The 109,830-nt window shown below is 43.7% G+C and overlaps 2 protein-coding genes across 4 annotated transcripts; both read left to right on the forward strand.

Moving 5' to 3' along the window:
* Nucleotides 1-1,413: 1,413 nt before the first annotated feature.
* Nucleotides 1,414-15,932, forward strand: LOC122542129 (tetraspanin-4-like). Its single transcript, XM_087978239.1, has 7 exons — nt 1,414-1,497; nt 5,928-6,119; nt 7,453-7,527; nt 8,901-9,002; nt 9,107-9,235; nt 10,770-10,853; nt 15,434-15,932. The coding sequence occupies exons 1-7, from the start codon at nt 1,435-1,437 to the stop codon at nt 15,500-15,502; spliced, it is 714 nt and encodes a 237-aa protein (XP_087834365.1). The 5' UTR covers nt 1,414-1,434; the 3' UTR covers nt 15,503-15,932.
* A 21,616-nt stretch (nt 15,933-37,548) lies between these two features.
* On the forward strand, nt 37,549-100,484 carry ap2a1 (adaptor related protein complex 2 subunit alpha 1). 3 transcript variants are annotated; one of them, XM_043679525.2, is made up of 25 exons: nt 37,555-37,754; nt 49,343-49,411; nt 52,992-53,134; nt 54,713-54,906; nt 55,654-55,783; nt 57,484-57,585; nt 59,301-59,409; nt 62,396-62,546; nt 64,088-64,256; nt 65,249-65,386; nt 67,853-68,035; nt 70,040-70,137; nt 71,717-71,948; nt 72,980-73,147; nt 74,381-74,520; nt 77,255-77,317; nt 80,786-80,863; nt 83,816-83,898; nt 85,046-85,135; nt 88,073-88,196; nt 88,472-88,588; nt 88,801-88,870; nt 90,618-90,752; nt 92,062-92,150; nt 93,575-100,484. In XM_043679525.2, exons 1-24 carry the CDS (start codon nt 37,688-37,690, stop codon nt 92,137-92,139), a joined length of 2,931 nt encoding a protein of 976 aa, XP_043535460.1. In that variant the 5' UTR covers nt 37,555-37,687; the 3' UTR covers nt 92,140-92,150; nt 93,575-100,484. The 3 variants fall into 3 exon arrangements, with proteins under 3 accessions (XP_043535462.1, XP_043535463.1, XP_043535460.1); XM_043679527.2 differs by lacking the exon at nt 77,255-77,317 and having other exon boundaries at nt 37,549-37,754; XM_043679528.2 differs by lacking the exons at nt 77,255-77,317; nt 80,786-80,863 and having other exon boundaries at nt 37,551-37,754.
* Nucleotides 100,485-109,830: the final 9,346 nt, after the last annotated feature.

Genomic DNA, 109,830 nt, shown 5'->3' on the forward strand with positions numbered 1-109,830 from the left:
TTAGAGAGAGAAGTGACTGGTGGTGGTTTAACCTGAGGGTCCCCAGACCAGGATTGTTGGTTTGCAGAGCAGTGTGATGCCAACTACATGGGTTCAATTCCCATTACCGGTTTGAGGTTACCATGGAGGACTCTCCTTCGCAACCTCTTCCCTCACCTGAGGTCTGGTGGCCCTCAGGTTAAATCACCACCAGTCGCTTCTCTCTGTAATGAGAGAGCAGTCCCTATGGTCTGGTAAGACTAATGCGACGCAACCAGATAAATAAAGAGGAGGGGATGGCCTAGTGGTATTATCACAGGACTGTTAATCCAGAGACCCAGGTGATGTTCCAGGGACCCAGATTCAAATCCCACCAAGGCAAATGATGGGATTTGAATTCAATAAAAATCTGCGATTAAGAGTCTAATAATGACCATGAATCCACTGTTGTTTTTTGGAAAAAAAACACTTGGTTCACTAATGTCCTTTAGGGAAGGAAACTGCCACCCTTACCTGGTCTGGCCTACATGTGACTCCAGACCCACAGCAATGTGGTTGACTCTTAACTGTCCTCTGGGCAATTAGTGATGGACAATAAATACCACCTAGGCAGGGACGCCCTCATCCTGTGAATGAATAAATGTCTTGGCGTGCCCATTTGCCACTGGGGGAGGGGACCTCCAGTAGAGGGCTCTCTACGCGGGAGTCCTCCCCCTTTCTCTCGGGGATCTGGGGTGGAGGGTGCTGCATGCAGCGGTCCCCTGCAACTACAGATTGCGGTGGTTCACGGACTCCCAGCCCAACTGCTTGTTCTGTGGCGCTGTGGAGTCCGTGGACAGTGTATATATATTGGGTGTGGGCGTTTGCACTCCCTTTTTGATTTCCTCAAAAACCTCTTCTGTTTTTGGTTGCACTTCAGTCCTATGCTCCTGATCTTCAGACACCCGGTAATCCGAGTGTCTCTGGAGAAGGGACACCCTGGAGTTGTTCAGGGAGAGATGGGCGCCACAGGGAGTGGAGTGCATTATTTCCCCCTCCAATTCTATTTTGATTTAACCCTTGACCTCCCCTTTACTGTTTGACCACACAGCACTGCCCTTTGATGTAAAGGGCACTGCTTGTCACTGGCCACTCGGGTGTTTTCCTATCTTCCTGGTGGTGGAAATTGAATAAAGATTCGTGCACCTTGTGTCTCACACGGCACACACACACCATGGGTGCTGGGGAAAGAATAAGCACTACTGCAGTTAGGGGGTAGTGTGGGGTAATTAAAGAAAAAAAAAACCAGGAGTGTTAGAGGTCCTGTTCACAAAAAAAAATTGCAGCTTTGACAAGGTCACCCATTTCCAGAGGCCATGAAATGAGAGGAATGTGTGTGTGGTTCATATTGACCTGTTCTGCCAAAGATGGTATCACCTCCTTTTGTCTTTTCTCTTAGGCCTCAAGCAGCTCAATATGGGCCAAAGCTGTTTGCAATGCACGAAATATCTGCTGTTCATCTTCAACCTCATCTTTTGGGTGAGTGAACCCTTATCTATCTTTTCTGTTCGATAATGTTTGTGTTCAGTCAGGGGCATTGCGAGGTCAGCATTGGCACGGAAGAAGGCTGTGTCCAAATAGATAAAGTGGCCGTACACCATGCCTACTGTGCTAGTTTCCATGGGAGATTGCAGAGACGTGAGTTACTCTGGATCCCTGCTCTCTGGATGCTGGATTAAGATCCACCCCACCCCCCACCATGAGTAGTACTCTTACTCACAGACGTTCCACACTGTCACAGTCACAGCAGTCAAATGGGATTGTCATTGCCCTATCCTGACTCATTCAGAGCTGGGAGTGTCCATTGTTGCAGCTCAAGGGATGATCATGACCCAGTGGCGTCACAGGTGGAGTATTAATCCAGAGACCCAGGTAACATTCTGGGGAAACCCGATTCAGAATCATCATAAAATCTTGACAGTGTGCAAGCAGGCCATTCAGCCCATCAAGTCCACATCAACCCTCCGAAGAGCATTCCACCCCTCCCCCCAATCCTTGTAACCCTGCATTTCCCATGGCTAATCAACCTAGTCTGCACATCCCTGGACACCAAGGACAATTTCCCAATGACAATCCACCTAACCTGCACCAATTTGGACTTAGAACCATAAAACCCTTACAGTGTGGAAGCAGACCATTTGGCCCATTAGGGCCACACTAACCCTCTGAAAAGCATTCCATCCAGACCCACTCCTATCCCTGTAACCCTGCATTTCCCATGGCCAATCCCCCCCTAACCTGCACCTCTTTGGACTGTGAGAGGAAGCCAGAGCACCCGGAGGAAACCCATGCAGACACGGAGAGAATGTGCAAACTCCACACAGACTGTCGCCCGAGGTTGGAATTGAACCTGGGTCCCTGGCGCTGTGAGGTAGCAGTGCTAACCGCTGAGCCAGTGTGCCAGCTAGTGAATCCCTCCGATGGTGGAGTTTTAAAAATCCGGAATTAACAGTCTAATAAAGATCATGAGGCCATTGTCAATTATCGGGGGAAAAATAAAGCTGGTTCATTAATGTCCTTACCCTGATCTGGCCTACGTGTGAGTCCAGACCCACAGTAATGCTTAACTGGCAATTAAAGATGGTCCTGTCCAGATCTGACCACATTCTGTGACTGAGTGTTTTGGTGAATACAAAGACCCAACAAGTCACTGTCTGAATCTCCTCCCTCCTGCTGACATTTCTCTCTGTGAAAATCATGACCTTTCTAGAAAGATGTTATTTCATCTGCAATGAAAGCAAGTCCAAAATCATCAATGTAATCAGCAAAATCTGATTATCTACTGGCCCTCCAATAAAGGAGGAGAGCCAAATACGCCTAATACTGTAAAACAGATGATTTAAAAATGTATGTTATTCATGAAATATCAGGCTTGACCAAGTGCCAGTTGGATTAAATTTCAGAGATAAAGCATTGGGTAGTAAATCCCTTTAATAAGGAAGGAGACTTCTCCTTCAACAGTTCAAGAGCGTTCCAATATGGGTCCAACGGCTGAGTGGGTGGAATGGGGGAAGGAAAGGGTCTCAATAATAGTCTTTGACTTCACTGCAATTGTCTAGAGAGTTTGAACCAAGCATGTTAGACCTTGCCTTTAGACCCTGTGTGTTCCACACTGCCAAGGAAAGTTGGGAGCTGTGCCCAACAACTAACAGCAACCAAATGCAACTCATCAGACAGTGGGAATAGCTCTTGATAAAATCCTAACCCAATAGTGTAATGTAACTCCAAAGTATGGGGACCCCGGCAAGTGTTGCATTTGAACAATGTCTCGGTCCCCGAAATTAAGCTTTCATATTACGATCTTCAGATGTCCAAAAGCCCCTCCACCGCTTGAAAGTAGAGTCACAGGTAGATAGGATAATGAAGGCATTTGGTATGCTTTCCTTTATTGGTCAGAGTATCGAGTACAGGAAATTGGTTAGGCCACTGTTGGAATATAGGTAAAAACAATGACTGCAGATGCTGGAAACCAGATTCTAGATTAGTGGTGCTGGAAGAGCACAGCAGTTCAGGCAGCATTTGAGGACGCTGCCTGAACTGCTGTGCTATTCCAGCACCACTAATCCAGATACTGTTAGAATATTGCATGCAATTCTGGTCTCCTTCCTATCAGAAAGATGTTGTGAAACTTGAAAGGGTTCAGAAAAGATTTACAAGGATGTTGCCAGGATTGGAGGATTTGAGCTAGAGGGAGAGGCTGAACAGGATGGGGCTGTTTTCCCTGGAGCGTCGGAGGCTGAGGGGTCACCTTATAGAGGAATATAAAATTATGAGAGGCATGGATAGGATAAATAGACAAAGTCTTTTCCCTGGGGTCGGGGAGTCCAGAACTAGAGGACATAGGTTTAGGGTGAGAGGGGAAAGATATAAAAGAGACCTAAGGGGCAACTTTTTCACGCAGAGGGTGGTACGTGTATGGAATAAGCTGCCAGAGGAAGTGGTGGAGGTTGGCACAATTGCAACATTTAAGAGGCACCTGGATGGATATATGAATAGGAAGGGTTTGGAGGGATATGGGCCGGGTGCTGGCAGGTGGGACTAGATTGGTTTGGGATTTCTGATCGGCATGTACAGCATGTTTCCAAGCTGTACATCTCTATGACTCTATGACTCTGCCTCGTTTGTGAAGTGCAAATTTGAGTCAAAGTCAGGGATTCAACTTTCCCCGTCTGGAGGCCTTGAGACGGAAAGCCAAGTTGAAGGAGCACTGCAGCGTCTCCACACGAGAAATAGGAGCAGGGTTAGCCTTCTGAGGCCTGCCCCACCAAACATTGTGACCACGCCTGATTGATACCCTCCACATCACTTTCCTGCCCACCTCCATGATACTCCAAGAGATAACAAATCTATCAATCGCTGCTTCAAACATATTCGATATACGGAGTAACATCACAATTGTCCTTGAGGGTCATTCTCTCATTAGAGAGACACAACTGGAGGTGGTTTAACATGAGGCCACCACACCTCAGTCGAGGGGAGAGGTTGAGAAGGAGATGGTAACCTCAGCCTGTTCAGGGATTGAACGCACGCTGTGGGAACAACTCTGCGTCACAGACCAGCCATCCAGCCGACTGAGCTAATTAGTCATGGTAGAATACCCACTGCCCGAATGGGATAGCAATTCAGTTTGTAACACTTTTGAGTGAATATATTTTTCCACATCTCATCTTTGATCATTTGCTTTCTCATGTGTCTGGACTTCCTTCCAGTGGAAACAGCCTCCCAGTATCTACCTTCTCAAGCCCCTGCAGAGTCTTGAATGTTTCAATTAGATCACCATCTCCTTCCAAAGTACAAAGAATAATTACCCAATTTTTTTGTTCAGCATCTTGTCATAGACAGCTCTCCCATCCCAGGCACCAACCTTGTGAACCTTTGCCGAATCACCTCTAATGCAGGTACATCCTTCCTTCAATATGGAGACTAACAATGGTCACTGTCTCCACAGCCCTCTATAGTTCTAGCAAGATTACCTTATTGTTATACACGATCTCCCTTACAATAAAGGCCAACGCACCATTTGCCTTCCGAATTACTTGCTTTGCCTTTATGCTCAGAAGTTTATTTCCATTCATTCATGGGATATGGGCCGATACTTATTGTCTGTCCCTAATTGTCCTTGAGGTGAGTTGCTGTCTTTTAAATGAAATATTCACTTGTCTGCCCCTCTCACATGAAAGATCCCCTGGCATTGTTTGCCCCACTTCAGTCCCACTTTCCTTTGTTGGGGGAGGGGAGGGTCGGTTAGCTCAGTTTGCTGAATGGCCAGTTTTCAATGCGTAGTGATGCAAACAGTGTGCACTCAATTCCCACACCAACTGAGGTTACCATGAAGGACTCTCCTTCACAACATCTCGCTCGCCTCAGATTAAACCACCACTAGTCTCTCTCTGTCTCTCTCTCTCTAATGAGAGAGAACAGCCCTGTAGTCTGGTAAGACTATGGTGACTTTGATTGAGGGACAGTAAAGGCAAAGTAAAAAAACAATACTCTGGTAATTACACACTGCTACCAATGTGGGCAAGTTGTTTCCTACGTTTTACAACACTTCAAAGGTTGGCTGAAATGTGCTTTGAGTTGATTAGAGTGGATTGGCCATGGGGAATTTAGGGTGATGGGGTAGAGGGTTAGGTCTGGATGGAATGCTCTTTGGAGTGTTGGTGTGGATTCAAGGGCTGAATGGCCACTGTAGGGATTCTAACCATGTGGAATTGACTTTCTGAAGGACCTCCCCCTCCCTCTTTTTTTTATGATAACTATTTATAGTTACCTGATGGCCTTTAGTCACCTGTCTTTTATGTAGCACAATCTACTGTGAAGCACCTTGTGGTGGGGGGGGGGGGGGGGCGTCCCCTTCCTGGCCATGTGAAGGATGCTATGTCAATGCAAGTTGTTGTCTCCTGTTCCAGCTGGGAGGCTGCGGCTTGTTGGGAGTCGGAGTGTGGCTGGTGGTGACCCAGGGAAACTTTGTGACCCTCTCTTCGTCCTTCCCTTCTCTCACCGCTGCCAACTTCTTCATCGCTGCGGGCTCTGTCATCATGATCGTGGGCTTCCTGGGCTGCCTCGGAGCAGTGATCGAAAACCGCTGTCTCCTGCTGAGCGTGAGTACCAAACTGCACCAAATCTCACAGGGACCCAGGTTCAATTCCAGCGTCGGGCTACTGTCTGTGTGGAGTTTGTACATTCTCCCAGTGTCTGTGTGGGTTTCCTCCCACAGTCCAAAGATGTGCAGGTCAGGGTGGATTGGCACTGGGAAATTGCCTGATAGTGCCCAGGGATGTGTGTAGGCTAGGTGGATTAGCCATGGGTTACAGGGATAGGGTTGGAGGTGTTGGGTCTGGGTGGGATGCTCTTCGGAGAGTCGGTGCAGACTCGATGGGCTGAATGGTCTCTATCTGCGCTGTAGGGATTCTGTGGGTAGGTAACCCAGTGACTGTCTGCCCACCTCTGACCCATGCCCCCTAGCTGGGCACAGTAAAAGGCAGCTCACCGATCTGCTTACCAATCCAATCGAGATGAATATGACCCTGACTCTCCCCTGGTAGAGTTGGGGCAAGCAGCAGTCAGAAGGTTGACATTGACTACTTTGTCAGAAGCATTGGAAGGATTGGGGTGGGTGCCCCACGTGCAAGATGGTGTCTCACTCTGTGATCCCTGGGGCCATGCTGTCATTCATCTTGGAAGGACTAGCCATTATTGGGCTCAGACTAGATTCCTGCTCACTGTGGGTTCCAGCTGTAGGACAGCCTAGATTCCCATTGGCTGTTGCTGCACTGACTCTCGTTCTGAGGCAGTACATGGTGCCTGTAAAAGCCAGCTTGCTGAGGTTGTGTTCAGTGCGGGTTTACTGTCAGCTCTGGTCCGCAACCCGCTCCGTCACTCTGCGTGTTAGCCATAACACAGCAGCTCGCATTCCTGCCTCTGGCTGCATCAATAGGCTGGACGTCCAAGTCTCTAGACCAGACACTCGAGTGCAGCACCCAGACTGTTGCACCTCGCGCAGTACTGAGGGTGTACTGTTGGAGGTGCTGTATCCTGGATGAGATGTGAAGCTGAGATCCCATCTTCCCTCTGAGCTGGGTGTGAATGATTCCATTGGCTATCTGTTGTGTCAATTATTGATCTGCTGTCCTCCTGGACCTACTTGACAGACATTCTTCCAAAAATAAAAACACCTACATGGTGTCTGAAGGAAGGCAGAGACTTTTGGACCGAATGTGAAGCCAGGTTTGGGACTTGATTCTCACCCAGTGTAAACCGCAGATTGGTGCTAGTCTGGACCTGAGTGCAGTGTTCCAGAACATTCTACCGTCACTATCTGCTGCTGAGGATTGTGGGGGGGTGGGGGTGGCGGGGGTCAGTACCTCATGTCTCTGACTTTAGTCAGTTTCCAATGTCAACTTCTCACAACCTCCTCCTCCTTCTTCCTGGCAGTTCTTCGTGGTCCTCCTGATCATCTTCCTTCTCGAAATGATCATCGGAATCTTGTTCCTGTGTAACCAAGAAACTGTAAGTGTGGGTGATGGGCCAGCTTTCCCTGTCACTGCCCCAGTGTCCTCCCCTCTCTCCTCTCCCATTCTTAATGAGCATCTACATCACACACGTAGAGCCCCACTGCTCACTGAGGAATACCTTCCTCAAGAAGTTCGGAAATAGTGATCTTAACAAATGACTGACTGTATGGGCACAGTACGCACTTCCTACTCCAGAAAATAAATGTTCTTTTTTTCCTTTGAAATCACAAGATCACATTTGCAGAGGACATAAAATGTTTTGCAAGGTAAATTAGAATTCACAACGGGTGAACGCGCAAGCAGTGGGACTTGGGTGTACACTGAAATCCCAAAACAATGTCACTCCAGTTGATCAGCTCGGGTCCAGAATTGACTCTGACTGATCAGCCTGTGGTACGATATCTGGGTGACCAGATGCCGCCAATCGCACCCACTGATCATAGAACATAGAACATTATAATGCAGTGCAGGCCCTTCAGCCCTCGATGTTGCGCCGACCTGTGAAACCAATCTGAAGCCCATTGAACCTACACTATTTTATTCTCATCCAAATGTCTACCCAGTGACCATTTAAATGCCCTTAAAGCTGACGTGTAGAGAGTGTGGTGCTGGAGAAGCACAGCAGGTCAGGCAGCAGGAAAATTGACGTTTTGAGCAAAAGCTCTTCACCAGGAATGAATATTGATATTGTTGTTTATCAGACCCATAATATGTTGAATTGGCTGTCAGAGATTTCAAAAGGTTTTATTGCCAATCTATAGTTCAGCAGAAACAACAGTTTCTACATTTCCCTTTTCCCTTTCCAGAAGTTAATCCCTTCCTGAAGAAGAACCCAGCTCTTTCTTTGTGTACCTATATATCCAGAGGTGCTCTTACACACAACCAAACGTGTTTCCTTTTCCCATCACCAAGTCACATATGTTTATTTTTACTCATCTATTAACCACTGCGAATAAATCACCCGTGTTCCCTGACAAAAGTGAGGGATAGAGGGAGGGATGAACCCAGTTGTTAGGTACAAAGTTCAATGATTTTCATCTCTCGTCAGTCAACTCTAAAGCTGCACTGAAAACAATAAATGCTGGAGATCACAGCAGGTCAGGCAGCATCCATAGAGAGAAAGCAAGCCAACATTACAAGAGTAGATGACTCAAAATGTTAACTTGCTCACTCTCCACGGATGCTGCCTGAACTACTGCGATCTCCAGGATTTCTTGTTTTCAGTACAGATTCCACCATCTGCAGTAATTTACTCCTCCATCTCTGAAACTGTTCTGATTTAGCTGTAAAGGGATTTGCATTTCTAATACTGACCATTGGAACGGATAGCTCACCCACACAAACCCATTTTCTCATGCATTGATTTAGATAAACCTGTATGCGAAGGAGGAGCTCAAGAATGGCCTGCAATTCTACAACACATCGGGAAACACTGGGCTGACCAATGGCTGGGACATCGTGCAGACTGATGTAAGGTCAAGCCCTCTGGTTTACCATTCCCTTTGCCTGTTACTGACTAGAGAGATTGACTAGGGTGAATCTGACCATCTTTGTGTGTTTCCTTGCCTGTCCAGTTCCGGTGCTGTGGTGTCGTCCATTACGAGGACTGGTTCAGTGTCTTAAATGGAACCAAAGTGCCCACCTCCTGCTGCTTCAAGCTGGTCCAAAACTGTTCAACTAATCCTAACACCTGGTGGAAAGATGTGAGTCTCAATCTGATGTCGATATCAGCCAGAAGAGATCCTGACGGGGAGGGCCACTGCTCAATATTTGGGATGGGCATAGAATCGTAGAAGGCAAAATTGAGCTCTGCAGATGCCGGAAATCAGAGTCTAGATTAGAGTGGTGCTGGAAAAGCACAGCAGGTCAGGCAGCATCCGAGGTGCAGGAAAATTGATTTTCCTGCTCCTCAGATGCTGCCTGACCTGCTGTGCTTTTCCAGCACCACTCTAATATAGAATCCCTACGGTGTGGAAACAGACCATTTGGCCCAACAAGTCCACACTGACCCTCCAAAGAGTATCCCACCCAGACCTATTCCCCATCTCTATTATGCTACATTTACCTCTGACTAATGCACCTAACCTACATATCCCTGGACGCTACGGGCAATTTAGCATGGCCAATCCACCCTAACCTGCACATCTTTGGAGGAAACCCACACAGATACAGGGAGAATGTGCAAACTCCACACAGCCAGTCACCCGAGACTGGAATCAAACCAGGGTCCCTGGCGCTGTGAGGTAGCAGTGCTAACCACCGCATCGTATAAGGAAACAGTTAGACTGGGCTTGTATCTGCTGGTGTTTAGAACAGAAAGGCAACTCAATTGAAACATATGTATTCTGAGGGCGCTTGACCAAGTGGATGTGGAAAGCATGTTCTCTTTTGTGGGGAAAGTCCAGAACTAGAGAGCACCATCTACAAATAAAGGATCATCCATTTAATACACAGCTGTGGAGAATCTTGTTCCTCTCAGAAGTTTGTGAGTCCTTGGAAATATTGTCCACAAAGGTGTCTTTGAATCTTTTTAAGGCAAAGGTGAATGGATTCTGGATAAGCGAGGAGGTGAAATGTTATTGGAAATTCAGATTTGAGACTACTGAATGGTGGAGCAGGCTCGAGGGGCTGAATGGCCTACTCTTGGTGGATGTGGGTGGGTAAAGTCCCTGAACCGTAGAAAGGTCGCCCTGGATGGAGTGCAGGGGAGACTCACCAGGTGGATTAAATCAAAAATAAACAATTATACTAGATATGATAATTTCTTTTTTCCAGACGTGGATATGGGTGTCGCTGGCTGGGCTAGCATTTACTGCCCATCTCGATCTGTCCTTGAAATGCTGATGGTAAAGAGTTGAATGCCCTCCTCCTAGTTATCTCTTTTAATGAGAGAAGGAATGCATTTGTCATTGGAAACACAGCCAGAGCAAATCTGTTACAAATCTAGGATTTGAGCACTGTTCAGCATTGTGGACTGTCCTTTTAACTCTTAAAGCTGCATGTCAACATGAGGGTTTGACTTGACTGAAAACAAAAAATGCAGGAGATCACAGTGGGTCAGGCAGCATCCGTGGAGAGAGAGCAAGCTAATGTTTGAAGTCCACTCTTGAAACGTTAGCTTGCTTTCTCTCCACGGGTATTGCCTGATCTCCAGCATTCGTTGTTTTCAGTACAGATTCCAGCATCTGCAGTAGTTTGCTCCGTCCTATGGATTAACTTGTTCCCTTGTGCCGGTAGGCATGCTATGAAAAGGTCATCGAGTGGTTGAAGGACAACGTCGTGGCTGTCTGCATCTTTGGGCTTTGCATCCCAGTGCTACAGGTATGTTACTTCAACTACTGAGAGTCATAGAGTCGTAGTGATATACAGCACAGGAGCAGACCCTTCGGTCCAACTCATCCATGCTGACCAGATATTTTTAATTAATTTAGTCACAATTGCCCATATCCCTCTAAACCCTATTCATATCCCCATCCAGGTGCCTTTTAAACGTTGTAATTGTACCAGCCTCCCTCTGGCAGCTCATTCCATACACACACCATCCTCTGTGTGTGAAAAGGTTGCCCCCTTAGGTCTCTTTTATATCTTTCCCATCTCACCTTAAACCTGTGCCCTCTAGTTATGGACTCCCCCACCCTAGAGAAAAAACTTTGTCTATTTATCCTATCCATGCCCCACATGATTTTATAAACCTCTATAAGGTCACCCCTCAACCTCCGACGCTCCAGGGAAAACAGCCCCAGCCTGTTCAGCCTCTCCCTATAGCTCAAACCCTCCAGCCCTGGCAACATCCTTGTAAATCTTTTCAAGTTTCACAACATCCTTCCTATAGGAAGGAGACTAGAATGGCACACAATATTCCAAAAGTGGCCTAACCAATGTCCTGTACAGCCTCAACATGACCTCCCAACTCCTGTACTCAATACCCTGACCAATAAAGGAAAGCATACCAAAGGCCACCTTCACTATCCTATCTGCCTGCGACTCCACTTTCAAGGAGCTATGAACGTGCACTCCAAGGTCTCTCCGTTCAGCAACATTCCCGAAGACCCTGTTTTGGGCGTGCTCCTCTGATCCCCAAACAGACTTCGGTGATACTAATCACAGTAGTTTACCATGTAAATTTAGTAAGCATTTAGGGAGGGAAATTGTATGTTAGTCATTATTACAAAGGTATTGGAAAATGAGACTAAAGACATGTTACTATAATTATACTGGGCAGTGGTGAGACCACATCTGGAGTACTATGTGCTGCTCTGGTCTCTTTATCAATGGAAGAATATTCTTGCTCTACATGGAAGGCAGTGACATTGCTCTCCAGATAATAACTTTCTGAGGTCTCTGCATTCCTTCCATTTTAGCATCTTTTGGTTTTAATCATTTTGTCTCTGACGGCTATCTTTCATTTGCCCAGACTCTAGAATTTTCTCTCTCTCCCCAGGCTCTTTCTGCTCCTTTCAATTACAATTTAAAATCAAGCTCTTCTGTTTTCAGCTCCTTGGTTTAGTTTCTAACTTGTTCAATTGTGACCCAATGCAGCCCTTTAGGTTGTTTTGTTACATTAAAAAATGCTTTTTAAATGCAAATTATTGTTGTTGTAAGATGCTTTCCAATGCAATGAATTTAAAGCCCAACCTTTGTTTTCAAAACTCTTATTGTCTACCTGTTCTATCACTGCCACATCCTTTGACCTGGTAACCTCTCTTCCATTTGTTTTTTAAAAGGTCCCAGGATTGGTTTCTGAGACAGAAACCAAGACACATAGAGTCATAGAGATGTACAGCATGGAAACAGACCCTTTGGTCCAACCCGTCCATGCCGACCAGATATCCCAACCCAACCTAGTCCCACCTGCCAGCATCTGGCCCATATCCCTCCAAACCCTTCCTATTCATATACCCATCCAAATGCCTCTTAAATGTTGCAATTGTACCACATGTTTGTTTTGTGGAGAGAGTATATCGACTTGCTCAGTCTTAACCTCTCATTCCACACCCAGCATTTATATGTACTACAAGGCCCAGCATACCCCCTATTTATGCACCCAAAATAATTACCACCTACTGCTATCGTTTGGGCTGTTGTGGTGCAGTGGTAGCATCCCTACCTGTGGTCCAGGAGACCTGAGTTCAAATCCCACTTGCTACAGAAGTTTGTCATAAAATTCCTGAACAGATTGGTTAGAAGATTTCAACAAAGATATGAACAAATTGTGACAAGACACAAGTGTATGTGGTTGACCAGACACCAACAGCCCTTGTTCTTATTCATAGAATCCCTACAGTGTGGAAAGAGGCCATTCAGCTCATACTGACCCTCCAAAGAGCATCTCACCAGAACCCAGCCCTGTAACCCCATATTTAGCATGGCCAATCCACTTAGCCTGCATGTCTTTGGACTGTGGGAGGATATCGGAGCACCCAGTGGAAACCCACACAAACGCGGGGAAAATGTGCAAACTCCACACAGACACTGGCCCGAGGCTGGAATTGAACCTGGGTCCATAGCGCTGTGAGGCTGCAGTGCTAACCACTGAGGACTACTATTCCACAGCGTCAGGGATCCAGGTTCGATTCCAGCCTTGGGCCACTGTCTGTGTGGAGTTTACACATTCTCTCTCAGTGTCTGCGTGGATTTCCTCTGGGTTCCTCCCACAGTCCAAAAATGTGCAGATTGGATGAATTGGCCATGGGAAATTGCCCATAGTGTTAGGCACATTAGTCAGGGTTACATGTAGGGAAATAAGTCAGGGTGGGTTACTGTTTGGAGGGTCGGTGTGGACTTGGTGGGCCAAATGGCCTGTTTCCATACTGTAGAGAATCTAATCTAATCTAGTCTTACTTCTCAGAACTTAAGCCCCTAAAGCCCTTTTACTCATTCCCCTCCTTTTAAACCTAGCACGGGACCCATTTTTCACAACACAGCTTTCAGTTCCTGTCCCAAGTGGCTTTGGCATCACACTTCTTTTTTCATGTTTTTTCCACACAGCCTCTGAGCATTTTCTGTGTGAGATGTACTAGGTCATATGTAATCTGTGAACTTGTAGCACCGAGATATTTCTTCCTATCTTAAGTCTTTTCTCTCCCCTTTGTTTAGTCTCTTCCCACGTCCATGAACGATGCGTTACAAAAAAAAAATCAGTGTCATAGTTCTCGAAACATTAACTCTCTCCGAAGAAGATGCCAGACCTGTTGAGGCTCTCCAGTGTTTGTCTATCTCTGTCTCTTTTGTTGCTCCTCTGACTTTTCCACTCTTGGTTCTCTCTAAGCTCTAATCTTACACACCTTCTTCTTTGAGATATCAGCCCTGGCTCAGTGATAGCTTTGTTGACTCTGAGTCAACAGGACCTGGGTTTAAGTCCTCCTGCAGACCCTTGAGCATTTGGAACAGTCTGACATTCCCAGTGCAGCACAGAGCTCGCACTGTTGTTGTTTTGTATGAAAATCTTCAAACAATGTCCAGTCCGTCAGGATCTCGTAGCATTAATCGAATTGAATTGAACTGAGTTGAATTAGCTTTGAGTACAGTGAAAAGTTTACACTCACCACTTACAACATCATCTTAGGTACAAAGATACCTAGGTACAGTTTCTTCAGTTACAAGATTAGTTGCAGACCAACAATGTCACCAACACACTGTGCCATCTTAGGTGCAGAGTAGCCAGGGACAAACCTTACTTACAGAATAGAGACGTAAAGGAAAAAAAAAAGTTACATTACGGCTGTATGCAGCATAGCCATAGGTCCAGAAAAACAAGAAGCAAAGTTTAAAAAGACAAACATCACAGTCTCTCTCTCTCTCTCTCCAAGGGTGTTATTCGAAGAACAGCAAAAGAGAGTTGCCTGTAGTATCCTGTCCAAAGGCCACCATCATTAACACATTAGAATTAGGTTTTATTTCATGTGTACTCCGTACAGGGGATACAGGGATAGAGTAAATGTCACCATTCCCAGTGCCATCTTCAATACAAGATACTGAGGTGCAAAATCTGAGGTAAAAAGAAGAAAAATAATGAAATAAGTTAAAAGCTCAATGTTACAGTTATTCTTAGTATAAAATTGTGAATAAGAAATAAAATTCAAAGTTCCAAATTACAGTCCTTGTTAAGGCATGGACCTGCAGTCGGTCCACACTGGGCTTCCCCCACGAAGGCTCAATCTCCCCCACCCTGCACTGGGCTTGCTGTCCCCTCCCGCCCCCCCACCAACTCTCTCACACACCCCCACCCCACGCTGGGCTCACACTTCCCAATTGCCATACCACCACCAACCACCATCCTCCCTCTCCCATGCTCACATCTTGCGGTCATTGTGATATAGCTCTGCATAAATTAGCAGCCACGTTTACTCTATGATGAGAATGGCCACATTCTGCTATTTTATTGAAGCGCTTTTGGTGGTAGTTCTGAAGGTGCTACAGAAATGCAAGTCTCTTTTGTGCAGCTCTCAAGTGACGTTTCACCAAAACTGTGGTGTGGAAACCAAAACAGATTTGAAATGCCCCCCTTCCAGCCATCGGGTGTTTGAAACCCTTCGCTCCTTATGTTCATGACCTCTACATCTGTCTCAGAACCCACTCCGCCCCCGGTCTTTAGAGTCTGAAAATGCAGCAGGGGTGAAAGATAGACCTAATTTAAAATGGAATATTTTAAGAAGGTAACATGGACCCTAACTCTTTCTAATGTTAAAGGCAACTGTGGTGTTGTGTTCCAGATGCAATTCAACTGGAAAACACGACGTTAAGCAAAATACAATTTATTTGAACAGCACAGTTAGAAAACAGCAAAAGAAAGAAGAATTTAGTATAACAACTCTGTTGGAAAACTTAACAGAATAATAGGTGCAGCAGGGAGGGACACCCCAGTCTCTACCTGTAACTGAGAATGTTTTATTTTCCGTCAGATACTTGGACTAATTTCCTCCTTGGTGATGTACTGCCAGCTCGTGAAGACCGAGAAGCAATACAGCTGAAACAAAGTCATCGTTTTCTCCGAGTCTCCTTGGACTCCCGTCTCTGTGGATTCAGAGAGCATTTCTCTGTCCTGTACATAGGCTGTCATCAAGTAGACAGCTGAATGAATGAGTATCCTGCACAGGGTTATAAGACCGCTTGCAGCATTTTAAAACCATTATTAATAAAAGTAAAAGGTTATTTGAATTTAGGATTCCCTGCCAAAAGGAGAGAAGAAACACAGACGCTATTGAGTTATTCGATCCGTAGACGCTGTAATTAAATGCTATAATGCTGTAACTGCTTCCTATTGATGTCACGTGCGGATTCCAGTTGTGTTCTTTGACCAAAGCAGCTGCTCAAGAACATGCACTGTACCCTTCTGTCTGTTAATGGGAAAGTGCTTTCACTGTCAGAATGTGTAAAATAAAAATGTTTTTGTAAAAATAAGTTTGCTGGTCGTGTTTTCCCAATAGATTCATAGAGTCACAGAGATGTACAGCACGGAAACAGACCCTTCGGTCCAACCCGTCCATGCTGACCAGATATCCCAACCCAATCTAGTCCCACCTGCCAGCACACAGCCCATATCCCTCCAAACCTTTCCTACTCATATACCCATCCAAATGCCTCTTAAATGTTGCAATTGTACCAGACTCCACCACTTCCTCTGGCAGCTCATTCCATACACGTACCACCCTCTGTGTGAAAAAGTTGCCCCTTAGGTCTCTTTTATATCTTTCCCATCTCACCCTAAACCTATGCCCTCTAGTTCTGGACTCTCTGATCCCAGGGAAAACACTTTGTCTATTTACCTTATCCATGCCCCTCATAATTTTGTAAACCTCTATAAGGTCACCCCCTCAGCCTCCGACGCTCCAGGGAAAACAGCCCCATCCTGTTCAGCCTCTCCCTATAGCTCAAATCCTCCAACACTGGCAATATCCTTGTAGTTTTGCAATGCCATGACTCCCAAAGATAACTCTACCTCACTGGGACAATTTCTCAGGGAGGGCTGCAAAATGTCCAATCTAATTCCTTGAAAGTGGAGTTGCAGGTAAACAGGGCGGTGACAAAGGTGTTTGGCACACGTCTTCAATGGTCATAGCACGAAGTATAGATTGAGTATAGGGGTAGGGCGTCATTTTGTGGTTGTACAGGACCTTGGTGAGGCCACCTTTAGAATACTGCATACAGTTCTGGTCACCCTCCTGTTGGAAGGATGGACACAGAAAGGATTTACAAGGATGTTGCCGGGACTGGAGGGTTTGAGCTATAGGGAGAGGCTGTTTTTTTTTTCCCTGGAGCATCAGAGGCTGAGGGGTGACTTTATAGAGGTTTATAAAATCATGAGGGACATGGATAAGGTGAATAGTCAAGGTCTTTTCCCTAGCAAGGGAGAATCCAAAACTAGATGGCATAGGTTTAAAGTGAGTGGGGAAAGATTTAAAAGGAACCAAAGGTCAACTTTTTCACACAGAGGAAGCGATGGAGGCTGATACAATTACAACATTTAAAATGTATCTGGATGGGTATATGAATAGGAAGGATTTAGCGGGATATGGGCCAAAAGCTGACAAATGGGACTAGGTCAGATTTGAGATGTCTATTTGGCACAGACAGGTTAGACTGTGGAGTCTGTTTCCATGTTGTATGACTAATTCCACAACCTCGTTCTCTCAATCAAACATTGTCAACTCTGGTTTTATCAATGGGTCTCCTGTCCCCAAACACTGCACACCACCATTGGTCACTCAACCTGTCCTTCCTTATGGCACCCACCAACCTTTAGTCAAGCAGAAAAGAGACTGTTTCCCTTCAACCCCAATTTGGATAGTTCAGGATTGTCACTCAAGCAGCTTTTTATAGCTCATATTTAACCTATTCTTCCTAATCAGCTTGTTCAGATATGTTATTACATGTCTCTGAAGGAGGTGGGACTTGAATCTGGGCTTCCCAATACAGATGTAGTGACATTACCACTGTGCCACAAGAAGACCTGTCAAAAAAAAGTGTGTATGTTGAATATTTTGATTCTGAGAGAATACATTAATAGTTTGAGATTCTGGGGCGGAAGCAGAAATAGGCCATTCAGCCCATCATCTAGAATGATTACAGTGCAGCAGGAGGCCTTTTGGCCCATCCCCTGTGCATGTCAGCTCTCTGAAATTATCCTAGACCTTCCCACAAGGGGAAACAACTTTTCAGGTCTACTATAAGAATCTGATATGTTTCAATGAGGTCATCCCACATTCTCCGATGAGTACACACTCACCATCTTGAGCAGAGAGATCACTGATTCTGGAATCGTAACTTTGATACAGAATGGAAGAATGCTATGCTGGCTCTTCCCTTTCCCAGTGACCCAACTTCTTTTAGAATCCCTACAGTATAGAAGCAGGCCAACTGGCCCACCGAGTCCACACTAACCCTCTGCAGAGCATCCTATTCCTGTAATTCCCATGGCCCATCCACCAAACCTGCACATCTTTGGACTGTGGGGGGAGACCAGACCACCTGGAGGAAACCCCACGCAGACGCGGGAAGAATGTGCAAACCCCACACAGTCACCTGACAGTGGGGTCAAACTCAGGTCCCTAGTGCTGTGAGGCAGCAGTGCTGACCACTGAGCCACTGAACTGACCATTTTTCCTGAGATCTATTCATCCAGTTCCCTTTCAAACATTACTAAGAGTCAGTGGACGTCACTTTCACCGTAAACACTGGAAGCTGAGTCAATGTTTGTTTTTTCAAAACTGAGTTAGTTTTTTGATGGACAGCAGAGTCCAGGGTTACGGGTGGAGGGACAGGAGGCAGACAGGAAACTGGAGTTGAGAGCACAACCTCGTTATTGAACGATGGTGCGCGTTTGAAGGGCTTAATGGCCTCCTGCTGCTAAATTGAAATGTTGCCAGGTATCTGCCTCCATTACCCTTTCAGACAGAGCATTCCACATTGCAACCACTTATCCATTTTTTAAAAAAAAAGGCTTATCTCTTAGAGTCCTGCCCTAAATCTTCTGCCAATTATCCCAAATCTGTCCTCCCTGGATTCCTAGCCTCCCACCACAGTTTTTCCCTGTTTACTTGATCAGGTTCCATAAAGAGGCACATGAATTTTCAAACTGATACTTTAAGTGAAAATAATCACTAGGGGCAGCACATTCTCTACACCAAATTCCACTCTGAATCCATGTGTCTTTGAGAGGTTCCCAACATCTGCCTATATTGTCTGTCAGCTAATAGATGAGCAAAAAAGCATATAATTTGCAAACATTCTGAACGCCGCAATTAAAATTTCCAAGCCAATGCTTTGAGACTACAGTTTTGTATCATTTTTGCCAGCAGCATCTCATCTTGAGCACTTTATAATTTCTGTGAAATAAGCAGATTCTATTTTTATTCATTTGTGGAATGTAAGTGTCACAGGCAAAGTGAGTATTTAATAGAACCCTGACAGTATGGGAGCAGGCCATTTGGCCAACTGAGTCAACAGCAACCCTCCAGAGTGCATCCCACCCGCACCCACACTGCCTCTATAACCCTGCACATCCCATGGTTGATACATATAACCTACACAATGGGGCAATTTAGCATGGCCAATCCACCTAAACTACACAGCTTTAGACGTGGGGGTAAACCAGAGTACTCAGAGGTAACCCACATAGACAAGGAGAGATCAAACAAACTCCACACAGACAGCCACCCAAGGGCTGAATCAAACCCAGATCCCTGTGAGATAGCAGTGCTAACCACAGTGACAGTGTGCTGCCCATCCATCCCTGACTGCCATCCACATTGAGAAGGCAGTGAGCAATCTTGAACCCTTGCATGACATTCATTTTGAGATTTTCCCACTTGTTACAACAAAGCGTGTTGGATATTGAGGTCCCTTAGAATCTGAATTTTCCTGATATTCACTGTGCAGTATGAAATTTCATTAAGCAGGTCTTACAGCAGAAATTAACTTCCTAAAATTGTAGCATCGGAAACTAAAAGGGAAACATTATGAGAAACACAGAGGTCACGATGTGCATTGAACTGGTGCCAAACCTACCCCATTAATGTTTTCAAAAATAGGAACGTTTTGTTCTTAGAAGGAATAAAAACTAACCTTCAAATGGAGATGGGCTAAAGGGCAATGATCATTGAACATCCCGAGTTTCTGTTCCATGGTCATTGGCTAAAGGGTTCAGACAATTGATTGGCACAGGGTAAATTTCCTGCCCCTGGAAATACGATACAATCATAAGTGCCAAGGGCAGAGGGGAGTTCTCAGAGGGCAGTCCTCAGGGAGCTGTCTTCTTCAGGTAGAAGATGGACCAGAAGAAGAGGAGGAGGAGGACCCAGGGAAGAGTTTCCGAACTCCTCGGCTGCAGAGCAGGATGCTGCTGCACCACTTTAACACGGCCGAACCATTCCAGGCCAACAGGCTGTGTGCCCTCTGGCATCAGCGAGCCATGCCCAGGTGTCAGGGCTGTACACTTATCCCACTCACTAACGTACCTCACCTAAACAGCTGCTTCTTAACAAACTCAATAAACGGCCAGAAAATCGCTTACAAACCATCGACTGCCTATATTAGGTAACTGATCACAAAACCCATAAAATCAACAGGTAGCAAGCTAGACTTTCAGAGGGCAGTGATGAGGTGGTCAGATAGACAGACATTTCTGTCCGCAGAAATTACCCTGAGCTGCCTGTTGTCTGAGTGTTCCTTGGCCAACATCTCTGTCTCAGGCCTGCTGAAGTGCTCCAACGAAGGTCAATGCAAGCTGGAAGATCAGCACCTCGTTTTCTGCTTGGGAACTCTGCAACTTTCAGGACTCAATATTGAGTTCAACAACTTAAAGGCCTGAGCACCTTCTCCCATGTCCTTATCCCAATCCCCGAACATCAGGTCTTGTCATCACATGGGATGCTACCACATACATAGAATTTTCATAAAATACATTCATAGAATTCCTACAGTGTGGGGACAGACCCTTCGGCCCAACAAGTCCACACTGATCCTCCAAAGAGTAACCCACCCAGACATATTCCCCAACCTTATTATCTTATATCTACCCCTGACTAATGCAACTAACCTACACATCCCTGGACATTGTGGACAATTTAGCATGGCCAATTCACCCTAACCTGCACATCTTTGGATTGTGAGAGAGGAAACTGGAGCACCCACAGGAAACCCACACAGACATGGGGAGAACATGCAAACTCCACACAGACAGTTGCCTGAGGCTGGAATTGAACCCAGGTCCCTGGCTCTGTGAGGCAGCAGTGCTAACCACTGAGCCAACCCATTGTCAGCCACTAATAGTCCCCATTTTCAGCTATCAGTTCTCCCAGGCCGACCTTAACCAATTCCTTTGTCTGCTCAACTGTTTATCCCTCTCTCTGGGCTCCATATCCACCTTTTGTTTACTCTTCCCTCCACCCCATCTTTAGCATATATACCAACCTTACCCTATCTCCCATCAAGAAGGGTCACAGGGCCCTAAATGTTAACTCTGCTTTCTCTCTCGACATATAGTGCCAGACCTGCTGAGTTTTCCCCAACAATTTCTGCTTCTGTGTAAGAGACAATGATGTGGATTTGTAGTTATACATAGAAACCAGGAGCAGGAGGAAGACAAATTGGCCATGATGTACCATGATCTCTCTATACCCCTTACAAATCTATGGGGTAAGGAGAACTTAGAACCCCTACAGTGTGGAAACAGGCCATTTGGCCCAACAAGTCCACACCAACCCTCCGAAGAGTAACCCACCCAGATCCATTCCCCTACTACTCTACATTTGCCCCTAATCTACACATCCCTGAGCACTATGGGCAATTTAGGATGACCAATTCACCTAACTGGCACGTCTTTGGATTATAGGAGGAAAGCAGAGCAAATCCACGCAGACGCGGGGAGAATGTGCAAACTCCACACAGACAGCCACCCGCGGCTGGAATCGAACCCAGGTCCCTGGTGCTATGAAGCAGCAGTGCTAACCACTGAGCCACCGTGCAGGATTCCTTCCCTAAAGGGCATCAGCAAAGCAGATTTATTTTTCCAACAATCGTAGAGTGACGTGGTTATGGATGCTAGTCTTTTATATCCCAGATTTATTCAATTAACTGAACTTACATTTCACAGCTGCTGTGGTGGGGGATCGAACTCATCTGAGCATTAACCCAGTAACATAACCGCTATGCTACTGTTCCCATTTATTTACACAAGTGCTTTTACAATGTCTCAATATGGGTTCCTTGTATGACAATTACAATACACTCTCTTCCAGCTAATAATAGTCACAATTTGTTTTAAATTATCCAACTTTGTGACTTGGTTTTCCATCCTGTTTAGTAATGGGATGCAAGTTATCTTTTCTGCTGACTATAAAGTTCCTGACACACATGTAATCCAGGCTGACAGCCTCAGAAGTTGGTCCTGCGATGAAATGTTCAACCAAATTCCCAACCTTCAGATCCCACAATAGTGGGGGAGTTATCCCTGATATCCTGCCCATAGTTAACCTTTCGCTAAAATCAGATCATTAACCCGTTGCCAGTTGTACATAAATCTGCTGGCGTTTTTATAAAAAATTCATACTCCATCTTGCCTTAAATCATTTGAAACGTGACACTCTACTGGAGACGTGTTCCTCTGTTGTAGCCTAATAGCTTAATATTAGATGTGGAACTGGAAAAGCAGAGCAGGTCAGACAGCATCCAGGGAGCAGGAAAGGCAACGTTTCAGCCTGAAACAGTGACTTTCAGGCTCCACAAATGCTATCTGACCTGCTGTGCTTTTCCAGCTCCACAACTATTGACTCTGACGTCCAGCATCTGCAGTCCTTACTGTCTCGAAGTAGCTAAATATTAGCCCAGACACTTATGTGCCTTAGGAATGTAACCTTTGTGCATATCAGTTCGCTCAGGTCCTTGTAACTCAATGGTAGTGTTTCTTCCTCTGAGACAGGAGGCCTGGGTACAAGTCCCACGTGCTCTGGATGCATGTAGTAATATTTGTGAAGATGGTGACTAAAAATATATGGAGTTTGTTGCAGTAAATAATTATTGGATTTTTTTGCAATATCCACAGCTACATTATGGGAAGTGACAGAAGCCAATGCTTTCTCAGATGTTCTCCCACTGCGATGCCATTTTGAGGCTCGAAAATTGTTGTGACCCCTCTGTGAGGACTGACACAGAGAGGGGCAGGAGTGCGATGACCCCTCGATGAGGACTGACAGAGAGAGGGGCAGGAGTGGGAAGACCCCTCGGTGAGGACTGACAGAGAGAGGGGCAGGAGTGGGGTGACCCCTCGATGAGGACTGACAGAGAGAGAGGCAGGAGTGGGATGACCCCTCGATGAGGACTGACAGAGAGAGAGGCAGGAGTGGGAAGACCCCTCGGTGAGGACTGACAGAGAGAGGGGCAGGAGTGGGAAGACCCCTCGGTGAGGACTGACAGAGAGAGGGGCAGGAGTGGGATGACCCCTCGATGAGGACTGACAGAGAGAGGGGCAGGAGTGGGAAGACCCCTCGGTGAGGACTGACAGAGAGAGAGGCAGGAGTGGGAAGACCCCTCGGTGAGGACTGACAGAGAGAGGGGCAGGAGTGGGAAGACCCCTCGGTGAGGACTGACAGAGAGAGGGGCAGGAGTGGGAAGACCGATGAGAGCAGGTAGAGGGAGGACCTGTGAGAAAATGGAGGGATGGTGGTGATGGGTAGACAAAGCCACGTGGCAGCCACTGCTGCCTCAGAGCCCGCAACCGCGACATTTCAGCTGGTGACCCCACTCGGGATCACGACCTCCACTTTGGGAAGCCCTGACGTAAACATTCCCGGAGCAGGGAAGACACCCCATCGATTTGATTTGATTTATTCTTGTCACATGTACAGCGAAACATTTCGTTTTGTATGCAGTGCAGGCAGATCGCAACATACAAAGACACAAGATCATAGGGTGCTTTGACAGAGCAAGGAGTACAATGTCACAGTTGCAAAGAAGGTGCTCAAAATGCAAGATCAGCATCAGATTTGAAATTTGAGAGATCCATTCAGAAGTCTAAAACCAGCTGTTCTTGAACCTGTTGGTGTGTGTGTTCAAGCTTCTGTATCTTCTGCTTGATGGAAGGGGGTGGAAGGGGTTAACACTGGGGTGGGAGGGGTCTTTGATGATGTTGGCTGCCTTCTCGAGGCAGTGGGAAGTGTAGATGGAGTCAATGGATGGAAAGTTGGCTTGCGTGATGGGCTGTGTTCACAACTCTCTGTAGTTTCCAACAGTCCTGGGCAGGGCAATTGCTGTACCAAACAGTGATGCATCTGGATAGAATGCTTTATATGGTGCATCTGTAAAAGTTGTACATGCTGAGTTTTCTTAGCCTCTTTAGGGCGAAGAGGCATTGTTGTATTGTCTTGATTGTCACATCAACATGCTGGTCTAGGACAGATCGTTGGTAATCTTCACTCCTCGGAAGTTGGAGGGAAAACGTGCGTCATCAAGTTCTTAAAGTGTAACTGATTCTGAATGTGGGCTAGTTTCCATGCAATATTGGGTGATGCTGCTTAGAGAGATTAAAGTGAATGGAACATGGTCATCCTGGTGACAGTCCTCTGAGAGTTTATGGCAGGTGGTCTTTAGGGAGATTAACTCTGAACCTGAACATTTTGAACCAGAATTGGAATGCTTCAGAGAGACTCTGGGAATAGAATTTTCCTTCCCCCTTTCAGTTACTGCATCACAGAAACTAACCTTGGCTGTGGTGTGTGTCTAATTCCGGGCACCACACTTTAAGAAGGATGGGAAGGCTTTGGAGAGAGTTCAGGTAAGGTACTTCCAGGGATAAGGGGCTTCAGTTGTGAATAAAGATTGAAGAAATTATAAGCATTTTCCCTAGAGAAAAGAGCAGTCACATGGTCATACAGCACGGAAACAGACTCGTTGACCAAACTTGTCCATACCGACCAGGTTCCCTAAACTGAACTAGTCCCATTTGCCTACATTTGGCCCCTATCCCACTAAACCTTTCCTCTCCATGTATCTATCCAAATGTCTTTTAATTGTACCAGCCTCTACTACTTCCTTTGGCAGCTTGTTCCATACACACATCACTCTTGGTGTGAAAAAGTTGCCCCTTAGGTCCCTTTAAAATCTTTCCTCTCCCACCTTAAACCTATGGCCTCTTGTTTTGGACTTCCTCACCTTGGGGAAAAGGCATTGTTTATTTACCCTATACATGCCCCTCATGATGTTATAAACCTCGTTAAAGGTCACCCCTCAGCCTCTGATACTCTGGGGGGAAATGACCCACCCTCTCTTTATAACTCAAGCCCTCCAGTCTCAGTAACATCCATATAAATCTTTTCTGCACCTTTTCCAGTTGAGTAACATCCTACCTATAGCAGAGTGACCAGAATTGTATGCAGTATTCTAGCCTCACCAACATCCTGTACAGACATAACATGACATCCCAACTCCTGTACTCAGTGCCCTGACCAATGAAGGAAAGTGTGCCAAATACCTTCTTCACTGCCCTGGTCTACCTGTGATGCCACTTTCAAGGAACTATGTGCCTGTACTTCTACGTCTCTTTGTTCAACACTAATCTCCAGGGCCCCACCATTAATTGCGTAAGCCCTGCCGTGGTTTGCTTTACAAAAATGCAACACCTTACATTTATCTGAATTAAACTCCATCTGCCTTTCTTCAGCCCACTGGCCCAGCTGATCAAGATTGTGTTGTATTCTAAGATAACCTTCTTTACTGTCAAACTACAACACTAATTTTGGTGCCATCCACAAACTTACGAACCATACCACCTATATTCTCATTTAGGGGTCTTGGCAGAATAGGTAGGGGTGAATGTGTTCCTGTTTGTGAAAGGATTGATAAGGAGAGGGAACAGATTTAAGGTTGAAGCCAAGAGAAGTTTAAGGAACACTATTGAAAAATTCACCAGGCAACAAGTTGTTAGGTTCAGGAATGTTCTGCCTCAGTGTGTGCTGAGGCTGGCACGTAGAGGGGATTAGGTTGTATTATGAACAGGTGAGCAGGAGATGGCAAGACAATGACACTAAGTGAATTTTTTCATTTGGAGACCCAGCATAGACGTGATGGGCCAAATGGCCTCCTTCATAATTGTGGAACTTCTGCAAATGTGAAGTGCAGGATCCAGGATTGGGAGGCAAACATTTTTAATGGAAATGGATACATAGCTGAAGGGGAGGGAGATTCTCTGCAGCGTGATATTTTCCCATCTGCAGTAAATTGCAGGAAACACCTTGCTGTGGTATCCCCACCTTCTTCAAATGCAGCAGAATCATTTGGGAAGCGTATTTATTACAGCGGTCAACGATTTTCCTCTTTTCAATCCACGCAAAAGGATAATCTATTCCATCACTGCATCAAACACACAAAGTGTGAGCCTTTAAAAATTAGCATCACTGGTGTGTGAACTGACTTGCCCCAAGGAGTGGAATTTGTGTAGTTGTCCATCGTGCCTCATGAGGGCAGCATTCTCTCAGCTTCGAATCAGAAGGTGACTGAGTGAAGTGCAAAGACTGCAACAACTCGCATTTACATAGCACCTTTACCATCACAAACTATCCCAGGGTATTTCACAGGAACTTCATAAATAAAACTTCGACACTGACTGGCAGTGAGTGCCTACAGAAGAGGTGCAGCAAGTTGGTGATCAGTCTGTTAACATTCCCCCACTGTACCCCAGGATGAAAATATGAAACAAACTGAACTGAGCCATAGAGGAAAATCTATCAGGTCAGGCAATTTGTCAAAGAGGCAGGTTTTAAGTAACATCTTCAAGGAGAAGAGACAGAGAAAGAGGAGTAGAGATGTTTAGGTAAGGGGGTTCCAGGTCTCTAAGCCAAAGGCATTGTTGCCAACAGTGGAGCAATGGAAATTGATGGATGCACATACAAGAGCTGAGGATTGGAAGAGAGTGGAAGTCTCAGAGGGCTGAGGAACTGGAGGTGGTTCCAGAGATGTGGGTGAGGAAGAAAGGCGATACAGTGGGAATGCTGGGGAAAGGAAATATTAGGTTAGGATGTTTTAGGGTAAGGGGCAGGAGATTCAGAGGGGATTTGGGGAAAAAAACTTCTTCACTTCGCAGTTTCGGAATCTGGAATGCAAAGCCTGGGAAGATAGTGGAGACCGGAAACCTTACAATCTTTAAAAAATATTTGGGTGAGTACTTCAAATATCAAAACATTTAAGGATCTAGGTCCAGTGCAGGAAATTGGGATTAGCACACTTTTAGTAGTAGTTATGTCAGTACATCTTGAATGGGCCAAATAGCCATTTCTGCACTAAATGATTTTCTGAATCTATAAGTTTTTAACCAATCTGGGCCAACATGGCACCTATTGTTAAAGTTCATTTGAGAATGTAACTTTAAAAAAGTTCTGGAATTTACATATGAAAGGACTGAAACCAACATGACCATTCTAAAAGATGAGAGACTTAACAAACAATCCAGGTCTTTTTCAATATATAATTTCAGTTACATCACACTGTAAACTTTTGTTATAAATTCTGTGTCCTATGATCTTATACTCCACAACCACCTGATGAAGGAGCAGCGCTCCAAACGCTAGTGCTTCCAAATAAACCTGTTGGACTATAACCTGGTGTTGTGTGATTTTTAACATTTTTAACTAAGGCATTCCTGAAGAAGGGCTCATGCCCGAAACGTCGATTCTCCTGCTCCTTAGATGCTGCCTGACCTGCTGTGCTTTTCCAGCAACACATTTTCAGCATTGCTAAACCAGGTTGGCATGGACAATGAGGTCATAAGTGTGTGGTACTGGGAGGAGATGATGAAAGGGTTAAGTCTGCCTTCCAAGACCAGACTGTCTAAACTAACTGCACAAAAATGTGGATACCAAACTTGTTTTACCATTGTTAATCTGTCATTGGCTAATGTACATTGGCTTTGCTGCATGATGACTCCTGGTGGTTGATTATTGAAATGACAATGAGAGAGTTTCAGCTCAACATCAGATTGCATTCACGCGAAAAACTTTGAACTTCATAAAACTACCCAAGAGCTTCAACAAAATATGTTTGCAAAATTTCACAGCAGTTCATGAGAAGTGATTTGAGCACAGATGGCCAAACTTTGGTGAAAGAGGTTGGTTTTAGTGGAGGAACGAGAGGCAGAGAGTATTCCAGAACAAGGGGTCCCAGTGGCTGAAGGGACAGAGTCCAGTAGTGGAGTGATCAAAATGTGTTTACTCAAGAGGTCAGAATTAGAGGAGGGCAGATATCTCAGAGGGTTATGGGGTGGAAGGAAGTTACAGAGATAGGGACGGGTCAGATCAGTAAGGTTTGAGTATAGCGATAAGAGTTTTAAAACTGAGGTACTGCTTAATTGGTAGCCAGTGAAGGTCAGTCAGCAAATAGAGGGGTGATGGTATGAGTTAGCATATGGGTAGCAGAGTTTTGGAAAACCTGACATTTATGGACAGTAACATGTGGGAGGGCAACCAGAATTGCATTGGAGCAGCTTAGGTCAGGCGATGGATTTATCATTGAACTGTTAATCCACAGACCGAGGTAACATCATGGTGGTATTACTGCTGGAATATTAATCCAGAGATCCAGGAATATTCTGGGGGCCTGGGTTTGAATCCTGCCATGGCAGCTGATGGCATTTGAATCAAATTTAAAAAAAAACAAAAATCCAAAATTAAGAGTCTAATGATGACCATGAGTCCATTGTTGGAAAAATCCCATCTGAGTCAATAATATCCTTTAGGGAAAGAAATTGCCATCCTTACCTAGTCTGGTCAACATGTGACTCCAGGCCCACAGCAATGTGTTGAATCTTAACTGCCCTCTGAGTAATTAGATAATGCTGACCCAGCCAGCGATGCCCCCATCCTGTGAATGAAGTTTTAAAAATTCCACCATGGCAGATGGTGGAATTTGAATTTAATAAAAATCGAATTAAACATCTAATGATGATTCTATCGTCTATTGACAGGAAAAACCTAGGGAAGTAAATCTGCCATCCTTACCAGGTCTGGCTGACTATGATCTGCCTGTACTGCTCGCAAACTAAGCTTTTCACTGTAATTAGGTACATGTGACTACAATAAATCAAATTAAACGTGTCTCTTCACTACAGGATTGGCAATAAATGCTGGTGACATCCTGTGAATAAATTAAAAGTAAGTCCCATCCAGAGACTACAATGGAATGGATGAGCAAATGAGCACAGTGAGAGTGGAATCAGGTGAGGTAATGGACATGGATGTCAGCAGCTTTAGTGATGGTGGGGATATGAGCTCAACACATGGGCCTGAGTGCTTATTTAGAATTTGAAATACTGGCATTGTTTCTCAGCTGCCTCTGATCTGCAAATGGTTCAGGGCTCCAATACTACCACTCACCTTAACCAACTGCTCTTCTCTCTCTTTGGGCTCTATCCCCACTTATTGTCGACTTGATACTGCCTCCCCCCCCCAACCTATCTTCTGCATTAAAAAAATCTGAAATTGAGAATCTAATGATGAACATGAAACTGCAGTTGATTGTTGGGGGACAAACCTATCTGGTTGACTAATGTCCTTTAGGGAAGGAAATCTGCTGTTTACCTGGTCTGGCCTACATATGACTCCAGACCCACAGCAATGTGGTTGACTCCGAACTGCCCTCTGGAACTGGCAACAATGTAACCTGGTCCACCTCCTGTGAATGAATTTTAAAAAACCAAGACACAACCCCCTTTTGATGGGTGTGGAAGATCCAATGGTGTAACTCAAAGGAAAAAGAAACGGAGTCTCCCAGTTAGTGTGAATACCTTTATGATTAGATTCCCTACAGTGTAGGAACAGGCCCTTTGGCCCAACCAATCCACACCGACTCTTCGAAGAGTAACCCACCCAGACCCATTTCTCTCTGACTAATGCACCTAACAACGCCCTTATCAACATCACTAATGTTTGGTCACTTATCTCATTGCTGCTTGTGGGATGTTGCTGTGTGTAAATTGGTTGTCATGTTTCCGACATTATAACAGTTTCCAAGTTCATCAGTTCTTTCTTGGATAGTTCACTTGCTAACGAACTTAATTGTCCACCCACAAGATATGATGGAGGCAGGGAGGGTTGAGTTCATCTAGTTAGGCACCTTCTGTGTGACATCTTTTAACGTGGCAATGATGTTGCATTTCAGAAGGTGGATCCAGTTTAAGTGGCAAGGGAACCTTGATGATTGGGGATCTTCCTACTGCTGCAACCTTCATCCATCGTTACAGCCATTGATATCACACAAATGGCTTCCACCTGGACTGCTGCTGAGGACTTGTTCAGATTGCTTCCTCTCCTCTGACCTTACCGTCATGGATGGCTCTGCCAGGAGGTGAGAACTCATTGAGGCATCACTATCGGATCAATGGAACGCTCAAGGCTCTCCCACACAGCCAGGTAACTATCCACAGAAAGGATTGATTTGAATTATTATTGTCCCATGTACCTAGATACAGTGAACAGTTTTGTTTTGTGTACAGTGCCAGCAGAGCATACCATACAAAGTGCACGAGGGTAATAGAACAGAGTGGGGAATACAGTGTTACGGCTGCAGAGAAGGTGCATCAAGAGTGAGATCAACATTAAGTTTGAAATTTGAGCGGTGAGTTCAGAAGTCTAATACCAGTGGGGAAGAAGCTGTCTTTGAACATGTTGGTCCATGTGTTTAAATTTTTGTATCTTCTGCCCAAAGGAAGAGGTTTGAAGAGAGTCTAACCGGGGTGGGAGGGGTAACTGATGATGTTGGCTGCCTTCCCGAGGCAGTGATGTTGTTATGATTTCTTAACCATCGCTTCAATTGGGGTGGACCAAGCTATTAAATTGGTTAATAAATGCGACATAAACATTCTCTGCCATTTAAAAGATTATATCAATGCAAAATTATTTTAATGATTGCATCAAATTACATTACGCATTACTATTAGTTGTTTTAATTTGTGTTATCACCACATCATCAGTTGCCATGAGCATTTCTCAATAAACCAATTATCAATATATCTTCTCCATCATGATAACAATAATCCATTGCTGATGAACTGCTTTATATTGAGAGGCATTTGGACAATGATTAATATTGTCAATTTAGAGTCATAGAGATGTACAGCATGGAAACAGACCCTTCGGTCCAACCTGTCCATGCCGACCAGATATCCCAACACAATCTAGTCCCACCTGCCAGCACCTAGCCCATATCCCTCCATTCATATACCCATCCAAATGCCTCTTAAATGTTGCAATTGTACCAGCCTCCACCACTTCCTCTGGCAGCTCATTCCATACACGTACCACCCCTCAGTGTGAAAACGTTACCCCTTAGGTCTCTTTTATATCTTTCCCCACTCACCTTAACCTATGCCCTCTAGTTCTGGACTCCCTGACCCCAGGGAACAGATTTTGTCTATTTATCCTATCCATGCTCCTCATAATTTTGTAAACCTCTATAAGGTCACCCCTCAGCCTCTGATGCTCAAGGGAAAACAGCCCTAGCCTGTTCAGCCTCTCCCTATAGCTCAAATCCTCCAACCCTGGCAATATCCTTTTAAATCTTTTCTGAACCCTTTCAAGTTTCACAACATCTTTCTGATAGGAAGGAGACCAGAATTGCACGCAATATTCCAACAGTGGCCTAACCAATGTCCTGTACAGCCGCAACATGACCTCCCAACTCCTGTACTCAATACTCTGACCAATAAATGAAAGCACACCAAACACCTTCTTTACTATCCTAGCTACCTGCGACTCCACTTTCAAGGAGATATGAACCTGTACTCCAAGGTCTCTGTTCAGCACACTCCCTAGGACCTTACCATTAAGTGTATAAGTCCTGCTAAGATTTGCTTTCCCAAAATGCAGCACCTTGCATTTATCTAAATTAAACTCCATCTGCCACTTCTCAGCCCATTGGCCCATCTGGTCCAGATCCTGTTGTAATCTGAGGTAACCCTCTTCGCTGCCCACTACACCTCCAATTTTGGTGTCATCTGCAAACTGACTAACTGTACCTCTTATGCTCGCATCCAAATCATTGACATAAATTGCAAAAAACAGTGCACCCAGCACCGATCCTGCGGGCACACTGCTGGTCACAGGCTTCCAGTAGTATGGTCATGGAGAAGGAATTTGGGATTTCCTGAGGCCTTTCTCCACTGTTGGGTGTCCCAAAATGCTTGTGGCCACTGAAAAAAATTCTAATTCTTAACTTGAATGAATGGAAAATAAGGTCATTTAAAGTATGGGCAGAAGATTACAGGAAAATAAAATTCACTTTGAGAGTCATAGAGTCACAGTGATATGCAGCACGAAAACAGAATCTTCGGTCCAACCCGTCCATGCCAGCCAGCTAGCTATCCCAACCCAATTTATCTTATACCCATCCAGATGCTTTTTAAATGTTGTAATTGTACCAGCCTCCACCATTTCCTCTGGCAGCCAATTCCACACATGCACCACCCTCTGTGTGAAAAAGTCTCTTTTATATCTTTCCTCTCTCACCCTAAACCTATTCCCTCTAGTTCTGGACTCCCCGACTCCAGGAGAAAACCCTTGTCTATTTCCCCTATCCATGCCCATCATGATTTTATAAACCTCTACAAGGTCACCCCTCAGCATCCGATGCTCCATGGTAAAACAGCCCTAGCCTATTCAACCTCTCCCTTTAGCTCAAATCCTCCAAGCCTGGCAACATCCTTGTAAATCTTTTCTGAATTCTTTCAAGTTTCACAACATCTTTCTGATAGGAAGGAGACCAGAGGGTGATGGGGATCTGGAACTCACCACCTGTGAGGGTGGGAGAGGCAGAAGCTCTCATCACATTTAAAAAGTATTTATTTGCCGACATTAAGGGCATTTAAATGAGCATTTGACATACATATGGATAATAATGGAATGGTGTAGGGCATCAGATACTGCATGAAATTCTGGTCTCCCTGCTATAGGAAGGATGTTGGGTTCAGAAAAGATTTACAAGATGTTGCCAGATGTTGGAGGTTTTGAGCTACAGGGAGAGGCTGAATAGCTGGGGCTATTTTCCCTGAAAATTCAGAGGCTGAGGGGTGACCTTAAAGAGGTTTATAAAACCATGAGTGGCATGAATAGGGTAAATAGTCAAGGTTGTTTTCCCCGGGGTGGGAGTCAAAACGTAGAGGGCATAGGTTTAAGGTGAGAGGGGAAAGTTTTAAAACGGACATGAGGAACAACGTTTTCACACAGAGGGTGGTGAGGGTATGGAATGAGCTGCCAGAGGAAGTGGTGGAGGCTGGTACGATTACAACATTTAAAAGGCATCTGGATGGGTATATGAATAGGAAGGATTTAGAGGGATAAGGGGCAAATGCTGACAAATGGGACAGGATTAATTTAGGATTTCTGGTTAGCATGGACGATTTGGACCGAAGGATCTCTTTCCGTGCTGCACATCTCTATGACTCTGTTAATATCCTATTGTCACTTCAACTCAGTTCAGTTAACTCTGCATGTGAGAAGTTGAACCTGAGACCCTCTTTCCCTTCATTTTGTCATTTTCATTATTGTTTGATTTAATATTTTTTTGTTTTTTTGTTCGTCCCTTCTTTATTTTATGAAAATATTGTTAACCGTCCCAGTCATCTGAAGAAAGAAAAAGGCATTTTGTTGCTGAAAGGTTTCACTGAAGACTAATTATAGAAATAAGAGCTTTTAAACTGCATGCCAATATGTCTTATGCCAGTATGACCTGCTGCGCTTTTCCAGCAACACATTTTCAGCTCTGATCTCCAGTATTTGCAGTTCTCACTTTCTCCTCGAAGATTTTAACCTACTGCGAATCCTCTTGCAAGGATGCCTTCCTTGAAGAAGCTCTCTTCCTCCCTCTAGAAGGATTTCAGTGAGTCCCTCTCTCACTGCACATTCCAGGTCATCTCCTCATCTTCCGCCTAGGAACCCTCCAACCACAAGGGATGAACTCAGACTTCTCCAGTTTCCTCATTTCCCCTCGCCCCACCTTGTCTCAGTCCCAACCCTCAAACTCAGCACCACCTTCCTAACCTGCAATCTTCTTCCTGACCTCTCTGTCCCCACCCCCTCTCCGGCCTATCACCCTCACCTTAACCTCCTTCCACCTATCGCATTTCCAACGCTCCTCCCCCAAGTCCCTTCTCCCTACCTTTTATCTTAGCCTGCTTGGCACACATTCCTCATTCCTGAAGAAGGGCTCATGCCCGAAACGTTGATTCTCCTGCTCCATGGATGCTGCCTGACCTGCTGCGCTTTTCCAGCAACACATTTTCAGCTCTGATCTCCAGCATCTGCAGTTCTCACATTCTCCTTGAAGATTTTAACCTACTGCGAATCCTCTTACAAGGATGCCTTCCTTGAAGAAGCTCTCTTCCTCCCTCTACAAGGATTTCAGTTAGTCCCTCTCTCACTGCACACCCTAGGTCATCTCCTCATCTTCCGCCTAGGAACCCTCCAACCACAAGCGATGAACTCAGACTTCTCCAGTTTCCTCATTTCCCCTCCCCCCACCTTGTCTCAGTCCCAACCCTTGAACTCAGCACCACCTTCCTAACCTGCATTCTTCTTCCTGACCTCTCCACCCCCCACCTCCACTCCAGCCTATCACCTTCACCTTATCACCCTCACCTTAACCTCCTTCCATCTATCGTATTTCCAATGCCCCTCCCCCAAGTCCCTCCTCCCTACCTTTTATCTTAGCCTGCTTGGCACACCCTCCTCATTCCTGAAGAAGGGCTCATGCCCGAAAAGTCGATTCTCCTCCTCCTTGGATGCTGCCTGACCTGCTGCACTTTTCCAGCAACACATTTTCAGTATGTCTTATTCCAACATGAGACATTTAAAATACATGAGCCGCATGGACAGGGTGAAGGTCATTTTTCTGGGGTGGGGGCATCCAAAACTAGAGGGCATTGGTTTAAGGTGAGAGGGGAAAGATTTAAGAAGGACCCAAGGGTTAAAATTTTCATGCAGAGTGTGGTGCGTGTATGAAATGAGCTGCCAGTGGAAGTGGTGGAGACTGGTACAATTCAGCATTTAAAAGGCATCTGGATGGGTACATGAAAAGGAAGGGTTTAGAGGGATATGGGCCAAATGCTGGCAAATGGGAATGGTCAGATTGGGATTGTCTGGTTGGCGCAGACAAGTTGGACAAAAGAGACTGTTTCCGTGCCGAATCACTCTAGAAGCACAGTGTAAACATATATTTGTCTTTCTTTTAACACAGAGTGGAACTTGCAACTGCTTGAGCTGCAAAAATCAAGAAGGTAGATAACCACCCACTCTCTCAAGGGCAATTTCAGGTGGACATTAAGTGACAGCCATTTTCAGTCCCATGGGAAAATAAAAAGAGAACATTTTATTTAAGGGAAAGCCAAACAGAACATAAAGGAGAAAGTATCAGACGTGTACAATGATGTGGCTAGATAAAAAAGGGGTGAATAGTGTGAAACTAAACAGAAGTTGCTGGAGAAACTCAGCAGGCCTGACAGCATCTGTGGAGAGAGAAACAGAATTAACATTTCAAGTCCAGTGCTGAAGCGTCACTGCACTTGAAACATTACCTCTATTTTTTTTCTTTTGACAGATGCTGCCAGACCTGCTGAGTTTCTCCAGCATTTCCTGACATTGTCCCAGATTTTCAGCATCTGCAGTTCTTCATTCTAATACAGGGTGAAACCATTTCAGCTTACAAAAGGATCAAAAAACCAGAGGACGCAGATTCAAAGTAACGGGCCACAAAGAAGCATAAATGGTAAGAGGAAAAGCTTTTTCGGAGTGATTACGGTCAGGAATTCACTACCTGACAATGTGGTAGAGGCAAGTTCAATCAAGCATTCAGAAGAGATTAAACAGTTATCTGAAAAGGAGCATTATGCAAAGTTATGGGTTGATGGGAGGAGAATGGCACTAGATGAGATGCTCATTCAGAAAGCTGATGCAGCCACAATGGGCGGAATGGCACTATAACAATTCAAAATCTGTTTTGGTGCTGTAAATGCAACATTTTTTAATTCAAAAATCAATCTCAGACATTTTATGATCGACCTCTGGTGCAGATCATAATCAGGCATTCTGGCCCAGAGGTGGGGATACTATCACTGCACAGCAGGAGCACGTTAAATATATAAGAACAGTAGGCCATTCAGCCCTTTGACCCTGTTCCACCATTCAATGAGACCATGGCTGACATATCTCTTTGCCCCTTTTACCTTAAATACCTTTGCTTAACAAGAAAATATCTATCTCAGACATAAAATTAACAACTAATCTCGCATCAACTGCCATTTGTGGAACAGAGTTCCAAATCTTGATCATCCTTTGTGTGTAGACGTACTTCCACACTTCTCTCCTGAGCAGTCTAGCCCTAATTCTCTATGCCTCCTAGTTCTAGAATCCCCAATCAGTGGAAATAGTTTATTTTCATCCACCCTATCTTTTACCTTTTGAAAAACTTAAAAGACTTAGAGCACTCCTTAACCTTCTAAATGAAATAGGCCTAATTTGTATAATATATCCTCATAACCTAACCACTGAAGCCCTATAGGCTCTTGTGGTAGAGTAGAGGCTTTTGCCCGAAACGTCGATTTTGCTGCTCGTTGGATGCTGCCTGAATTGCTGTGCTCTTCCAGCACCACTGATCCAGAATCTTGTGGTAGAGTCCCTACCTCTAGAGCAGGAAGTTCAGTTCAAGTCACATCTGCTCCAGAGGCAATTTTAATCAATCTGTCCAGGGATGTTATTATGTTTCTATAACATGTGGGGACTCCTGGGTCTGAGATAGGGATATTACCATTGCACAAGAGCTTTGTTCCTGAGGTGTATAGTAACATCTGTGAAAAGGTTGACTTAAAAATAATTTCCTGACATCCAGGTATCAGTCTTCTGAAACAAGGAAGGTTCTGAGGAAGGGGCACAGGAATCCTAAATGTCAACTCCTATTTCTCTCCACAGATGCTGCCAGACCTGCTGAGCTTTCCCAATAACTTATTTTTTATTTGTTTCCGAACCAATGTTATGCTACCTCTAAAGCCAATATATCCTTCCTAAAGGTGTGGTACCCAGAAACATCATGAGAATTAATAATGCAAGGAGACTCTTTTTGGCAGCTCGTATTCTTTATTGCAGTAATGAAGTATTGAGATTGGGTGCATTGATTAATTACAAACAAAACTGACTAATTTAATTGATAACCTCTTCCTTCAATTGTAGTTTTGCCAAAGGATTATTGAGCAATGTGGGCGGGCTCTAGCCTCACGGTATGATTGACAGGTTCCCCTGCCGATCGGAAATGCCACCTTCCTGATTGGCAGAGCCACTAGCAAATCAGCAAAGGGACGGCGCTGCTTCCGGTGCGCCGAACGGGTTTCTCAGCCAATCAGATCGCCCATTTACGCAAGACAACCGGATGAATAATATTATTTGCCGCCGCCCTCCCTGGATGAGAACATGTTTTCGAATCGTTGCTCATCTCAATTAATCGACCGGATCCTACAGGGATCATGGCGCTTCCCCTCCGCCGCCGCCTTGTTCCAGCGATCTTGGTTACCATAGAACCCGCCCACTCCGCTGTCATTGTTCCAGCCAATCGGGGGAGGCACAGCGTAATCGGCAGGCTTTTAATTCAATCGGCATTCAGAATAGGGTCGGCCGCCCCTATAAGGAGGCTGGCCCCCAATATCCGCCAATGGAAATAAAAAAGACACATTGAGCGACGTGCACTTCATCCAATAGACGTAACCAATAGTTCATTCAATCCTGATGAACATGCACCATAGCCAATGGAGATGGCGGGGTGGGACGCCAATGCGCCGTGTGGGCGGCGGCTGGGTGAACCCCACCCACATATGATGGATGGGACTCCGACTAATAAGAAACGGGGTCTCCGACGATTGACGTTACCTTGACCAATTATAGGTGGCGGGATGCCTGATGGGCTGGTGTGTGGGCCAGTAGGCGCCGGTGGTAGTGTTCGCCCCGCCTTGCGCCTCCCACCCCCGGGGAGGACCCGCCCAGTTCCGGCCTGCTGATTCCAGGCGCCCAGTGACAGGAGGACCGAGGCCTGCTGCTGCTTACAACTGCTGGGGCCTTTTCATTGTAAACGATCGCGCTCCCCCTTCGCCCGTTTCTCCCGCTCTCGGCGGTGGCGGTGGTTCGTGTCAAGGCGTGAAGATGCCGGCGGTGTCCAAAGGCGATGGGATGAGGGGGTTGGCGGTGTTTATCTCGGACATTAGGAACTGTAAGTGGTTGCAGATGGGCTTTGGGAGGTGGGTGGAGGAGGAGGAGGAGGACAGGCAAAGACCATTTATAATTCATCTGCTTTCTTCCCCCCCACCCCTTTGATTTGGGGAAAATAAAACATAATCCCTAATTAACAAATTAATTAAACAAAATATCCTCTTGATAAATAATATATATATATATCTCCAATTTTATTATTTTTGTTTGGAGGTAATGGTGGTTTGGGTGGGGGTCTTTGAAAAGGGGATCCCCCCCCCCTTGCAGAATGCTGTCATCCTGTGCTGTTTCCAGAAAGTTCTTTAAGCTGGGCCAACACCCCCCTTCACCTCCCCCCAATGGGGGTCTTGGTGGTTGAGGTGGCAGGCTGGTTGTGGCAGTGAATGTGCCCCCCCCCCCCCCCCCCGCCTTGATGTGGTAGCCCCTATCTGAAGTTGACTGCAAGGGGATGGTGCTGGGTTAAATTTGTGCACTTGGGTTTGTGGCGGGTGCAGGGTGCATTGGTCACTGGGCGGATCATGTCAATGAGCAGAGCACTTCATTTAAAATGGGATGAGGAAGTTGGGAAATCTCTGGCAAAGGAGCAGGTCCAGTTCTGTGTTCCCTCTGTTTCCATGATTCATTTGCAATGAGCCACAGGGTGTCTAATCTTGCATTTGTTCCTTGTAATCTTTATTCAATCCCATCCCGGGCACTAACTAGGACAGGAAAGGTGAATGCATGTGTCTTTGCAGTATATACTACAAATAACAAGCTCTTAATGAAATCTGAGTGACTGGGAGTGTAGTAAAGATGATTTGCTGACTGGAGAGGCTGCTGCTTGGGAGAAACAGTACAAAATGGATGTGACTGATTACTCAGGTTAATGCAGTAAAAGACAAAACCAGTAAGGGTGTTGTTTGGTTCTCAATTGCATTCATTGCAAAATTTCTGGCTAATGCACCAAAATCCACTGCAGTCCAATTTTAGAATTCCAGGTTGCACTGTCTTCTAGTTTCCCAATAGTACTGATTGGTACTGAACCTTGACCACCAACATTACGGTCATGTTTACAGCTCTATTATGTGACCACTGGTAAATGTTAATGACTGCACGCCACCACTTCTGTGCAAATCTTTGTTGAGCCAGGTTTCAGACCTGTGTCAGATTACTTTTGCAGCGGAGTAGATTGCAAAGGGTCAGCAACACGCTGCATTGGTATCCTCATTGCGTGATCAGCTGGACATCAAACAGTCGCTCCTTTCATCCTTTTTTTCTTGCAGTATGGAATAGGTTTTTGCAATATTTTGTAAAATATCCAGGTCAAACATTGATGCTTCAATCCTAAAATAGTCGTGATGTTTGAACATCCCGACACCAAAGCAAAATACAGTAGCGTTCCTGGAGGGAGAAACCATGCTAACGTTTCAGCTTGATGACTGTTCATCATGAATTCTGATGAAAAGTCATCAATCTGAAACATTAACTCTTTCTCTGTACAAATACTTAGTTTTCCTGGCTTTCTTTTTGTTTTGATGAGGTCTGCTTGAAGTTTTCATTTTGCTAAGATGCTAAGTTGAGACCGTTTGAGATTTGCTGGTTTCAATCTGCAGTTAGAAAGATGCAGATATTACAGGAAATGAAGTGACAAAGTATATGTGTTTTACCAGCCAACCGGTATCTGATTGGGAATGTGGGAAATATGAGGAGGTAGGCCATTTGAGCCACCTTCCCATTCATGTTGTCATGGCTGACCTTTCTAAGTTGTTCCTAATTGTCATTGTTGTTATCCAAAATACATGGACTTCTGTTTTGAGTCTGTTAAACTAATGAACAGCCAGAGCTTCATCTTTTATTGAATTCTAAAGATCCAGAAGTTTGAGTAAAGAAATATCTCCTCTTAATCTTAAATGGCTGACCCATTATTATTGAGTTTGGGATGCAGTTTTTAAAAATATCATCGTGTTGTGTCATCACTAGCTAAGTTAGCATTTATCATAGTCAGACAGCGTGAAAACGGACCCTATGGTACAAGTAGTCCACATCAACCAAGTTTCCCAAACTAAACTCATCCCATTTTCCTGCATTTGGCCCATTTCCTTCTAAATCATTCCTAGCCATGTACCTGTCCAAATGTCTTTTAAATGTTGTGACTGTGACTGTATCTGCATCTACCACTTCCTCTGACAGTTCATTCCACATGAGATCTACCCTCTATGAAAGAATTGCCCCTCGGGTCCCTTTCAAATCTTTCTCCTCTCACTAGGTTTTGAACTTGCCCAATTTGTGGAAAAGACCATTGCTTTTCTCCTTCTCTACACCCTTAGTGATTTTACATACCTTTTATGCTCCAGGTGAAAAAAGTCCCAGTCTATTCTTCTAACTCAACCCCCCCCCCCCCCCCCCCCCCCCAATCCCTGCAACATCCTGGTAAGCCTTTTCTGCACCCTCTCCAATTTAATAATATTATTCCTGTAGCAGGATGACAGAACTGTATGCGAAGAAGGTGGTGAATGGTTTTCTTGAACCACAGCAATCTTTAGGGTCTTGGACATAAGAGCCTAATTCTAGAAAGAAAATCCTCCCAGCATTTCCACTGTCAGGCCCCTTAACAATTCTATATGTATCAATGTGAGATCTTCAAGAAACTCCAGGAGACATAGGCTTGATCTCTTCTCGTCAACAATCCCTCGTCATGGAAACCAGTCTAGTGAAACTTTGTTTCCGAGGCAAGTGTATTGTCCTCCCTTGGACGAGGGGGACAAAAACGGTGTGTAGTACTCCAGGGGTGGGTCTTCATCAGTTCCATATACAACTGCAGTAAGATTTTTTTCACCTCAATTTTTTTAATCTGTAATAAAGATAGTATATGAGTTGCTTTCCTATTTTGCTTGTCGTACTTTCACATTAAATGTGACTTTTGTGCCATGAGGCTTGGATCCCTCTGAATTTAAATTTTCCCTGTCTCACTATTTCACTTGAGGATCATTCTGTGTTAAGGGGGGATAATGGTAATGTCCATAGGCCCAGGCTAATGTCTGGGGAAATAAAAACTGAAAGGACTGCGGATGTTGTAAATCAGAAACAAAAATGGAAAATGTTGGAAAAGCTCAGCAGGTCTGGCAGCATCTATGAAGAGAAATTAGTGTTCATGTTTTAGGTCTGGTGACCCTTCCTCAAAAGTGTGGAAGGATCACTGGACCCCAAACATGAACTTTCTGATTTCTCTTCATAGATGCTGCCAGACCTGCTGAGCTTTTCCAGCAAATTCTGTTAATGTTCTGGGGCCATGAGTTTGTATCCCACCAAGGCATTTCGTGGAATTTAAATTCATTTAAATCTCAAATCGAGAGCTAATTTCAGTGTTGGTGACTGGGAAACTATCATTCTTGTAAAATTCCATCTGGTTCACTTTAGTTAGAGGTCATGGTATTAGGCTAACAGGCGGTAGATTTAAAACACACAAGAATGAATTACCTCTCTCAAAGGATTGTGAATCGATGGGATTTACCACCTTCCATGTGTGGTGAATGCCAGGACACTGGATAAATTTACACACTTTTAATTAGCAGTGCATTGAAGGGTTATGGTGGCTGGACAGGAAAGTGTGGTTGAGGCTGAGATAAGGTCAGCCATGCTCATATGGAATGGTGAAGTGAGCTTGAAGAGCTGAATACCTTACTGTTTCTCCTAGTTATCATGTCAATGTCCTCTGAGGGAAGGAAATCAGTCCACCTTGTCTGGTCATGCTGATGTGACTGTCTCAAGACTGCCACCAACGTGGTTAACTTTTGACCACCCTCTCAAATCGTTGAACAAGCTCCTCAGTTCAAGGGCAGTTGGGGATGGGCAATGAATTCTGGACTTACCAGTAATGCCCACATCCCATTAAAGAAAAAAAACATAAAATGGAATCCTAAACAGGTAGTATGGTCAACATTAGATAGCTTTGTATTTGAGCAAGGTGATCCTACGTGGGATCTGTATGTGCGAATTGTTAGGGCAAGGGTCACTAATTAGTGATTAGAACTTGAAGCCTAACAATACAGCCTCTATCAGCTGTATTGACACAAGCCTGGTGATCAATTGTGGTAGCAAATAACTTTGTCTCTCCCATCTTGGATCAGTAGCGTTGAGTCCTGCTGCACCTTCCCATGCTATCTGAGTTTAGCTAATATGCCACAGAATAAGAGTTTAATTTGTGAATTTCTGGACTAAATGGTGCCTCTATTATTAAAAAATATTGAGACACAGACTCTAGCTTTCTCCTCTCCTTTTCCCTGTCCCACGGTGAAAAATGTTGAACTCGCTTTTGGCTGTTCCACCAGAAACAGCGAATAGTTTTAAGACTGCTATTCTAGTTGATATTAAGCTTGAGTTGTTTGTGTAGTGGATAAATTTTGGCAGAACTGGGTCTTTAGGTCTAGAGGACTAAATGGTTAGCTGTTCAAGAGAAGCAATGCAGGCAAAATGAATGAAATGGCCCCTTCTCAAGTGGACAGTTCTAGTTTCCTTAATCTCGCTTCACTTTCTGAAAGATAACCACAGTGCACAATCCTTGGAATTTGTTGCTGCAGAAGTTTGTGTTGATGAAAATCTTACACACCCTCCAAAAGAGAGGCAGATTTTTTTCATCAACATCAAGAATTAAAAACAACAATGGCGAGCTGTATCCATTGTTGAGACTTTTAGAGTAATTCTGCATCAGTTATTTTGGGGCCTGTTATTAAGCTGGTCGGAGTTTATTTTCTACAGTTGTGAGCTGAGTAGAGTGGCAGCAGCATGAACAACTTGAAACACCACCTGTTTGGTAAATGTTTATGTATAAAAGTAAAGATTTGAATTTCTGTAGCACCTTTTTCTGATGTCAGTGATCACAACTGTTTATAGCTAGCTAGGTAGGTAATGTTGAAGATGTGGCAGCCACAAATTACAATTACATAATGACCAGATTTATTTTTTGTGTGTTACTTCTGGAAGAAATAGTGACCTGTATACTGAGATTGGGGGAGTTGGGGGGGGGGGGGTGTGGTTGGTAGGGGAAATGTTAGTTATGCACATGTCAGTCAGCATCTTGGAGTTCTCATGAAAACTCATCAACCTGAAATGTTAACTCTGTTTTTCTTTGGAGAGTTTGACTGAGCTGAATTGTTTTTAAATTTTGGATTTCCGAATTTGTTTTTGTGCTGAGGGGGGGGACTCCTTTTATTTGAAACAGTGCCATGAGAAGCTTTTACCTTCACCAGTGAGGACAAATGAGATTTTAGTTTAATATGCTAAAATATCAGCTGGAAAATTTAGGGAAAAAAAGGCAGTTGAGACATTGAGCTTGCTTTTTTAAATTTTGAACACTTTTGGGAGGAGACGACTCAAGGGTATGAGGTACTCTATGGCTGACACCCCTAAAAGGGAATGGACTGGAATCGTAGGCAGTGTAACCGGTCCTAATTAAAATTTAAGCTTCAAGCTGTGGGCAGGTGTGCATGTAAGTTCTCTTGTTGATCATCTGTACTATTGTACATCCTTCACGTTTAGTGTGCTTAAAGGAATAATTGAATCTGGGAGAGTAGATGCTTCTCGGTCCCCATATTAAAATTGTATTCTGAGTTTGGTTATATGTTTGTTAAATAGATAGTTGATTAAGATTGTAAGGTTGATACAGTGAAACCGTGGTGTCATGTCTTGCCTGATAGGTATTGTGAGAGGTTTGATCATTTTTGAGTTTTAGAACAGTTGACTAAATTACAAAGCATGCTTGCTTTAAAAAAAGGTTACCTGTAAAAGATCTTTGGAACATATTCCCCACTCTAACATTTTTATCCCTTTCTTACTTGGGGTGTGGACTGCTGTTAGGGTGCAATTCTTTTGCCCCACTGTAAACCCATTTCATGACTGATCCTTGGCCATTCTTGTTGGGAGTAATTAAGCTGGTAAAGAGTCTGTTACTAATAATCATCCCTACCCACACTGCTTTTAGCAGTTCTCCACACAACTTCATTGAGATTCCTGGACAATGTCAGCAAACCGTCCAGCACCTTTGTCACCACCTGAGTTCAGGTCAGTTATTTCAGCCCTGGCCACTAACTTTGTTCCTTGTGACTGGAAAGGCCCCATTTACTGTTTCACAGCATCCCGGTAATTTGAATCATTTGTGTGTTATCACACAAGATGAATTAGGAACATTGTGTTCCTTGTTGCATAGGTAACCAGACGGGTGACAGGTGGAGCTGACACTATTTTTAACTTCTAAATCTTTTAATTTTGAATCTGCAAGCAGTATTAAAATATCACTTTGTGTAGTAAACTAGAACGCTTAATGCAGGACAAGACACTAAAATAATGGACTGGGAGTAGGCAGAATGGCCCTTGGTTCTGCTCAATGAGATAATGGCTGATCTCACTCCACATTCCCACCCTACTCCATATCCCTTGGTTGCTTAATATCCCAAGAATTTATCTCTGACCTGAATGTACTGGATGACTAAGCATCCATGGTCCGTTGGGGTGGAGAATTCCAAAGATCCATAACTGAGTGAAGAAATTTCTCCTCATCATGAGGTTAGTTCCATGCTCTCCAGCTGGAGAAGGGAATAGCCTCTCAGCATCTATCCAATCAAACATCTGAATCTTAAATGTTTGAAGGAGACTGCAGTGTAGTGTTGAATGAGTGGAATATCAAGCTGAAGATGAAGCTCCAGCCTTCATAAATTGCTTGCACGTATGAGGGAACACAAGATGTTCCTTGTGATAAGATGCTACATAAATGCAAGTCATTCCTTTTTGTCGTTTTTTTTGTTATGAGTCAATGGAATTCCTTTGTTAAACATGCTCTTATCCAGATTGGATGCTGGCGCCTGTTTGGTGCAGATTATTTTAACTCTTGTATGCAAGCGGCACAGCTGTTGACATGATCTCTACACTTTCCCTTGTTCCTCCTAAACAGTTTAAAACACCAATCAGCACAGCCTTCCTTTTCCCTGTGTGCACTCTGGTGTTGAAATTTTCACTCATTGTGCCAAGTTCCTGTGCTTGCACACTTAGGACTTTGAAACTGCAATACCTTATCTCCCTTGCTTTTTCCTTCCTCTTGTTATCTACAGGCTTTTAAATAAATACATGGTCCAAAGTGCTTCACGTGCATGGCTTCCAGTTACATCCTCCTGAATAGGCAAATAGGACCTCAGTTTAACATCTCTTCCAAAAAACACCATCTGTGACATCACTGCAGTACTGAGGAACTGCTGTAAAGTGTTGGCCTAAATAGTCTCCCAATATCATAGAGCAGGCAAATAATTTAGGGTTGGTTTTAAAATCTGCACACTGTCACTTAGTCACAATTTACTAATTTATTAAGCCCCTTTTTTTCCCTGTCTTGGCATCTTGCGCTCGGAAGTGAGGACTGCAGATGCTGGAGATCAGAGTCGAGAGTGGGGTGCTGGAAATGCACGGCAGATCAGGCAGCATCCAAGGAGCAGGAGAATCGATGTTTTGGTTCTCCTGCTCCTCGGATGCTACCTGACCTAGAGAATTGATGTTTCAGGAATTCTGAAACGTTGATTCTCCTACTCCTCAGATGCTGCCTGACCTGCTCTGTATTTCCAGCAACCCACTCTCGACATCTTGCACAAGGGCCTTAGTGTTTCACCTAATTTTCTGAGTTTAACTTTTTTTTTGCCAATGTTGTATTCATCAATTGTTTGACATTCTCCCCGTGTCTATGTGGGTTTCCTCCAGGTGTTTCAGTTTTCTCCCGCGGTCCAAAGGTGTGCAGGTTAGGTGGATTGGCCATGGGAAATGGAGGGTTACAGGGCTATGGTGGAGAGGGAGGTGTTGTGGGTCTGTGTGGGATGGTCTTCGGAGGGACGATATGGACTCTGAGCCAAAGGCCTGCTTCAACACTGTAGGGATTCTATAATTCAGTAATGGTTCAATCTGAATGGATTGAGCCTGCTCACTTGCAAATTTAAGGGAAATTAAGAAAATATTTCTTATTGTTAAAGCCAAGCATGCTTAAGGCAGGTTTAATGCTATTTAAAGTTTTCTCTATTTTACCCCTTGGCATGCCTCAGCCCACGTAAAAGAAGGGCTACACCCAGAGCATTCGGGAATTATTCTTCCTTTTTCCTCAAAAATCTAATGCTCAATTGTCTTATTTATGTAATGTTGTTTGATGCAAGGCAGCATATGGTCTACAGCCATCGTCATTGGGAATTGGCTAGAGATGGAAATTTAATTTTTCACCTCTGGTCTATTAACCTTCTACAGTTTGCCAATTCTGGCCTTTTGTGTGCCTTTTTTTTTTAAAGTTGTGCCTTCAGCTATTATAGGCCCTGAACGTGGAAATTCCCACCCTAAACCCTAATTCCCATCCACCGCCTCCAACCTCATCGTCCCACAACCCCACACCGCCCGTTTCTACCTCCTGCCCAAAATCCACAAACCTGACTGCCCCGGCCGACCCATTATCTCAGACTGCTCCTGCCCCATCTCTGCATACCTCAACACGGTCCTGTCCCCTTTCGTCCAAGAACTCCCCACCTACATTTGGGACACCACCCACGCCCTCCACCTCCCCCATGATTTTCGCTCCCCGGCCCCCAACGCCTTATCTTCACCATGGACATCCAGTCCCTATACACCTCCATCCCCCATCACGAAGGCCTCAAAGCCCTCCGCTTCTTCCTTTCCCGCCAACCCAAACAGTACCCTTCCACTGACCCCCTCCTTTGACTGACTGAACTGGTTCTCGCTCTGAACAACTTCTCTTTCCAATCCTCCTACTTCCTCCAAACCAAAGGAGTAGCCATGGGCACCTGCACAGGCCCCAGCTATGCCTGTCTCTTCGTCGGATATGTGGAACAGTCCATCTTCCGCAGCTACACTGGCATCATCCCCCACCTTTTCCTCCGCTACATTGATGACTGTATCGGCGCTACCTCGTGCTCCCACGCGGAGGTTGAACAGTTCATCCACTTTACTAACACCTTCCATCCCGACCTCAAGTTTACCTGGACCGTCTCAGACTCCTCCCTCACCTTCTTAGACCTCTCCATTTCTATCTCGGGCGACCGACTCAACACGGACATTTACTATAAACCGACCGACTCCCACAGCTACCTAGACTACTACACCACCCACCCTGCCCCCTGTAAAAACGCCATCCTATATTCCCAATTCCTTCGCCTCCGCCGCAACTGCTCTCAGGAGGACCAATTCCAATACCGAACAACCCAGATGGCCTCCTTCTTCAAAGACCGCAATTTCCCCTCCGACGTGGTTGACGATGCCCTCTACCGCATCTCCTCCACTTCCCGCTCCTCCGCCCTTGAACCCCGCCCCTCCAATCGCCACCAGGACAGAACCTCACTGGTCCTCACCTACCACCCCACCAACGTCCAGATACATCGTATCATCCTTCGTCATTTCCGCAACCTCCAAACAGACCCCACAACCAAGGATATATTTCCCTCCCCTCCCCTATCAGCATTCCAGAAAGACCACTCCATCCGCGACTCCCTCATCAGGTCCACACCCCCAACAACCCAACCTCCATCCGCGACTCCCTCATCAGGTCCACACCCCCAACAACCCAACCTCCACTCCCGACACCTTCCCCAGCAACCGCAAGAAATGCAAAACTTGCGCCCACCCCCCCCCCCCACCTCACGTCCCTCCAAGGCCCCAAGGGATCCTTCCATATCCGTCACAAATTCACCTGCACCTCCACACACATCATTTACTGCATCCGCTGCACCCGATGTGGCCTCCTCTACATTGGGGAGACAGGCGTCTACTTGCAGAACGTTTCAGAGAACACCTCTGGGACACCCGCACCAACTAACCCAACCGCCCTGTGGCTCAACACTTTAACTCCCCCTCCCACTCCACCAAGGACATGCAGGTCCTTGGCCGCCTCCATCGCCAGACCATGGCAACAAGACGCATGGAGGAAGAGCGCCTCATCTTCCGCCTAGGAACCCTCCAACCACAATGGATGAATGTAGATTTCTCCAGCTTCCTCATTTCCCCTCCCCCCACCCTTTCTCAGTCCCAACCCTCGGACTCAGCACCGCCTTCTTGACCTGCAATCTTCTTCCCAACCTCTCCGTCCCCACCCACTCTCCGGCCTATCATCCTCACCTTAACCTCCTTCCACCTGTTGCATTCCCAACACCTCTCCACCAAGTCTCTCCTCCCTACCTTTTATCTTAGCCTGCTTGGCACACCCTCCTCATTCCTGAAGAAGGGCTTATGCCCGAAACGTCGATTCTCCTGTTCCTTGGATGCAGCCTGACCTGCTGCGCTTTTCCAGCAACACATTTTTCAACCCTAAACCTTTACCAATTTCTCTCCTTCCTTTTTAAACCCAACTGTTTAACCAAGCTTTTGCTCACCTCTCAGAAGAACTCCACATGTGGCTCAGTGTCAGTTTTTTGTTTGGGAATCGCTGCTTAAGCTCCTTGTGACTTCTGTTATGTTTAAGGTTACTGATTAAATGCACGTTGTTGTCGACTTCATGAACAAGAAGAGGGTATCTGTCTTACCTCCACCTTTCTGGTGTGTGTTACATGTGATAGAATTGACAAATGCTTTTTCTAAAATTTATTCATTCGTGAAATTTGGGCATCGCTGGCTAGGCTAGCATTTATTCCCATCAGGCAGTTAAATGTCAACTGTGGGTCTGTAGTCACATATTGGCCAGACCAGGATGGCTGTTCCTCTCCCTAAAGGACATTAGTGAACTAGATGGGATTTTCCTGACAATCAACAATGGTTTCATGGTTGTCATTAGATTTTTTATTTCCAAATTTTTATTGAATTCAAATTCCACCATTTGCTGTGGTGGGCTTCGAACCCAGATTCCCAGGACGTTACCTGGGTCTCTGGATTAACAGTCCCGTGATAATGCCACGAGGCCACAGTCTCCCCCAATCTATTAGTGCAGATTGAATTGAATTACTAATCTGCTAAGGTCCCTAAATTTTAAAATGTGTGTTGGAGAATTTGGTGCTCGAAATTAATGTAGAAATTGTTTTTTGTACTTGGCCCACCATGCCTATCGTTGTCAGAGTTCCACAGTTATTCCCATTCCCTAGTTGTTTCTTTGTAGCCCTACATATGTTTCCTTTTCAACTATATATTCAGTTGCCTTTTAAAATTTACTGTTTCACCCTTTGCTACTGTGCAAGCTGCATAAATTCTTTTTTCAGGCTGTGCTTTTCACAGGAACGTGGGGTTGAGGAGCAGGTGTAAGCCATTTGGCTTTGAGTCTGCTTCTTTGCTCAATACGGTCAGAACTGTTTTGGTTGCGATCCCAGCTCTACTTTCCTATCTGGCCCCCATACCTTGGAGTCCTTTGTCTATCAATGATCTATCTAATTCGGGCTTGAATAAATTATAATTCACTGTGTCAAAGAAATGTTGCCAGTTACCGTTAATTTTGTGCCTCTGGTTGTGACTCACCTGCCTGTAAGATTGCTTTTCCCTGTTTACATTATCAAAACCTCTCACTACCTATTTTAGACACTGCCTATAAACATCTTTGAACTCTGATTTGAGGCGAGCAGTTCCAACTTCTGCATTGCTGATGTCCCTGTTTCTTTCTTTCAGGTAAAAGCAAAGAAGCAGAAATTAAACGAATAAATAAGGAGCTGGCAAACATCCGATCAAAGTTCAAAGGTATGTGTACATGTGGGGTTTTGGTGGGAGATGGGTTTCAGTGGCAGACTGCAAGCCTGGTGAGCATCGCACACCAGAGAAGGAGTACTGGCAAAACATAGCTGTGGATCTCCTGATCCTCTGAAAGCATGCAGGCCTAATGGACAGTGGAACTGGGGTGAATGATGAGCAATTGCAGAAGCTGTCAATTAAAATTAGCAGCTTGCACCCTGTGTATCCTGGTGATCCCTCCTCCTCCCAGAACATGAAACAGGTTTCCAACTATACTATCCAGGGAACTAAGAGATGGAGGCTATTTTGCTCTTTCCACATGGCCTCCTGCACTGAAGAGGACTGACTGAAGACCAAGTGTGAATCGTCGTCCAGACTTGGGCACCACCCTGATACTTTGTAGCTCAGGCTGATGTGCATGAGAGGAGCTCTCAATTTGGTTATGCTATATGTTGTTGGGATTGCTTTTGTAGAGTTTGCCAGTGCTTGGGGAATGTAATGAATGAGGAGCATGTTCAAAGAAACGAGACATTAAGTTGTGACAAGAAATAACATTTGGTTGTGCTTCTTTCCTGGAGTTTGTTACCACTAGGAGTGGTTGAGGTAAATAGCTTAGTACAGTCAAAGGGAAGTTAGACATGTAGGGAGGAAGGATCAGAAGGCTGTTTAAGTGGGGTTAGATTAAATGTTGTGGGAGGAAGTTGTGTGGAACATAAACACTGATACAGGCAAGCTAGGCTGAATGGCCTGTTTCTGTTGCTCTGCATTCTGAGATGCATTAAAATTAATATTTTGTAAAAGTACATAGTTCCTACCTGGCATCACAGGTAGACAGGGTGATTAAGGATGTGTTTGGTGCACTTGTCTTCATTGGTTAGAGCATTGGAATGTCATGCAGCTGTACAAGACATTGGAGTACTGTACATATATTCCGGTTGCCCTGCTATAGTGAAGGATCTTATTAAATTGGAAAGTGTGCAGAAAAGATTTACAAGGATGTTACCAGACCTGGAGGGTTTGAGTTGTAAGGAGAGGCTGGATAGGCTGGGACTTTTTCACTTGACCACAGGAGGTTGAGGGTGACCTTACGGAGGTTTATAACATGACGAAAAACACAGATAAGTGAATAGCAAAGGTATTTTGCCTAGGATAAGGGAGTCTAAAACTGGAGGGCATAATTTTAAGGTGCGAGGGTAATGATTTAAAAGGGACATGAGGAGCAACCTTTTCAGAGGGTGGTGAATGTATAGAATGAACTGCCAAAGTAAGTGATAAAGGTAAGTGTAGTTACATAACTTAAAAGATATTTAGAGGAAAGGTTTAGAGGAATATAGGCCAAATACAGGCAAATGGGATTGGGTTCAGTTTTGGCAACCTGGTTGGCATGAATGAGTTGGACTGAAGGGACCAGTTTCCATGCTGCATGAGCATTTAATTTGTGGAGCTTAAATTTCTCACTGGATGCAAGTACAGCTTGTATTCTTGCTTCCTCCATGCAGTTAACATGTCTCAACATTTACTTCGAAGATAATATCTATATTGCTCAGTACACTGGTTAGGTTTTCCTTCCTACCCTCTTTCGGTTAGAAGGTGAAATCGGTCAGTTTCTAAGCAGTGTGTTTTGCAGGAGGTGGGGGCAGATGTAAGGTGCTGAATGTTTCAGGTATCCCTATTCAGCTTGTGTCGGGTGCAGTTCATTGTAACCAGTGCCTCAGTGAAACAGTAGCAAGTCAAAGGTTTGTTCTTTCTGTATGTTAAATTTTCCAACACTTTCCTCCATTGGAGGCTGTGCTTTTCATGAAAGAACCACCCCTCCCACTTAATCGCATGTAGTTCAACTTAGCAATTGCTGGATGAAGAAAAGCCAGGGTCCATCTCCTGTACCTCCTCCAATCCTGGCACTTGCATGGTACCATTTAAATGAAGTTATTGACTAATTGCAGCAGCCAGTCTCTGTCAGTAAGTGTAGAACTGCCACCCTCCTTGAAACCCAATTGCTTCATCCAATCAATCGTTGATGAAGCTGGCGAAGCAGGTTTTTTTTTTCCCTTATGGGAGGGTGGCGGTCACAGGAAGGTGGTCTTTCTGTCTGTTCGAATTGGTAAAGAATAGACATGTCCAGCACTTGTCAGCTGATCTGGGAAACCACTGTTGAAAATGCAGCCCATGGATGTTGAGAACTGGACTCCAAGTTGGAATAATCTGTCATGCAAGCCTATCCCAGGTTAAAGAAGCCAGTTTACACCTGAGGGATATATTGGTCCACCAGTTACCCTCTTCAGAGAAAGAGAGGTAACCTGTAAGTTCTCGATGCATGTAATGCATTTATTTTTTAAATTGTCATAAAGTCACTGTGACACGGAAGGGGGTTACTTGAGTGTAAGGTTTTCTTTCTGCATATCCTATGGACTGCTGTGCAAGAAGAGAGTGTGTGCTTCAGTTATAATACAAGTCCTGGTTAACAGAAACCCAAATTGGGAAACAGCATTTCAAGTGTTGAGCTAGGTCCACTGAGTTGCTTTTGCAATCCTGGCTGTTGCAATGATCGATTGTACAGAACTGTTACAAGTTTGCAGTCAGTGTGGGAGTATCTAACTCCTTCAAATAGGAAGACAATGTAGTTTTTATTTCGCTCAGTCCTCTAATTTGTTTGTTTTTAACCTTTTAGCATATGGTGCCATCTCTGCACACAAAACAGCGCACAGGATTCAAAGAAAGCCACAGAAACCTTTCAACACGAGTCCTAGCTTCCTCTTCCTGTAGTGAGTCAGCTGTTTCTTTTCCCCTCTGTTTACTCCAAACAGAGAAATTTCACATGAATCAGCAGCCTCAGCTCAGTACTAGGATAGGGAGGGAAGATTGGAGGGTAGAAATATTTATAAATAATTTGGATTATCACAGAACCTTTCTATCCTGTACATCGTCTCTCTCAACCACACCCCGATGAAATGAAACGTTCTCTGTGTAGCTTCACAAGGACTGGATTCCTGCTTAACTGATTTGCCTGTGAATATAGACAATAAGTATTTCAGTAGGTGTTTAACCGCTAAAAACCACAACTGGCCCAATCAAATTCTCACCAGTTAGCCACACAAGCTCACTTTACAACGGTAGTGAATAAATGGAGATGAGAACAGGAATGCTGGCTGACTTTATTTTTGTCACTGCCAAACTCTGACACAACCATGAATAAAAGCACAATGCTTGAGATACTCTGCAGATTTGGCAGCATCTGTAGCGAGAGAAAGAGTTAATATTTCGGGTCTGGTGAGACTCCTCTTTGGAACAACCATAAATGTCTACAATGAAAAAAAGGACTGCAGTTCAGACTTTTTACTCTTCTGAACATTAACTCTTTTCCCTCCACAGATGCTGCCAGATTTGCTGAGTTTCTTCAGCAATTTTTGTTTTTGAATGATAAATGCCTCTGTCGTGGTTTACAGAATACAGAATGTAAGGCGATCATGATCATCCCACGCATATACTGATTTAAATCCAATTTTGACACTGAGCAACTCCAGTAGCATTTTATTTCTTGCCTTCTGTGCCGCGCGTTCTTGTAATTCTGCGATTCTTTTTGCTAATGCAGGTGACAAGGCACTGGATGGTTACAGTAAGAAGAAGTATGTTTGCAAACTACTCTTCATCTTCCTGCTTGGTCATGACATTGACTTTGGCCATATGGAGGCCGTGAACCTGCTTAGTTCCAATAAATATACAGAGAAGCAGATTGTGAGTATCTCTGCTTGACCACACCTGTTGGGCTGATGGTTTTCGGGCATAAGTTCTTTGCTTGGGGGCAGGTGTTTGGTTTTCTATTTCACATCAGGTTTTATAGGATAGGATTCAGGCCTACGAGGTCAGGCAGTTAGACCATTTCCACTTTGTAAAAGAAAGGAGCCTCACAACTGTTAGCAGTTATTCAGAGCTCCATAGCGACCATTGCTGTTTTTGAGCCTGCGACCTCAATGTTTTGATTGGTCACCGCTCATAGTTTGGGGAAGTCTTGGCCTACGTTCTAATAAAAGAAACTTCATAAAGCTGTGGCACCTCATAAGATCGAGTCAGTCCCAGTCCTCTTGTACAGTCACTTTTCTCCCATTTGCTGTGCTTTCTGAGATGGGCAGGAAACACCAAAATTCATTGAGTAAGACTTCCGTGTAGCAATTTTTTTTTTAAAAAAGTGTGGATGGTTTCCACACTAATGTAGCCATTTCTTCATATCTGAGTTTGAGACGGCGAGGACCAATCAGTCCTTCAACCAGACACTGCAGTCGAAACTGACTCTTTGTATCCAAACACAGTGTACGCAGACTCTCTAAAGAAAGAGGGAACCTGCATGTCTAAAACATCTCGGGGCCTCCTGAGTCCTTTTCCAGTCAATTAATGTAGTCACTGTTGTAATGTTAGGAAACTTGTTACATTTGAAGATAGCAAACTCCCGAAAACAGCAGTAGGATCGGAAGAAGATCTTTTGACTGAGGTTGTTTGAGAGATATATATTGCTGAGGATAGCTAGGTTCTTAATTCAGGGTTTATCTCTCCACTGCTGTGTTCTTACTATGTGATGCAGAACTTCCTGCCACTGGTCCTCCATACTGTTAGGTAGGATGCAGTTTGGGTGTATTGTCACCACAATAATGCTGTCTAGGCTGGATGGATCACCAAGTCCTTTCCTATCTCATTGTCCATATGTTCTTGCATTTATCTTTTGCCTTTGAGCCTGTGATTACCCCTCTCTTCTTTCCACAGTGCTCATGCCTTATTGATCATATTATAATTAGGAACATCAGGAGGCCCTTCGAGTCTGCTCCAACACTCAGTCACGTCATGGCTGATCAGCTTGTTGACTTAATCCCTCCTTCCTATTTTGACCCCTTGTAGATCAAAAATATGGTTAACATTGAGTGTGAGCATGTCAGGCCATAACTGGGGCAACTCTTGAAATTTTGGTACAAGTACCCAAATTTTAGAATCAGCTTTTTGTTAGTATGAATAAAAAAAACCTGGCGTCCAAACCAGACAACTAAAACAGGCGTCAGTCTCTTGGACCACCTTTGCACTGCCTTCATTGCTTGACTTTCCTTGTGTCCTGATGACCTGAATTAGGTACTGTCTATTTGAGGGATGTTTACAGAGATCTGCAGGTTTGTCATGATTTCATTTGAATTGTTTCCTTCAGTTGTTATAACAGTTCGCAGCTGTTGTTTGTTGTGATTAGCTGTCAAATCTGATGAGTTTCTTAAGATTGTCAATTAGACCACAACATTTTGAGAAGTTCAGGTTCAGTCTTGTGTTCTGTGTTTTCAGGGTTACCTTTTCATCTCTGTGCTGGTGAACTCCAACAGTGAGCTTATTCGTCTGATTAACAATGCCATTAAGAATGACTTGGCCAGTCGCAATCCCATCTTCATGTGTCTCGCTCTGCACTGCATTGCAAATGTTGGCAGTAGGGAAATGGCAGAGGCATTTGCTTCAGAGATTCCCAAAATCCTGGTAGCTGGGTAAATATGCTTTTAATGTAATTGCTGTTTGTAGTTGGCACTTTTTGGGGCAAAAATGTTCTCTTATCAACTGCTCTTACAGCTGTTAACAAAGTAAAGAGGCCCCTATCCATTTTGTAATGGTCATGAACAGCTGGTATTCACGTACCTGAATTTTACAGTAATTATCACTCTTGCCAGCAACAATGGCTTTTGCAAGAAATGGGGAAAAAATCCTCATTGTGCACAACTCGGCTAAAATACAAACAGAAAGTGCTAGAGAACCTCAGTGGGTCTAGCAACATCTGATGAGACTAATGCTTTGAGTCCGTTGTATTCTCTTTGTAATATCTTGGATTCAAACTGTTAACTTTGTTTCTCACTCCACAGATGCTTCCAGACTTGCTGCATTTTTCTAGCACTTCCCACAGATCCCGGAAATTTTAAAATAAAAACCAAATTTGACTTTCTTTTTGTTTTACTGGTGTTCTAAGGTTGAGGTTAAGGCACCATATTAGGGCAAAGTGAGGGAAGTGCTATTATACCTAACCCATTTAGAAGTGTAAAGAGGAACTTGTCTCACTTATTTTTGGTGCTGACCTTGCATTTCCAAAGACACAAAATTCCATGTTCCAAATTCTTCAACCTGGTGAATCCATTTTAAAAATAAAATGTTAATTGTTTTCCTGCTTTCTCCCTCTGTATTAGCAATTCCATCCCCAGAATTCATTTCTCCCACTGAATTTGTTGCTGGTGTTCTGTTGACAGTGATACTATGGACAGTGTGAAACAGAGTGCTGCCTTGTGTCTGCTGCGTCTGTACAAGACTTCTCCAGACCTGGTGCCCATGGGCGAGTGGACATCCCGAGTGGTTCATCTGCTAAACGACCAGCATCTGGTAAGCAAATAAGTTAATTTTTTTTAAACTTCTGCACTGTATATGCAACAGATTTGCTCCAGAGAGGTCCCACCTTCAATTTTCTGTCCGAACTTGCAATTGTCTTCAATACTTGAGATACCGGAGGGGTGAAATAAAATTAACTCCAGATCTTTCTATCCCTGTGATCACTTTGAGAAAATGTGAGCTGTTCAAATTGGTTAATGATCAGATTTCATACGCTGGAGTCATAAGGAAGACTTGTCATTTCTTGCTTTAGCAAGTATCAAGAAACCTTTTGTTTGTTTTTACAGGCATTGGTTAGCATGGGAATACCTTTTTTTAATAAATTCCTTTAATTGTGTTTTATTCTTGTGTGGGTGTCATTTATTTCACATCCCTATTTGTCCTTGAATTGATTGGCAGTCAAGGCCGTTTCAGAGGACAGCTGAGAATCAGATACTTTGCCGGGTCTGGGCACTCGTGTAGGCCAGACCCTGTGAGGATGGTACATTTCCTTCCCTTATTTTTATGACAGTCAACAATGGTTACATGATCACCATTAAACATTTTTTTCAAATTCCAGATTTTTAAATTCAGTTCAAATTTTGCCAAACTGGGATTTGAATTTATGCCCCCAGAACATTAGTAATCCCTGGATTACTAGTCCAGTGAGATTACTGCTGCACCATCACTTCCCCTGATTTGAGTAAGCTTACTTTTAACATAAGGAATGTTCTTTTTATATCAGCTAGCGTTGGACCCGAGCAATTCTGCAATGTGAGAATCTTCAAAAGGTTTCACGGAATACGCATTTCCGGCTAGGCTAGCATTTGCTACCTCTGGGAAGGTGGTATGAACTGGCTTGAACTTCTGCAGTCCAGATAATGTAGGTACTCCCAAAATGCTGTTAGTGTGGGAGTCCCAACATGTTGACCCAGCGACAATGAAGGGGCAGTGATATATTTCCAAGTCAGGATGGTGAATGGCTTGGAGGGGAACTTGTAGGGGTGGTGTCTCCATGGACCTGCTGCCCTTGTCCTTCTAGAAGGCAGAAGTTGTGGGTTTAGAAAGTGCTGTTGAAAGAAAGTAAGGCACTGAGACTAAGGGCTGTCAGTAGGGTTTCAGGAAAGCATGATATTGGAAGTGCATCCAGTTGAGCTTTGACAAGCACCCAGCTGTACGATTGCAGGCCACCTTCTTCTGAGGTTTGAGAGCTCTAACAGATAGAGAGCAGAAGAAACTGCATTTATGGCATACCTTATGATCTCATTTTAAGCATCCTATATGTTTCATAAGCAGTGAAGTGAAGTCTTTGTTTTACCAGTCAAATATAGCTGCCATAACCCTTACCTCAAATTCCAGAACCAGCAGTAACTTGAGGGGCCAGTTGTAATGTGATATCAGTTGAGGGGAGAATGTTGGCTAATACTTCACTATTCAGAATAGTGTCCGTCTTAACTACTTGACTCAGCAGATGGAGTTTATTATGGCATGCAAAAGATTTACAGCACGAGGGTGAAATGCTGCCAGTCATGGGTTTGTCACTGGTGGTGTGAGGAATGTGAAATGTTAGTGTAACAAGAGAACCAAGCTGCACGCCACCAATGCCTATTAATTTAGATATGATTTTGTTTTCCTAAAGAAACATAATGAAAAGATCGATGATCTTGGGCATCCTTTAGATTAAACTGTTTGATACTTCTCCTGGTTTGTTGCAGGGGGTTGTGACTGCAGCTACCAGTCTCATCACTTGCCTGAGCAAGAAGAACCCTGATGAATTCAAGACTTGTGTTTCATTGGCTGTTTCCAGACTTAGTCGGGTAAGTGAAAGTGCTGATACTTGAGTTTCTAGATCTGGATTTATCCTCTGCTTAACAGAATTAATCGATTGCTGCTTTTAACAGTAAGTTTGCTGGAATCATGTGGGTTGATAGATTTTTCTGTTCAGAAGGAAAGTGGCAAGTGCACTCCTATCACTAGTTTCTTCACATTGTGATGGATGAAGGTTTTGCTTAGTGTAGTACAAAATCAAAAAGATCAGAAGCTGTTCATTTTAATAGCTGTGATCATAGTCAACGACAGAGGTAAGTTATTGATTGTTAAGGGGTCAAAGGTTACAGGGCGAAGGCAGGAGAATGGGGTTGAGAAACCTATCAGCCATGATTGAATGGCGGAGCAAACTCGATCGGCCAAATGGCCTAATTTCTGCTCCTCTATCTTATGGTCTTCTGTGGTTGCCTTTCATATCAACAGAGAACCAATCATTGCTATTTCTCCTGCTCTCCATACAGCAATTCTGCGCTTGAGCTGTAATGCTGTATTCTGTGACCATCTAGGCCACATCTAGTGCTGCTTGACAGATTGTTAGAAGGGTAAACCCCTTTGGAACATATCTTAGTGAAAGCAGCTTCAGAGTAGGGAAAATTGAGTTGGGGTGGTTACAGTGACATTGTGATGTGTTGCTGCTCAATGATGAGGCAGAGATACCTTTCATTTTGTGTGGAAAATGGGTTCTGATCTCTTCAGAAGTACAGAATACTGGGTGGGAGACAGGTTCCTTCCTTGTCTTGGGGAGGACAGTGGGAAAGCAAGTGATCCGTATTCATTGTATGTTCTTCATCAAGTGCTTGTTAGAACTCTTGGTGACTGTCTCCTCGCCACTTGATCCACTAAAGAATGTTTTAGACAGTTGGATAGTTAACACTTTGCAGTCATATTGTTCACTGAATTGGATGCTAATTTTTCGCCAAAGGCAGTGACTCCTTGTCCTGAGTTCAAACTGCAGATCCATCCAAACAGGTGCAAAGAGTTGGAGTCTGTCTGAAACTGAGATTTGGACAGTTTCCATCCATTCTGTATTCATTCACTTTCAGTTGAAAATCGCCCAAACTTCTAAGTTGGCATTCTGAATCTACAGGATGCCCTGTTAGCTTAGGAAATGGGAGGGATGGTTGTCATTGTGTCGTTGGGGATGCTAATGAGTATAGCGAGCTTGTATTGTGACGAATAAAAATGCAAAATTCTGTGCATTCTGCATATGTAAAATAACAATAGAAAACGTTGGAAATACTCAGCAGTGACACCCCTAATATTGCCTAGCCAACTTGTTTAATTCTGCAACCTTTTTAAATTTTCTTTACATGGCCACACATGTGTGGTAACTTAAAGCAGCTGACTTGTGCTGGGGAGGTTTCGATTTGCTACATGGGCAGCATCTCTAGGTGGAGAAAAGGTTAGCAAATTCATTGACCTGAAAACATCAACACCAGAAGAGAGAGAGATAATTATCTGACTTGCTGAGCACTTCCAGTATTTTCTTTGCTTTGGACTGCAACTGATCTGAGCCTGCATGAGATGGATGCCTAGTGTTCCATTTTCTAAAATCAGCATTTCTCTCCTTGACAACCTCACATTGGAACCCATCTGTGCGCAGATACATGTCCGTATTCTGACAAGTCTTTTCTGGCATCGCTGATAAGTATATCATAATTTACAAATGACCGTTAACTTGATTCTTCCTTCATGGCCGTTACAGATTGTGTCATCTGCCTCCACTGACCTTCAGGATTACACGTATTACTTTGTTCCAGCACCCTGGCTCTCTGTCAAGCTGCTACGACTCCTGCAGTGCTATCCTCCACCAGGTAAGGCACCTAGCTACTTGTGACATGGTCTGTTCATTGTGGTGATTAGATAATCAATTGGTCACGTGGGCGGCACGGTGGTACAGTGGTTAGCACTGCTGCCTCGCAGCGTCAGAGACCCGGGTTCAATTCCCGCCTCAGGCGACTGACTGTGTGGAGTTTGCACGTTCTCCCCGTGTCTGCGTGGGTTTCCTCCGGGTGCTCCGGTTTCCTCCCACAGTCCAAAGATGTGCAGGTCAGGTGAATTGGCCATGCTAAATTGCCCGTAGTGTTAGGTAAGGGGTAAATGTAGGGGTATGGGTGGGTTGCGCTTCGGCAGGTCGGTGTGGACTTGTTGGGCCGAAGGGCCTGTTTCCACACTGTAAGTAATCTAATCTAATCTAATAATTCGGGAAGCACAGTGGCTCAGTGGTTAGCACTGCTGCCTCACAGCGCCAGGGACCCGGGTTCGATTCCAGCCTCTGGGGAGTGTCTGTGTGGAGTTGGCACATTCTCCCCGTGTCTGCGTGGGTTTCCTCTGGGTGCTTTAGTTTCCTTCCACGGTCCAAAGATGTGCAGGTCAGGTGAATTGGCCATACTAAATTGCCCATAGTGTTAGGTATATAAGTCAGAGAGAAATGGGTCTGGGTGGATTACTCTTTGGAGGGTCAGTGTGGATTTGTTCGGCCGAAGGGCCTGTTTCCACACTGTAGGGAATCTAATTTAATCAAACTACTCCTGGCATTGCTTGCAAAATTGCTTGCAGTCATTGTAACACAATCCTTAAATATAAGGGCTATAAGCCTGCCATTACATAGAAAAATACAGCACCGAACAGGCCCATGGCCCACAATGTTGTGCCAAGGTTTAATCCTCATGTGAAATAAAGTAACTTAACCTATGCACCCCTCAACTCACTATCCATGTGCATGTCCAGCAGTCGCTTAAATGTCCCCAATGACTCTGCTTCCAGCACCACAGCTGGCAACGCATTCCATGCATTCACAACTCTCTGCGTAAAGAACCTACCTCTGACGTCTCCTTTATACCTTCCTCCTAATATCTTCAAACTGTGACTCTTCGTGCCAGTCAAACCTGTCCTGGGGAAAAGTCTCTGGCTATTGACTTTATCTATTCCACTCATTACTTTATATAACTCGATCAGGTCTCCTGTCTTCCACCTTCTCTCCAGAGAGAAAAGTTAGAGTTTATTCAACCTTTCTTAAGGCAAGCCCTCCAGTCCAGGCCGCATCCTGGTAAACCTTCTTTGTACCCTCTCCAAAGCCTCTTTATGTTTCCTATAGTAGGGTGACCAGAACTGGACACAATATTCCAAGTGTGGTCTCACCAGGGACTTGTAGAGCAGTAGCAAAACCTCGTGGCTCTTAAACTTGATCCCCCATTAATGAAAGCTAAAACATCATATGCTTTCTTAACAACCCTATCCACTTGGGTGGCAATTTTGAGGGATCTATGTACTTGCACACCCAGATCCCTCTCTTCCTCCACACTGCCAAGAATCCTGTCTTTAATCCTATATTCAGCATTTGAGTTCGATCTTCCAAAATGCATCCCTTCAAATTTATTCAGGTTGAACTCCATCTGCCATTTCTCAGCCCAGCTCTGCATCCTGTCTATGTTGTGCTGCAGCCTGCAGTAACTCTCTATTCTATTGACGACACCTCCAACCTTTGTGACATCTGCAAATTTACTAACCACCCCTCAACCTCCTCATTCAAGTCATTTATAAAAACTACAAAGAGCAGAGGCCCAAGAACCGAGCCCTGCAGGGCACCACTCAACACTGACCTCCAGGTAGAATACTTTGCATCTACAATCACTCTCTGCCTTCTGTCATCCAGATAATCAAATCTCCCTGTATCCCTTCTGCATTACAATGTAGAAGTTTTCATAACACAATTGAAAGGAAATGTTGACATAGTATAGTTGAATGGGAAATGTTCATTTAACCAATTAGAATAGGAAAACCTAAGTAAGTCTGAAAACGTTGAAAATGGGAAAATAAGAGGTATTGACAAACAAAGAATTGGAGATGCAGGAGATCTGAAATAAAGAAAAACAGAAATTGATGGAGAAACTCAGCAGGTCTCTTCTGTGGAACAAGAGTTCTGAAGAAGAGTCTCTGAACTTGAAACATTTATTCTGCTTTCTTTCCACAGCTGCTGTCAGACCTGCTGAGTTTCTCTAGCAATTTCGGCTTTTGTGTTTAGACAATGCTGTTGGAATATTGCGTGCAATTCTGGTCTCCTTCCTATCGGAAAGATGTTGTGAAATTTGAAAGAGTTCAGAAAAGATTTACAAGGATGTTGCCAGGATTGGAGGATTTAAGCAACAGGGAGAGGCTGAACAGGATCGGGCTGTTTTCCCTGGAGCGTCGGAGGCTGAGGAGTGACCTTAGAGGTTTACAAAACTGAGGGGCATGGATAGGATAAATAGATAAAGTCTTTTCCCTGGGGTCGGGGAGTCCAGTACTAGAGGGCATAGGTTTAGGGTGAGAGGGGAAAGATATAAAAGAGACCTAAGGGGCAACTTTTTCACGCAGAGGGTGGTATGTGTATGGAATGAGCTGCCAAAGGAAGTGGTGGAGTCTGGTACAATTGCAACATTTAAGAGGCACTTGGATGGGTATATGAATAGGAAGGGTTTGGAGGGATATGTGCCAGGTGCTGGCAGTTGGGACTAGATTGGGTTGGGATATCTGGTCGGCATGGACAGGTTGGACTGAAGGGTCTGTTCCCATGCTGTACATCTGACTCTATAACAGTTGCACACTGTATGCAAGATATGTAATTAGTATGCACAAGGCAAAGTGAATGGTGTCTAGATTCTGGTGTGGTACTGAGCTACTCAAATGATAAGAGACCAATTTTAATTACTTGCTCAGTGTTGTGATAGTTACTATTGCCAGAAAGAGTACTCCAATTGGTGTTAGCACCCTACGCTCATAAGGACAGTTATTTCCACTTGACTGTTTCATCTTTTGCAGAGGACACTGCTGTTAAGGGTCGCCTGATTGAATGTATGGAGACTATCCTCAATAAAGCACAGGAACCACCCAAATCCAAGAAGGTACAACACTCCAACGCTAAGAACGCAATTCTTTTTGAAGCAATCAGCCTTATTATACATTACGACAGGTATGTGACATAACATCTCTTTGCACCATCCTTCCCCTTTTAAGTTATAATGTAAATAATGCGGCTTCTGCATTGTCTGGCTCAGATTTAGTTTTGAAGTAGCCCATCAGCATAGGGCCAGTTGGGCACCCTTAATACAAACCACAGAGAATGTAAGAAATTTGGAAAGTGGCAGAGAGGAGCATGTTTGACCTGCAACGAATAACCATTATATAGGTGGGTAGTTAGCTGTGAGTTAAAATTCTACATTCTTTTCTTTGCAGCACTGGATCTCTTGATATGAGTTGTCACTTCACAGAGGCAAGCACAGGGAGCAGACTCTGTATTGCTTTTGTGCACTCTTGTAATGGCTACAGGGACAAAAGTAGATTTCTTGCTGACCCTTCTCACTGCAGTTGTTTTAGGACCTGCTTTTATATTGCCCTGTGTGCTGCACTGTTCTTCTGATTCACTACCAAGTTGACTTTGTATGGGCCTCGTGTCAGGAGCCAGCATTAGTGCCTTGGGTGGGGAGCTACTTTGTCAGTGTAATAAGACTAGGGAGGAAAATTTAAGGTTTGTTATATAAAATGTTTGTCTTAGCTGTGTGCATTCACACATGATCTCAGTTGATGTTATTACTGGACAAGCCAGGTCTCAGACAGAAACCTGACTTGGTAGGTCATATTTTGATTTGTTTGGCATATAAAGTGGTCTCTTGCTGAAACATCGGCAGGCAGTGCTGCAGGTTTTGCTTTAACAATAAACGTGAAGTTTATTAAGAAAAAAATTGAATAAACTAAGCCATTTATTTATAGAAATGCAAAGATTTTTAAATGTACAGTTAAAGTATCATTTCATTAATTCCAGAACAATCCTTTATAAATTTTAAAATAGCCCAGCTTTTATTTAGTACTTAAAACAGATTTCTGGTACAGTACCCACAACATTACTTCTACAATACTCATTGTAGAGTCCCTGTATCTAACATTTGGTACATTTAATCACTTGTGACTTCAGCTTCTTCCTGGAGCGTTTGAACACCTAAGCGCTTAAGTAACCGCTTCAGGATTTTGTCATGACACTTCTGGTCTAGAGCTAACACCAACTCTTTAAGACAATCCAGTTCACAATATTCTTCCCTTCTTAGGAACACTGGTCACAGTGATATATATTTAAAGGACTTCGCAGGATTGCTCTGAACTCAAAGTAAAACTGAAACCAAACGTCTCCCTGTCTAAGCTATCAGTGTTTCCCTTGACCTTAAAAATAAACAATTTCCAGAAGGGCTCATTATTTACCTTGCTGAGTTCCAAAGCAGTCTAAGGTAAACAAAAAAAGTGGTACATAAAGCATTCTTAAAGCCAGGCCCTTCAAAAACTGTTTTCAAGAAAATCACCATGGCTACCGAAATATTTGCAAGTTAATAATTAACTTCAGAGGCACAAATGCAGCAAGTTACTAACTCAAACCAATTCCAAAATTAAACTTAATCAAAAACACACAATTTACATCAAATGTTTTGTTTAAAAAAAACCAACAGCTGTTTAATTTCCTGGCAGCGAGCCAAACCTGTTGGTGCGGGCATGTAACCAGCTAGGTCAGTTCCTGCAACACCGTGAGACTAACTTGCGATACCTAGCTCTGGAAAGCATGTGTCTGCTGGCGGGCTCTGAATTCTCACACGAAGCTGTCAAGACCCACATCGAAACAGTCATCAATGCACTGAAGGTAAGCAATTAACTTTTGCTTGTGGATTAGAGAGGGTAATCGTGGTATCTACCATTTCACAATCTTTTCTTGAACATGAATGTGGAAGGAATGAGATGGGATGAGATCATGATATCTCATGTAGCTAAATAGTTATCTAAGCTCATGGAGAAATCGTTTCATGGTTATTAGATTCTTAATTCCAGATTTTTATTATATTCAAATTCCACCATCGGCTGTGGTGGGATTTGAATCCAGGTACCCAGAACATTACCTGGATCGCTGGATTAATAGTCCAGTGATAACAACTCTACGCCATGGCTTCCCCTTGAAATTTCCCAGTATTTCTAAATACTCATTACTTATCACTTTAGTGCCACTGTGCCGCCCACTGTTGGTGGTTAGCACTGCTGCCTCTCAATACTACGGACCTAGGTTCGATCCCAACCTCAGGTGACTTTTTGTGTGGAGTTTGCACGTTCTGTGTCTGCATGTATGCAGTTCTCCAGGTGCTCTGGTTTCCCCTCACATTAGGTGATTTGACCATTGTAAATTGCCTATAGTATCCAAGGATATATAAGCTAGGTGGATTAGCCATGGGAAATGCAGGATTACAGGAGTAGGGTAGGGTAGTGGGTCTGGGTGGAATGCTCTTCTGAGGGTTGGTGTGGGCTGAATGGCCTGCTCCCACACAATAGGGATTCTATGATTACAAATTTCAGACTCGACCAATCTTTTAAGTAGTGAGTTCCAGACTTCAGTACCTGAGTGTTTGGAAAAAAAAGTTCTCTTCAACGCTCCTGTTAGCCTTTGCCCTCTTCCCTTAAATTTCCGTCCTTTGGTTATTGACCCTTAATTACTGGAGACTGGTTGGTTGTATAGTGATTCTGTACCTTTTTGTGTGTTTGTCTGATGATTTTTCTTAACTCCGTTTTTGTTATGATGCTGCCAAAGGTTTGTGAATATGTTGCATTTAATTATTCCTCCTTTGTGTGCATCTCTTCTATGAATAGACGGAGAGGGATGTGAGTGTTCGCCAACGAGCTGCAGACCTCCTATATGCCATGTGTGACCGAACTAATGCCCCACAAATAGTGGCGGAAATGTTGAGCTATTTGGAAACGGCTGATTATTCCATTCGTGAAGAGATTGTGAGTTTCCTATGCTTCTAATTTCAAAACAATGGAAGGGCATTTAACAATGAGTGCAATGAATTCCCCCCTCATCCTCGGTTACAAATGTGCTCTGTAATTCCCACCTCCACCTATTAACCAATGATGATGTGGTGGTGCCGATGTTGGACCTGGGTGGACAAAGTCACACAATACTATGTTATAGTCCAATAGGTTTATTTGAAATCCCAAGCTTTTGGAGCACTGCTCATTCGTCACATGAAATGGTCACTTCACCTGACGAAGGAGCAGTGCTCCGCAAGCTTTTTGATTTCAAGTAAACAAACCTATTGGACTATAACCTGGTGTCGTGTGACTTTTGACTTTATTAACCAGTGAGTGGACAACCAGGGAGAGAAACGACATTCCTCCAAATCTATCTCTGATTTAGCTTTTAGTCTAATGTTCAGATATCTGTTTCTTTGATTGTTAATTTTGTCTGATAGTGCTCCCACGAAGCATCCTTTTTGAGATTTTATGGAACCGACAAGGGTGACTTGAGGTGACTGAAATAGGTGGAATGTGAAATTTGGTTTTCTGTTGATAAGATGCAGAGATAACGTCAGCAGTGGGTTTAGGATATGTCGAGCATTCCGCTGGTCTGTCTTGGGTGCATACGTGTCATATCCATGCATTCCATGATTGCTCTAACAAGAAGCCAATTTCATTAAAATCCTAGATTGTTTCAATGGTGCATGGGACAACTAGGCACAATCACTTAAAGGTGGCATGCGTTTGTTGGCTTTGTGCAGATGGGGTCAGTAGATATCCTTGTTTAACTCAGTCGCACAGGAGAGTGAATGGACCCTTGCATGAAGACTCGGGTCTGGCAAGGTTGTGTTGGAGGTGAGATGAGGATTTTAGAGTAAGACTGGGGCATGAAGGATCTGAAGAGAGATCTGGGAGGACAGAGGGTGGATTAGGGGAATAGAGACCTCGAGGAAGTGTCCTGGGTGTAGTGAGGGGCTGATGAGGACAGTTGGTCAAGGTAAGAAAATGTGTGCCTAAAAGGTGGTGTCACTCAGGACTGTTCAAATACGTCTCAATGTCAGGGTATTGCTGTCACAGTCCTTACAGGGGTTTGAATTTATCTGCAGCATTTCAAGGATCCCAGCTGAGATGGCTGTTGGATAATGTCCTTTACATAGAAAGAAGTGCCTGCAGAGCCTGCTAGTTCAGTCATGTCCCACAGAGTGGCAAATTCAATACTGGACACGAATGTGAACATTCAATAAAGTGAATGTATGAAACACATCCTTGTTTCTTCCGTAATGAAGGAAGTATACCCTACTCCCCTGTAAACATCAGTGTGTGCCAATTATGAGACATGTTAGTACAATGAACACTCTGACCAAGTCTCAGTAAATAATCATGATGCGCACGTGATTAAAGTGAAGCAATGTCATGTGAAGTATTTACAATTGAGATTAAATTTTGATGTAAATCCACGCCAACTTTGTATTTGGCTGTGCCGTTGGAGCAGCAAGTTGTGGCAGTGATGCAGTGTCTCTGTTTGACCAGGGGTCTCTTTAAAAGACTGCTCATAGATACAGCACTGCCACTTTACAGCAGGTTTCACAAATGAGAAACCTCTCCAGCTGCTGACTTGAATGTTTTGTATATACGCTGCTAATACTAATCATGTGAGAAAAGGCAAAAGGAGACAGCGCAGTTGGTGCCCAGTTGTGCTTGTGCTGTTGGGGAAAGGCATGGTATAGACAAGATCCTGATTTAAGTTACAGGTGCTATATCAATAGAAATTGTGGTTGATAGTTTGTGAGAAGGTGTTGCTCTGTCTTTACAAAGAGGGACCACTACCCCAGCACTCCTCAGGCTTTTTGCACTACAGGCACTTCAACAATTTCTTCCCATAAGCCACCCATACGGTAATTTGTTCTGTTAAGTGACTTGGGACATTTGAGTAATGTATCCATGCAAGGCCTGCTTTTTATTTCCATGATGCTGTGTATTCCATGGAGTGAGTTTGAACTGTCCTGTTTGCTGCTGTAAGTTGTGGCCTGACTGTACAAGTTTGCTGCAATTCTCCATCACACACTGGGATTTTACTGTCGCTGCTTGCCTGCAGAGCAAAAAGATCTGTACAGAGGATAATGAACACTGGACAAAATGAAAAATTGATTGACAGGCCAAGAGATGCTATCTAAGTAAAGCTGATGAGTTGCTTCGGTCTGTTACGTACTGGAGTTGTGATGATGAAAGGATGTGAACATTGACTTAAATGGTCAAGAATACTAATCAAGATACTGTTAACACTCCAAGTGGTAATGTCCCACACTGACTGGAGAGACCACTAAGTTCTGTTCTGTGTTCCTCAGTTGTGCTCTGTTTATCCCAGCTGTTCATTAGCCTGAGGTAACTGCAACATTTGGAAAGAGTTCATCATTCACCATTTATGTTCTTTTTAAAAAAAAAAATCCATGGCAGGTCTTGAAGGTGGCCATTCTAGCAGAGAAGTATGCAGTGGATTACACGTGGTATGTGGATACGATTCTGAACCTCATCCGCATTGCAGGGGACTATGTCAGCGAGGAAGTATGGTACCGAGTCATTCAGATCGTTATTAACCGTGATGATGTCCAAGGTTATGCAGCAAAGACTGTGTTCGAGGTAAACATTCTAATTTGGAGTTCTGAATTTCAGCTACATTTTGAAATTGCACCTTGATTACAAAGAGACCCGAGCTCTGCTTCTGGAAGTAGGCTGTCTGTCTCTTTTTTTTTTTTCCACCTTTTTGAGTGTCAATACCTCCATTAGTGTCTCTGCCACATTCTGCCACATTCTTCATTTTTCCTGTCTCTCACTCATCCTGCCCCTACTGACCTTCCACAGTAGCCTCTCAAACTCCTCCTTTATCTGGATCTTCAATCACTTGCAGTCTCTCTCCCTCAAAGTTGCAAGATCCTGGTTGTCCCAATCCTTGTGAACCATCCCTCAGAATATTATCTTCATCCTATTCCTTGCCTTCAAATCTCTGGTCTGCGTTGATCCCACTACTCCAATCTCCCAACACCTCAACTCTGCAGTACCTTCACCTCTTAAATTTATTTTTGGCATTGCCTTTAGCCATGATGCTCCACAATTTTCTTTTTGTGTGTGTTTCTTCCAGTATCTCATTTGGTGTTTCACTGTTATCTCTCCTTGCCCCTGTTAGAACCTGACATCCTCCTCGCTGAAGTATTTTGGAAATTTTTTTATTGTTAATTTATGGAGTACAAGATGTTGATTAAGCATGAGTGGAAAATTTCCCCCTCCTTATAACTGATCCAGGGATAATAGTGATTTTGAAACTTTGGTGTGGCAATTGGTCCAGGCCTTGGGGTTGACTTGATTTTGGAAGGCAGGATGCAAGAACTAGCCAAAGTTGTAATGGAATAGCACTCAAAGGTCATGTACCACACTAGATGAATTTGGGAAAGCAAATCTTAGCATGACTTATACGCTTAATGGTAAGGTCCTAGAGAGTGTTGCTGAGCAAAGAGACCTTGGAGTGCAGGTTCATAGCTCCTTGAAAGTGGAGTCACAGGTAGATAGGATAGTGAAGAAGGTGTTTGGTATGCTTTCTTTTATTGGTCAGAGTATTGAGTACAGGAGTTGGGAGGTCATGTTACGGCTGTACAGGACATTGGTTAGGCCACTGTTGGAATATTGCGTGCAATTCTGGTCACCTTCCTATCGGAAAGGTGTTGTGAAACTTGAAAAGGTTCAGAAAAGATTTACAAGGATGTTGCCAGGATTGGAGGATTTGAGCTACAGGGAGAGGCTGAACAGGCTGGGACTGTTTTCCCTGGAGCATCGGAGGCTGATGGGTGACCTTATAGTGATTTATAAAATCATGAGGGGCATGGATAGGATAAATAGACAAAGTCTGTTCCCTGGGGTGATGGATCCAGAACTAGAGGGCATAAGTTTAGGGTGAGAGGGGAAAGATATAAAAGAGACCCAAGGGGCAACTTTTTCACACTGAAGGCGGTACGTGTACGGAAGGAGCTGCCAGAGGAAATGGTGGAGGCTGATACAATTACAACATATTAAGAGGCATTTGGATGGGCATATGAATAGGAAGGGTTTGGAGGGATATGGGCTGGGTGCTGGCAGGTGGGACTAGATTGGGTTGGGATATCTGGTCGGCATGGATGGATTGGACCGAAGGGTCTGTTTCCATGCTATTCATCTCTATGACTCTACTGACTGCTGCAGGACTTTCCATTTTCTGAGGTGTACTGAAAATATTGTCCAAATAACAACACAGTCTGGACTATGCCTTGGCAAGACACCAGCCATTCTTGCGATTAGGTTCTCATTTTAACTACAAAAGATAGTTACAAGTGAGACATTTTTCTTTTGGTAGATTAGTCAGAGATGCAAGGCCAAGGCTTGAGATAACCCCCGCTTGGAAAGTTGACTGCTAAAACAAACATGAAGTTAGCAAAACGTGGAACACTTTGCTACAGTGATTGCTAAATTGATTACAGCTTTCAGAAAAATATTGAACTTACAAAAGGGATGTGGTGTAAAAGCAGCCATTTAGAGCAGATACAAGTTTGGGCAAAAGGCCACATCTTGCAATCAAAATTTCTGTCTAATTGAAATTTTTCCTGATTTTGTCTCCAGGCACTCCAGGCCCCAGCCTGTCATGAGAACATGGTGAAAGTGGGTGGATACATCTTGGGAGAATTTGGGAATCTCATTGCAGGTGATCCACGATCCAGGTGAGCTGAAGAAGGTAAAAGAGAGAAACCATTAGCTTTGTGATTGGTATTTTTACCCAGAGTGGAGTGGGAAAGTGCTCTTTCACACTGTGACCCCAGAGATTGCTGTGTGAGAAGAACCAGGAGTCTTTAACATCACACTGGCCTTCTTTGGCACCATTGGTGGTTTAAGGGAGGCCTTGTTTTGTTTTTAGTGTCACCTTGTGTGTGTGTGTGCGTGTGTGCCAGTACTGAGTAATGGTGTACTGAATGTCAGAAGTTGATTTGTTCCCTCAATTTAATTGAGTGATCTAACCTGGTTTGTTAATGGGAATTGATTTGTTCTATGATGATTGTTTGATCTAATTTCATGCCTGTACCAAACACTGAAGTTGCTGGTCCAGACTAGAACTTCTCTTACATTTCCTCAAGGTTTGGAAGGTATTCCATCACTGTAAATCCTGTTTTTGGGATGATTTGGACCTCTTTTAGTTTGTACTTGTGCTCAGCACCTTGCTTCTGCCCCTCCCCAATCTGACTCTGTTTTATTAGTGATTGATCTTGAGGTGTCACTGGCAAGGCCGACACTTATTGTTGGATCTAATCTCTCTTGAAAAGGTGGTGGTGAGCTGCCTTCTTCGACCACTGTACTTTGTATGATGAAGGTATTGTCAGGTGTTCGACTTGTTGTGAATGAAATAATGACTGTATGCCCAAGGTTCCATGGTATATCACTTTGCAGTGCTCTCCGTGTGCCTACTGCCCTTGTCTTGTGTACAGTTCAGATGTGATCCATGTTCCACATCTCTGCACTTACTACTAATCAAAAAAGACACTAATTGAAGTGATGCTGTTTATTTAAAAATAGGGTAGACTGTGTGAAGATTGTCATCTCCCAACTCTAGATATTGATAAATATTGTCAAATTATTTGTGCATTGATTATTGGACTAAAGGGATACACTGAACTGCCTCTTCACAGAAGTTGACTTGGCTACCGTTTAGTTCCCCTCTATCTTTGTTTTTGTTTTATGCAAGACATGTATTGACACAACATTTAAAATAGTAAGTGGGATTTTCCTATGTTGCTGAATTAAGAGTCAAACATAGAACTGAAATGCAGTTCCTCGTTTCCCCGGTGGTTTATTAAAGTGTGTATCTGCACAGAATATCTCGAGGGAAGTGCAACAAAGTATCTGCTTTCTATTGTCTGTCCCAGGACACTTTGAAAGAAAGAAGGACAGCAGCATGTATTGTCCTTCTGTAATTGCCCCCCAGGTGACAGTGGACTATATGGGGGAAGTACTCTTGTAGTGCTGTCAGGAAGGTCGTCCAAGAATTATGACCTCTGAGTGACAAAGGAATGCCTGATGTATGGCCAAGTAGTAATGGAGGAGAACTTTCAGGTGATGGACTTGCCTTTATTATCCTGGGTTGTGAATTTGGGTGGCTTGAGGGGGGAAATCTACATTATATTTGAGGTGCTGTGTTACAGGCTCAGTAATAGTTGGTCTTTTCCTGTACTGTCTCAGTCGGTATGCTTCTCAATGAATATTTCTAATGTGCATTTTATTCTTCCCTGCTCTACCTGTCCTTTTCAGTCCCTTGGTTCAGTTCAACTTGCTGCATTCCAAGTTCCACTTGTGCAGCGTTCCGACCCGTGCTCTGCTGCTCTCCTCTTACATCAAGTTTGTCAACCTGTTCCCTGAGACCAAGACTACCATCCAGGATGTGCTGCGCAGCGACAGCCAACTCCGAAACTCTGATGTGGAACTCCAGCAGAGGGCTGTGGAGTACCTCAAGCTCAGCTCAATTGCCAGCACTGATGTTCTGGTGCGTATAAAGCACATGCCTCAGGCTTTCTTCTTCAGTGTTGCTGCTTGCAGGGTAGTTACAACGGACTGTATCAGGATTGGGACTTGTGGGTTTGAGTCCCACTGAAAAGGCTTGAGCACATAACCTAGGCTGAGGTGGGGACTGCAGATGCTGTAGATTAGAGTCAAAATTAGAGTGGTGCTGGAAGCGCACAGCAGGTCAGGCAGCATCCGAGGAGCAGGAAAATTGACATTTTGGGCAAAGGCTCTTCATCCGGATCCAGATTCCTGGATGAAAGTCGATTTCCCTGCTCCTCTGATGCTGCCTGACCTGCTGTGCGCTTCCAGCACCACATTGTCTAAACAATCTAGGCTGGCACTCCACATGCCAGGATTAAACAGGTGTGCTGCACATTTAGGGGTAATTATTTGCATGAGCCATTTAAATTCAGTAACAGTTTGCTTGCAGTTACTAAAGTGAGTATGTCTTGCGAGCAATACAAACGAGAATGTCCCGCGGTTGAGTCAGTGTTAGCTGCTCTCCATTGGACTGCAGTAAGTAAATGAAAGGACAGCAGATTATGGCTTCCTTATCTAATTGTTTCGCAGTGATCTCTAGAGGAAAGCACAGGGTTTCCTGTGATGCCTTCCATAATAAAAGTATCTGCCAGCTCTAAGCTCATAGATGCAGACATAAGAATATGAAAAATGGAAGCAGAAACAGCAACTTCAAATTTCCGCTATCATTCAGTAAAACCACAACTGATCTACTCCATCGACTACGTTTCCCCACCTTTTTTCACTACCTTGATTCCCTTAATTCCCCCCAAAAAATTGATCCCTGAATATATTCAGCAACTGAGTGGCCATAATGTTTGTCATCGAATGCCAAAGATTCACAATTCTGATTTGGTAATTTGGGTGAAGATATCTAAGGGTCATTGACTTTAGCATGAATGGGGTGAGTAAATAAGATGTGATCAGCAATCAAAGTTGAGCCCCAGTCCAAGTAACTTTTCTTCGTGTCCTGTCCTGTCCTCTCCTCTGCAGGCCACTGTCTTGGAAGAGATGCCCCCATTCCCTGAAAGGGAGTCCTCCATCCTCGCAAAGCTCAAGAAAAAGAAGGGACCAGGCACCGTGACGGACATGGAGGAAGGGAAGAAGGAACAAACTGAGGTCAATGGTGGTGTTGAGCCTGCCGTCAATGCCAGTACTGTGGTGAGTACAGTATTGGCTATTGCAGGTCAAACAGTCACAAGCCTGATTGTGGGTGGCACTCAATTTCCACATGCACTGTTTGGAAGTGTGGAGGCACCTTCAATTGAGACATTTAGGAGAGGTTTAGATGGTTACTCAGTTAAAAATGTTTGCAAGGAAAAATATAGGGGATTGGCATTAGGTAAAGAGACTCATTTTAAAAGCCAATGCAGATGCAATTGGCTGAGTAGCCTCCTTCTGTGCCACAACATCAATGTGATTCTGTGAAGTCCTTCTCCAGGATAAAATGCAGATTAAGACTCCCATACAGCAATGAGGAAGTACTGAGCTGAAGGTTCTTTCTTAAATGGTATGCAGTGATAGGAAAACCACCTTCGTCTGTGCATGCTGAAGGTGAGGTGTGAAGGAAAGGAATGACAATGCAGAAAAAGGACCCTTGCTCACAGACACTTACACACACAAACTGTGGCTGGAAAATCTGAAACGAAAACAAAAGTGACCTGGTTAAAAGAAACTGGTCCTTCTTTCAGCGTTTGGTTCAGGCCACAAATCTGAACTTATTTTACATTTCCAGAGGTGCTGCTGGACCCATGGCATCCTGGTGTTTTCTGTGTCTCTTTTGAAGGAATGAATGTGTCTAATTTCTTGGGATACTGACAAGTTAGAAAGTGAGTCACCTTGGCTGTAGCAATCGAGTTTAAAAAACAATGTAACCACTAGACACACAGTACGGGCATAAATGGAGCTGTTAACAAGTCTGCAGCAGAACCACACGCAATGAGGCAAAAGCCTCCCGTAATGAAGAGCTTTGGGAACCACAGGTCACTCCCAAGCTGTACTCACCATACATCTTGAGAATTTCAGATGCCAGTTTCCCCAAAGAATGAAATCTATCCAGTTTGCATCTGACTGAATCAATATGATTCAGTTCCACAGTCTCCCTGCAAACTAAATCTGTAGATTAATCATTCATTCACTGGCATGCTGTTTCCCCACATTTCTTTAATTCAAATGCAGGCCAGTCCACTCCACCCCTATAGCTCTGGACCATTAAATGTAGGAGCAAATGTGGTCTGTTCTGCAGGATCATGGCTGATCTGATAATCCTCAATTTCATACTTGGGGCAAAATGGCCCACTGTGGCCATCTGTGATTATTTTGATAAATGTACAGAGAGCTTCTGGAATGATTTCTGACTGTGTTGTACCTTGGTCGTATTTGCTCCTCTTCCAGTCCACGCCCTCCCCTTCTGCTGACCTCCTGGGTCTGAAGAGTGCTCCTGCCGGTGGAGGCAGCCTGTTGGTAGATGTGTTTTCTGATGCAGTGCCCGCAACGGGTGCCTTAGCGCCTGGATCTGAAGACAACTTCTCCCGGTAAGTGGGCAGTTTGTATGTCACCTGTCCTTTGGGCTTGCAACTGGGGCACAAAGTAATTGTAATCCAACTGGTGTGGTAGTGCTGATATTGTACAGGTCATATTTTGTGCACTGAGGAGCTGCTTCTTTAATGCACTAATTACAATGTGGTTTTGTTCAAAGTGTTTGTATATGTTGTTTAGAAATAAAATATAAAACTGAGCATGTGGCACACAGCTCGCCTCCAAATATGATGCCTACACTAGTTTGGGCAGAGCTGCTTCAGCACACGAGATGGGACTGAGCATGGATCTGATGTTGCAAGCCATCAGATCAGATGTGCAATGAATTGTTAGCTGGCTTGGGCCAATGATTTGACTTGTGGTTATTGCCTTGTGATTGTGGAATAGTTCCAGAAGAAGCTGAGACTTTGATAAACCATGGGGTGTGAGAGACAGAAACCCTGTGAACTCCCAAGAACTTTGCATGAGAGTAAGTTCTTCTCCCAAAGTGTGTCAGAGCCCAGTGATCTTTCTCCCTGACCCCCCCCCCCCCCCCCCCCCCCCAAATACAGCTATAACTTCCATGTATGTAACCCAATGATACAGTCACTATTCAGTGCCAATAACCTGAGGATGTAAAGAAGAGTTGTAAAGACCCAGTTTGATTGCACTTGCATCTCTTGAGTGAGGACTGTGGATACAAATTGTACTTCACAATCTAAACTGGCATCCCAGTGCAATACTGTCAGATGAGATAGTCGTCTGGGTCAGTCAGACTGTGGTAGTGTTGATCACTTTTTTTGGGTTGGGACCCTTGTTGTGCACCAATAATGGCAGCCATGTTTGCTCTCATGATAACAGTAATGCAATTTGTTCTGTGAAGTGTGTTAAAATGATTCTGATCATTTTGGTAGATAATAGCTAATTCCAATGTTTGTGTTTGCAAAGCACTTGCCTTTTTCAGATTGAAAGATGAAGCAACAAGGTTGTCTACTTTTTATCCACTCTTGCTTAGAGTTTTCAAAGGGCATGTATAAATCAGGGATTCTCTTAGAGAGATGGCAGCCAACTTCAAACTCAGCAGCAGAAATTTGAAGTGAATCTCGCTACCCGAAATCTGTTCCACTTTGAGCCCTTATAGCAGTCTTAAGCAGAATTCATGCTAACAGAAGCAGCATTCTCCAGACGTGGTAAACCTGTAGTTTAAACAAAAGCCTGATGTACTGCACCTCCATAGGGAAAGAAATAAAGGGGTTGGGAGATGCCCCCTTGTATGAGGAAGACTAGAATTAGGGGACACTGTTTTAAGGTCTTATTTTTAAAGTTCTTGGGAGACTTAACAGGGTAGAAGTGGAGAGGTTATTTCCCCTTTCTGGGCAAGTCTGGGATGAGACAGTGTAATCTCAGTAAAACATTATCCATTTAAGACAGATAAGGAATATTTTCTGAGGATGGTCAATTTGTGGGACTGTTTACTGCAGACAGCTGGGTCATTTAATTATGTTCCAGGCTGAGATATTTAATTAGTAAGGGAATTGAGGGTTGTAGGGAAAAGGCAGATAAGTGGAGTTGAGGATTATTAGATCAGCCACAATCTCATTAAATTGCAGAGCACTCAAATGGTCTATTTCTGTTCCTATGCTCATGATCCAAGAGATATCCCATTTGATAGAGATGAAAACAAATTTTTTTGTTAGTCTGTGGAATTCTGTTCTGCCAAAACCAATAGAAGCTCAGTCATCGAACTTATTCAAGGGAGAATTGGAATCTTGATAGGTGTGAGAGTCGAGGGCTCTGGAGGGAAGGTGGGGGACAGGAAGGTGAGTCTGATCATAACCAGATTATGCACGATCGCATAGCATGTCAGAACAGTTTTGAAGAGCCGAATGTTCTAATCCTAAATTAACATTTCAGATCCCTGATTTTGATAAGAACCTATTAATCCTGTTTTTGTCCACACAGGTGCTGCCATAAATGCTGCTGAACATTTTAAGCACTTTCTGTTTTTATTTCATGCTAGCAGTCTGAGTTTGATATGAACGTTTTACTAGAGGCAAGAATGATCATTGGCCTTTCCATTTTCCCCTCATCGGTTAATCTTGTAACAGCTAACCTGCCACATGGTGTTACCCATGTATTTTGCTCCAAGTGTAATAGAGGAACCATTTTAGTATTCCAATCTGACCTCTGACAGGGATAATAGACTTCTGGGACCCAAGTACAGTTCGTTCTTGGACCAGATGCATTGGGTGTCGTCTCCTGTTGATCTTAATACAAATGAGTTTGGTCAGTCTTGAGTCAGGCCAGAGAAAGTCCACAGGCCCTGACTTGACATAAAATGACAGTTGTATCCAAATAGTCCATGTACTAATTGGAGCAGGAAAAATGTTTCTTGCTGTGGTACAGGGAAATCTTCTGACCATGTTGCTCAAGTCTTGAGGGAACTTTTCGCTATACCTAAAATGTGCAGCGTATGAATCAGGAATGCTTGATGTGGTAGTGTGGGCAGGAGCTGCACTCTCTAATCTATTGTGTGGCATTAGGAGTACCTAATGCCGAGTGCTCATGACAGGCAAATGTAATGTTCCTCACTATGTGCACAAATTGCTTTTTCTAAACTGTTGTAAAATATTTGAAGGCAAAAACCTTGTGACTTAACCTTTGAATAGTTTGTGTGGTGGTTGCTTTGTGATTCAGTTTGTCCTCTTTTCTGTTCCTCTGCACGCTTGCCTGTGATTTGGGATTGTGCAGAAGCTTGGATCTGCCGGGTGAGAGCCCTGCATCGTTGCTGGTGGACGCAACCCTGGGTGCAGAGTAAGCAGTGTACTACTGAGTTGAGCTGAACTGTCTAAACCCCATCCACCCCCAGCTCTGAAACAGTCCAGGGTTCAAAAGAGAATGTTGTTTTTACTCCAAATATATACAGCACAAAGACACATTCCTGCATTTCACTTTACCTGCAGTGTTGGAAGTGTCTAGACAGGAGACCACCTTTATAACTTTTAATTACAAACATTTCAATTGCCTGTATGGTCGTATCAGTTTTTTTTTTAAGCATCTGTTCAAAATGTTTTTTTAAGCTGGCTGACAGAGGAATATCAAAGGAACTTTGTTCTGTTCTGAATGTTAGTGATATGTAATGCAGCCATTATTTGGTGGATATAACGAAAAGCCTGAATTATTCACCATTCAATTTACTTTGAGGGAAGGAAATTTGCTACCCTTGCCTGGTCTTGGCCTGTGTGTGACTCCATTCCCACGCCTTTGTAGCAGGTACCTTCTGAAGTGGCCAAGTAAGGCTCTGTAACTAGGGCAGATAATAATGCCCACATCCTGTGCATAAATTAAAATCTGGTTTGTTCAAAATGTCTTTTTGCTAGTATGAAGTAAGACTTCAACCCATTAGTCTCTATGGAATGCAGTATATATTTCATGTAAAATAACAGGATTATGTCTGATTGCCAAATTAATGTGGTAGTACTTTGGTGTGTGTGTGTGTGCAAATCACCACTGAAATGACTGTTTTGTTGTCATGGTCATATCACTCTTTCAGTCTGCTTCAAGGTTTTGAGGTGACTCAAATGCCAAGCTGTCAGCATGGAGTTGTAATCATGTTTGATTTGTTCAGAGCATGGAGTGCACCATTTGGTGATTTGTGCAAGTTTTCTAATTTCAGTTCAGTGAATGGTTAGTGTTTTCTTATCTGATGAAAATGAAGCTGGTTAGGACAAGTGATTTTTGTCTGTCAGAAGCTGGCATTTTTATTCACCAGGAGCTTCTAATTCTAAGTTCCCATTGCAGTGTGTAAAATTGAACAAAATTTGCTCAAAGTAAACCAAAATCCCTTGCCCTGTCCATTGATGACCATCTCCATTTTCTCATTGAATTATCACTTATTAGTGATTGCGGTCTGGAAGTTCTATCTTTACCTATTTGTACTCTGTAATTGTTTTTTTCTTACTGTGAAGGTTGATGCATAGCGCGCACATTTATATAATAATTTTTATCTCCTCCATGACGTAGCTAGTAACAGGGCCATCCCAGCCTCTTCCTTCGAGACTCTTGCTTCTCTTCACTTTCATACTCAAACTCTTGTATAGAATTCTTGAATCGCAAAATATGAAAATAGACTTTGAGAAAGCTTAGCATTTAACTTCCTCACCATTCATTCTCTTTCCTCCTCTCCCTCTCCCTCTCTGCCACCTATACACAAGGAATCTTTTGACATTCTAGCACCACCGGTCACTTCTTATCATTGCTACACCTTGCTTCATAATTAACACCTTTTTCTCCTTATCCTACTCTTCTGAAGGATTGATGTTCATATTTGACTACTCTTTCACAGATTCCAGTCACCCTGAGTGACCAAAGGCCATTCATTTTGAGCATGCAAATGCCAGTGGGCTGCTACTTCATGAAGAGAATTGGAGCCAACAGCAGCTTGTCCTCTTCCTCCTCGCTGATGGTCTCCTGCTCTCCAATATAAATCAGAAGTAGAAATCCTGGACAACCTTGTTTGAGTCAAGTTCTACTATAAAGGTCCCGACCAATCCCCTGACTGAGAAGAGTGCAGACTGTGGAATTGATGCTTGAACAGTCAGGCTTTGTATTACTTGTTTTTGGAGAGAAGAGATGAAAACCCTCTGGTATTTACTACCAAATCCATTTTGGCTTTTGTGACATTCCAAGTCTCAAGATATTTTTTTTTCTTCAATGTTAGCCATTGGGGTGTCAGTCTTATAGAAGGAGCCATTGACAGGGATTAATTGAAGACTGGGAAAATTCCGATTGGATTTCAAGACTTTTGAAATTCTTTGACTGACTAGCCTGGGGGAATGTGATGCAGAAATGATTATATTTCTCAACTATGATTGTTCCTGACCTTTTGCATCCCACTTTAAAAAGAAATCTACCAGTAAGACACAGTGGTACGTGTATGGAATGAGCTGCCAGAGGAAGTGGTGGAGGCTGGTACAATTGCAACATTTAAAAAGCATTTGGATGGGTATATGAATAGGAAGGGTTTGGAGGGATATGGGCCGGGTGCTGACAGGTGGGACTAGATTGGGTTGGGATATCTGGTCGACATGGACGGGTTGGACCAACGGGTCTGTTTCCATGCTGTACATCTCTATGACCTGACAGAGAAACTCCTTAACGTATAGATTAGGCCAGTGGAGTGGGAGACAGGTGACTGTTTCCTCCCCTCATCACCCACATTCCATTTTGTAAAGTGATGGAACATGAACTAAGCTGTTTAAATGTTGCCCTAGTGTGGAGCTTTAGCCACTGGCTCAGAAGAACTATAGCCCCTCTCGGCCACCATTGATGATAAAGAGCAAACTTTCTTGATCTGTGGCCTTACCCTTCCTACTGGTGTAATCACCTCCAGCTATGCAACCCACCATCTCTGCACCAAATAGGCAACTTTGTTTTGTGATTTGTCTTTTTGAATGGTGTGTACACGTTTTGACAAAACCAGCATTGGATGTCACTTAGTAAAAATACCTTGTGCATCCGTGAAAGCATACATGTTTTAGTCAGACACAGCATGGAGTTGTGTGGTCTGTATTAAGTGAGAAAAGAGTTCCTTAATTCTTGCAAGAAACGTTTTGAGCCCTGCGATCTGCTAACTGCAAAGAAAATTGATTAAAGCTGATACCCACCTAATTCTGTAGGGGCCAGAACATCAATCTTAATCCACACGGCTTTACTCTAAATGTTGTTTTCTTGTTTTTTTTTTCTCTGGGTGCCAGATCTATGTAGCTGTATCACAACATATCATTCAGGAGTTGATATCGAGGAATGAAGCTGGGGGTGCCCTAAACAGGCCTTCATTTTGTTTGAGGCTATAGAGAGCAAATTCAGCCAGAGACGTATTCTGGAATTGTGTATGTGTGCAAATTTGTGCATCAGTCATGTAATTAAACATTATCAAGGCTTTTAGGTGCATGCAACCTCCTTCCTGTAAGATTAACAATTTAGGCTCCTATTAACATTTCACTACAGCTTCTAGTTTTGATCACTAAATGGCATTGATAACAGAACTGTGCTGAATGCTGTCTTTTCAATCCCCATTGTTCTTCAACCTTCTAATCTATTCTCTTTCCTCCTACCCCCTGTATTTTTCCCTTTTCTGTTTTGCTTTTGATTCTTATGTCTCTCTGTCTGTCTCTGTGTGTGTGTCTCTCTCTCTCTCACACTGTCTCCATGTGTCTGTCTCTGTCTCTTTATTTTCCCCCTCTGTCTGTGTCTGTGTCTGTTTCTGTTTCCATCCCTCAGCACTGTCACGACTGTGCCTGCTGCTGGCTCTGAGGACCCTGCTTTGCCTGTACCTGATGCTGATGATCTCCTCAACAAGTAAGGAGGTTAATTCACTTTCTCTGTCCACTTCAGCTTGTTTTTTTTTTAAATGTTGGACATTGAATTGCCTTTAAAAGAAACTGTCAATTTTTTTTTAAAAGCAGCCTCTTCACTTTCCATTGGAGCTCCTAAAGTTCAGCACCCAAGATCTCTGCCAGGTGGTTGCTGTCTAGTTTTCACATACATCATTATGGTGCAGTTGATGATAAGTTTGGTTTTCTGTTTCATTCCAGCAGCATGTCTTGCCATTTCAGAAATACAGGACTGAATGTTCAACCTGCTCCACGGGGCAAACACTCAGCAGGATTAATTGCTCGAGCTCTTTAACCCTGAGTGTATTTGGAGCTCTGTTTCCCTCACAGTTCTGGGTGAGAAGGATATGAGAATGATACAGGAGGCTAAAGTAGTTGATTTTCAGGAGATAGACTTGTGTTCTCTGTGAAAGATTTTAAGGGCTGATCTCATTGCAATACTTCAGATGATGAAAGCAGTTGAAGAGGTGAGAGAGAGAGAGAGAGAAAAATTGTTTTTCAGGGGAGAAGTTGCAGAATGTTGGGAGTTATTGATGACATCAGAGCCAGGATGATGTCAGGAAATGGAAGTGTGGAACTCTCTCCCCCAAAAGGCTGGGGATCACTTTGAAAACTAACAAATATACATTCACAGATCTTTGGGTATTACGGGCGGCAAACCAGTTGCAGAGTTAAGATGCAGATCAGGCAGATCCATTTGAATGGAGGAACTAGCCCGAGGGGCTACCTGAAGTGGCCTCCTCTTGTCTCTCTGAACTGGACTGACGGGCCATTGCAGCCTCCTCTGTTCTGTACTGTCCCAAGATTGCACTTATGTGTCAGCTCATTGATTTTCAATATCGGTAAATCAGATCTCTGGGCCTGGTGAAAGCTCTCACTGTTGGTTGTGTCGGACTCTGCTGCCCTGGCTTTGACAAGCAGGTGACTGCATGGATATTAATCAGGCCCATTGAGTGGGTTTGGAACGTTAGGTTGACTGTCACCTGGCTTTCACCCTGTGTTCTTTTTGTATGGCAGGGAACATAGTAAAGCCTCTTGCAACAGGAGTGGGATGTTGGGAATCCCATGGCCCGATTGTGTACAATTTGGCTGCACTGTTCATTCAAGTCTATTGTAGGGCATATCACTACCACCTGCTGGTCATTGGAGGTGGTGCAGCTCTCAACTGACAAAGGCCAGAAAGGTTCAGTCCATTTTAGTGTCGGATTTGGAATTCTAATGATGTTGGGCTTTCAAGTTCTAGAATTTCACCAGTTCTATTTCCTCCTGTTGCTTTAAGCGTACAAGAAGCCATTGGTATATTGTTAGAGAGGACAGTGTTGGTGATATTTACAGCATGGATTCATCGAGAGGAGTTGGATCAACAACTTGCAAACTGCAAGGCTGTATTTATTGGGGTTGAAGGGGATCCCCGTGGAAACACTCATTATGCTTCAGAAAGACTGAAGGTTCTTTGCACTTGTTTGTTAATTGATGCCACTGACAGATACATTGGTTCGAATGCTGTATCTTCAGGCTGCTAACTTCAGTTAGCTCTGCATATGAGGGCAGTCAACTGGTTCCTTGTCTCTCTGCAAACAGCAACTGTATCTCATGGTTATACAGGTTTAAATTTAAGATTTGTACCAGGTGTGTATACACAAGAGGAAGTCGAAATGTTATAACGATTTGGATGTAGGTTTGCTTGCTGAGGTCCACTGAAGATGTTACCTAGTAGGGTAACGAAACATCTGGAAATGAACCTTTCAGCTCAGCGAGCAAAACCTCAACCTTAGCTACAATCTTCTCAAAACTCGTTATAAAAATTTGTAAGGATATGAGACATTTGGTTGTTGAAGTCAACTCCAGCATCTGAGGAAATGCTTAAAGACTGATATTGAGGACAGAGAAAAAGGATTTGAGTTGATGTCTGCACAGCGACTAGGAGGGTATAGCTGCTTCCCTGTATGGGGACTGCTGATGCTGTGTGACCAGAGCACCGTTTGACGTGGAGCAATTGATTAAATATTTTCAGGATTCCATACTCTGACTGAAGCTCAGCAAAGTATAAATGTGTTTGAGATTCAGCGAGTGTATAGAAGTTTCGTTTTGGGTGGGGGGGGGGGTGGTGTTGGGAGGAGAGGAAGGGTCTTGTTTTATGGAGAGGTATTGGTGTTGAGGCAGTGAGTTGCCCCAAACCTTTGCCTAATGGCCTCCTGTAAAAGTTCATTGGTTAATGTAGATACATAAAAAAGATGGCCATTGTGTTTTTTTTTCCTTTGGATGATTAATTCCCATTTTATTTTTTAACAACAAAAGCAAGAGTACAGTCAGTTCTTTTATAATGCGGTAGTTCCGTTCTTGTGCAATTCCCCATGTTAGTAGAAAATTGTGTAATAGCAGCACCATTGAAGCTAATGGGGCTGGAATTGTGTTATAAGCAATTCATGCTTTAGAAATTGAACTCAATTCATCAACATGTTATAGCAAATTCGTGTTAACGAAATGAGTGTTATAGCAGAACCACCTGAACTAATAAAATTGCGTCTGTACTGCAGTTCTGGGGACTAGTACCTGCACTGAACATGCTTTACCCTCTTGGTGTGTGTCGGTCACCCAGCTGTACCATTATAACTTCTGTCCTTTCCAGCTTGATGTGCATCTGAGGAGAGCATTTTGAGCTTCAAAGGTGGAGTACTGTCAGTGTCAGATTCACCACTCGGAGCAGCGTGAGAGGATAAGTCAATGTTAATGCTGACTTTCCAATGTGTTGAAGTCAAAGTGCAAGTGACAGCACTGGTCTCTATCAAGTCTTTCAATAGCTACTGTTCTCCCCGGGCATGTTGCCTTGGTTGTAGGTATAAACAATACTGTTCATTGTCAGCTGATCTCTCTTTTATTTGCATGTTCTGTCCCCCCCTTATTCCCTAAAATGTAGGTTTGTCTGCAAAAATAACGGAGTCCTGTTTGAAAACCAGCTTTTACAGATTGGAATAAAGTCAGAATACAGACAGAATCTGGGTAAGTTGTTTTTCTTTTCATTGTTCATTTTTTTTCTCTTCAGATTTGCAGGCTTGAGTTAGGGTAAATTAGGTTTCAGGAACCATGCTCACAATTTGGGCAAAATCCTTTACTTTTTTCTCCAAGTTTCAAGCTTGATGGTGCTTTTCCTTGTCCCCAGCACTTCTACTTGAGTGTGCTGGCTCTTTGTGGCATCCTCGCACCACTTCCATCAGCCCTATGTGTGCATGAAACCGGATTCCAAGTTCTCATCTGACGCACCTTGCCTTCATTGCGCAGATCTTTTGAGTATAGGAGTTGGGATGTCATGTTGAGGTTGTACAAGACGTTATTGAGGCCTCTTCTGGAGTATGGTGTCCTGTTTTGGGAGTCCTGTTATGGCAAGGATATTATTAAGATGGAGAGGGTGCAGAAAAGATTTGCTGGGACTGGAGGGTTTGAGTTACAAGGAGAGGCTGGGACTTTTCTCACTAGAGTGTTGACCTTACTGACATTTATAAAATCATGAGGGGTATAGATAAGGTGATTGGCAGATGCTTTTTCGCCGGTGTAGCGGTTTCAAGACTATGGGTGCATTTTTAAGGTGAGAGAAGAAAGATTTTGAAAAAGAGACAAGGGGTAATTTTTTTTGTGATTCATGTTTGAAATGAACTTCCAGAAGAAGTGGTGGATGCGAGTACAGTTACAGCATTTAGATAAGTACATAAGAAATGTTTGGAGGGATATAGTCCAAGCACTAGCAGGTGGGACTAGATTAGTTTGGGATTATGATGGGCATGAACTAGTTGGATCCAAGTGCCTGTTTTCGTGCTGTATGACTCTCTTTCCATTGAAGACATCACCGTTTGGAGCAAATCCTCACCTCAACGAGACTCAGTGGGGAGTGGGAAACCAGATATGACTGCTTACCCCAGTCTCTGACCTAGAATGCATCTCCCTGGAGTATCCAAAGACCAATTCCATAATTTGAGAGTTAACTTGGCATCTTTCTGGTATTTCTTTGATTGCTAGCATATTGTTTCCATTTAGAAGATTAGAATTTTTTCCAGTAAACAATTTTTAATTTCTAAGCTGTCTGTTTTGGCTGGCCTCGCCAAAGACCTTGTCAGTGAAAGAGCTGATCAATTTATTTTGTCTTCGTGTCTAGGTCGAATGTACCTGTTCTTTGGAAACAAGACTTCTGTCCAATTCCTGAACTTCACACTGAATGTTAGCTGCCCTGGAGAGCTGCAAAATGATATCCTTTTGCTTCCTGTCAGCATGGATCGGAATTTACTGAGAATGTGCTCTCCTGTTCAATATGGGCTGCTGTGAAGGCTTTTAAAAGGGCAATTACTCAAGCGTCAATTTTTAAAAAAAAAAAACAAACCCCTTGGGCAAAAATATCCAGTTTCTGTTCAAATTTGTAATATGTAACATGAAAAAGCTGGAGTTGTTTTCCTTTCCAAGAAGGTTTAAAAGATTTAATGCAAATATTCAAAATTCTGGTGATGTTAGACTAGGTGGAGAGAAACTGTTTCCCCGATGGAAGGGTTAGTAAAACAAAAACTGAGGCTCTTTCAACATTCAATTACAATGTTTAAAAGACATTTGGATAAGTACATGAATGGGAAAGGTTTGGAGGGATGTGGGCCAAATGCAGGCAGGCAGGACTAGTTTAGTTTGGGATTATGTTCAGCATAAACTGGTTGGACCAAAGGGTCCGTTTCCATGCTGTATGATTCTATGACAGCTATTCTCCAATGTATACACAGGGCATGCTATTCTCCATACAGGCAATATTTTTCTCTATAATATATGCAATGCCCAATTCTCCATAAGATACACAAGGATAGCTATTCCATGTGTTTTTCACAGGGCATGCTGTTCTCAACAAAATACATGTTTTAAGAAGGATATTATTAGGCAGAAGAGGATTCAGAAAAGATTTACCAGGAGGTTGCCAGGAATGGAGGGTTTGAGTTATAAAGAGGGGCTGGATGGATTGGAACTCTTTTCACTGGAGCGTAGGATGTTTAGGTGACCTCATAGAGATTATAAAAGCATGAGGGGTATGGATAGCGTTAGTGGTAGGTGTTTTTTCCCTAGGGTGGGGTCTTTCAAGATTAGGGAGCATATTTTTAAGTGAGGAGAAAGATTTAAAGACATGAGGCAATTTTTCTTTACACAGAGAATGGTTTGTGTGTGGAATGAACTCCGAGGAAGTGGTGACTAAATTACAACATTTAAAAGACATTTGGATAAGTACATGAATGGAAATGGTTTGGAGGGCTATGGGCCAAATGCAGGCAGGCAGGACTAGTTTAGTTTGGGATTATGTTCGGCATAGGCTGGTTGGACCAAAGGGTCCGAGCTGTATGAGTCTCTGACAATGAAATTGCTTTCCAAGCCTGCAAGTGCTAACTTTTACAAGGACGGGGGCAACAGATGCATGGGAACACTTACATGTTCCACTCAAAGCCACGTACCATCCTGGCTTGAAAATATACAATCTGTTCTGCTATAACATGTGCTTCAATGCAGATTGGCTTCAATGCAATTGAAGAATTTAGGTAGTTATTTGTAGAACATGAACTTTCCTTGCCTGTATCGGCTATAATGTAATACTAGCCCCATTAGTTTAAATTGCATGATTTCATAATAACGTGAGATCACATTAGAATGGAGCTATCAGAACTGAGTATCTCATTGTTCCTTCTCTGCTGGGTAATAAATGCTTAAGCTCCCTTCCTAACAGCACTGTGGATGTACCTACCCCTTCATAGGTTGCAGTGGTTTTAAAAGGTGACTCATTATCACCGTCCATATAAGCCAATGATGTCCACAATTCATGAATGATTTTTTTGTTTAAACATCTAATTGGCAAAAGAACCAGTTGCTAGACAGTGCATAGAAGAAAAATCTACTGAGTTATGGTCTAGAATATCCTTCTTGAAAGTATCATGGATGCAGTTTCAATAGTGACTTTCAAAAGGGGACTGAATAAAAACTTGGGAAGAAAGAAAATTGGGCTCTAGGAAAATGCCAGAGGGCAGTGGGTCCAATTGGATGGCGACTTCACATACAGTGGGTTAAATGCCTTGCCTAATCATTCAGACTAGGACCCAAACAGCAAACACAACCTTTATATAAAGGATCTCACTTACAGAAATGCAGCATGTTCAGAGAGACTTTTGCAGTGACAGTTGCCACCTACTGCCAAGTCTAGTTGTATTCCATATTAGACCCAGGACTATCTCTGTGGAGATAGCAAGAACTTTAGTGAAAGCACTGGATTCTGTGTTTGAAAGCCAGGTAACAAGCACTGTAGGGGGAATGAGCCATACGTATCTTGCTTTTGAGTATCTGTAATAACAAAAATGTGCCAGTCAGCCAATTTGTACATAAGCAAGCTTCCATAAGCAATATTGACCAGGTTGTGTTTGGCAACATTGAGGGGTAAACATTAACTAGGACCCAGGAGAGCTCCACCTGATGATACGCTTCTTAACAATGTCAAGTGTTTTTTTGTAAAGGTCCAACAGTCGTGTAGCAGCAAATTCCTGCAGATGCTGGAATCTATACTGAAAACAAAAAAATGCTGTAAATCTGTGGGTCACATGATCCAGGCAGACACTACAGTGTTGGGCCAAGGGAGCACAATACTGTTGGAATCAAATCAAAAAAAAAATGCTGGAAATCACAGGAGGTCAGGCAGCATCAATGGAAAGAGAGCAAGCTGACACTTCAAGTCTAGAGTCATCTACACTCAAAACAGTAGCTTGTTATCTCTTTCCATAGATGCTGCCTGACCACCTGTGATTTCCAGCATTTTTTTTTTGTTTTGATTCCAACAGTGTTGGAATGTAGTGCTGTAGTGTCACCCTGGATCATGTGTTCAGGTTTCTGGGGTGGCGTTGGTTATCTAGTCCCTGTGTATACATATTGTGTCTCCCTCTGCATTTGCACAAAAATCAACCTCGGCCAGTTGATTCTCTCCCAGTTTAATAGTCACCTGAAAGACATTGTCTATACTGGACTGCAAGAAACAGAAATTTGTCAAGGTGCCAGAAGGCAGTTGCGGTCCGTGGAACTATGAGAAGTGAGGTGCGTATGAGAAAGAAGAAATATTTAAGTGAGGAAGTGAAGAAGGTGTCATGCAATAGCATGTTAAATTCTTTAACCCTGTTGCCACAGCTGAATATTCAGGCCAAGCCAGTGGAGCCGATTGTAGAAGGTGGAGCACAGGTTCAGCAAGTGATTAACATCGAATGTTTGTCAGATTTCACTGAGGCCCCCCTGCTGAACATTCAGTTCAGGTACAGAGTTTACTTAGTGATTGCCAGCTTCATTTGAAACCATCTGCAAACCTTTTTTTATAATCATTTACAGCCACTCAGCTAATAGCTGCAATTTATTTGTTTATTCTTTGTAACCATTACCCGCTCTTTCTTCCCAAAATGTGAAGCATAAATTTCTCCTCCTGGTACAACACAACTGGAACGGAGAATCAAGCTTCCTAAATCTAATCTCTTTTTAAATATCTATCTAAATTTCATTTTAAAAATCTCTCTCTTCCCCCTTTGGTTGGTAGATATGGTGGAACCGTGCAAAATATCACCCTAAAGCTGCCCATAACCGTCAACAAGTTTTTCCAACCAACGGAGATGGCATCTGAAGACTTCTTCCAGCGTTGGAAACAGCTCAGCAGGTACACAGAGAACAGAGTCTGGAGTTCTGGTAATCACACTGGACAGTGAACCCTGTATGGTGGAGGCTTAGGCGGTTGGGAGGTTGGGTGCTGATAACATTTACAGGTGGTGGAAATGTTTGATGTGATTGTAAAAGATGCTGATGATCTGCACGAGCCTTCGACATCGCTGCCAATGTGTTATTTATGGTATCTTTTTTTCTTTTCACCAGTCCCCAGCAGGAAGCACAGAAGATCTTTAAAGCTAATCACCCTATGGACACTGAGGTCACCAAGGCTAAGGTAAACTTCTCCCTTTATCCCTTAAAGCTCATCTTCCTTGTTGCACTGTTCGTAATGAGTATGAACCTTTGTCTGAGGAAAGGCAGTAAGACCATAAGGTATAGGAGCAGAGTGGGCCTCTCGGCTCATTGAATCAACTCCAGCATCCAGTCATGATGGATATGTTTTCAACACCATTTCCCAATCATAAGAATTTGTATCTAGGTATCTTTTTGTACCTAAGATAGTCCTGTAAGTGGTAACTTGTAAACTTCTCACTCGATTCATGAATACATATGACAATAAAGCTACTTCTAATTCTAACAGACGAAGAATGATCATTCAGAGTGAGGTGTCAAGCAGACAGTGCTAATGTGATGAAGATTTTAAAATACTGGAATCATTTGGAAACTTGGATTCAACTAGGGGTGAATGGGTTTGTGAAGGGGGCTTTTTTCTTTTTTAAAAAAGTCAAAATCATTTTCAACAGTGAGGTCAAAACAGCCTGTCCAAGAAAGCAGAAACTTGTGTGAAATGACTGGTGAGGAATCAGCAATGTCGTAAGTTAAATACAGTGTGTTTTATAAAGCTGAGTTTTATCTACAGATATTGGTCATGGGCTAATAAGAGTTTGAGTTCAAAAGAACAATCGCCCCAACAGAAGGGCAGATTTTAGAAATATCTCAGGCTGAGCAAGTTAGTGGAAGTCTCCAGGCCACAGAGCTGGAAAGATGTTTTTAGCTGTTCCCGTTGTTGTAGAAGGGCTAGAAAGAGTCAGGTGAGTAAGAGCTTAAGAGTTCCCCCTCTAGGTACATCTCTAGCAGGTATATTTGCATATTGTTAAAGAAATTTTGTTTTGGCATACATTTAACAAACGTTAAACCCTTAACACTATGAAAGTTGCGATTTATGTATGGAAAGTTAAAATCTCCTACTATTACAACCCCTTTATTCTTACATATCTGAGATCTCCCTACATATTTGCTCCTCAATTTCCTGCTGATTATTGGGGTGACTCTATTTTATAATCCGGCTATGTATATTGTCCCCTTCTTATTTCCATGTTCCACCCATATAGCTTCACTGGGCAATCCCTTAGAAATCTCTTGCCTAATTACAGCAGCAATGTTTTCTGAATCAAAAACACCACTCTCCTCCCCCCCCCCCACCCCCCACTCTTGTCTCCCTTCCTATCCTCCTATAATTAAGTCACTTTTTTAAAATTCCGAACCAATCTCATCTGTCTTTCTATCCTCACTGCTACTTAGGATCCCTTCGAGCCCACACTCGCCCCTATATCCCCCTAACTCCCACTTATTTAAACCCTCCTGAGTAGGTCCACTAAATCTGCCCGTCAGAATATTGGTTCCCCCTCCAATTCAGATAAAACCCAACCCTTTTAAACAAGTCTTTTCTGCCCAAAAGAGATTCCACTGATCTAAAACTCTGAATCCTTTCCCACAGCACCTTCTCCTTGGCCATTGATTTATCTGTCCTAACTTCTTGTTCCTATTCTCTCACTAGCACATGGCACTGGCAATAACCCAAAGATTACTGTCTTTGATGTTCTGCTTTTTGAAGGTTAAGTGAATGAGAGTCCAGTGGGAGCTTTTAAGTGACAGAAGGGGGCAAATTGGTGAGACAGGGCAAAGTATTTATAACTTGCTGAAAGGGATACTGTCGGTTTTCACACCGTCAGGCAGGGCTTCTGGCTGTCACTCCACTCGGATATTCCAATTGATTTATTTTTCTCTTTTCATTCTCCTAGTTAATAGGATTTGGCTCCGCTCTGCTCCAGGATGTCGACCCCAATCGTGACAACTTTGTTGGCGCAGGAGTCATTCACACAAAATCCATCCAGGTTGGCTGTTTGTTGAGGCTGGAACCCAACAGTCAGGCACAGGTTGGTGACATGCTTTTTAAAAATTCATTGGTGGGATGTGGGCGTTGCTGGCTAGAACAGCATTGTTGCCCTTGAGAAGATGTTATGAACTGCTTTCTTGAACTCTGCAGTCCATGTGATGTTGGGATATCCAGTGCTGTTAGGAAAGGAGTTTTTTTTTTAAATCTGCATGCGTGAGATGAGAGTGTCACTGGCGAGGCCAGCATTTATTACCTATCCTTAATTACCCAGAGGGCAGTTTAATTGTCTACCACATTCCTGTGGCGAAAGTGAGGACTGCAGATTCTGGAGATTAGAGTCAAGGTTAGAGTGGTGTTGGAAATGCACAGCAGGTCAGGCAGTATCCGAGGCAGCAGGAAAATTGCTCTTGATGAAGGGCTCCTGCCCAAAAAAATGTCAATTTCCCTGCTCCTCTGATGCTGCCTGACCTGTGCATTTCCAGCACCACTCTAATCTTGACTCACATTCCTGTGGGTCTGGAGTCACATGTAGGTCAGAACAGGTAAGGACGGTAGTTTCCTACCCTGAAGAACATGAGTAAAGGATACTGCCAGGATTTTGATCCAGCAACAGTGAAGGAATGGTGCAATAGTTCCAGGTCAGAGTGGTGTGCAGCTTGAGGTGGGGATCTTGTAGGTGGCAGTGCACTCCAAGCCTCTATTGCCCTCTTTTTCAGTGTTTGTAGAGGTCACGGGTTGGAAGCTGTTGTCAAAGAAGGCTTAATAAGTTACTGCAGTGCATCTAATAGCTGGTATGCACTGCTGCCACTGCATTGGTGTCGGGAGTGAGCATTTAACGTGATAGTTGGAGGCCATTTGAGTGGATTTAATCTCCTGATGTCCTGTGCCACTTAATGGCATGGTGGATGCCAGGCTTTGTAGTTCAAGTTATCACATAAATGCGGAGAGTGCCTTGGGTCCCCACTCCTCAATGGGTCAGTGGTTTTACTAAAACGGCAGTTTATACTGGCCGTTGGCTGACCTCCATTGGAGATGATTTCTGGCAGATGTCGGTACTATCAGCCCAAATACCCAACTCTTTGGAACAATCCAGGACATGAATATTGAATGAGAACAGTCTGGAACCTGGGGAGGTGTTGAAATTTGGGAGGGTGTGGCTTTGAGTAATTTGGAGGCTTTGTTCTCTTTGACTTGTGCCTCAAATAATATTCTACTTCTACAAACCTGTGCAAACTGCTTTAATGGGGTTTCTCTGCATGCTGCCCTTCGTCCGATTTTTATTTGACCTGCACATGTCAGTGGAAGTGGCTCATGTTTGTTTGTTTTGTCTCTCTCTCCTTTTCCTTCAGATGTATCGCCTCACACTACGCACAAGCAAGGAGGCTGTGTCGAAGCGACTATGTGCATTACTGTCTCAACAGTTCTGAAGCCTCAACATGTAATCGATCTCTTACACTATACTGTGTGTTTGTTTTGAGTCTGAGTGTGTGTGTGTGTCTGTGCGTGCATGAGTGTGTGATGGTCCATTTATCTATGCGCCACGTCCAGTGAAAACTTCAAGAAGCATCATATGACGTCCTTTTCAGTGCAGTATATGTTTACGTGATTGTAGAGGGTTTTTTTTGCTATTGAGGAGCTTGGAAGATTCCTTGGTATGCAAGGCATCGTGTGGCAGAGGGAAATGGAAAGGGTGAGCAGGGCTGACACCAGGTTGTGGGGATGCTGACACTACATAGCTGCTATCTGTGGTACTTCTCAATCATGTTGACGAGAGCCCCTCCATGATTGCAATGCGCCCCTATCCCTGGGATTATTGGACATGACGGCCGTAGCCCTCACTGCCTGCTTTTCGTTTCTTAAGAAACAGCGATTAGAAAGGAACCTCTCAAACCCCAGCTTGGTACAGCCGCCACAGTGTCAGGCTGAGCCACACCCAGGTGTGCTGAATTAACTCCATGGTTTGGCGATGCCATTCCCCTTCGGCTGTTCTGGGTTGGCGGGTGACCGTTGTCGACAGTTGCTTGTCTCTGTGTTCCTCTGCTGGAGTGTTGGGCTGTGCCAGTGTGTGATGAGGGTGAAGTCAGACTCGGCCATGAAGCCCCTCTCGCACCCACTCCCTGCCCCTTTCCCACTTGGAACAGCCCATGTTAACTCACTGCCTGAGCTTGCACACAGACCACAGCAGCATCAGGCTGTTGAGGGACACCTGTTTTCTGAAGACGCCTGTTTCTCTAGGAACAAGAAATTGCCTTCTGAGAGATGGAGAGAGTGTGTGGGGACAGAATATTTCCAGTAGCCATTCAGTGACTTGCCCTTTCTGTTCCCCATGCCTCTGCACATTTCATTTAGATGATGCCCAAATACCAAAAGACCTGGAAGTTCCACCTCATTGTTAATCGATATAGTCATTCCTGATATTAAAAGAAAGTATGAAATAATTGTAAAATGTATCTGTATATACCTCCTTATTTAGGGTTGGATGGAAATACCTGTACGACCAATTTACTCTCTGGTCACTGTTAAGTCAGCTGTTTAAATGTCACCACTGAAAATTTAAGAGGGTGGGCAAACTTTTTTTATTTAACCGTAAAGCTTTACATTTTGTTACAAGTGCAAAAAGACTGGAACAGTTCCCTTCTCATCCTCTGTCTTCCCTCGTTTCTTTAGAAAACAAAGTCTGCTCTCTTGTCACCTTTGAGTCTCACTCAAGTCGAATTCTCATTCCCTCCTCCCCTGCTGTTAGTAGTCAGCACAAGCTGCATGATGCGTGCGATTGAGTAGGAATGCTTGCTTTAGTGTAAATGCAATGAAACATGAGAATGGGGTGAATTGTTCCTTACTCTGAATCTGCTTTCATGCCAGCACTACTTTCTTTGGTTCCGAGTCTGGGAAGTCTGTGTCCATGAGCCAGCTCCTCAGCGTCTACACTTCTCAAGCCAGCTTCCCCATCTTGTGCAGACCCAGCTCTTCATGGATTTTACAAGGAACCGGATTTGGCATCATAAATCGAGAGGAAAAGCAGCCTAAACTGCTTCTGTCTCCTGCATTCAAAAGTTCAAAATTTCTCTTTTTGTTCCCCCCCCTCCTCCCCCAACCCCCTGCCCTCTCCAGCACTCTGCTTCACTCAAAACGTCCTTCAATTTTGAATGTGTCATCTGTCTATTTGGGATCAGCTTGCTTGTTAATCCCCACCTGTTTCTTTTACCCACTACCCCTATAACTACTGCTCTGGGAGTTGTCTTATAAATGGTGTGCTTACCCCAGGTTTAGTGTAACCCTTCCTCGTTTTTGTTCAGGAGAATCCCATCTGCCTAACGCCTGTATATAGAACTAACCCAAGTGACTGGATAACAGGGCAGTGGGGCTTCTTTGCTGAGCTCTATAAAATAGAGAGAGCCTAACCAGTTTCAAAGGCTGATTTTTAACAAGAGCAAAACCGCTGGTAAATTGAGGGGGGAGAGGGCAGCCAAATTGAATTTTCAGTGGCAGCAATGAGTCGGACCATTTTAACAAATGGAGTTGCTGTAGCCTCAATGAAATGCGCGAGTCAAAATGTAACCTTGGAAAAGGAAACAAAAATACAAGAGAACAAAAGAATGTGAATAAAGTTCCCAGCTTGTCTTACTGTACAGCACCCACTGTATTGCATCTGGCAGATCCTACGTACCCAGTGTGTTCTGTCCATGATTTTAATTTGCACAGTACAAGGTGAGGAAAGAGTCACGTCAGCCATCCTGAGCTGCTCCTCAACGCTGCACTTCTTGCAGAAATCCCATTGCAGACTCCAGCAGGATTGCCATTTAAGTTACAGTGGCCACCACAAGGAATCCTGAGGAAATTCTTTCTTTCCCATGGGCTGGAGAAAGACCATAAGAGGTAGGAGCAGAAGTCAGCCATTTAACCCATCTGAACTTGCACTACCATTTAGATCATGGTTAACCTCAATGCTCCACTAATCTGCCTCTTCCCCATAACCTTTGATTCACTTTATTAATTAGAAGTCTATGTCATCATTGTAACCCAGCCCTGTGGAGTAAGGGATCGAATATTCTCAGAAATTTTTTCTTCTCTATTTGGGTGACCGCCTTACTCTGAGACTTTCTTTTCTGGTCCTAGATTCTCCTACACGGTGGGGGACAACCTCTCAGCCCCTTTCTGTTTCACGGTTTCTCTCTCCGGACTCTTGAGTACAGGCCCTGTCTACTCAACCTCTCCTTATAAGAAAATCCCATTGTGTCTGGGATCAAACTAGTGAACTTTCTCTCTGCCTCCAATGGCAGTAAATATTTCCTTGGATAAGGGGACCAAAACTGTTTACAGTATTCTGGGTGTAGTCTAACTAGTGCCTTGCAGAGTGAGGGGAAGGAATGTTAGTGACACTTGGCAGTGAGATTCATGACCACAAAACCACTAAAAAGAAATGTATTTCTAAAGTGTCCATGACTTGAAGTCATCTGATCGGTGGCTTTCTGTAACTTGCTGTGCTGCTGGATTAAAAAGAGCTTTGGGAATCATCTTCTGGATAGAGGTCTATGGATGCTTGCTTTTGAGTATATTCAGCACTGGAAATCATAGTTCTGAGGGAAAGTGGAGTTAACTTAGAGATCCAGTCTTGATCATACTGAAGGGTTCAAGCAACCCTTATAACTTGCTCCTGTTCCTAACTTTCTTCCAACATTGAGGTCCCACAGTCGACTTCAAAACCTAACCGTTATAATTACTTATCGGGAACCAAGTTGACTGACTGTACTCATTGCAGGTGGATGGAGTGGGAATTGCTGTTTCTTTGACATTTTGTTTTGAGCTATGTCTGAACATACAGGCAAGGAATGAACAGAGTGCAGCATCTTCCTAGAGGATGCAGCCACTGAGTTTGCTTCTCCCATTGAATTAAACACTGATAATCCATGCTCCCACTCCATCTCACTTGTCTTTCTCTGTGTGGAGACTCCTTGACATTTTATCTTCGTAAATAATTTGCTCTTCGTTCACATCCTGCTAAGAATTGACCAGATAATCATTCAGTCATTGTTTCAAAATGGTCCATTTTGACCTTTTCTACTTCAACTTCACAAACCTGCGTAAATTTGTAATGCTTTAGCACAGCCGGTAGGAGAGTGTAATTACAGCATGATGTGGTTACATGGTGGTTTCCATTCTAAAAGTAGGGATCAGAATTTAATGTAAAAGGTTGTCTGGAATTGCATGCAAATGTAAGACATATATTGTAGATTTTCAGTTCTTAATCCCTAGATATTTTGCCACCTTATCTGTCATGAAACTTGATTTTGTAATTTTGAGAATTATCCACATTTATGAAAAGGATAGAAACCCTACTGTGTGGAAGTAGGCCATTCAGTCCACACTGACCCTACAAAGAGCATCCTACCCAGACTTAACCCTTCATTCTATCCCTGTAACCCTGCATTCCCCATGGCTAACCCATCTAGCCTGCACATCCCTGGGCACTATGGGCAATTTAATATGGGCAATCCACCCTAACCTACATTTCTGTGGGCAGCGGGAGGAAACCTACGCAGACACAGGAGGATGTGTAATCTCCACACGGATAGTCACCTGAGGCTGGAATTGAACCCAGGGCCCTGGTGCTGTGAGGCAGCAGTGCTAACCATCGAGCCAATTGATATAGAACTGCTTCTTTGCCGTCTTAAATCATTGACACTCCCATTAATTGTCTTTGCTGCTCTATCTCAACATTTTTGAATGGGTTTTCCAGAACTAAAGGCTATAAGGGGGTTCTTGTAATCAAGTTTGCTTTGGAGCTGGCTGAAGGTATTTTCCAGTGTTCTAGAGCCAAGAAATGGCAAAATCCACCGACTGATCTATCTGAGACATGAAGGCAATCACGTGGTCTGGGGCAGAGAGGAATCCCTTGGTGTCCCTTCTGGATACTGTGCAGCAGCTGCTGTTGGACAGGCATGCAGCTTTGAATGTAAATGATCAAGTTTGGCCAGGGGAGGGGGGGTGGGGGGAGCCTCCAGAGTGAAATCGCCTAGTGCCATTCACTTGGAACACAAGCCACTTGGGGGAGGTGCTGAGTGGCACTCACAACGCCATAACCCAAGAGTCAAGTCCTTGAGTGGAGAATTTTACAGAAGCAAATTCTTTTGTTTAACAGTAATTATCCACCTGTTAGGACTGTAGTTTCTTTCTGTCAGAGGTTTCTTGATGACCTGTGGAACCTGTTAGACTTGCTACCCAGTCTGCATCTTTCAATCTTCTACTGTGTCCATGTTTTCCAATAATTCAGACAGCTGGGAACCAAACCTTTTGGGTTACCATGTACCTCGTTGACTTGATCCTTTTCCATTTCTTTGTAAATCTGGGGTGGCTGCACTCAACTCTAAGAGCAGAGAGATGCATAGTGATTATTGGAGCTTGCTGTCTCTTCTGGGAACCAGGGAAGCCATTCTTGTGACAATAACCACTCTGTTGCCTTGTTTAAAAGCAGCATGTTTACAGATCATGAGTGAGGTTCTTTCTCTTTTGTTTTCCTAAATGCAATATGTATTAAAGCGATTAACTTAGTGATGTGTAGCACTTTAGTCATAGTTCAATCAAGGCAAAAGTGTATGATATTGTGTGATCTATAATGCAGTATATTTGTCTGTGTGCCTCCAGCCTTTGCTCTGTGTAACCAGCCCTACTGGTAAATCTGCATTTGATGCCTCGATAGATCGGACATGGGGTGGGGGGAGGCGATTTAAATTTGATTCAGAAGCTGAGGTACTTGCTCAGGATACATAAGGGTTGATTGTTAAAAGAGTGCAGTACAAAATCCAATCCACATTCCTTGTATCCTTTTAACATGAACCCTTTCTAAATTTCCTTTTGTATGAAACAGGATTGAACTAGACCCCTCCTCCTCTCCACCCCCTCCAGTAAAGTTCCTTCACGACTAGGGTGGGTTCAGTGGGCCACAGAGTTTACAAAGTTCCCTCAGCTGCCCATCTCCTGAAGATCTTGGTGATGTTGTCTTTTGCATTTTGTTAATCTCTGACCTTCCAGATTCCACTGATCACCTTGAACTCTTGAGCTGTAGGGACCAGTGAGATCCTTGACTTCTGTCTTCAGTCTGCATTGAATTAGCTGATGTTAGGCCCATCCATAAATGCTGATAGTGGCACTGCTAGGCAAGTTCAGCTGATGGCTGCAGTTCTGTGCCCTTGTGGTGCTGGGATGAAAGCTGTTCAGCTGACCCTCTTTGCAGCCCTTCTGTCCAGTCAGCCTGACACTATCAGCCAGTCAGAGTCTGCTGACCCTACAAACCATTCAGGCAGTCCATGCCTTTATTTCTCCTTACGCACACCAGAGTAACACCAGAATTGAACCTGTTTGTATCAGAGCTTCAGCAAATGGAAGCTCTTGTTGAATTTTTTATGTGAAATATCCCGTGTGCATATGTCCATGTTGGCCATCCATTATCAAACTGTTGGTATCTTTTATTGAAATGGTTTTCTCATTCTAAGGATGATGTCTAAATCATTACTCCAGTTACTCCATTTAGACAGTTGGGACTCTTGCAGCTGCCATAGCAGTGAGGCAGTGCTGCACAGCCCTTTGGGTGACGCGTTGAACTAAGGCTCCACATACTGAGCCCCTGGCACTGAGAGCGCAGAAGTGCGAAGATTATTCCAAGTCAACATTCCTGTTGAGCACCAGGAGATTGATTCTCTGGACGTTCATGATGCTCTTCCTTCATGGGATCTTGCTGTATGTAAAATGTCAGCTGTACACTCTTGACATAGCAACAGTGCCTGCACTGCAGAAATTTAAGTCATTTCTTGTGAGGCAATTTGGTACATTTCTGAGCAACCTGAAGTTATGCAGCAGGATTGAAAATCCTTTTTACTGATTGTGTGTACTGGAGGTAATTTGAAAAAAAAAAATTGCAAGTAATTCAATTTTATTGAACAAAAAGATGTGAATTCAGCTTTGGGTGTATATTATAAAATCTTACAGCAAAGAAGATGGCTTTTGATCCATTTCACCTCTTTTGGCTCCAAGGAAGTTCAATTAATCACGTTGCTTGCCCCTGTAATGTTCCAAAATTGTTAAAAATTTGAAAATAATTATTAAAATATTTAATAACTAAATCAATTTCCATCACCCTTTCGGCCAGTATATACCACATCAACACACAGTTTTAAAAAGTAAATTACTGATTCTTTTTGCCAGTTAACTTAAAGATGTGTTCTGCTTACTGACGCTTGCCTGCCAATGCAAACATGGAAATATCCAATCCTAATTCCTTAAAGATGTTTTGTCATGTCTCTCCTCATGCTCAGAAAGTTCAGGGATACTTCGGGGTTTCAGTCTGATTATTCTGGACTCTCCATCTGTTTTAGTTTCCACTTACACGTGTCCGTTTTGTGTGCACCAACGATCAAATGTTCCTTCGTATTGTCCTTTGTTGTCACAGAAATCCCCGTGTGGATGTTGCAAGATCGTTATAAAATGGACTCTCACTAATGCCTCATCCCACTCTTGCCTAATTTACAGTTGAGATGATCGAGATTCAAGTTCACCTCTGCAGCAGTTAGTGCAATGCCCACCTTGGAGAAATGGAATGTTTTAGGCACGGCAGAAGTTGGGCTAACCTTATTGTTTGTGCGATTAAAGTCAAGTGTGCCTATAGTGGAGTACTGACTGTCCTTTCCTATTGTAACCCTCACTGAAGCTCAAGTGCGAGGCTGGGCAACTGCAGCAGTTTTCTGCTGTTTTGGCAGGTGTTGAGTGTTGTGCTGGTTTGCATAAATTGCTGGGCTCCTTGACTTCACGTCTTACATTCTACACTCCTGCCTCTCACCCCCAGCCTGTCACCACACGTTGATCTGTCTCTCACTCCACTGTTGGCATTGGCACTTCAGAGTGGTGGGGAGTGCCATTGAGGCACTCAGCAAAATTGGAATGTTCTCTGGTCACAGCAACCTGGAATAACAGATGGCGAGTATCAGTAAGGATATGTGAGCAATGAGGTAGTGTTCTGGCGACTAGGCAAAAGGGACTGTCGAGAAGTGGGGCAGGAAAGGGAGCTGCATTGAAAAAGAAATTTCCCTCAAACAAAAATCCTTTTTCACGAGATGACATTTGCTATTTTATTTAGGAGGTTAGAAGGGAAGATGCACTTTGGTTACCATGGAGACAATGAGGAGCTGCTGTACAAGGAGAGTGAACCATTCAATTGGCTTCATTGTGCCAAGTCATCACGATTGCAGTAACGGAGAGCAGGTTTCGCTAGATGGATAGGTCCCTACAAATGGCTTTGTCACATCTCAAGTTGGGGATCTAGTTAGAATACCCTTCATTGGATCAGTATCCAGTGAAATGATAAAATAAGTGTACCGTGTGGTCAGGAGTTGCCTTCATCTTACTGGATTTCCTAAACTCTGTAGTTCACACTTGCTCATGAAGACAGTCCACTTGGGAGAAGACGCTGGAAGTTAACTGGCATTTGTACCTCAGCAGGAGATGAGGTGGGGAGGGCAGTGGCTAGAGTTAAAATTGAAATAATCTGTGTCTGATCTAATGAACATCTGAGTACCAGTATGGCTGAATCCAAAGTAGGATTATGATGTTACTATGCAATTACTGTTTCATTAGAGGAGCAGCTTAGAATATTGTGTGTGCTGTGTGTGTCTGTATACACCCGAGATGTGAATCTCCCATCAGTGTTAAACGACAGAATATGTTTAACAAAAGCAAATGTACAATGAAGGACACTATGTAGATAAACTGACCATAATGATCAGTTCCCTGTCTCTGAGCTGATTTATTTTTCTGTGTCTTCACAACGTGCACTGTTAATGAATGCAAGACTCACCAAGAATGATAAAGTGGGGGGAAAGGGGGAGAATTTGGATTGGTTGTGATGCCCTTAAAGATGAATAGCTTTCCAGGCTCGCACTATGAGAGAGGTTCACTTGGATGAGGCACTGACCTTATCAGTGGAACTTTTGACCTGGGCACAGTCAATATCTTCAAAAGAAGGAAACTTAGAAACAAAAGAAAAATTGGCCTTCAATTCTGCTTTGTGGACTAAAACCATGAGTACCTTGATGTAAATGATGACCTGCTCATTGACATGGAAGTGCATTCCATAATGAATATTTTGCCTGTAATTCTGGAATTACGGGGAAGAGGGTGCCTGTTAAATTTGAATACCATGGGTTTGTAGTGCAGGTAATGCAACAAATATAAGTGGAGCTAGGTTCCTAAACACGTGCATTGTCGAAAGGTTGACCAGACCCAGGATTCAGCTTGTTTATACAGTTATGTGTTAGTGATAGAGGGACCACTGTACAGATCCACTGATGTAGTGACCTGACCTTCACTGAGCCTCCTCAATAGCTAATATTGCATCCTCTAATGGCAGAGGTATAGAAAAGGTAATGAGAGAGGGATACAGGATGTCACACTGAATGTTTAAAGGCTCATTAAAGCTAGGTGATCATATTGTGAAGCAAAAGCTGTTTTAGCCTTTGAACAGACTGAATATAAGTTTACAACATCAGACAGCCTTCCCTTTTGTGGCTGGTTGCAGGAAGGTGTGGAATGGAAAGCAATAATGTTGTCCTATTTAGCACTGAACCATTGGTACAAGACCTATAACAGAACACCTAGCCACGCTTAACCCTACACCATGCTCAACCCTACAAATGCTGGCATAGGTAAGGTGGTCTTGAGGTACAGTGGGTAGCGTCTCTGTCTCTGGGTCAGAAGCTTCAGGTTCAAGCCCCATACAGGATTTCACAGTCACAAGAAGTGTTTACATTGGGTTGCCAGACATGTTGATTATCAGCCTTCCACACTGCCATGATGGCAGCTATAAGAGCATGAGAGTTTCATGGTCAGCCATAACAGAATGCAACACCAAACCATTGCATCACGCGGCTGAGCATAACCACGGACCAGTCAAGTGGAAATTCATGTTCGGCAATGCTTTCGCTGGACATGGGAGCTCGAGAGGTGGTCAAGGTAAGGCTGCAGCTATATGACTTACATCATTTCAGGACACACCAGTAACCTGTCCCACACTTACTTACAGCTCGCGATTTTCCATTAGGTGTCCCATCAAATCAAGAAAGCAATCTGGCCTTCCAAGACTTGGCCTGAAATCCACTTTAAGAGAATCATGGCCTGGCTTGGACAATTGTATCCTCTAAACTTTAGAAGAGTCCGAGGTGGCTTAATCGAAACATCGGATCCTGAGCAGACTTGACTGGGTGGACATCAAAAGCATGTCCCTTCCAGTGGAAATATAAGACATAGGAGTGGAAGTAAGGCCTTTCGGCCCATCGAGTCCATTCAATCATGGTTGATGGGCATTTCAACTCCACTTACCCGCATTCTCCCTGTAGCCCTTAATTCCTTGTGACATCAAGAATTTATCAATCTCTGCCTTGAAGACATTTAGCGTCCTGGCCTCCACTGCACTCCGTGGCAATGAATTCCACAGGCCCACCAATCTCTGGCTGAAGAGCTGTCTCTGTATTTCTGTTCTGAATTTACCCCCTCTAATTCTAAGGCTGTGTCCACAGGTTCTAGTCTCCTCGCCTAACGGAAACAATTTCCTAGCGCCCACCCTTTCCAAGCCATGTATTATCTTGTAAGTTTCTATTAGATCTCCCCTTAATCTTCTAAACTCCAATGAATACAATCCCAGCATCCTCAGCCGTTCCTCGTATGTTAGACCTACCATTCCAGGGATCATCCATGTGAATCTCCACTGGACATGCTCCAGTGCAGTATGTCCTTCCTGAGGTGTGGGGACCAAAACTGGACACAGTACTCCAAATGGGGCCTAACTAGAGCTTTATAAAGTCTCAGTAGCACAACGGTGCTTTTATATTCCAACCCTCTTGAGATAAATGACAACATTGCATTCGCTTTCTTAATCACGGACTCAACCTGCATGTTTACCTTTAGAGAATTCTCGACTAGCACTCCCAGATCCCTTTGTACTTTGGCTTTATGAATTTTCTCACCGTTTAGAAAGTAGTCCATGCTTGTATTCTTTTTCCCAAAGTGTAAGACCTCACATTTACTCACATTGAATTCCATCAGCCATTTCCTGGACCACTCTCCCAAACTGTGTAGATCCTTCTGCAACCTCCCCACTTCCTCAGTACTACCTGCCTGTCCACCTAACTTCGTATCATCAGCAAACTTTGCTAGAATGCCCCCAGTCCCTTCATCCAGATCATTAATATAACATGAACAGCTGCGGCCCTAACACTGAACCCTGCGGGACACCGCTCGTCCCCGGCTGCCATTCCGAAAAAGAACCTTTTATCCCAACTTTCTGCCTTATGTCAGACAGCCAATCCTCAACCCATACCAGTAACTCACCTCTAACACCATTGACCCTCACCTTACTCAGCAGCCTCCCGTGTGGCACCTTATCAAAGGCCTTTTGGAAGTCGAGATAGACCACATCCACTGGGTTTCCCTGGTCTAACCTACTTGTCACCTCTTCAAAGAATTCCAACAGGTTTGTCAGGCACGACCTCCCCTTACTAAATCCATGTTGACTTGTTCTAATCCGACCCTGCTCTTCCAAGAATTTAGAAACCTCATCCTTAATGATGGATTCTAGAATTTTACCAACAACCAAGGTTAGGCTACTTAGCCTATAATTTTCCATCTTTTGTCTTGATCCTTTCTTGAACAATGGGGTTACAACAGCAATCTTCCAATCATCCGGGACTGTCCCTGACTCCAGTGACTTTTGAAAGATCTCAACCAACGCCTCCGCTATTTCCTCAGCCACCTCGCTCAGAACTCTAGGATGTAGCCCATCGGGGTCAGGAGATTTATCACTTTTAAGACCTTTTAGCTTTTCTAGCACTTTCTTTTTTGTAATGGCAACCATACTTAACTCAGCCCCCTGACTCCCTTTAATTGTTGGGATATTACTCATGTCTTCCACTGTGAAGACTGACACAAAGTACTTATTAAGTTCTCCAGCTTTTCCTTATCTCCCATCACTAGGCTCCCAGCATCAGTTTGAAGTGGCCCAATGTCTACTCTTGCCTGTCGTTTGTTTCTTATGTATTGAAAGAAACTTTTACTATCATTTCTAATATTACTGGCTAGCCTACCTTCATATTTGATCCTCTCCTTCCTTATTTCTCTCTTTGTTATCCTCTGTTTGTTTTTGTAGCCTTCCCAATCTTCTGATTTCCCAGTGCTCTTGGCCACTTTATAGGATCTCTCTTTTTCTTTAATACATTTCCTGACTTCCTTTGTCAGCCATGGCTGTCTAATCCCTCCCCGGATAATCTTTTCTTGGGGATGAACCTCTGTACAGTGTCCTCAATTATACCCACAAACTCCTGCCATTTTTGTTCTACTGTCTTCCCCGCTAGGCTCTGCTTCCAGTCTATTTTCGTCAGTTCCTCTCTCTCATGCCCTCATAATTACCTTTATTTAACTGTAACACCATTACATCCGATTTTGCCTTCTCTCTTTCAAACTGCAGACTGAACTCTGCCATATTATGATCACTGCTTCCTAAGTGTTCCCTTACTGTAAGATTTTTTTATAAAGTCTGGTTCATTACATAGCACTAGGTCCAGAATAGCCTGCTCCCTTGTGGGCTCCATGACAAGCTGTTCCAAAAAGCCATCCTGTTAGCATTCCATGAATTTCCTTTCTTTGGATCCATATCTAGAGCTACAGGATAAAATCACCATCATCTTACCAGACCATGGGGCTGTTTTCTCATTACAGACAGACAACTGGTGGGGGTTTAACTGGATGGTCGTCTCACCTCAGATGAAGGAAGTGGTTGAGAAGAAAGGACCCTTTATCGTAACCTCAACCAGAGCAGAAACTAAACCTATGCTGTTATTGTTAGTCTGCACTGCAAGCCAGCCATCCAGAACCCCTGTATCTAAAGCTAGGGGTCCATAGATGAAAAACAAGAGGTGAGAAAATGTTTTATTTTTATCTCTGAGAGTTGAGGGTCTTTGGAATTCCCTTCCTCAAAAAGCAGCAGAATCTGTAAATATTTTGAAGGCAGAGGTAGATTCTTGATGACCGGGGGGATGAAAGATTATTGGGGGCTATGCGCAAATGCAGAATTGTGGATCAAATCAGATCAGCCATTATTGAATAGCAGAGCATGCTCAAAGGACAGAGTGGTCTGGTCCTGTTTCTTGATCGTATATATTGTTGGATGTTCTGAAGTTGGCTTGTTGGATTATTTCTGGTTGGCATTTGAGGTAGAGGCCCTATGTCTGGGTCTAACCTGCTCTTCTATCATTTTCTTTTTCTCAAAAATTTCATTGTTGACTTAAGTGATTGCTGTGGCTCAGTTGATAAGGATTTTTGTGCAGTAGGTGATTCCCAGAACAAGAGGCCAGAAAAATAACAGCCACTAACGATGTGAAACTCCTTCACCAAAGAAGCGTGGAGAGAATATTGGATGCGCTACCACAGCACATGACTGAGTTGAATAGAAAAGACGTATTAGTGAGGAGGTTAGGAAAGCAGGGAGGGAGAAAGTAATAGAAGAACATAAGGACTGGGAGCTGGGATAGGCCATTTGGCCCTGCTCTGCCATTTAATACGGTCACAGCTGATCTTATTTGAGCCTCAGCTCTATTTTTCTGTCTGTTCTCCATAACCCTTCAACCAATAACTAATTTAAAAAATCTATTTCCTCCTTCAATTTATTCTATGTCCCAGCATCCACTGCACACTGGGGTAATGAATTCCATAGAAATTAGTCATTTCTCCTCATCTCTCTTTTAAAGCAGTCGCTCCTTATCCTAAATTGATGGCTTTGTGTTCTCAATTACCCCATGTGACAAAACACCCCTTCTCCATCAACTTTGGTACCTCATACACAATTAGATTTCCTCTCACTCTTTTAAACTCCTGAGAGTACAGGCCTAAACTGCTCAATCTCTCGTCAGAAGACAAAATCTTCACTTATGGAATCAATTGTGGTGTACCTCCCCTGAATGGTCTCCAATCCAACAACACCCCTCCTACATTAAAAGGGGACTAAAATTGTGTGCAGTGCTCTCGGTGGCAGTCTCACTAAGGTCTTGTACAGTTGCAGCTGTAGTTACACTTACACTTCCTTACTTCTGCAATAAATGCCAAAATTCCATTTGCCTTCCTTATTAGCTATTGTATCTGCACACTAGTTTTCTGTCTTCCATGAGAACGCCCAGATTCCTCTGCATTAAAACACTGAAGTTTCTCTCTATTTAGATAATAAGTTACCTATTTATTTATCTGACTAAACTGGTAACTTCTCACTTATCCAGTAGTAGAAAGTGAGGACTGCAGATCAGAGTCAAGAGTGTGGTGCTGGAAAAGCACAGCAGGTCAGGCAGCATCCGAGGAGCAGGAGCATCGACATTTCGAGCATAAGCTCTTCCATCAGGATTGAGGTTTATGGGCCAAGAAGACTGGGAGATAAATGGGAGGGGGTGGGGATGGGGATGGGGCTGCGGGAAGGTAGCTGAGTGCATGATAGGTAGGTGAAGGTGATAGGTCGGAGAGGAGGGTGGAACGGATAGATGGGAAGGAAGATGGACAGGTAGGACAAGTCAAGAGGGCAATGCCAAGTTGGAAGGTTGGATCTGGGAAAAGGTGGGGGGAGGGGTAATGAGGAGACTGGTGACGTCCACATTAATCCCACGTGGTTGGAGGGACCCAAGGTGGAAGATGAGGAGTTCTTCCTCCAGGCGCCGGGTGGTAAGGGTTTGGTAATGGCCACTTATCCACGTTAAACTTTACCTTTTAAACATTGGCCCATTCACCTAATTTCTCCATATTGATTTATAAAGTTCTTATTTCTTCACTGCAACTTACTTTCCCCACCTAGTTCAGCTTCATCTATTGTATTTTCTAGGAGCAAGTTACTGCAGATGCTGAAATCTGAACTGAAAGCAAAACGTGTTGGAGATCTCAGTGGGTCAGGCAGCATCAATGGAGAGAGAGCAAGCTAACGTTTTGAGTCCAGATGACTCTTCATCAGAGCTGAAGTGAAGGATGGAGGGAGCAGCATTTATGCAATAGTTGAGCAGAGTGGGTTGGAGTGCTGGAGGAGAAAAGATGTTGATAGTTCAGATTAAGTGATTGGAATTTTTATCGTATTGTCTGTCCCGGCATCCAAGTCATTAATATAAATTGTAAGTACAGTATTTGTAAATCGTAAATATGTCATTAGGATTAGAGAAAAGAAAAAAAAGGAGGGAAACTTAGTTGAAATATATATACTGGCACTAGCTAGTTATGCCAAAGAGTCCATTTCCATGCTGTGTTCCTGTAATGTTATGCAAATGTTACCACATTTTCCCATTAGCAAATTCTTTAGAAATTGGGTAATCTTGTATGCAATAAAATCCCACTGCAATGCTCTGGATCATAGTCCTGAAGCAGCTCCACTTTTTATATTTGTTTTCTGCAGGAGACACTCTGCAGGGAGACAGTCAGACAGTGATAACAGACACACCACCTCCTCTCAAAATGCTCAGGCTGAGAGAGTAGCTGCTATCTCACCAAATGTATGCATTTTTTCACAGGAGCATTCACAGTAAAGGCCAGCATTCCTAAGCTGATTAGTTTTAACAGAAGAAATCTGATTTCCTTCTCAGTAAATCATGTGTTATAAAACAGTAAAATAACAAACTGCTAATCCAGAAGAAGAAACCTAAACCATGAATGTTTTGATTAATTCAATAACCTTAAAGAAAGGTAATTGTAAATATGTTACAAGCTGACAGCTACCTGCTCTGAATTGATTATTCAATGCTTTTGTACCTCAACCGGTGTAATCATTTCTCTACCTTGCTGAGTACTTACTGGCCCACACTTCCTAATTGTAATTCCAAATTCCAAGACTAGTCTGAACAGGTAACTGATATTGAGTCACAGTCCAAAGGGGCCACAGTGAGAGCCCTCAAATAGTAACAAGGAGGTAACTTTATTCTGCACACAACCCATGCTGGGAGTGTTGATAAAACTCATTCTATACTTTCCCCATCACTGTACCGAATACCATGCTGCACCTGCTCTGAACTTTGGAGACTGTGCAGAGAGCTATGCTGTGTATCTAACCTTGTGTCCACGAGTGTTTGACGGGGACAGTGTATGGGGAGCTTTGTACAGAACAACCTCAATTATCTGAACAAGATGGGCAGGGAGTGTTTTGTTCGGGTATCATTTTTATGGGACCTTGAGATCTTGTTCGGATAATACAAAATTTGGATATTGACGTTTGGATGACAGAGGTTGTTCTGTATTCACTTTAAAGGATTAAAGAGAGCTGTGCTCTGTATCTAATACCATGTTGTCCCTCTCCTGGGGACAGCGTTGGAAGCAGCTTTAATTTCAGTTTAAAAGAATAGAGAGCTTAACTCCATGTTTAACCTTTTGCTGTCCCTGTCCTGAATGTTTGATAGGAAACTTTATTCTGTATCTAGCCCAGTGCTGTACCTGTCCCAGGAGTGTTTGATGGGGACAGTGTGAATGGAGCTTTAATAATTGTTTATTTAATAAAAAGAGGGGAGCGTGGAAACAGAACAACCAAGGAAAAGCATTTGAGGTAATTTAGATTAAAAAGTTTATTATAAGTACACTCAAAAGATAACACACAGATGAAGTCATTAACTTACATGGGTGTTAACCACCCTGTTTCTTCATTATTTATTTTTACAAAATTCTCCACCTGTCCTTTTTTATTAGGATCCCTGCAATAATGCAAAAACAGGCTCTTTGGCCCAACAAGTCCACACCGACCCTCCGAATAGTAACCCACCCTGACCCATTCCCCTACCCTATTACTCTACATTTACCCCTAATGCACAGAACCTAAACATCCCTGAACCCTATGGGCAATTTAGTATGACCATCTAACCTGCACATCTTTGTATCATGAGAGGAACCCGGAGCACCCAGAGGAAACCCACGCATTCACGGGGGAGAATGTGCAAACTCCACACAGACAGTCACCCGAGGCTGGAATCGAACCCGGGTCCCTGGTGCTGTGAGGCAGCAGTGCTAACCACTGAGTCACCGTTCCACCCATACGTGGGGATAGGCCGTGTGAGTGTAAGGCGGTGACACTGATGTGGATCTCTGTCCTTGTCCAAGATTCCACTGCCATTAATCTACTCCTCTGCCATCTTGCATAAGACCATAAGACATAGGAGTGGAAGTAAGGCCATTCAGCCCATCGAGTCCACTCCGCCATTCTGATGGGCATTTCAACTCCACTTACCTGCATTCTCCCCGTAGCCCTTAATTCCTTGTGACATCAAGAATTTATCAATCTCTGCCTTGAAGATATTTAACGTCCCGGCCTCCACTGCACTCCACGGCAATGACTTCCACAGGGTCACCAATCTCTGGCTGAAGAAATGTCTCCGCATTTCTGTTCTGAATTTACCCCCTCTAATTCTAAGGCTGTGTCCACGGGTCCTAAGCACCACTAATCCAGAATCTGGTTTCCAGCATCTGCAGTCATTGTTTTTACCTAGTCTCCTCGCCTAACGGAAACAATTTTCTAGCGTCCATCCTTTCCAAGCCATGTATTATCTTGTAAGTTTCTATTAGATCTCCCCTTAATCTTTTAAATTCCAATGAATACAATCCCAGGATCCTCAGCCGTTCCTCGTATGTTAGACCTACCATTCCAGGGATCATCCGTGTGAATCTCCGCTGGACACGCTCCAGTGCCAGTATGCATGATCCAGAACTGATGGCCTTGAGAAAACGTGGCCACAGGTGGTATCTCTCCAGCACGGGAGCTACGCAGACCATGGTAGTGCATTGATCTATAAACTCGGTCTACATTCAATTCCCGACTCAGGCGACTGACTGTGTGGAGTTTGCACGTTCTCCCCGTGTCTGCGTGGGTTTCCTCCGGGTGCTCCGGTTTCCTCCCACAGTCACAAAGATGTGCGGGTCAGGTGAATTGGCCATGCTAAATTGCCCATAGTGTTAGGTTAAAGGGGTAAATGTAGGGGTATGGGTGGGTTGCGCTTCGGCGGGTCGGTGTGGACTTGTTGGGCCGAAGGGCCTGTTTCCACACTGTAAGTAATCTAATCTAATATCTGTCCAGCACAGGGAGC

The sequence above is a fragment of the Chiloscyllium plagiosum genome, unplaced genomic scaffold (assembly GCF_037043375.1).
Source record: "Chiloscyllium plagiosum isolate Xiang-an unplaced genomic scaffold, Cpla_swu_hap1 HiC_scaffold_33, whole genome shotgun sequence".
Taxonomy (NCBI): domain Eukaryota; kingdom Metazoa; phylum Chordata; class Chondrichthyes; order Orectolobiformes; family Hemiscylliidae; genus Chiloscyllium; species Chiloscyllium plagiosum.

What these genes read in the sequence shown, in the direction of transcription:
- LOC122542129 (XM_087978239.1), top strand. Translation starts at nt 1,435, where the DNA reads ATGGGCCAAAGCTGTTTGCAATGCACGAAATATCTGCTGTTCATCTTC. An exon ending in TCTTCAACCTCATCTTTTGG is followed by an intron (nt 1,498 to 5,927) that starts GTGAGTGAACCC and finishes CTCCTGTTCCAG; the next exon opens with CTGGGAGGCTGCGGCTTGTT. An exon ending in CTAACACCTGGTGGAAAGAT is followed by an intron (nt 9,236 to 10,769) that starts GTGAGTCTCAAT and finishes TTGTGCCGGTAG; the next exon opens with GCATGCTATGAAAAGGTCAT.
- ap2a1 (XM_043679525.2), top strand. Translation starts at nt 37,688, where the DNA reads ATGCCGGCGGTGTCCAAAGGCGATGGGATGAGGGGGTTGGCGGTGTTT. An exon ending in TGCTAAACGACCAGCATCTG is followed by an intron (nt 55,784 to 57,483) that starts GTAAGCAAATAA and finishes GGTTTGTTGCAG; the next exon opens with GGGGTTGTGACTGCAGCTAC. An exon ending in CTTATTATACATTACGACAG is followed by an intron (nt 62,547 to 64,087) that starts GTATGTGACATA and finishes ATTTCCTGGCAG; the next exon opens with CGAGCCAAACCTGTTGGTGC.